This window comes from Aotus nancymaae, unplaced genomic scaffold, assembly GCF_030222135.1.
Source record: "Aotus nancymaae isolate 86718 unplaced genomic scaffold, 86718_ANA_hifiasm-v0.15.2.pri h1tg000020l, whole genome shotgun sequence".
Classification (NCBI taxonomy): domain Eukaryota; kingdom Metazoa; phylum Chordata; class Mammalia; order Primates; family Aotidae; genus Aotus; species Aotus nancymaae.
In genome coordinates this window covers 31,123,904-31,255,896 of record NW_026988432.1, presented here as the reverse complement: position 1 = coordinate 31,255,896, position 131,993 = coordinate 31,123,904, and the positions used below count along the sequence as shown (strand labels likewise).

The 131,993-nt window shown below is 41.9% G+C and overlaps 1 protein-coding gene across 6 annotated transcripts; it reads left to right on the top strand.

Annotated features, from left to right (window-relative positions):
- Positions 1 to 39,632: 39,632 nt before the first annotated feature.
- ARK2N (arkadia (RNF111) N-terminal like PKA signaling regulator 2N) lies at positions 39,633 to 131,407 on the top strand. Of its 6 annotated transcripts, none has more exons than XM_064379217.1 (6): positions 39,633 to 39,800; positions 74,188 to 74,324; positions 82,488 to 83,272; positions 105,170 to 105,352; positions 118,430 to 118,556; positions 127,400 to 131,407. In XM_064379217.1, exons 3-6 carry the CDS (start codon positions 82,558 to 82,560, stop codon positions 127,587 to 127,589), a joined length of 1,215 nt encoding a protein of 404 aa, XP_064235287.1. In that variant the 5' UTR covers positions 39,633 to 39,800; positions 74,188 to 74,324; positions 82,488 to 82,557; the 3' UTR covers positions 127,590 to 131,407. The 6 variants fall into 6 exon arrangements, with proteins under 6 accessions (XP_064235287.1, XP_012296280.1, XP_064235286.1 ...); XM_064379216.1 differs by lacking the exon at positions 39,633 to 39,800 and adding an exon at positions 40,150 to 40,414; XM_064379218.1 differs by lacking the exon at positions 39,633 to 39,800 and adding an exon at positions 67,255 to 67,477.
- The last annotated feature ends 586 nt before the right edge of the window (positions 131,408 to 131,993 follow it).

The following is a 131,993-nucleotide window of genomic DNA, read 5'->3' as shown; positions in this document are numbered from 1 at the left end:
CACCACAACGCCTGGCTAATTTTTTTGTATTTTTAGTAGAGACGGGGTTTCTCTGTGTTGGCCAGGCTGGTCTCAAACTCCCGACCTCAGGTGATCCGCCCGCCTCAGCCTTCCAAAGTGCTGGGATTACAGGTGTGAGCCACCAAGCCTGACCTCAAAACACTTTTTAAACATCAAAAATTATCAGATACTTTTTTACCCAATTAGGGTTGTAAAATTATTGTATAATGAATAAGAAAATATACAATAGCAAAAAGCTAATATGAATTCAAAAATTAACACCATTAAAAATATTCATTTGAATTTATTCATCAAAACAGCATCTACAGATATTTGGAAAATGATTTTTTATTTTTATTTATTTATTTATTTATTTGAGACAGAGTTTCACTCTTGTTGTCCAGGTTAGAGTGCAATGGCAAATCTCAGCTCACTGCAACCTCTGCCTCCTGGACTCAAGTGATTCTTCTGCCTTAGCCTCCCGAGTAGCTGGGATTACAGGCATGCGCCACCACAACCAGCTAATTTTGTATTTTTAGTAGAGACGGGGTTTCACCATATTGGCTAGGCTGGTCTAGAACTCCTGACCTCAGGTGATCTGCCTGCTTTGGCCTCCCAAAGTGCTGGGATTACAGGCGTGAACCACTGCGCCTGGCTAATGCTTTTTTTTTTTTTTTGAGACGGAGTTTCGCTCTTGTTACCCAGGCTGGAGTGCAATGGCACGATCTCGGCTCACCGCAACCTCCGTCTCCTGGGTTCAAGCAATTCTCCTGCCTCAGCCTCCCCAGTAGCTGGGCTAATGCATTTTTAATACATGGCATACATTCAGTCGCCATGTTTTTCTCCTGTGTGTATAAAGATTTGGAATTCTTCGGAATTCTTGATACTTTGTTGTCTCTGCCCCGTCCCCCACCACCACCTGTCCCCCGCCGTGCTGTGTTGAGAACTACTGTTCTCTTGCTGCCAAGGATCATCAGCTCAGGTTTATAATTCTCAATGCTCTCTATTGGCCAGACTTCTATATGCAACATTATAGACAAATGTTTTTGTGTTTTTGAAACATTTCCTGTCTTCTGCAGCTAAATACAATTACATAAAAGAGAAATAAACCGCTCTTTTGTTTAAACCATGTTTTTGTGTTTTCTGTCATGTGCAGTTCTGGGTCACTGTGTCAATTTTGAATTGCATTTAGCTTGCATATGACAGAACCCACAAAAACATGGTTTAAGCAAAAGAGAGGTTTATTTCTGTTTTATGTAAAATACCAGAAGCAGGCAGTCCAGGGTGGAGGTGGCAGCCTCTATCGTCGTCAGGGATTCAAAGTTCCTTCATTGTGCTCCACTACATTTCCATCCTCAAGGGCACCTTATGGTTCTATGATGACTGCCGCAGCATCAGCATTCAGGTTCGCGTCACTTTCAACAAGGTTACTTGCAAGAAGGGCTGGAAAATGTAGTGTTTTAGTGGTCAAATTGTCACACAGAATACATTTGGGATTCTGTTAGTTAGGGAAGAATGAGAGGAAGGATTAACATGAGTAACTAGTAGAAATCCTTCTAGTCCTGGGTTGAATTTTCTGTTTTCGTTCACTTTCTATTCTTTGGAGAAATAAGATTTCTTTTCTTGGCTGGGCACGGTGGCTCACACCTGTAATCCCAGTACTTCGGGAGGCCGAGGTGGGCAGATCATCTGAGGTCAGGAGTTTGAGACCAGCCTGGCCAACATAGCAAAATCCCATCCCTACTAAAAAAAGTACAAAAATTAGCCAGGCACAGTGGCAGGTGCCTGTAATCCCAGCTATTGGGGAGGCTGAGGCAGGAGAATCACTTGAACCCAGGAGGTGGAAGTTGCAGTGAGCTGATATTGCGCCACTGCACTCTAGCCTGGGCGACAAAGCAAGATTCCATCTCAAAAAAAAAAAAGATTTATTTTCTTTCTTTTTACTCAGATTTGCCCCTTCTTTTCCTGCCACCTGTTGTTCTAACAAAGCTCAGTTTTTCTTTCTCTTCCAATTTGAGATGTTAGATTCCCTTCTGTTTGTACTTTTTAGAGTAACATTTTAATATCTTCTTCATATTCCAGAAATATGTCTCTCCTTATCTCCAGATTCACAAACATATATTCTTGAGTTTTGAATGTTAGTAGTACACCATTCTAGTTTTAGTTTGAATTTTCTTTGTTTTTTGTTTTGTTTTGTTTTTTTTTTGAGGTGGAGCTTCACTCTTGTTGCCCAGGCTGTAGTGCAGTGGCTGGATCTCGGCTCACAGCAACCTCCACCTCCTGGGTTCAAGCAATTCTCCTGCCTCAGACACCCAAGTAGCTGGAATTACAGGCGCCTGCTGCCGCACCCGGCTAATTTTTGTACTTTTAGTAGAAACGGGATTTCACCACGTTGGCCAGGCTGGTCTTGAACCCCTGACCTTGTGATCCACCCACCTCAGCCTCCCAAAGTGCTGGGATTACAGGTGTGAGCCACCGCGCCCAACATTCTGTTAACTGTAGTGGTTAACTTCAGACTCAGTGGGAAAGCATGGCGAAATCTATGTTAAGGATTAATGTAGGTCTACATGGGTAGATGAATCCTTTGCCGAGAGCAACTAGCAAAGTTGAAAAAATGCAAAGTAAAAAATTGCTTGAAGGTATGCAAGAGCTGCCCAAGGGACTAGGTTTTTTTGTTTGTTTGTTTGTTTGTTTGTTTTGTAGTATAGACAGGATTTCACTATGTTGGCCAGGCTGGTCTCGAACTCCTGACCTCAGGTGATCCACCAGCCTTGGCCTCCCAAAGTGCTGGGATTACAGGCATGAGTCACCATACCCGGCCGAGGGGCTAAGATTTTTAAGATTGTCTCTCTGTCTTTGGTTTTCATCAATTCTATGTGTTAGGTAAGTTTTTCTTTTTTAACTTCTCCTAATTAAGGTTCATAGAACTCCTTGTATTAGTAGCTTGACTTATTTCATCTCTTTGGAAAAAATCAGCATTATCTCTTTAAGCATTGCTTCTGCTCCACTCTCTTTCTCCTTGTTTCTCATACTTCCAGTGATCTAGATGTTAGACTTTCTCACTGTGTCCAGTAGATGTTTTACACTCTTTTCTGTATTTTCCATCCTCTTTTTCTCTTTTTTCTCATTGTCTTTTTACCTTCAGTTTGGATCCTTCTTTTTATTATTATTTAAATTTTTTATAGGGATGGGGTCCCACTATGTTGGCCAGACTAGTCTTGAACTCCTGGGCTCCAGTGATTCTCCTGGCTCAGTCTCCCAAAGTGCTGAGATTACAGTCATGAGCCACTTTCCGTTCAGCTTTTCAGCATGCCTATCCTACACCATTTATGAATCAGCACATTCCTCAAGGGCAAAGACAGGCTTCACTCCAGGAGCTTCTCTTCCCTCTGGAACCTTAGCCCCTCAAGTACTGGCTACTTGGGCAGCTCTCTCATACCTTCAAACAGTTTTTGACTTTGCATTTTTTCAGCTTTCCTAGTTGTTCTCAGCAAAGGATTCATCTACCCATATAGGCCTACATTTATGTTTAACAGAGATTTTGCCATGCTTTCCCACCGGGTCTGAAGTTAACCACTACAGTTCACATTCTTCTGTTTGTTTGTTTGTTTTGTTTTTAGAGACAGCGTTTTTCTCTGTTGCAGAGGCTGGAGTGCAGTGGCACGATCATAGCTCAAGCAATCCTCCTCCCTCAGCCTCTAGAGTAGCTGGGATGACAGACGTGCACCATCACACCTGGCTAATAATTGTTTTGGTAGAGATGGGGGTCTCTCCATGTTGCCTGGGCTTGTCTCGAACTCCTGGCTTCCAGCCATCTTCCCACCCCAGCCTCCCAAAGTGTTGGGATTACAGGTATGAGCCATTGTGCCTGGCCACATTCCTTTTATAGGAAGCTAATATTATATCACACCCCTTTGTTATGGAGAATGGTCCAAGAAAAAAAGATGAGGCCAGATGCAGTGGCTCACACCTGTAATCCTAGCACTTTGGGAGGCGAAGGTGGGTGGATCACCTGAGGTCAAGAGTTTGAGACCAGCCTGACCACCATGGAGAAACCCCATCTCTACTAAAAATACAGAATTAGCTGGGCGTAGTGGTGGGTACCTGCAATGCCAGCTAGGCTGAGGCTGGAGAATCCCTTGACCCGGGAGGCGGAGGTTGTGGTGAGCCGAGATCTCGCCATTGCACTCCAGCCTGGGCAACAAAAGCAAAATTATGTCTCAAAAAAAAAAAAAAAAGATCTCTCTCTCTCTCTCTCTCTCTCTCTCTCACACACACACACACACACACACATACACAAGACCCTGATACTGTAACTGGCAAAAGGGTCTGGCTGCTCGCCATTTGTAAAAAGAAGCCAAAATAATAACAAGACGTGATAAAAAGAGTGAGACTTTCTTATCCATGCCAGCAAGGAAAAGAACAGAAAAATTCCACTCTTGAATTTGTAGACGGAAGGCAGGGGGTTTTAAAGAGAGCATTTGGGCCAGGCATGGGGGCTCATGCCTGTAATCCCAGGCATGGTGGCTCACGAGGCATAGGCAAGCAGATCATTAGAGCTCAAGTGTTCGAGACCAGTGTAGTCAACATGGTGAAACTCCATCTCTACAAAAAATACAAAACTTAGCTGGGTATGGTGGCACACATCTGTAGTTCCAGCTACTTGGGAGGCTGAGGTGGGAGGATATCACTTGAGCCCAGGAGGTGGAGGCCTCAATGAGAGCAGTGATGGTGCCGCTGCACTCCAGCCTGAGTAATAGAGTGAGACCCAGTCTTTCTGTCTTTGTCTCTCTCTCTGTCTCTCTCTCTCTCTGTTTCTCTCTCTCTCTCTCTCTCTCTCTCTCACACACACACACACACACACACACACACACACAATGACAGAGTTTGGAACACAAAAGAGGAAGAGGAGCTAGCAGGTATCCAGTGGTGTGACACTCTCCAATAGCTTGCCTTGAATTATTGTTCCACCTGGTGAAGGGGTTGGTGCCATCGTGGCTGGAGGTGTCCAGTCCATATCAGGATCCAGCCCCTGAAGCTTCTAAGGAAATATATGACCAGTTAAGTGAGTATGGTATGTGCTTAGCATAGCATGCATCTGAGTAAATGCATGTATATAAGGCATAGGAACACAGAATAGCAAAAGGAAAGGATTGGAGGCTCATAGCACATTCCGAAGCTGTATTTCAAGATGAAAGGAAAGAGATATGCAGTTTGTCTCAAAGTTATATCTTTTTTTTTGAGACAGAGTCTCGCTCTGTCACCCTGAGTGCAGTGGTGTGAAATTCTGAGTGCAGCCCCCTGAGTGCAGTGGCGTGATCTCAGCTCACTGCAACCTCTGCTCCCAGGTTCAAGTGATTCACCTGCCCCAGCCTCCGGAGTAGCTGGGACTATAGGCACGTGCCACCACACCTGGCTAAGTTTTGTATTTTTAGTAGAAACGGGGTTTCACCATGTTAGCCAGGATGGTCTCCATCTGCTGACCTCATGACCTACCCACCTTGGCCTCCCAAAGTGCTGGGATTACAGGCACGAGCCACTGTGCCTGGCTCAAAGTTATATCTTGAGACTGGGGAGAAAGGAGGAAAGAAAATAAAGTTTTAAAACACAGTTTGGGCTGGGTGCAGTGGCTCACATCTGTAATCTTCGTACTTTAGGAGGCGGTGGCAGGCAGATTGCTTGAGCCCAGGAGTTTGAGACCAGCTGGGGCAACGTGGCAAAAGCTGCCAATACCAAAAAAAAGAAAAAAAGGCCGGGCGCAGTGGCTCACGCCTGTAATCCCAGCACTTTGAGAGGCCGAGGCGGGTGGATCACAAGGTCAAGAGATCAAGACCATCCTGGCCAACATGGTGAAACCCCATCTCTACTAAAAATACAAAAAAATTAGCCTGATGTGGTGTCGGGCACCTGTAGTCCCAGCTACATGGGAGGCTGAGGCAGGAGAATTGCTTGAACCCGGGAGGCAGAGGTTGCAGTAAGCCAGGGTCGCACCACTGCACTCCAGCCTGGCACCTGGTGACGGAGTGAGACTCTGTCTCAAAAAAAAGAAAAAGAAAAAGAAAAAAAAATTAGCCAAGTGTGGTGGTGTGTACCTGTGATCTCAGTTACTCAGGAGGCTAAAGTGGGAGGATCACTTGAGCCCGGGAGGCAGAGGTTGCAGTGAGCCAAGATTTTGCCACTGCACGCCAGTGTGGGTGACAGAGCCAGAACCCTGTCTAAAATAAAATAACTAAAAGTGGCTGGGCACGGTGGCTCATGCCTGTAATCCCAGCACTTTGGGAGGCCGAGGCAGGTAGATTACAAGTTCAGGAGTTCGTGACCTGCCTGGCCAATATGGTGAAACGCTGTCTCTACTAAAAATATAAAAATTGGCCGCGCAGTGGCTCACGCCTGTAATCCCAGCACTTTGGGAGGCCGAGGCGGGTGGATGACGAGGTCAAGAGATCGAGACCATCCTGGTTAACATGGTGAATCCCCGTCTCTACTAAAAATACAAAAAATTAGCTGGGCATGGTGGTGCGTGCCTGTAATCCCGGCTACTCAGGAGGCTGAGCCAGGAGAATTGCCTGAACCCAGGAGGCGGAGGTTGCGATGAGCTGAGATTGCGCCGTTGCTCTCCAGCCTGGGTAACAAGGGCGAAACTCCGTCTCCAATAAATAAAATAAAATAAAATAAAATAAATAAAAATTAACCTGATATGATGGCGCTGCGCCTGTAATCCCAGCTACTCGGGAGGCTGAGGAAGAAGAATCGCTTGAACCTGGGAGGTGGAGGTTGCAGTGAGCCGAGATCTCACCACTGCACTCCAGCCTGGGTGATAGAGTGAGACTCCGTCTCGAAAACATAAAATAAAATAAAATTAAAAACAACATAATACTGGGTACAGTGGCTCATGCCTGTAATCCCAGCACTTTGGGAGGCCGAGGCAGGTGGATCACGAGGTCAAGAGATCCAGACCATCCTGGTCAACATGGTGAAACCCCGTCTCTACTAAAAATACAAAAAATTAGCGGGGCATGGTGGCGCGTACCTGTAATCCCAGCTACTCAGGAGGCTGAGGCAGGAGAATCACATGAACCCGGGAGGCGGAGGTTGCGGTGAGCAGAGATTGCGCCATTGCACTCCAGCCTGGGTAATATGAGCGAAACTCCGTCTCAAAAATAAATAAATAAATAAAAAACAACATAACTAAAAGTATAATTGGATTGTTCATAACACAAAGGATAAAGTTTGAGGTGATGAATACCTCATTTACCGTGATCTGATTATTACACATTGTATGCGTGTATCAAATTATCTTATATAGCCCATACATATATGCACTTACAAAATATATATACTCACAAAAAGTGAACATAAAAAACAAAAGAAAACAAGCTTGATGCTGCCAGGAGAATTCACTATTTGTTCTAGCCAACACCTAATGATAGACACCGTTTCTCAGACCACTAGTAAGAAGGGCTTACAGTGAAGAATACTTCATTTCTCTTTTTGAGGTATATATGTAATTCCTACAATTCAGAAGTGTCTTTCTCAAGGACCGGAGAGCCATTCCTTTGAAATGTAGTCATCAGAAAGGATAGGGCCTCTGTCTCCCAGTCTCTGTGGAAGGGCAGAGTCCCTAACTTGTAAAATTGCCAGCCAGCAGACACAGCTGGCCTAATTGCATTTACACTGACCAACCCTTTGTAGTTTTTCCCTTCCATGACTTTACTGGGACCTCACTTGCCTCCTCTGTCATTCTCCCTTTCAAAGGCCCAATCACCTCTGCACAAATCAAAATGGAGCTTGGGCTTCTCAGCCCTTGGGATCAAGTGCAGAGCAGAGCTTGGGTCTTTCTTCTGCTGTCAATAGTTGCTGAATAAAACCTGAGTTTTGTGTTTTTGTTTTTCTTGTAGAGACAGGGGTCTCACTGTGTGGCTCAGGGTGGTCTCAAACTCCTGGCCTCAAGCAGTTCTCCTGCCTCAGCCTCCCAAAGTGCCAGGATTATAGGCATGAGCCAAGGCCCTTTGTCCAATAAAATCTGTTTTCACCACTTTACTGTGCAGCTGTTTATCTGTAACAGGTAATATCAGTGTGGTGATGGTAGTGATAAGTGCTTTAGTCGTTACTGCTGTATAACAAGCTGCTTCAAAACTGGAATAAAACAATCACACCTTCTGGGGTGAGAAATTTTGACAAGAGTATAGTGGACATGGCTTATCTTTTTTTTTTTTTTGCGATGGAGTCTCACTCTGTCACCCAGGCTGGAGTGCAGTGGTGTGATCTTGGCTCACTGCAACCTCCACCTCCCGGGCTCAAGCGAGTCTCCTGCCTCAGCCTCCCAAGTAGCTGAGATTTACAGGTGCACAGCACCACACCTGTCTAATTTTTGTGTTTTTAGTAGAGACAGGATTTCACCATCTTGGCCAGGCTGGTCTTGAACTCCTGACCTTGTGATCCACCCGCCTCAGCCTCCCAAAGTGCTGGGATCACAGGCGTGAGCCACCGCGCCCAGCATGAACCTGACTTCTCTTTGCTCCTTACTCTCTGGGACCTCAAGTTAGCAATATTTAAAGAATCATCCATTCCATAGCTGAGGAGTGGAATCACCTGGAGATGGCTTCACTCATGTCTGTATGTTGGCTGAGATCTCAGCCTCTGGCTAAAACGCTTATACATGACCTCTCTGAATAGCTCCTCTGTGATGGCTAGTTTGAGTTTCTTTTTGACATTATGGCTGGTTTTTAAGGGTAAGTGTCTCAACAAAGTATATGGCATTTTTATGACCTAACCTTGGAAGTCACAAAGCATTACTTCCACCATACATATCAGTCAAGGCAGACACAGTAGTCCACCCACAGTCAGGGGAAGGGGACACAGACTCCCCACAATGGGTGGAATGTTAGGATTAAGAAAAGCACGTAACTACCTTTGGAAACCAGTCTGCTGAAAAGAACAGCCTTGCTGTGCTCCTGAGTTCAATGGAAATTCTTCTACTAAAATGGTTTTGCCTTAAAGCTTGAGTTCAGATTTATTTATATATCATGTCAAGAAAATCCTTTTAGTCCAATTTTAATTGCTTTTTATTTATTTATTATTTATTTATTTATTTTTGAGACGGAGTTTTGCTCTTGTTGCCTAGGCTGGAGTGCAACGGCATGATCTCCGCTCACCGCAAACTCTGCCTCCCAGGTTGAAGTGATTCTCCTGCCTCAGCCTCCTTAGTAGCTGGGATTACAGGCATGCACCACCACGCCCGGCTAGTTTTGTGTTTTTAGTAGAGACGAGGTTTCTTTGTGTTGGTCTCGAACTCCCGACCTCAGGTGATCCACCTGCCTCGGCCTCCCAAAGTGTTGGAATTACAGGCGTGAGGCACTGCACCCGGCCAATTTACATTTTTTGTTTTAAACTGCACTGCCCTTGGCCCCAGGATCCAGGGAGGCTGGCTTTGTTTTTCTCACTCTTTTTTGAGACAGGGTCTCACTCTGTTACCCAGGCTGGAGTGCAGTGGTGCCATCTCAGCTCACTGCAGCCTCGACCTTCAGGGCTCAAGGGATTTTCAGCCTCCTGAGTAGCTGGAACCACAGGATGCACCACCACGCTCAGCTAATTTTGTTTTTTTGTAGAGACAAAATCTCATTATGTTGCCCAGGCAGGTCTCTAACTCCTGGGGTCAAGTGATCTGCTCACCTTGGCTTCCCGAAGTGCTAGGATGACAGGTGTGAGCCACTGCACCTGGCCTTGGTTTATTTTTTGTTTTGTTTTGTTTTGTTTTTGTTGTTGTTGTTTTTAAATAGGTGGTGGATTTTTTCAAATGCCTTTGTATCATCTGGGAAAAGGCAGCACAGTGAGGTAATAATGAATGAGGTTGTGGTTGCTCCCTTTGAGGGAGCAGTTCATTCATTCAATAAACATTTTTGAGCAGTGATGGTGTGCCCGGCGCTCTGCTAGGCACTAGATCAACATTGAGCCAAACTGAAGTAGTTCCCTGCCCTCAAGAAATTTATACCCAAAATGACCCAGATCCTGTTAACAACCTGAAGTCTGGTATTTACACCAGTAAACACAGAGAGAAGTGTTATGGCATACTCTCTCACCCCCGATCCCAAACAATCTCAGTAACCTAACCCTGCAGCTCTCTGGTTCCTAGGACGCTGAATCACTTACTTGAATCATGTTTGAAGGGCAGAGGGTCATTGATATACATAATTATAGCCACCAGAGGGCAGTCACATCTTTAAGATACTTTTAAAGGGACGGGGAAAAAAAAGGACAAACCCAATCCTTGAATCAAGGCTATCCCTGGGGTTCTGGGACCAAAGTCAAATCACATGGTAAGATTCACTCCCAAAAGGACAAGCCCAGCACTCAAACCACTCTCCCACTTCAGGCCTGGGGACTGCACCAATTTATCCTGAGGCTCTGGTCCCTTGAGGAGAGGATGATGCATGAAATATGACACAGGCCTTTATGAACTAGATCAGAGGGTCACCGGGCTCATGCCTGTAATCCCAGCACTTTGGGAGGCTGAGATGGGCGGACCACCTGAGGTCAGGAATTCAAGACCGGTCTGGCCAACATGACGAAGCCCTGTCTCTACTAAAAATACAAAAATTAACTGGGTGTGGTGGCAGGCACCTGTAATCCCAGCTACTTAGGAGCTTGAAGCAGGGAGAATTGCTTGAACATGAGAGGCAGAGGTTGCAGTGAGCTGAGATGTGCCATTGCACTCCAACCTGGGCAACAGAGTGAGACTCCATCTAAAATAAATTTTTAAAAAGAGGGTCTATCTTCAAGGATTTGTGTAAGGGAAAGCAAAAAACAAAAAAACAAAAACAAAAAAAAGCAAAAAAAAAACCAGGGTTTCCTCACCAAAGCAAACATTTCAGAGGATGTTAACTGCACAAGAAACCCTAGAGGGAGGGGCCTAGGGACCAACAGACCTGACTCCTTTCAAGTACCCACTGAAGAGAGTCCCTCAGTGAGTATTTTTAAAAATTTATTTTATTTTATTTTATTTATTTATTTATTGAGACAGAGTTTCGCTCTTGTTACCCAGGCTGGAGTGCAATGGCGCAATCTCGGCTCACCGCAACCTCTGCCTCCTGGGTTCAGGCAATTCTCCTGCCTCAGCCTCCTGAGTAGCTGGGATTACAGGCACGTGCCACCATGCCCAACTAATTTTTTGTATTTTTAGTAGAGACGGGGTTTCATCATGTTGACCAGGATGGTCTGGATCTCTTGACCTCGTGATCCACCTGCCTCGGCCTCCCAAAGTGCTGGGATTACAGGTGTGAGCCACTGCACCTGGCCCTTATTTTATTTTATTTTATTTTATTTTATTGAGACAAGGTCTTGCTGTTTTGTCCAGGCTAGAGTGTCTGATCATGGCTCACTTCAGCCCAAGCTCAAGTGATCCTCCCACCTCAGCTGCCCGAGTAGCTGGGATTACAGGTGATTGCCACCATGCCCGGCTAATTTTTATATTTTTTGTAGAAATGGGGTTTTGCCATATTTCCCAGGCTGGTCTGAAATTCCTGGGCTCAAGAAATCCCCCCCGCCTTGGCCTCCCACAGCACTGGCCCTAAATGAGGATTTATTGAGCAATATGTATTCAACAACCAGTTCTGTACTTGGGCTAGAGAGAAATAGACTTGCTCTGGCACAAAGAGAAGACTTGCTTACACAACATGATGAGAAAGCAAATTAAAGACAACCTTGAGCCAAGCAGTGTCTAGACAGGATGCCCCTTCCCTCCATTCCCGAGGAAACACACTGAGAGGCACCCAGGATGCCAGCTGGTTTACACACAGCCTACAGCCTTCACCCTGGGAGTGCTGCCTGCTTAGGAGTGCTCCAGAAGCCCCAGCCCATCTCCCTCCTCTACCTAGCCTGGTGTGGGGATGGGGATCTATTTCCAGTCTTTGGTGTGTTTTTTTGTGTGGGTTTTACTTATTTATGCATTTATTTTGCTTGTCGGAAGTGTTTTATCAAAGGCCCACATTTCCTCCCCAATCTGAGGCTTGAGCAGCTTTGTCAAAACATAAGCAAGAGAGACTTTCAGGCTCTACTCAGCCTCCTCCCACCTCCACATCAATGAATGCAGAGCCCACTTGAATGAGAAGGAAAGAGAAAGAGATATAGGAAGGAAAACAGTTTTAAAATCTCAAAAATGTTCAGGAGCAGTGGCTCACACCTGTAATCCAGCACTTTGGAAGGCCAAGGCGGGCAGATCATGACGTCAGGCGTTCAAGACCAGCCTGGCCAATATGGTAAAACTGTGTCTCTACTAAAAATACAAAAATTAGCCGGGTGTGGTGGCGGGCACCAGTAGTCCCAGCTACTGAGGCAGGAGAATCCCTTGAACAGGGAGGCAGAGGTTGCAGTGAGCCAAGACCGTGCAATTGCACTCCAGCCTGAGAAACAAGACTCCATCTCAAAAAAAGAAAAATCTCAAAAATCTGGCCAGGTGCAGTGGCTCACGCCTGTAATCTCAGTTCTTTGGGAGGCTGAGGCGGGTGGATCACAGGTTAGGAGTTCAAGACCAGCCAGGCCAGTGTGGCAAAACCCTGTCTCTACTAAAAATGCAAAAAAATTAGTCAGGGGTGGTGGCAAGTGCCTATAATCCCAGATACTCAGGAGACTGAGGCAGGAGAATCTCTTGAACCCAGGAGGTGGGGGTTGCAGTGAGCAGAGATTGCTCCATCTTAAAGATGGAGACTCCATCTTAAAAAAAAAAAATTCTCAAAAATCTGCTTCTTGCCAGGCACGGTGGCTCACGGCTGTAATCCTAGCACTTTTGGAGGCCAAGGCGGGTGGATCACGAAGTCAGGAGTTAGATACCAGCCTGGCCAATATGGTGAAACCTTGTCTCTACTAAAAATACAAAAATTAGCCAGGCATGGGGGCACATGCTGGTAATCCCAGCAATTCAGGAGGTTGAGGTAGAAGAATTGCTTGGACCTGGGAGGCAAAGGTTGCAGTGAGCCGAGATCGTGCCATTGCACTCTAGCCTGGGTGACAGAGAGAGACTCCGTCTCAAAAGAAAAAAAAAATTCTCAAAAATCTGCTTCTTCCACAGGGCTGTGACAATGCATATCCTTAGCCCAAGTCTGGCATATGGTCAGAACTCAGGGAGTGTCAATTATTGGCTCACAATCCCTTACTGGAATTTCCAAAGCCACCAAAGCTCTAAAAACCAAAAGTTTTTCATAATTCATTTGGCAAAACCTGATGTGACCTGAATTCATTTGGCAGCAAAACCTCACCTGAACGCTCATTTTGGTCTGCTGCAGAACTTTAAGGCATGTGATTCCTGGGTGTTCCTCCAGGTACTACTGGGGGTATTATGTTTATGGTATAAGCACCTGATCGCCTATCTGAAATCTGGAACAATCTTCATTCTGAAACATAACTGGCCCCAGGGAACTGTAGAAAATCTAGGTTCTATATCTTGTCTCTGTTATTACCTAGCTGTGTGACATTGGATGTTGTAGACAGACCCTCGAGTGGCCCTAAAATTCCCTGTCTCGTGCTGTTCATGTTATTTATTTAATTATTCAAGACAGGCTTGCTCTGTCGCTCAGGCTGGAGTGCTGTAGCACAATCTTGGCTCACTGCAACCTCTGCCTCCCAAGTTCAAGCAATTATCCCGGCACAGTCTCCTGAGTAGCTGGGATATAATCCCTTCCCTTTGACTGTGGGTGGGACACATTCAAACTTCGTGTGTCTTGATTCTCACAAACAAAATATGGCAAAGGTAAAGAGATTTGGAAGATGTAACTAGGGTCTCAAATCTGTTTATTTTCTTTTTTCTTTTCTTTTTTTTTTTTTTGAGACAGTCTCGCTCTGCCCAAGCTGGAGTACAGTGGCGTGATCTTGGCTCACTGCAACCTCCGCCTCCCAGGTTCAAGCAATTCCCTGCCTCAGCCTCCTGAGTAGCTGGGACTACAGGTGCCAGCCACTATACCTGGCTAGTTTTTGTATTTTTAGTAGAGATGGGGTTTCACCATGTTGGCCAGGCTGGTCTTGAACTCTGACCTCATGATCCACCCACCTCTGTGATCCACCTGCCTCTGCCTCCCAAAGTGCTGGGATTGCAGGTGTGAGCCACCATGCCTGGCTGATTTTCCTTTCTTTCTTTTTTCTTTTTTTTTTTTAGATGGGGTTTCACCATGTTGGTCAGGCTGGTCTTGAACTCCCAACCTCAGGTGATCCGCCTGCCTTGGCCTCCAAAGTGCTTGGATTACAGGCGTGAGCCACCACGCCTGGCCTTTTTTTTTTTTTTTTTTTGAGATAGAGTTTCACTCTTGTTGCCCAGGCTAGAGTGCAATGGCGCGATCTCGGCTCACCACAACCTCCGCCTCCTGGGTTCCGGCAATTCTCCTGCCTCAGCCTCCTAAGTAGCTGGGATTAAAGGCATTCACCACCATGCCTGGCTGATTTTGTGTTTTTTTTTCGAGACGGAGTTTTGCTCTTGTTACCCAGGCTGGAGTGCAATGGCGCTATCTCGGCTCATCGCAACCTCCGCCTCCTGGGTTCAAGCAATTCTCCTGCCTCAGCCTCCCGAGTAGCTGGGACTACAGGCATGCGCCACCATGCCCAGCTAATTTTTGTATTTTTTAGTAGAGACGGGGTTTCACCTTGTTGACCAGGATGGTCTTGATCTCTTGACCTCATGATCCACCTGCCTTGGCCTCCCAAAGTGCTGGGATTATAGGTGTGAGCCACCACGCCCGGCCCTTAATTTTGTATTTTTAGTAGAGATGGGGGTTTCTCCAAGTTTCTCAGGCTGGCCTTGAACTCCCAACCTCAGGTGATCTACCCACCTTGGCCTCTCAAAGTACTGGGATTACAGGTGTGAGCCACTGTGCCTGGTCCTATTGATTTTATTTCATCAAACCGGAGATCATCCTAGGTGGGCCTGACTCAGGTAAAAGCCTTAAAGGCTTTGAAGGACCGGGCCCTCCCTGAGGTTGGAGACTTTCTCCCTCAGTTATTGGCTTTGAAGAAGCTGACCTGCTATGAGAAGACCTATTGAGAGAGCCACTTTGCAAAGAAGAGTGGGCAGCATTTATTTTCAAGAGCATCAGGCTGACCACCAGCAAGAAAATGGACATTCGGTCCTATAGCTGCAAGAAGATGGATCCTGCCAACAGCCCAAGGGAGCCAGAAAGCAGGTCCTTCTCCACTTGAGCCTCTGATGAGACTCCAGCCTCAGCTGACACCCTGATTTCAGCCTGGGGATACCCTGGAGCAGAGGAGGCAGCTAAGCTGAGCTCATGTTCCTGACCCATAGAAATGACGCTAAATACGTGTTATTTTAATCTGCTCTATGACGATCATTTTTAGATGATTTGTGGGCAACACAGAAAACCAGTACATTAGGGAAGTCTCTTAACCTCCCTGAGTCCCAGTTGCTCATCTGTAAGTTAGGGAAGCAGTTGAACTGGGTCACACCTAGGGGTCTCTCAGGCTCTTGATTTTGGAGACTGTGCAGGCATAGATGCTGAGTGCTGCACTGTTAAGAGAAGGAAGAATCGTTCTCTAATGGGTGAGCAGGCTGGTGCTCTAATGTAGGGGGCTGTGGGTGCCAAGGAGGTGTGTTGTTGTGCTGGCTGCTGCAAAATGCAGACAGCTGAGGACTCATCCTGAGTCCTCGATGACCCATCTGCCAGGTGGACGCTGACCACAACTGGCACCACGCCTGGCTGCAGAGGCGATCAGCTTTCAAGAGCAGGAAAAACAAACATCCTCTTTCCCTGCTCTGTAAAGGAAGCGCGACCATGCCGGGCATCCATCCCCACCTCTGTTAATTTAGTAGTAGGGCAAAGGGTCCACTGCAATCTTCCTCTCATGACACCTAAAACTCTTGGGCCTGTGACCTCCAGGACTGCCCTGGGGAGCTCATGGGAAGCTGAGTCAGGGAGGGCATCAGGTTTCCTGCTAGCTCTTGGCACACTTCTAAAGTAGGTGAGCTTGTGCTTCTGTGCTGTCCACTCAGCTGATGTGCCAGGTCTCTCTGCTTCCCACACCCACTGCCGCCTGTCCCAGGGGCCCAGACCACCAACACACCCTAGAGTTGGGGCACCCACCATCTGCCTTCCCTCCCCCCAATACTCCCTCACACACAGCTGACACGCTCATCTGACTGGCTAAAGGGATTGTCCCTTATTAAATTCCTTGGGGGATGATCTCATTAAGCCTTGTTATGGGTCACTTCTATTTCAGGGAGAATAAATTTGCTGTAATCTATGGGCAGCTAGTTAATTGAAACCTGAGGAAGGGGCTGGGGGAGGGGAGGGAGCAGGTGAGGGAGTGGAGGCAGCCTGAAAGTGGGGGGAGTGCCTGGCCTGGTGATAGCTGGGGGCTGGCTGGGAGGAGGCTGGAGATGCACCAGAGGGTAGCCCATAAGGAGGAAGCCACAGCCTGTGGAGGGGGAGGGGAGACAAAAGCAGGTGTCAGCTGCAGCCTGATGCGGGGAGACAGCCTCCTAACTGCCTCCCAGGCCTCAGTGCTCAGCCCTGCCCCAACACAGGAGTCCAGGCCGGCACAAAGTGATAAGCACCTAGGCCAGGATGTGGCAACAGAGATGGAAAAGAAGGAGATATGAGAGAACTTGGAAACAAATTCGATACAGGGATGAAGAGGAGGAAAGAGCCCAAGATGACCTTTAAAGATGCCTGGAGAATGGGGAGAGGCGCCAGCCAGAGCACAGGCCCAGCAGAGGCCTCTGAGCAACACCAAGTTCACTGCTCTGTTATCTAAAGAATCCTTCTTTACCCATTTCTGAAAGAACGTTTCCTATCTCCGGTTTTCTGGCTCTTCAGCAAGCATCACACAGTTCGTGGGGATGGAGACGTACTGTAGCTCTCTCTCTCTCAGCCCTTCTGCTGAATACCGGCAATGCAAATATAAACAAACACATTTCATAGGCCAAGCGTCTTGAGTCCATCCAGAGCAGGTAGCTGCGCTCAGGAGCTCTTTTCCTTCCATTCCCTCTTTTCCAACAGTTGTGTTGATTTTCAATATAACTGCTGCAGAGAAGAGAATACAAAGATGGAGGAAGGTTTTGTGTTGGGAATCTAAAGCCAAAGGATCTTGTGACTTTTAGTTGTGCTGGGAGACACCTGACCACTAATTGTGTGGCTTTTGGCTGGTCTCTTTTTTTTTTGAGACAGAGCTTCGCACTTTCCAGGCTGGAGTGCAGTGGCAAGATCTCGGCTCACTGCAACCTCCGCCTCCCGGGTTCAAGCGATTCTCCTGCCTCGGCCTCCCGAGTAGCTGGGATTACAGGCATCCATCACCGTGTTGGCCAGGCTGGTCTTAAATTCCTGTCCTCGGGTGATCCACCTTGGCTGGTCTCTTCACACTCTCAGCCCGAATTTTATCATCATTTAAAGGAGGAATAGGCTTAGGTGGTTTTAGGAAACTTTTCTACTCTCTTTCTATGCTCTTGTTTTATGCATGTGAAAGTACTCTGAAAAGTTTGGTTTCTACACAGATGAGAGGTAGTTCTTTATTTCAGAAAGCAACAACGAGAGTGCCCACAGGGTGTGTAAGGTCTTTTAGGCTGACCGATGGTGCCATTGACGCTGTGGACCCCCGTGACTCGCATATGACCCGCACGTACACCCCTGGAGGGCCTTCCAGAATTAGAAAACCTGAAGTAACTGGAAAGCAGAAGAACTATCAACCCCTGCGGTGCTTAACTAACTTGAGACATTCTTCTATTGTTTCTTATTCTGGCCTCAATTGACAAGGCCATTGGACTTTGTAACGGATCTTGGTCAACCTCATGATTCCAGACCTTCAACCCCCTCCCAGCTCGCAAATACCGCCCTAAACTATAACTCCCGTAACTTTCCACTGCTTACCCCAAACCTGTAAAACCAACTCCTAACCCATCGCCCTCCACTGACTTTCTTTGGACTCAGCCCACCGGCACCCGGGTGAATAAACAGCCATGTTGCTCACACAAAGCCTGTTTGTTGGTGGTGGGGTTGGGTCTCTTCATTCAGAGCATGTGTTTAACAGGGTGGATGTGGGATGTGAAATGGGAACTCCATCCCCTACTTTTTGCTTCCATGTGAAGGGGTCTCCATGGAGCCACATCCCTGGAGTCTCTCTGACCTGACTTTCCTGGCGAGAAGAATGGTTCCCATCTGGTAATATTTTCTCCACCCAATATTTTACCTAAAATGTCACCAGGAAACATTAATTCCCTTGGATCCCATGTCAGAGGCACTCCTTTATATTTCAAGACCATTGTGGAGGCGGAGCATGAAACCAATTCACCTTCTGGTGTGAAGGTTTCAAGGGAGAAGTTGAGCATGTTCTTCTGTGAATCCTCACCAAGTGCTCTCTTTAGGACCTGCCTGAAGGTATATTCTGGGCTGCTGAGACAGGTCTGAGCTTATCTGATACTCCTGTGACTGACTAAATGGTCTGTCTACATTCACTGTGACAGGAATGTGATAGGAAGTCCATGGGGGCTGCTCATTTGCACTATGTCCTCCAATCCAGCTTGATCTGCCATAAAGTTGACATCCAAGTGTTCACTTGTTTCCTACGTCTTATTTCTTAGTTGGTTCCAAAGTTGAGGAGACAAAAAAATAGGGTTATTTGTTATACACACCCCCACCCAAGCAAGAGAGAGAGAGAGAGAGAAACCCATCATCGTCCACATTATGATTAAGTCTTCCTTGGGGGATTTTTTTTCTTTTTGAGACAGGGTCTCTGTCACCCACGCTGGAGTGCAGCCACATGATCTGGGCTCACTGCAGCCTCTGCCTCCTAGGTTCAAGCAATTCTTCCACCTCAGCCTCCTGAGTAGCTGGGATTACAAATGCCCACCACCACATCCAGCTCCTTTTTGTATTTTTAGTACAGATGGGGTTTTGCCATGTTGGCCAGGTTGGTCTCAAACTCTTGACCTCAAATGATCCACCTGTCTTGCTCTCCCAAAGTGCTGGGATTATAGGAGTGGGCCACCACTCCCGGCTAATTTTTGTATTTTTAGTGGAGACAGGGTTTCACCATGTTGGCCAGGCTGGTCTCAAAGGAGATTTTGTTCTTTTTTCTAAACTCTTCTCTTACCCTTGCCTTCCCCACACCCAAATGAGTATCAGCCTCCGGGCACTCATTCCCAGAATGACCTGGCCCTTTCATTCCACTGTGACATCTTTCCAGAAAGCTTTTCTTCTTCTCTATGATGCAAAATTCTTGTCATTCTTGGGGTCATGGCTTAGAGTTCTCCTCCTAGGTGAGTCAATCCTTCTCAAGGAGCTCTGGTTGAGTTTGCAGCTTCCTTGTCTCAGTTGCTAGGACTCTTGGTGCATGTTTATATTATGTTGTCATCTAGGGCATAATGGGAGGTGACCTCATGTCTGTCTTGCCCAATAGAGTAGACTAGGTTGAGTGCTGTACCTGGAAGGACTTTCTCTGGCCGCATCTTTGTCTTCTTAGAACTATTGTGTCTGGGATTGCCTGGGTGGGGAAGGGAAATGAAACCTCAGCAATGACTGACATGAATTCTCCTGCCAGGTGGGGGCCTTAAAGTAGAAATTAAATTGATTTCTAGGAAATCAAGACAGTGGTATTTCTCACCGGCCGGGCACAGTAGCTCATGCCTGTAATCCCAGCACTTTGGGAGGCCAAGGCAGGTGGATCACGAGGTCAGGAGTTTGAGACCAGCCTGGCCAACATGGTGAAACCCCATCTCTACTAAAAATACAAAAATTAGCCAGGCATAGTGGTGGGTGCCTGTAATCCCAGCTACTCGGGAAGCTGAGGCAGGAGAATCACTTGAACCCGGGAGGCAGAATGCGGTGAGCTGAGATTGTGACACTGTACTCCAGCCTGAGTGACAGAAAGAGACTCCATTTCAAAAAGAGTGATGTTTCTTGCATACTTCAGTTGGAAGACTAGAGTATTATTCACGATAAATAAATTCTGACCTTATTTATTCCTGAAATGTTGCACTCCTTCTCACTCTTCCACTCTAGAAATTTTGTCAAGGCCTGAATCAGTCCAGAATTTACTCTATCATTCCCTTACTTGCTGCTTGGAATGTGACCGTCTACGGAGTGTGTTTTGTTTGTTTTGTTTTGTTTTGAGACAGAGTCTTGTTCTTTTGCCCAGGCTGGAATTCAGTGGTATGATCTTGGTTCACTGCAATCTCTGCTTCCTGGGTTCAAGGAATTTCCGGCTAATTTTTTATATTATTTTATTTTTAGATATGGGACTTCACCATGTTGGCCAGGATGGTCTCGATCTCATAACCTCATGATCCACCTGCCTCAGCCTCCCAAAGTGCTGGGATTACAGGTGTGAGCCACGGCACCCAGCCCCAGCTAATTTTTTTTCTTTTCTGTATTTTTAGTAGAGATATGGTTTCACCAGCCGGGCGCCGTGGCTCACACCTGTAATCAGCACTTTGGGAGGCCGAGGTGGGCGGATCATGAGGTCAGGAGATCAAGACAATCTTGACCAACATGGTGAAACCCTGTCTCTACTAAAAATATAAAAAATTTGCTGGGCGTGGTGGTACACGCCTATAGTTCCAGCTACTCGGGAGGCTGAGGCAGAGGAATCGCTTGAACCCAGGAGGCGGAGATTGCAGTGAGCAGAGACTCTGTCTCTAAAAAAAAAAAGAGATTCGGGAGTTTCACCATGTTGGCCAGGCTGGTCTCAAACTCCTGACCTCTTCCCAGCCTTGACCTCCCAAAGTGCTAGGATTACAGGCGTGAGCCACCACTCTTGGCCTGGGGAGTGTTTTACCATTCCTGAAACTAGATGGTGACAGGTCTTTACAGCAGCCTGGGCCAAGTGTGACATAGAGGTGGGACCCCTTCAGTGGGTGGGTGCTTCCTGCCTCAGACTATGTAAATAAAGCCCTTCTACTGTTTCCTCAGTGAGGACAGAGAACAGAGGGGTGCTCAAGGTCAAGTTGTACACTTGGAGGCTGAAGAAGTAGCCCAGGAACTCATTCAGAGAAAGCCCAGGTGAGCTGTTCAGGACAGGAAGAATCCCTTGAGACCTGAAGATCATGCCACCAACCAGCACCCAGGCCTACCTCCAAGGACCACAGGGTATCCAAGAAGAACATCAGGCCATACTCTCTCTCAGGCTAGACCAGTTCCCTCTATTCCAAAGAAGACTTCTTAGGACTAGAAGCATCCTGCTCCCCTCTTTAGCCCCTCTATTGTCCTTGCTGCCCTTCTTGACCTTGGTTCCCTTGGTTTCCAGGGAGCCAAGTAGAGGTGTATGCCCACCTTGTCATGTGCAGCCTGCCTGGGAACACACAGTGTCTCTGAAGCTGACTGAGGAGGAGAACAGACCTTGAGGAGAAAAACAGCAGCATGGAGAAGAAAAAGCAGAGTGGGGCCTGGGGAGAAAGGAGAGCTGTCAGCTAGTATTTCCTGCAGAAGCAGAGTCTGAGACAAGAGCTTGCATGCAGGTCATTTATTATGGGAATTACCCCAGAACAGGAGTGAGGAACTGGGGTCAGTGACCCAAAGAAGGAGGGAGAGCCGTTCCAAGGTGTGCTGCCTTATCAAGCTCATCTCCAAGGAGACCAATTGGGTTTGGTCCACTTGTTTGCCCCTAAAGAGAACCAAAGAACAAGCTTCAAAATTGTTCATCCAAGGGAAAGAATAGAGGATGTTTATCCAACAGCTCTGGCCCCTTCAGGTCAAGGTTGCCCCATAGGATGTTAACTCTGTTAAAACATGTGCTCTGAATGAAGAGGATCCCCCCATCCCCAGACAGGCTTCATGTGAGCAACATGGCTGTTTATTCACCCGGGTGCGGGTGGGCTGAGTCCGAAAAGAGAGTCAGCACAGGGTGGTGGGATAGGAGTTGCTTTTATAGGTTTAGGGTAGGCGGTGGAAAGTTACAGAAGTTACAGTTCAGGGTGATTTTTGCAAGCTGGGATTGGGTCATAGAGTTTGGAGTCATGAGGTGAACCAAGGTCGGTTACAAAGCCCAGTTGCCTTATCAGTTGAGATGGGAACAAGGAACAATAGAAGAATGTCTCAAAGTTAATTAGGCACTGCACGGGTTGATGATTCTTCCATTTGGTGGTTTTCCAGTTACTTTAGACTTCCTAGTTCCAGGAACTCATCTGGGGTATACGTACATGTCACAGAGATTACCATGGCATAGTCCATGATGCAGTCAGTCAGCCCAAAAGACCTTATAAACTCCTCTCTTGTAGGTTTGGCCATGTGCAATCCAGAGTGTCCCAGGAGGGAAACCCTGGGGCAGGTGATACCTGCAGGCAACTGCAACAATGACTGGAGGGTACGTGTGGACCAAGGTGTGAGTTGGGGTACCATACAAAAAAGAAGGGTGAGGAAGTTACAGCACAAAATGGAGATTAGAAGGAAAAGTAGGGGCAGTACTGGGGAGGGGAGTGGACCCATCATTGTCTGCTTGCTGGGTGAACACAGCAAGTCAATAAGCCAAGACACTGGGTTGCGGCAGAGAAAGAGGTTTTTTTTTTGTTGTTGTTTGTTTGTTTGTTTGTTTTTTGAGACAGAGTCTTGCTCTGTCACCAGGCTGGAGTGCAGTGGCACAATCTCGGCTCACTGCAACCTCTGCCTCCTGGGTTAAAGCAATTCTCCTGCCTCAGCCTCCCAAGTAGCTGGGACTAGAGGCGTGGAACACCACGACCAGCTAGTTTTTGTATTTTTAATAGAGACGGGGTTTCACCACGTTGGCCAGGATGGTTTTGATCTCTTGACCTCGTGATTCACTCGACTTGGCCTCCCAAAGTGCTGAGATTACAGGCGTGAGCCACCGTGCCCCACCAGAGAAAGAGGTTTAATTGTAGGGTCACTGAATGAGGAGATAGGAGAAAACCTCATCTCCATCTCTCCAAGGAATTTGGGTCTAGGGTTCTTAAGGGTTTTGGAGTGGGCTGAAGTGCAGAGATGGTTGATTAGTGGAATAGTTCAGGGTGAAGTCCTGGGACAGGGAGAGGAAAAAGCTATGTTCTCACGCTGACCCCGTTCCTCTGTGGGGTCTTCAAACTGGGTGCTGGAAGTAGGGGGTCTGAAAAAATGTTTAAGCAATCCTTAAACAAAAACCTTAGATTCTCATGTCAGAGATCCTGTCAATAGAAACCATGGGGATGCAAATCAATTTTTAGTCTTATGACCCTAATGTCAGAGCTCCTATCTGTAGGCACAAAGGCAATGCAAATGGTCAGGATCTAGTGACTTTTAGCAACAAGAAAGTGGGCAGAGTGCAGCCTGATTAGTGTTCAATTACAAATATATTTTTGTTCAGAAGCCGGCATACAATTCTTGTTAGCCCTCTGGGGGCAGTCTCAGGAGGACAACTGAGAAAGACAAAGCAACTATAAACAGTCCTGGTTTCAGGGAGAGATGTGAGCGAGACAGAGGCAGCCCTTTAGCAGCGTTCCTGACTCTTCCAGTTCAACAATACCAATTTGGAGTTTCTAGCTGAGAACACAGCTCTCCCAAGGGGCAGGCTGAAGGAACAGGATTACAGAAGGGTCATGACCTGCTAGAATGGAAACAAGTTTCCTACATATCTCATGGCAGCAGCCCCCGCTAGTTAGGGTTACGGATGTTTCCCCACCATCACTGTAATTCCCAAGGTTGGATGGATTTGAGGAGATTCTAGAAGCTTCTGAAATTTAAGTGAATCTCTTTGGAAAAGTAAGAAAAGGGCTCCAGAGGATTCTTTTTAGTACCCTTTGGAAAGGCCTGGAACATTCCATTCTTGTATTCTATTCACACTTTAGACTCAGTCTTATCCCCCAGTAGTGTGGGACTCTTTCCACACTCTGAATCCATTGTGGACTTATTTCCACAATGATCTTTTCCCTCTGTGAATTAATATAACTCTAATAATATTAATAGCATAGATTTAGCTTTCACCCTCAATGGTTCTCTTTTTTAAAATTTATATTTTTAAAAATTTTTATGTTTTAGAGAAGATGTCTTGCTCTGTCATCCAGAACTAGAGTGCAGTGGAGCAATCATTGCTCACTGCCGCCTTGAACTCCTGGCCTCAAGCGATCCTCCTACCTCAGCTTCCAGAGTAGCTAAGATAATAGGTGTGTGTAAAGTCTTTTAGACTGACTGACTGTGCCATGGATGGCATGGTAACCTCTGTGACCTGCAGGTACACCCCAGATGAGTTCCTGAACTAGAAAGTCTGAAGTACCTGGAAGACCACAAAAAAGGGAAGAATTATCAACCCCTGGGGTGCCTAATTAACTTTGAGACATTCATCTATTGTTCCTTATTCCCACCTCAACTGATAAGGCAACTGGACTTTGTAACTGACCTTGGTCAACCTCATGACTCCAGACCCTACGACCCCTTCCCAGCTTGCAAAAACCACCCTGAACTGTAACCTCTGTAACTTTCCACTGCCTACCCCAAACCTATAAAACCAACTCCTATCCCACCGCCCTGCGCTAACTCTCTTTTCAGACTCAGCCCACCCACACCCAGGTGAATAAACAGCCATGTTGCTCACACAAAGACTGTTTGGGGGTCAGGTCTCTTCATTCAAAGCATGCGTTTTAACAGTGTGGACCACCACACCTGGCTCAATTGTCTTGTTATTGTTCTTTTCCTTTGAGTTATTCTTGTCTTTTTGCATTATAAATTCTAGAGTTAAATTAACTGGGCATGGTGGTGCATGTCTACAGTCCCAACTCCTCAGGAGGCTGAGGCAGTAGAATTGCTGGAACCCAGGAGGCAGAGGTTGCAGTGAGCCAAGATTGTGCCACTGCACTCAAGCCTGGGTAACAGAGTGAGACTCAAAATTTTTTTTAAAATGTAAAAATTGGCTGGGTGTGGTGGCTCACGCCTGTAATCCCAGCACTTTGGGAGGCTGAGGTGGGCGGATTACAAGGTTAGGCATTTGAGCAGCCTGACCAACATAGTGAAACTCTGTCTCTACTAAAAATACAAAAAAATTGGCTGAGCATGGTGGTGGGCGCCTATAATCCCAGCTACTTGGGAGGTTGAGTCAAGGATAATCACTTGAACCTGGGAGGCATAGGTCGCAGTGAGTTGAGATCAAGCCACTGGCAACACTGGGAGACTCCATCTCGAAAATATATATATATATATATATATATATATATATATAATAATAGTAAATAAATAAATTCTAGAGTTTTGTATTTTCTGGGTTCCTGGTATGCCAGGACTAGAAAATAGTTAGAATCGTGAATAAGCCCCAAGAATGCACGAGTGTGTGTGTGTTATACTGGCCCCCTTAGGCAACCAGAATGTTATAATTTGAGATTCTATAAAACCTGGCTTGGGGGCTGGGTGTGGTGGCTGATGCCTGTAATCCTAGCACTTTGGGAGGCCAAGGTGGGTGGATCATCTGAGGTCAGGAGTTCAAGATCAGCCTGAGCAATATGGTGAAACCTCGTCTCTACTAAAAATACAAAAATTAGGTGTGGTGGCGTGTGCCTGTAGTCCAAGGTACTCAGGAGGCGAAGACAGGAGAATTCCTTGAACCTGGGAGGTGGAGGTTGCAGTGAGTAAAAAGAAAAACCTAGCTTGGGAAGTTGAGGCTGCGGTGAGCTGTGATCGCCACTGCACTCCAGCCTGGGCAGCAGTGATACTGTCTCAAACAAAAACCAAACCAAAACAAAAAACGTAGCTCAACACAAAGATCTCCCTCTCCTGAGCTGACCTGCCTTACTGTTTGAAATTCCTACCCTATATGTCACTCCTTGACTGCTTCTAGAGAAGTGTTTGTTTTAGATGGACAGAAGTATTCTGTCACCTGGAAAGGGCAATATATTAGCTACCACTCTTGTAAGAATGAGTCTCCGTAATTAATTGTTAAGGCATGCAGTATGGAAGCCTTAGAGATTGAGTGCTAGGCTAGGAAGGTTTCGTTAATGGAAGTGAGGAGGGGCAAAGAGGGCTGAGGTCCCTGGGCCTTGAATGGTGAGAGAAGGCACTGGTTGGGTTGAAGAGGATCATGAGTGGCTGGGAGTGGTGGCTCGCGCCTGTAGTCCCAGCACTTTGGGAGGCTGAGGAGTTAGAGGTCAGGAGTTCAAGACCAGCCTGACCAACATGGTGAAAACCCATCTCTACTAAAAATACAAAAAAAAAAAAAAAAAAATTAGCTGGATGTGGTGGTACATGCCTGTAATCCCAGCTACTTGGGAGGCTGAGGCAGGAGAATCGCTTGAACCTGGGAGGTGGAAGTTGCTGTGAGCCGAGATCGTGCCACTGCACTCCAACCTGGGTAACAGAGCGAGACTCAGTCTCAAAAAAACAACAAAAAAAAGAGGATCATGAGCACAGTGGGGAACGACACACCAAAGACAAACTTTGAGTTCGTATTTTTGCCTTAGGTAAGGCTTCCTGTAGTGAAGGCAACTCATTCAGGAGACTACTCTGTTTCTTAGGGTCTTACTGTGTTACCCAGGCTGAGTGCAATGGTGAGATCATGGCTCACTGCAGCCCTGACCCTCCAGGCCCAAGTGATCCTAATACCTCACCCTCCAGAGTAGCTGGGACTACAGGCACACACCACCATGCTCAGCTAATTTTTTTTTTTTTTTTTTTGGTAGGACAGGGTCTCCCTGTGTTTCCCAAACTGGTCTTGAACTCCTGGGTTCAAGCAATCCTTCCACCTCGGCCTCCCAAAGTGCTAGGATTACAGGTGTGAGCTACCTTGCTCAGCCTCTGTTCATTTCATTTCACGAACAAATTCTTGTTATGGGAAAGGGTCTTGATCCAGACCCGAAGAGAGGGTTCTTGGATCTTGGACAAGAAAGAACTCCAGATGAATTCATAAAGTGAAAGCAAGTTTTATCAAGAAAGTAAAGGAATAGGCGGGGCATGGTGGCTCATGCCTGTAATCCAAGCACTTTGGAGGCCAAGGCAGGCGGATCACCTGAGGTTGGGAGTTCAAGACCAGCCTGACCAACATGGTGAAACCCCGTCTTGATGAAAAAAAAAAAAAATTATTAAAAAAAAATGAGCAGCCGGGCGCGGTGGCTCACGCCTATAATCCCAGCACTTTGGGAGGCCGAGGCGGGTGGATCAGCTGAGGTGAGGAGTTCAAGACCAGCCTGACCAACATGGAGAAACCCCATCTCTACTAAAAATACAAAAAATTAGCTGGGCATGGTGGCGCGTGCCTATAATCCCAGCTACTCAGGAGGCTGAGGCAGGAGAATTGCCTGAACCCAGGAGGCGGAGGTTGCGGTGAGCCGAGATCGTGCCATTGCACTCCAGCCTGGGTAACAAGAGCGAAACTCCATTTCAAGAAAGAAAAAAAAAAAAAAAAAAAAAAAATGAGCTGGGCATGGTGAGGGCACCTGTAGTCCCAGCTACTCAGGAGGCTGAGGCAGGAGAATTGCTTGAACCCGGGAGGCGGAGATTGCAGTGAGGCAAGATAGTGCCATTGCACTCCAGCCTGGACAAAAAGAGCGAAACTTTATCTCAAAAATAAAAAAAAAATGAAAGTAATAAAACAATGGCTACTCTATAGGTAGAGCAGCCCTGAGGGCTGTTGGTTGGCTATTTTATGGTCATTATGCTAAACAAGGGATGAATTATTCATGAGTTCTCCTGGGAAGGGATGGGCAATTCCCCTGGAACTGAGGGTTCCTCTCCTTTTAGACCATATAGGCTAACTTCCTGACGTTGCCATGGCATTTGAAAACTGTCATGGCACTGGTAGGAGTGTCTCTTAGCATGCTAATGCATTATAATTAGCTTATAATGAGCAGTGAGGACAACCAAAGATCACTTTCATCACCATCTTGGTTTTGGTGGAATTGGTCAGCTTCTTTACTGCATGCTATTTTATCAGTAAGATCTTTTTTTTTTTTTTTTGAGATAGAGTCCCACTCTGTCACCCAGGCTGGAGTGCAGAGTGTAGTGGCGTGATTTTGGCTCACTGCAACCTCTGCTTCCCAGGTTCAAGTGATTCTCCTGCCTCAGCCTCCCGAGTAGCTGGGACTACAGGTGCACCCCACTGCACCCAGTTAATTTTTGTATTTTTTTTTTTTAGAAATGGGGTTTCACCATGTTGGTCAGCCTGGTCTCGAACTCCTGACCTTATGATCTGCCTGCCTCAGCCTCCCAAAGTTCTGGGATTACAGGCATGAGCCATCGTGCGTGGCCGGTCAGTAAGATCTTTGTGACCTGTATCTTGTGCCGACTCCTATCTCATCCTGTGACTTATAGAATGCCTGACTTCCTGGGAATGCAGCCCAGTAGCTCTCACCCTTATTTTACTCTGCCCATCTTCAAGATGGAGTCACTCTAGTTCAAACTCCTCTGATAGTCTTAGTTGTTTGCAGGCAGAGACTGGCCTTATGCACCTTATATACCCCTTAGTCTGACCCAAAGTGCATGGATGTGTGCTCTCTTGGGCTACAGGGATGGGGCCAGATTTGCAGCTCACCTTCCAGCTTTGCAGGCATCCTGGCTTGGCTTCACTCAGTGAGGCCTCACTGATATCCCAGGGACAGATATAGGTATGCTTCCCTGCAGAGCTGGCCTTCTGCCCTTCTGGTGACTTGAAGAACTAATGAAAGAAACCAGAAGCAGAATTAAAAAGCTAGAACAGCTGTACTAAGCACTATAAGGACACATTTCTCCAAAAAGTGAAGTTAGTACAAAGATGTCATTATTTTGGGACTCTTTAAAATACGATAGTAATCTCTGATCTCTGAAGTCCCTTCTAGGCCTGATGCTTACTCGTGGTTACCAGTAAAATACAGCTACTCATGAATTGTGGAGGCTTTTGAAAGCTGCCCAGAGGACTGTGGTCCTGGGGGTTTGTTGCCTGGCTGGTGGGGGTTCTCCTAGCCTGCTGTCCCCGACCCCTAACAAGGTTCTGTAAATCTCTGATTTGTCTTTCTCCTGGGGAGTCCCATGCTACTTCCCGAAGGCCTGGTGCCTTTGCACTGGACTCCTCAAGAGAAGACTCACATGAGATACTCTGCTTCATTTAATGTTAGGTTATTGTTGCTGCTGTCAGTCTGTTGAAGTACTTTAATGAATGCTTGTATTGTTCTCCTGCCTGGAGTTTTTTCAAGTGATCAGCACATTATAAAACACAATAATGAGTCTAATACCCTACCCCCCAATACACACACACAATGGCACTGCTAAGGCCCCCAGATATGTACGGTAGTAAAAAGAGTTTGGGATTTGGAGGCAGCAAAATGAGACTTAGTCCCTATTCTTCCATTTAGTGCTGGTGGCCTTGGGCAAGTCATTCATTCATTCATTCATTCATTTATTCAATAGGCATTTATTTGAAATCTTTTGGTGTCAGTTGTATAATCTCTGCCTACCTACCCACCTACCCTGACTACCTTTCAGGGCTGTTTAGAGGAGCTAATGAAATCCTACTTATAAGAGGGTTCAAGTTAAGCTCTATACAGGCGTACATTCTTGGCATTAATAAGCAAAAAGACAAAAACAAAATCAGAGGGGAGGAGGATAAGGGCCCAAACCATGACCCTTTATATATCATTTGTATGAGAGACACACCTGTTCTGGAGTCTGGCTGTGCCCCACACTTTCCTGATGCCAGCCTTCCCTCATGCCAGACTTTGCCCAGGATACCTTTCTCTTCATGGCTATCTGTGGAAGCTCTGTTCTTTCTCCAAGGCCCTAGTCAAAAGCTTCTTTTTCCAGGAAGTCCTTTGTGCTTTTGGGAGTTAATTTCTCCCTGTGACATGTCCCTATACTGCATCGACCCCCTCTGCTGTTGTGATGTGTTTCTGGGTTGAGCCCTGTTCTTAGACAGACAGCAGTAATCCTGAGGGAGGTGAAAACGTTCTCCTCCAGGAATCCTGACTCCAGCCCTGCCCCACCTTTAGCCCATGTGACTTGCTTGGGTGAACTGTTTTCTCTGAGCCTCAGTGTCCTCCTCTGTAAAACCTACCTGTCCTTGCTCATTGTCTTGAGGATTACATGACAAGAACCTGGTTAGTGGGTAGGCTTCCAATGGATACCTTTAGAATAAAATCGAACAGCAGGCATCATTTGGCTCTCTTAATACCCACCTAGAGAAGATGGCCATGTAATTGTGTGTGCACACGAGGAATGTTGGGATGATCCCCACCCGGTAATATTTTCCCCACCCACTACTTTACCTGAAATGTCACCAGGAAGGATAAATTGCCATGAATTCCACCTCAGAGGCACTCCTTTATAATTCAAGACCCCTAGGAGAGGCAGAGCATGAAACCAACTTACTTTCTGGTGTCTGGTGGGGTGGCAGCTTTGACTGCCACCTAAATAAAAGATAGAGACTGTCACACAGAAGGGAGGCAAGGGATCCTCACGAGAGATTTGGCCTAGAACCTGTCTTGCTTAATATGACATATTTAGTTCAAATCAAATATAACATATGTATTTAAAGTCAGGCCAGCCACAGTGGCTCATTCCTATAATCCCAGCTCTTTGGGAGGCCAAGGTGGGAGAATCGCTTGAGGCCAGGAGCTCCAGACCAGCCTGGACAAAACAGTGAGACACTATCTCTACAAAAAAAAAAAAAAATTAGCTGACCATGGTAATGTGTGCCCCTAGTCCCAGCTACTTAGGAGGCTGAGGTAAAAGGATTGCTTGAGCCCAGGAGTCCAAAGTTACAGTGAGCTATGATCATGCCATTGTACTCCAGCCTGGGTAATATAGAGAGACCCTGTCTCTAAAAACAATTGAAAAATAAAAATAAATGGACCAGGGACAGTGGCTCACGTCTGTAATCCCAGCACTTTTGGGAGGCCAAGGTAGGCAGATCACCTGAGGTCAGGAGTTCAAGACAAACCTGGCCAACATGGTGAAACTCCACCTCTACTAAAAATACAAAAATTAGCTGGGCACGGTGGCACACACCTGTAGTCCCAGCTACTTGGGAGGCTGAGGCAGGAGAATCGCTTGAACCCAGGAGGCAGAGGTTGCAGTGAGCTGAGATTTCGCCACTGCACTCCAGCCTGGGTGACAGAGCAAAACTTTGTCTCAAAAAAGAATATAATATAAATAAATAAACAAATAAATAGGGGTGGGATGTAGTCGCTCATGCCTATAATCCCGGCACTTTGGGAGGCCAAGGCAGGTGGATCATGAGGTCAGGAGTTCGAGACCATCCTGACCAACATAGTGAAACCTCGTCTCTACTAAAAATACAAAAATTAGTCAGGCATGGTGGTGGGCACCTGTAATCTCAGCTACTTGGGCGGCTGAGGCAGGAGAATCGCTTGAATCTGGGAGGCAGAGGTTGCGGTGAGCCAAAATTGCACCACTGCACTCCAGCATGGATTACAGAGTGAGACTCCGTCTCAAAAATAAATAAATAAATACATAAAATGAAGTCAAAGCAATCCCATTACTGGGTATATATCCAAAGGATTATAAATCGTTCTACTATAAGGACACATGCACATGAATGTTCATTGCAGCACAGTTTACAATAGCAAAGACCTGGAACCAACCCAAATGCCCATCGATGATAGACTGGACAGGGAAAATATGGCACATATACACCATAGAATATTATGCAGCCATCAAAAACGATGAGTTTGCATCCTTTGTAGGGACATGGATGAACCTGGAAACCATCGTTCTCAGCAAACTGACACAAGAACAGAAAATCAAATACCACATGTTCTCACTCGTAGGCAGGTGTTGAACAATAAGAACATATGGACACAGGGAGAGGAGCATCACACACTGGGATCTGTCGGGGGGAAATAGGAGAGGGACAGCAGGGGTGGGGAGTTGGGGAGAGATAGCATGGGGAGAAATGCCAGATATAGGTGATGGGGAGGAAGGCAGCAAATCACACTGCCATGTGTGTACCTATGCAACAATCTTGCATGTTCTTCACATGTACCCCAAAACCTAAAATGCAATAAAATTTAAAAAAAAATGAAGTCAAAGTTTTAGAGAATCGTGTGTGTGTGTTTCTGGTACCAGTTTTCTAATTCTCTGACCCCAAGTGAGTATTCAAACAATTCAGTTGAATTCAATGCAATTCTGACACTAATCACCCAGAGTTGTTTTGAACCCCACAGGCTAAGGGCCTAGTCCCCCAAGGCTGCCCCCACTTCAGATGCTAGCCACAAGTGAGGTGCCTGGGCTACCACACTTACATTTAGCCGATTGCAAATTTGAGGGTGCCCACGACCTCTCTCCCCTTAAATCTGATAATTCACTAGCAGGACTCATAGAACTCTGGAAAGCACTTTACTTACTAATATTAGCTTATTATAAAATAGGAGGTCCAGAGTCGGATCCTGTATTATATCTTTCCTTGCCTCAGGCAAGGAAGAAAGGTGGATGGTAGCTTCGAGCTGCCATGCCCTCTCCAGTGGGCCATCCTCCCAGCATCAACAGGAAACTCTCCGACACGTGGTTTTGGGGACTTTATTGAGGTTTCCTTGGCCTTTGGTGATTGAACTCAATCTCCAACCCCTCTTCCGTCCTCTGAGGTTGGGGGTGGGGAGGGGGCTGAATGTTCCAACACTCTAATCATATGGTAGGTTCCTGTGGTGACCAGCCCCCATCCAGAAGCTATCTAGGGACACTCCAAGAGCCACCTCATTAGCATAAACTCAGGTGTGACTAAAAGGGGCTCATCAGGAATAACAAAGGACACTCCTATCACTCAGGAGATTCTGAGACTCTGAGGAGCTTTGTGCCAGGAACTGGGGCAAAGACCAAATGCGTATTTTTTATTCTACCACAGATACCCTGATTTTGTCTTTGCTTAAATACTGTAGTTTTGGGAGCTGGGGAGAGGAAGGTGAAGACAGTCTTCATAAAGCTGATGTTACAAGCTCTTTGAAGCTGTTACCAAGTCCTTTCTTCCAAAACAGTGTCTCAGCCTGTCACCGTGGCTCACACCTGTAATCCCAGCACTTTGGGAGGCTGAGGAGGGTGATCGCTTGAAGTCAGGAGTTCAAGATTAGCCTGGCCAACATGGTGAAACCCCGTCTCTACTAAAAATACAAAAATTAGCTGGGCGTGGTGGTGAGCGCCTGTAGTCTCAGCTACTTGGGAAGCTTAAGGGAGGAGAATCACTTGAACCTGGGAGGTGGAAGTTGCAGGGATCTGAGATCAGTGCCCCTGCACTATTCTAACCTAGGTGACCAAGTGAAACTCTGTCTCAAAATAAAATAAAATTAAAATTAAAATTAAAAATAAATCCCAGGCTTCTTACACTCGTATTCAGTCCCCCAACTTCCCTTGAAGCCTTTTGTCTCCTTACTCCTCTGCTGCTCAGCCACAGGCGTCTGGTCTTTGGGTAGTTGTCCTCCAAATATCCCAGGGGCTTTTCTACCTTACATCCACCGCTCCCACAAAGTCAGCGTCTCTGCACACTTGTCCTTTCAATCACACAAACTCTTTTTTGGCTGTCTCATCTGCCAGGCTCTATGCTGGACACCAAGCGGGCAGTGAAGAGGGTGACCTGTGCTCTGCCCTCAAGGCACTGAGTTTTCCTACTTTTTTTTTTTTTTTTTTTTTGAGATGGAGTCTCACTTTGTTACCCAGGCTGGAGTGCTGTGGCACGATCTCGGTTCACTGCAACCTCCACCTCCCGGGCTCAAGCGATTCTCCTGGCTCAGCCTCCTGAGTAGCTGGGACTACAGGCACGCGCTACCACACCTGGGTAATTTTTTAGAATTTTTAATAAAGATGAGGTTTCACCGTGTTAGCCAGGATGGTCTCAATCTCCTGACCTCATGATCTGCCCACCTCGGCCTCCCAAAGTGCTGGTTACAGGCCTGAGCCACCAAGCCCAACAGAGTCTTTCTCCTTTTTAATCACCAGCAGGCAGATTCCAGACCCTCCCTGAGGCATTTCCCTACTGCCTTGTCTGCAGGGGACCTCCCTCCTCCAGGCTTCTTACCCACTTGGCACCTGGCACAACTTCCTTGTTTTGACATCCTGGTAGGTTTCAGAATCTTAGGTCTACTTCCTCCATTCACTACACTTGCACTGAGTGTGTCTGGGGTCTCTGCCTGAGGCACTGAGCAGGATCAGACAGTATGGACCCTGCCCCAGCCGCTCTTCCCTCTGGTGTGTCTGACGGATGTGAAAGAGAGTGTGCACAGCAGGAACACATGAGGGCATGTGTTAAGAAGAAGACGGGTGCAGTAATGGGGATTGCGAGTGCTAGTTTAGATGGGGCATCAGAGGAGCCTCTGATCCAGCCAGGAGGTCCCCCAAGGCCAGGCACCATGTCATACAAGGCAATTCCTTTCATTAAAAAATGAGAGGCTTGGCCGGGCGCGGTGGCTCAAGCCTGTAATCCCAGCACTTTGGGAGGCCAAGGCGGGTGGATCACGAGGTCAAGAGATCGAGACCATCCTGGTCAACATGGTGAAACCCCGTCTCTACTAATACAAAAAAATTAGCTGGGCATGGTGGCGCGTGCCTGTAATCCCAGCTACTCAGGAGGCTGAGGCAGGAGAATTGCCTGAACCCAGGAGGCGGAGGTTGCCGTGAGCCGAGATCGCGCCATTGCACTCCAGCCTGGGTAACGAGCGAAACTCCATCTCAAAAAAAAAAAAAAAAAAAATGAGAGGCTTGTCGGCAAGGCATGGTGGCTCACGCCTGTAATCCCAGAACTTTGGGAGGCCAAGGCGGGTGGATCATGAGGTCAGGAAATCGAGACCATCCTGGCTAACATGGTGAAACCCCATCTTTACTAAAAATACAAGAAATTATCTGGGCGTGGTGGTGGGTGCCTGTAGTCCCAGCTACTTGGAAGGCTGAGGCAGGAGAATCACTTGAAACAGAGAAGCAGAGGTTGCTGTGAGCTGGATCATGCCACTGCACTCCAGCCTGTGCAACAGAGTGAGACTCCATCTAAAAAAAAAAAATGAGAGGCTTGTACATACTTTTTAAATTTAAAAACTGTCCTTTGGGCCAGGCATGGTGACTCATGCCTGTAATCTCAACACTGGGAGGCCGAGGCAGGAAGATGTCTTGAGTCCAGGAGTTCAAGACCAGCCTGGGCAACATTGTGAGACCTCGTCTCTACAAAAATTTTTTAAAAATTATCTGAGCATAGTGGCATGTGCTTGTAGTCCCAGTTACTCGGGAGGCTCAAGTGAGAGGGTTGCTTGAGTGCAGGAAGTTGAGGCTGCAGAGAGCTGTGATTGTGCCATTGCACTCCAGCCTGGGAGACAGAGTGAGACCTTGTCCAAAACAAAACAAAACTAAACAAAACAAAAAACTGTCCTTTGCATTTATTGTCACTTTTTTTTTTTCCTTTTTCAGAACTTACAGACTTTCTAAATAGATGAAGTTTCAGGGGGATCACCTAGTTGGAAAAAGAGACTTGGAGCTGGTTTTCAGAGTACTTTACCTAAGACAGAGGAGTCTCAATTGGCCAGCCCAGAGAACCAGGGTGGGGAGCTGGAGGTTTGTGGGGAAAAGGGGCCCCCCTTCCAGTCACCCTTGGCTCCACTTTCATGGTATCCTTCTGCACTGTTCCATTCTGGTTCCACGTGAACCTGCTGCTCTGGAAAAATGAGTCCGTTGAGATAGAAATTTCACTGTATTTGACCACTGAAAGTGTGGCCTAGAAGGTGCTGGCCTGGAGTGCTGCCATCAGAGTGACAGCCTCGTTCTAGAGTGTTCTATCTGAGCCAAGCATGGAGCTGAGAGCTGAAATCATGACTCATTTTATCCTCACCCCTCCAGAGCCTACAAGGAAGTACTGGGGGGTCATCCATGTCTGAGGGGTGAGGACAATGGGGCTCAGTGAGGTTACATAACTGTCTGAGGGTCACTCTGCTAGAGAGAGGCAGAACTCGGTCCAGCGTCAGATCTGTCAAACTCCAGAGCCCCTGGTGCTGACAACTGCCTGACCTTCCACTACTCAGAGTTCTTATGCTTCTGGATGTCCTTGCATTGGAGGAGGCCATTTAATCCTGTGGAATGATGCTGTGAGGCAGAGCAAGTCATGTTAACCCTGGAATCGGTGACTTGTCTGAGGTTCTGTGGCTATCATAGTGCAGAAGGTCAGCACTTCCCCAGAGGCCACCGCCTTCTAGCAGGTCCTAGGTGATCCTAGTGGGTGCTGGCTAAGGTAGGCTGGGAGGTTGCATTGTGGGAAGCCAGGTTACCCAATTCTTTTTTTTTTTTTTTAGTCAGAGTCTCACTGAAGTGCAGTGGCACAAACTCAGCTCACTGCAACCTCCGCCTCCCGGGTTCAAGGGATTCTCCTGCCTCAGCCTCCCAAGTAGTTGGGACTACAGGTTCGTGCTACTGAGCCCAGCTAATTTTTTTTTTTTTTTTTTTGAGATGGAGTCTTGCTCTGTCGCCCAGGCTGGAGTGCAGTGGCAAGATCTCTGCTAACCGCAACCACCGCCTCCCGGGTTCAAGTGATTCTCCTGCCTCAGACTCCCAAGGAGCTGGGGTTACAGGCGCCTGCCACCATGCCTGGCTGATTTTTGTATTTTTAATAGAGATGGGGTTTCACCATGTTGGTCAGACTGGTCTCAAACTCCTGACCTCGTGATCTGCCCACCTCAGCCTCCCAAAGTGCTGAGTACAGGTTCAGTGACACAAACCTGTAGTCCAGCTACTTGGGAGGCTGAGGCAGAAGAATCACTTGAACCCGGAAGGTAGAGGTTGCAGTGAGCTGAGATTGTGCCACTGCACTCCAGCGAGACTCTGACTCACCACTCCCAGCTGTTTTTTGTTTGTTTGTTTGTTTGTTTTTAGTAGAGATGGGGTTTCACCAGGTTGGCCAGGCTGGTCTGGAACTCCTGACCTCAGGTGATCTGCCCGCCTCGGCCTCCCCAAGTGCTAGGATTACAGGTGTGAGCCACCACACCTGGCCTTAGGTTGCCCAGTTCTTAGCAATCTGAGATTATAGGAAGGAGACAAAGGCTCCCTCCCTTTGTCTCTCCCTTCTTTCATCATCTGTAGAGTGGTTCTCATAATAGTGTCCATTTTACAGGGCAAATGGTAGAAGGAACCTGCTCAGTCAGGAGAGATCAGATTATAGTCAAAGCCAGAGGAGCCACACCCTGATGCTACTGTCCAGGCCACCAAGGTTAGCAGGTACCTGCTGCAGGCCTAGCCCCAGGCTAGGTGGTGTATCAGGTGCAAAAAATGATACTGAAGAGTGATTCTGACAGGCTTAGCTCTGGCCTCCAGGGCTATGACAGAAGTTGAGAGAATGACGAATATGATTTAGTAGTAACCCTACAGATAGGCCAAGGGCAGACATGTTTGTAGGAGAATGTGGATGAACAGAGGAGTCCTGACCCACAGCGGGAGGCTGGGTTGGAGGGGGCAGTAAGGGTAGTGGTGATGGGGGTTGTGTGTGGGCTGAGCTGGTTTTATGGGGGAGATGGCATTTCAGGAGCTTGTAGAGCTGAGTATTGGATACACAGAAGACTTTGAGGCAAAAGTAGGATCCCTCCTGCTCCTACAGAAGAAGAGGAAGAAGCAACTGTTCCATTTAATAATGGAAATACAGTAGTCATAAAAATGTTAGTAATTAGGATATCAAACACCCTAACCTCCAAAAATATGCAAAGGCCACTCACTGTAGGAAATTGACTTATTGGTATTAAATAGGAGAAGGGCTGGGTGCTGTGGCTCACGGCTTATAATTCCAGCAGTTTGGGAGGCCGAGGTGGGTGGATCACCTGAGGTCAGCAGTTCAAGACCAGCCTGACCAACATGGAGAAACCCTCATCTCTACCAAAGTACAAAATTAGCTGGGTGTGGCGATGCATGCCTGCAATCACAGCTATTTGGGAGGCTGAGGCAGAAGAATTGCTTGAACTTGGGAGGCAGAGGTTACAGTAAGCCGAGATCATGCCACTGCACTCCAGCCTGGGCAACAAGAGCAAAACTCCATCTCAAAACAAAACAAAACAAAACAAAACAAAACAAGAGAAGGACCCAAGATGGTATCTCAGTAGTCAGGGTCTGCAGCATTGATTAGATCAGACTGTCAAGGAATCTTTTAAACACTGAATGTATTAATCCACATTCACTCTCTGATTTACAGATTGAAAGTTGTGATCTTAGTAGTTATTTTTTCTTTCTTTCTTTTTTTCCTAAAAGAGGCTGGGCTCTGGTCACTACCCCACAACCTCTCAAATCCCCTGAAGACTCAGGTAGCAGGAAGTAAATAAATGAATGAACAAGTGAAATAACATAACAGATAAACTACTTAGCTAGCATACACTGCATTCTCAGTGATTCTCAATGCGGCAGTGGGTGAGTGTGGTTAAGAAAGAAAGCTCTGGCCCGGCTCGGTGGCTCACGCCTGTTATCCCAGCACTTTGGGAGGCCGAGGCGGGTGGATCACGAGGTCAAGAGATCGAGACCATCCCGGTCAACATGGTGAAACCCCGTCTCTACTAAAAATACAAAAAATTAGCTGGGCACGGTGGCGCGTGCCTGTAATCCCAGCTACTCAGGAGGCTGAGGCGGGAGAATTGCCTGAACCCAGGAGGCGGAGGTTGCGGTGAGCCGAGATTGCGCCATTGCACTCCAGCCTGGGTAACAAGAGCAAAACTCCGTCTCAAAAAAAAAAAAGAAAAAGAAAAAGAAAGAAAGCTCTGTGCTGGAATCCAACACTGCCACTTACTGATGTGTCATCTTGGGCAGGTCACTCTGTGCCTCAGTTTCCACCTTTGCAAATTGGGGCTCGGAATGCCATCCAACCCATAGAGTTGTTATGAGCTGTAATGAGGATCTAATGAATTAACCCATTTAAGTGCATAGCACAGTGTCTGGCATGTAATAGGTATTCAATAAAAGTTATCTTCTTATTTGTCTAATTAGGGATGGAAAACTCACTCTCCTGTAGGCAGTCAGAAAAATGAGTGAAGTGGAGGAACTAAGGGGCCTGGTCTGAAGCGGGAGACTGATGTCAAGGGGAGTGTGGACCCAGGCTGTGAGATTTTCTTTTCTTTTCTTTTTTTCTGAGATGGTCTTGCCCCATCACCCAGGCTGGAGTGCAATGGCGCCATCTTGACTGCAACCTCTGCCTCCCGGGTTCAAGCAATTCTCCTACCTCAGCCTGCCAAGTAGCTGGGATTACAGGCGCGCGTCACCATGTCCCGCTATTTTTTTGCATTTTTAGTAGAGACGGCGTTTCACCATGCTGGCCAGGCTGGTCTCGAACTGCTGACCTCATGATCCGCCCGCCTCGGCCTCCTAAAGTGCTGGTGTAATCTACAGGCGTGAGCCACCGCACCTGGCCGTGAGATTTTCAGAATCTCCTCTTGACGGGTCTCATCCGAGGTTCCAGCACAGCTATTTAAAGGTAAAGCTCGTTTACATTTTTCTCCTCAAGGCTTTATTTTTTTCTATTTTTTTTTTTTTCTTCTCAAAATCCTGGAGTGCTTTGGGGGAACGCGGGCCCTTGACCAGATCTTGAGTTGTGATTTGTGTCCTCAGCATCTCCTGCTCCTCCTTGGGAAGCCCTCTACCCTCCAGTTGGCCTGCGCCCTCCTTCCCTTTCTCGGGGTTCGGGTCCACCTTTTTTCCCCCACACGACTGCAAATCGGAGGGCGACTGCAGAGGCGGAATTCGGGGCGGAGCGGGGTCTCTGCCGCGGGCCGCGTCCCACCAGCAGGTGGCGGTCGATCTGCAAGGCCTGCAAGGTGCCCGGGCAGAAACTTGAGCAGATGTTGGTGCCGCTGCCCGAGAAAAGCTCAGCCAGTCTCCCCAAGCCCCGCTGTCGGCATCCGCTAAGAAGCCAGGAGAGAAGGGCGCGGGCTCTCCGCTGAAGTGACTCAAGGATTCGGACACCGCGAGCTGCTTTCGGAAGGGCTTCGGGAGGGGGTGAGTACTGAGGAGCGCCCAGAAAAGGGAGCGCCGTCCTTTGCTGAAGGCATTGTCCTTGGCTTGCATAGACTGGCTTTCCCACTCCCCGGGAAAGATATTTCTGGAAGGAGACGGCCTCAATAGAAGGAGGGAGCGCGGGAAAGAAGCCCGGGGAGCCGGCGCCTGTACGCACCGCGCTCTGCAGCGGGAGGAGCGCGGGTTCCATCGCGCCAGATGGCGCTGTCTGGTTTTTCCCGGGCCTCGGGCGCCAGTCTCCAGAGGTCCCCGGCGTCGCGGCCGCTCTAGCCTGCTGACGCGGGCTCTGTGTTTCCGGGCGGAAGTGAGGCGCCGAGCGGAACGGCCTCTGGTGACATTTTCTTGGGGGCGGCGCGGACGACTGAAGGGACTTGGTGGTAGAGGCTGCGGAGGCGGCGAGGTTCACTTTGGTCCCGGCAGGGGCTCTGACTGCCACCCTCTGCTCGCTGCCGGCGCTTGTTCCAAGGAGGAGAAGGCGGCGGTGGCCGTCGCGTCCCCAGTCAGCGCAGCGGGGAGAGTCCCGGCCCGGGGGTCGTGCGTGCCCCGACGGGGCGCGCGGATCAAGCGAGGAGGCACGGAGTCTCCGCGGAGTGCAGGTGAGGCGGGAAGGGGCGCAGGGCCGCGGCCTGGCTACTGGTCGAGTTGCGGGGCCCGGGTTGCGTCCCAGGGAGGGGTCTGGGCGACTCGGAGGGGTGCGGGCCGCGGCGAGGGCTCTGCGGCGTCCGGACGCTGTGGTCCTGTTGGCCCCGGCTGGTGGGCGCCGGGAACTCGCAGCCTGGCTTGGCGGCTGACGCTGGGGCATCGCATCGTTCCGACCTCCTTGCTCGTCCGCCGCTGGTGACCCTCGCGTCCTCCCGGCCCGGCAGAGTTGGCTCCGGCACCCCAAGACCCCAGACTCGGGGGCCAGGTCGAGGCGAGTCCTTTTCCAGGGGTGCTGAGGGTTGGCTGGAGGTGCCGCAGTCCCCGGGCTGCGCGGGGAAGCGGTTTTGCGGCCCTGGAGTTGTCTTCGCGCAACTTTGCGGCTCCCAGGCCCGCCGGGGAAGCAGTGGCGGCAACTCTGCCGGCTCCGCGAGCCGGGGGTCTGGCGCGGACACCTGTCCCTGCAGGGGAGAGCTCTGGCGCCGCGGCCGCAGTGGCCTTGGAGAAGGGAGAAAAGGTTTCCTTAGGCTTGGCGCCGCCTGCCTCTCGGCGCTTCCACTGCCTTCGTTCGGCAGACGCCTCCCGTCAGTGCGAGAGATCTGTCAGTCTCCAAAATTGACCTCTTCTGGGGAGTTTGTCAACTTTATTTCAAAACCGACGAGGATGTACCCTGACGAACCCCAGGTTAAAGACATCGCCCTCCCGTACGCCATTCATTCTCACTTTTAAATTGTCTCCCCGCCCTCCCTACCCAGCCCCCATCACAAAATTGATGCTCACAGGTTGAAGTAAAGAACATTGGTATGAGACCTCCCAGATCCTTGAGCAGTTTCTGCTTGGATGGGCTTTTCGTTTTTTGCCTGACCTTTTGCTTTCTGAATCCTCCCACCCAGTAGAACTAAAATCCCACTGATAATACTTCGTCAAGGTTGGACCTCTTAATTACAAATACATCCGCCAGTTTTGCTTAGGTTATTATTGTGTAGTATCATTAGGCACATGCTAACAGTTTGAATCACTCATTTTCTTCTCTTGTGGTATTTTAAGGATGGAAGCTATTAACTTTCTAATGTAGTTTTGCTGATCCTGGCAATCTAGATTCTTCCAGTAATCGGAGCATTGCCTTCTGGTTTAACAAGAATTTTTTAGAGGCTTACAATTGATAGTTACTACCTGATGTCCTGAGGAGTCACATAGCTAACCATTTTTTTTTTTTAAACGAGTTTCATCATGTTGGCCAGGCTGGTCTTGAATTCCTGACCTCGTGATCTGCACTTGACCTCCCAAAGTGCTGAAATTACAGGCGTGAGCCACTGTGCCCGGCTCGCTAACCATTTTTAAGTAGAAAATACAACATTTGGCCAAGTAATATGCTCAATACAATGTCTAGTTGAGTGCTTTGTGCACTGTAGGTACTCAGTTAATATAAAATTATGAATTAAAATGGAATTCAGGAATTCAAGATGGAATTGACTGCAGTGACCTGTATGCTCTAAAGAACCTTAGTGAAATTGTATGGAGTTCCATTTAATGAGAAATAAAAATATTTCTTACACATTTCTAAATCAGGTTTTTTCCTTTCTTTCTTTTTTTTATTTTTGAGATAGAGTCTCGTTCTGTCACCCAGGCTGGAGTGCAGTGGTGTGATCTTAGCTCACTGCAACCTCAGCCTCCTGGATTCAAGCAATTCTCCTGCCTCAGCCTCCCAAGTAGCTAGGATTACAGGGGCCCACCACCACACCCGGCTAATTTTTGTATTTTTAGTAGAGATAGGGTTTCCCCATGTTGGCCAGGCTGGTCTTGAATCTCTGACCTCAAGTGATGCACCTACCTTGGCCTCCCAAAGTGCTGGGATTACAGGTGTGAGCCACTGTGTCTGACCCAGGTTCCTTTAGAGTGCTTTTCAGTATAACTGTAATCTTAAAACCACACCTTATCCATAAGGTAAATGTAACTTCAAAATAGGTATATTACAGTCTGAAAGACAAGGAGAGACTTCAAGGTAGTTTATATCTAAAGGATCAACTGAATCAGATTTCTTTTTGAGATGGAGTCTCACTCTGTCGCCCAGGCTGGAGTGCAGTGGTGCGATCTAGGCTCACTGCAACCTCCGCCTCCTGGGTTCAAGCGATTCTCCTGCCTCAGCCTCCCGAGTAGCTGGGACTACAGGCACTTGCCATGAGGCCCAGCTAATTTTTGTATTTTTAGTAGAGATGGGGTTTCACCATGTTGGCCAGGCTGGTTTCGAACTCCCAACCTCAGGTGGTCCACCTGCCTCCGCCTCCCAAAGTGCTGGGATTACAGGCTCGAGCCACTGTGCCCTGCCTGAATCAGATTTCTTAGTAGGAAAATTTTTTTTTCTGACACCTTTTTGTGAAAAATAGGATGAACTGGCTATTGGAGCTGGAAACTTTCCTTATTGTTAGAAGTTCACAGTGTAGTTGTTACTAATTCCCTTTATATTACTTTAACATGCATTTATGTGAGAGTAACTGTCATAATACTCTTTGTTTTATGGTCTTCATGATTAATTCAAAATGCATATAAAGATATATTCAGCTTTAGGTTCTAATTTAATACATTTCCTTTAGAACTGAGGGCTAATGTGTGTCCTTCAAAGGTTTCTTGCTCCTAATATTAATAGTGACTTTGGTATGTTCAGTCTCTTTGTTGTATGACTAGTAAATTTTGTGAGCTTGTGTAGTTACTCATTATACTAGAAGTTGTTTTGTTGAGATTCCCAATTTTACTGCTTTTTTTGATACATGGATGAACAGACTTGATAGATAAGCAATTTTAGTATTTTTTGTTCTTTTTTTAAAAATTTGGAATTCATGTATACTAGAGACCCAAACCTTACTTTGGCAAATCACGTTAGATCTTTTTCATTTTCCTGCATGTAACTGAGGATATGGAAATAACATGTATTCATGTTTACTGAATTGACAGTACTTCAGAAATCCTGTAATAGATGAAAAATGTTGGTTTTTTTTTTTGTAAGACAGTCTTGCTCTGTCACCCAGGTTGGAGTGCAGTGGTGACCACCTCACTGCAGCCTCAATCTTCAGAGCTCTAGCAGTCCTCCCACCTCAGCCTCCCAAGTAGCTAGGACCGCTGGCTCACACCGCTATACCTAGTTAATTAAAAAAATTTTTTTAGACAGAGTTTTACTCTTGTTGCCCAGGATGGAGTGCAATGGTATGATCTTGGCTCACTGCAACTTCCCCCTCCCAGGTCCAAACGATTCTCTGCATCAGCCTCCCGAGTAGCTGGGATTACAGGCGTGTGCCACCATGCCTGGCTAATTTTGTGTTTTTAGTAGAGATGGGGTTTCTCCACGTTGGTCAGGCTGGTCTGGAACTCCTGACCTCAGGTCATTGGCCCACCTTGGCCTTCCAAAGTGCTGGGATTACAGGCATGAGCCACAGCACCTGGCTAATTTTTAAATTTTTTCATAGAGATGGCATCTCTGTATGTTGCCCAGACTTGTCTTGAACTCTTGGGCTCAGGCAGTCCTCCAACTTGGCCTTGGCCTCCCAAAGTGTTAGGAATACAGATGTGAGCCACTGCACCTGGCCTAAATGTTGTATTTTTTTTTTTTTTTTTTTTGAGACAGAGTTTCGCTCTCGTTACCCAGGCTGGAGTGCAATGGCGCGATCTCTGCTCACCGCAACCTCCGCCTCCTGGTTTCAGGCAATTCTCCTGCCTCAGCCTCCCAAGTATCTGGGATTACAGGCACGCGTCACCATGCCCAGCTAATTTTTTGTACTTTTAGTAGAGACGGGGTTTCACCATGTTGACCAGGATGGTCTCGATCTCTTGACCTCGTGATCCACCCGCCTCGGCCTCCCAAAGTGCTGGGATTACAGGCGTGAGCCACAGCGCCTGGCAAATGTTGTATTTTTAACGTGTTCCTTTAAGGAATACTGATTTCAGTATCTTCTATTATTTTAGGAAAGAGTTTGGGACCACATAAAGTTTCTTGGGTTACTGTAATAATGTAGGCAAAATGACATACATATGATAATTTGAATAAAAAGTTGTGAGACTATAAAAGCGGGGAAGAGCTATAGAGTAGGAGGATAGAAAATACAGTGGACAAAATACTTGTGAGGGGCTGGGCACAGTGGCTCACACCTCTAATCCCAGCACTTTGGGAGGCTGAGACAAGAGGATCAGTTGAGCTCAGGAGTTTGAGACCAGCCTGGGCAACACAGTGAGAGCCCACTTATTTTTTTTTCTTTTTTTCGAGATGGAGTCTCGATCTTATCGCCCAAGCTGGAGTGAAATGGCGAAATCTCGGCTCACTGTAACCTCCACCTTCCAGGTTCAAGCAGTTATCCTGCCTCAGCCTCCCAAGTAGCTGGGATTACAGGTGCTCACCACTATGCCTGGCTAATTTTTGTATTTTGTAGAGATAGGATTTCACCATGTTGGCTAGGCTGGTCTTGAACTACTGACCTCCTGTGATCCGCCCGCCTTGGCCTCCCAAAGCGCTGGGATTACAGGCGTGAGCCACCACGCCCGGCCTGAGATGGAGTTTTACTCTGTTGTCCATGCTGGAGTGCAGTGGTGAGATCTCGGCTTACTGCAGCCTTTGCCTCCTGGGTTCAAGTGATTCTCTCGTCTCAGCCTCCCGAGTAGCTAAGAATAATAGTGTCTGCCACCACGCCTGACTAATTTTTGTATTTTTAGTAGAGACGAGGTTTCACCATGTTGGCCAAGTTGGTCTCGAACTCCTGACCTCAGGTGACCCTCCTGCCTAGGCCTCCCAAAGTACTGGAATTATAGGGGTGAGCCACTGCGCCTGGCTGTGAGAGCCTATTTCTCCAAAAAGTAAAAAATAAAAAAATTTAGCTGGGCTGAGTGGTGTGCATCTGTAGTTCCAGCTACTTGTGGGGCCGAGATGGAAGGATCGCCCTGGAGCAGCTACTTGGGCTGAGGTGTAAGGATCACGCAGGACGTTGAGGCTGCAGTGAGCTGTGACTGGGCCACTGCACTCCAGCCTGGGTACAAAGTGAGACCTTGACTCAATAATAATAATAATAATAATTTATGTGAAGCCTCTTTATTGTCACAACACTAATTTATTGATTGTTATTTACTGTGTGCCGGCAGTGCTCTAGTTGCAGCAGTGCTCTTATGCAGTGGTAAATAAGACCAACAAGGCCTCTTGGTGCTTAAGGAGCTTAGACATTTAAACCTGAGGTTTGAATTGGATTTCTAGGTGAGCATGCCAGGCTAGGGCAGCCTAACCAAAGTCATGAGTCTCAGTGCTCTTGAATGATTAAGTGGGGCCAGCGCCTTGAGGTTTCAGAAGAAATGGGTAGGGCAGATGGAGATAGGGCCAAGTTGCAAAGGTACCTTTTTAGTCTCCTAATGGGTTGGGAATTTTCTTCTTCTTTTTTTTTTTTCCTGCATCTTCTTGCATTTTCTTTCAGGGAATTTTCTTCTTTTAGGAGGAAAAAATTCCAGGCAAAATATGAAGAATGGAAGAATGAGATGGACATTCTTTTTTTTTTTTTCTTTCTTTTTTTGAGACGGAGTTTTGCCCAGGCTGGAGTGCAGTGGCACGATTATGGCTGATCACAACCTCTGCCTCCTGGGTTCAAGCAATTCTCCTGCTTCAGCCTCCCAAGTAGCTGGGATTACAGGCATGTGCCACCACACCCAGCTAATTTTGTATTTTTAGTAGAGACGAGGTCTCTCCATGTTGATCAGGCTCTTCTCAAACTCCTGACCTCAGGTGATTTGCCCGCCTCGGCCTCCCAGAGTGCTGGGATTACAGGCATGAGCCACTGTGCCTGGCCGACATTCCTTTTTAAAGATTTTTCTGGGGCTTGGCACGGTGGCTCATGCCTCTAATCATAGCAGGATGGGAGGCTGAGAGGGGTGGATTGCTTGAGCCCAGGAGGCCAGCCTGGGCAACATGGTGAAACCCTGTCTCTACAGAAAAATAAAAATTAGTGCCTGTAGTCCCAGCTACTCAGGAGGCTGAGGTGGGAGGAGCACTTGAGCCCAAGAGTTTGAGGCTTCAGTGAGTGGTGATCATGCCACTGCATGAGACTCTTTCTCAAAAAAAATAACAAAAATATTTTTCTTTATCCTAAAGTTAAGTGAATATAAATTTATTTATTTTTTTTTGAGATGAGGTCTTTTTCTGTTGCCCAGGCTGGAGTGCAGTGGCATGATCTCGCTTACTGCAAAGTCTGCCTCCTAGGTTCAATCAATTCTCCTGCCTCAGCCTCCTGAGTAGCTGGGATTACAGGTGCGCACCACCATGCCCAGCTAATTTTTGTATTTTTAGTAGAGAGGGAGTTTCACCATGTTGGTCAGGCTAGTCTTATGATTTGCCTGCCTTAGCCTCCTGGAGTGCTGGGATTACAGGTGTGAGCCACTGCGCCTGGCCTTTTTTTTTTTTTTTTTTTTTTAGATGGAGTCTTGCCCTGTCACCTAGACTGGAGTGCAGTGGCAGCATCTCAGCTTACCGAAACCTCTGCCTTCTGAGTTCAAGCGATTCTCCTGCCTCAGCCTCCCAGGTAGCTGGGACTACAGGCACTTGCCACCACACCCAGCTAATTTTTTATATTTTTAGTAGAAATGGGGTTTCACTATGTTGGACGGGCTAGTTTTGAACTTCTGACCTCAAGTGATCCGCCTGCCTTGGCCTCCCAAAGTGCTGGGATTACAGGTGTGAGCCACTGCACCCGGCCCAGTGAATATAGATTTTGTTGGTTTCATTTATTTTGATTTGGTTTATTTTGATTTCTTGGTCATCAGATTAAATAAATCTGATAGTTATTTTTCTTTAGTTGTCAAATTCCAGTCTTGGTTTTGAATTTGACTGTTGTCATGATACTTTTCTAAATCCTTTTGGCCTTTATCTTTAATTGTATGTCCTTTCCTTACTCTTTCAGAACTCTTATGATTCCACTTAAAGTAAAGAAGCAGTGTTTTTTGCTTCTGTGTGGGCAGCTTCTCTCAGCAGAAGTGGGATTGATGTTCAGTTAGTCGGTTTTCACATTCAGCCTACAGGGCCTTGTAAAAGTAAGGAGAAGGGTGAAACTAAAAAGTATCTTGCTTTTTAAAGTTCTCTTCTATGTTCCTGAACTGCTAGGAGAGGAAACTGTGTCATCTGTGTATTATATGGAGTTATCAGAACATATTTGTAGCAGCTGATAATAAAAAATGTGATTTTAAAATACTTTAAAGTAGTCGGTATAACTGAGATTTGATTAATTGTTAGGATTTGTGGCTTTAATTTACAGTGTTTTAAGTTTTCTTTCATGTCTATTCAAAATAAGGGACCTCATTCCTCTTTAATCAGTCTCTGCTACTTAATAGGTAGATGGTATAAATCCCTAAATTATTAACTTGACCTAGTTTAAATAAGTTTAAAACCTACCTAAATGAGTTCTAGTTAAGTGACAATCTGAAGTGGAAATCTATCAGCAGAGACTTAATGCATATGTGGTATTTATACCTGGTTAAATAAAAAACCCATTTACTGAGCATTTATATGCCAATTGGTAATGAGCACATAAAAGAAGCAGTCTTGAGCTAGGCGCAGTGGCTCATGCCTGTAATCCCAGCACTTTGGGAGGCCAAGGTGGATGGATCACCTGAGGTAGGGAGTTGGAGACCAGGCTGACCAACATGGAGAAACGCTGTCTCTACTAAAAATACAAAATTAGCCAAGCATGGTGGTGCATGCCTGTAATCCCAGCTACTCGGGAGGCTGAGGTAGGAGAATCACTTTAACCTAGGAGGTGGAGGTTGCAGTGAGCCAAGATCACGCCATTGCACTCCAGCCTGGGCAACAAGAGTGAAACTTCCTCTCAAAAAAAAAAAAAAGAAAAGAAAAAGCAGTAGTCTCTGCCCAAGGAAGTCAACCTAGTGAACCAGATGATTTCTAAGTTTCCTTTTTGCTCCAAAATGTGGAGAAGATAAAGTAGATTGTAAGGGAAAAAAGTACTGCATAACAGAACAATTGTAGTATGGAACTAGTGTTTTTCTTTATAAATTCATTTTAAAAAGATATTAGGAAATAGCATTTTTCTTAGTATCCCTAAGCTGGAAAAGGCTGGAAACTTACATGTCATTTTTTTGGACTGAGCGAAGTGGCTCAAGCCTGTAATCCCAGCACTTTCGGAGGCCCAGGTGGGCAGATCCTGAGGTCAGGAGTTTGAGACCATCCTGGCCAACATGGTGAAACCCTTTATCTACTAAAAATACAAAAATTAGCTGGGTGTGGTATCACATACCCATAATCCCAGCTACTTGGGAGGGTGAGGCAGGAGAATTGCTTGAACCCAGGAGGCAGAGGTTGCAGTGAGCCGAGATTGCGCTGTTGCACTTCAGCTATGGGCAACAGAGCAAGACTCCGTCAGGCGCGGGGTGGGGGGAGAGTTGTTTTCTATAATGCTAGTTTATTTGTAAAATACATTTTTTTCTCTGCTTGTAATTCAAGTCCACGTATTGATAAGTTCTGATTGTGTTCAAAGAGCAACAACATTAAATCTGTTAAAACTTACTTAGAGCGGCAATTCCCAACAATGTATATAAGCTAGAATTGTGCTTAGGTAGTCTAGAAATTAAGTTTATTTTTATTTATTTTTTATTGAGATGGAGGCTCACTATGTTGCCCAGGCTGGTCTCCCAACTCCTAGGCTCAAGTGATCCTCCCACCTCAGCCTCCCATAATGTTGGGATTACACATGTGAGCCACTGTGCCTGGCTGAAATTAAGTTTTCATTAGCATAGTTAGCATTAGAGAAGCAAGATACTGATCAAAGTGACCAGTAGAAGTTATTTTTCACTGAGTTGACTGGTTTAAAAAAATGACCTTTATGATGTTGTCTGGAGTCTGCATTTTATTAGGTGCCTTATAATTAGAGAAAGGTATTGTTGGGGATAGGAAAGTTGGGTGTGGACTAAAACATAAGGAAAACAGGATTGTCACCTAACAAAAACTTCATGTGGCTAAAATTTTAAGCAGTATTCTATCTGCCTTGGTTTTAACCTAGCATAGAAACGTAGCTTATTCTTTTTTTTTCTCCCCTTCTTAATGACTTTAACAGCAGAAACATAGCTTATTCTTTTTTTATTTAATTTTTAATTTTTCTTTTTTTTTTTAAAGACGGGGTTTCACCGTGTTGGTCAGGCTGGTCTTGAACTCCAGACCTCAGGTGATCCGCCCGCCTTGGCCTCCGAAGTGTTTGGATTACAGGCGTGAGCCACCATGCCCGGCCACATAGCTTATTCTTAAATCAACAATGTATCATCAAGGGTTTCTTACTATTTTTCTCTGCTGAAATCAACTAAGCACTTTGTAGTGAGCCAGCCCCGAGGGTATGTATAGTGGAGTTTTGGCAGCATTTATCTTGGGGACCTCAGGTCCTGGCATGTGGTGATCCATGTTTATGTGAATTGTCTTCTAAAGGAGATAGAAAATGACCAGGATAGAAATCTGAGAGAAAATTTAGAACCTCTTTTATAGGGCCAGGGATGGTAGCTCACACCTGTAATCTCAGAACTTTGGGAGGCAGAGGTGGGAGGATAGCTTGAGCCCAGGAGTTTTAGACCAGCTGGGGCAACAAAATGAGACCCTGTCTCTATTAAAAATAAAAATAAAAAGAAAAAATGTAAAAGAACCTCTGTTTTAAATGATTCTTGATTTATACTGATAGTGCTTTTGAGTACTTTAGAGAGTCTCTCATTAGCCACAGTGCTTTTTTTTTTTTTCTTTTTTGTGTTTGGTAACTTCCTAAGCTTCTTACTTGATGCTAGTTTATTCACAGCCCTGGTGCAGGTCCAGGTACATGCCAGAAGTGGTAATATCTGCAATATGAAGTGATTTGAGCAGCTATTATCACTCTTGGCCTATTTATAGAGCTTATATCAGTGGAGAAAAGGTTGGCTGGCAAGCAAGCAAAGCTGCTCTCTGGTGGTTGCAGTCTCACAATTTATATTTAATTTCGGGGAGATCAAATTCAGCACATTATGGACAGATCCATTCAGCTGTATTAATGTTAGTGTTCCCTTTCTGTACTGTAACTTTTTAGCACTCTAATTTCCCAGTCAGCTTCACTGTTGAAGAAAAGAAAACTGAAAAACTTCTCCCATTAAAAAAAAAGTAATAATTCCTTAATATCTTATGATAGTGTTCAGATTTCTCTTGTTATCTCGTAAATGTGTCAGATCAAGAGTCAAATAAGGTTTCTTCATTGTTTTGTAATCTGTAGGTCCCCCGTCCATTTCTTTCCCCTAGCAGATTATTTGTTACAAAAGAAGTTTTCTCAGCCTGGATTTAGCAGTAACATTCCTTTGGATTCCTGTGGTGGTGGTGGTGGTGGTAAACGTTTTTCTCTGACCCCTTGGTTTGTTGTTAATTGGTCTTAGATTTAGAATCTTGATCAGATTGTTTCTATCATATATTTTCTTTCTCTTGCTTCTTCTTTTGCAGGGGATGAGGGAATACTTTATAGATGGTACTTGCATCAGGAGTTGCATATTTGGTTCTCTGTGATGTTAGTAGCTGTTGGTGATCGTTGCCCAGTTTTGTTATTTACTCATAATTCCTCATTCTGAGTGGGGCATACCCTCTCATCATTCCCAGTTTGTGTCTTTTATACTTGTTTATAGCTTCTCCAAACTTTTTTTTTTTTCCTGAGTCTCACTCTGTTGCCCAGACTGGAGTACAGTGGTGCGATCTCAGCTCACTGCAACCTCCGCCTCCTGGATTCAAGCAATTCTCCTGCCTCAGACTCCTGAGTAGCTAGGATTGTAGGTGTGCCACCACTCCTGGCTAATTTTTATTTTTTATTATTTTTTTTGAGACGAGTGTTGCACTATCACCCAGGCTGGTGTACAGTGGTGCGATCTCAGCTTGCTGCAACCTCTGCCTCCTGGGTTCAAGCGATTGTTTTGCCTCAGCCTCCTGAGTAGCTAGGATTACGGGTGCCTGCCACCATGACTCGCTAATTTTTTGTATTTTTAGTAGAGACGGGGTTTCACTGTGTTGGCCAGGCTGGTCTGGAACTCCTGACCTTGTGATCTGGAGGCCTTGGCCTCCCAAAGTGCTGGGATTACAGGTGTGAGCCACTGCACCCAGCAATTTTTGTATTTTTAATAGAGATGGGATTTCACCATGTTGGCCAGGCTGATCTCAACTCTTGACCTTGTAATCCACCTGCCTTGGCCTCCGAAAGTGCTGGGATGACAGGCGTGAGCTACCGCACTCGGCCTCAAAACCAAAATTTATGGCCAGGTGTTGTGGTTCACACTTGTCATCTCAGCACTTTGGGAGGCCAAGGTGGACAGATCGCTTAAACACAGGAGCTCAAGACCAGCCTAGGCAACGTGGTGAGAGTCTGTCTCTTCTAAAGATACAACAATTAGCTGGGCTTGGTGGTGTGTGCTTGTAGTCCCAGCTACTCGGGAGGCTGAGGTGGGAGAATCACCTGAGCCTAGGAAGTTGAGGCTGCAATGAGCTGTGCTCCTGCCACTGTACTCCAGCCTGCGTGATGGAAGTGAGAACCTGTTTCAAAAAAAAAAATGTAGGAAGATTAGTATTATGAATGCAATGGCGTCTCTTCCTAGAATTGAATGTGTGAGGGCCTCCCAAAGTGCTGGGATTACACTCGTGAGCCACCATGCCCGGCCAGTTTACTACTACTTTTTAAAAAATGACGGGACATGGTGGCTCACACCTGTAATCCCAGCACTTTGGGAGGCCCAGGCAGGTGGATCACCTAAGGTCAGGAGTTCGAGACCAGCCTGACCAACATGGAGAAACCTCCGCTCTACTAAAAATACAAAAATCAGCTGGGTGTAGCAGACGCCTATAATCCCAGCTACTCGGGAGACTGAGGCAGGAGAATCGCTTGAACCTGGGAGGTGGAGGTTGCGGTGAGCCAAGATGGCGCCATGGCACTTCAGCCCGGGCAACAGAGGGAGAGTTTGCCTCAAAAAAAAAAAAAAATGGCAATAGATGCCAACTATAACGTTTTTATATGATAACTATCTTTTCTTTTTTTTTTTTTTAAACAGAGTCTAGCTCTGTCGCCCGGCTGGAGTGCAATGGTGCCATCTTGGCCCACTGCAACTGCTGCCTCCCAATTTCAAGGGATTCTCCTGCCTCTGCCTCCTGAGTAGCTGGGGTTACAGGTGCCAGCCACCACGCCTGGCTGACTTTTTTATTTTTAGCAGAGACAGGGTTTCATCGTGCTGGCTAGGCTGGTCTCAAACTCCCAAACTCAGGCAATCTGCCTACCTCGGCCTTCCAAAGTGCTGGGATTACATGAGTGAGTCACCTCGCCTGGCTGATAACTGTTTTAAAGGCAGAAATTTCTATTTTTTTGGAGTTAACTATATTCTTGTTGGTGGTCTCTTGACTTTGGTTTATTTAAAGTTCCATTTTTTTTTTTTTTTTTTTGGGACAGAGTTTTGCTCTTCTTGCCCAGGCTGGAGTGCAATGGTATGATCTTGGCTCACCGCAACCTCTGCCTCCTGGGTTCAAGTGATTCTTCTGCCTCAGCCTCTTGAGTAGCTGGGACTACTAGAGGCATGCACCACCATGCCCAGCTAATTTTTATATTTTTAATAGAGACGAGGTTTCATCATATTGACCAGGCTAGTCTTGTGATCCGCCCACCTCAGCCTCCCAAAATTCTGGGATTACAGGCGTGAGCCACCACATCTGGCCTAAAGTTTCATTCTTATAAGAAGTGCCCAGTTTGGCCGGGTGTGGTGGCTCACGCCTGTAATCCTAGCACTTTGGGAGGCTGAGGTGGGTGGATCACCTGAGGTCAAGAGTTCAAGACCAGCCTGGCCATCATGGTGAAACCCCATCTTTAAAAAATAATAATAATAAAAATAAAAATAAAAAAATGAAAAATAAGTGCCCAGTTTCCTTGATTTTTGGTGCTACCACAGTACATAATTTTTGAATCATAGATTCAGTAATAAACATACGTGGTTGAATATTTAAACTGTAAGCCAGCCAACAGTTTTTGGGTTTTCAAGCTCAGCCTATTAAAAAATAACTTTAAAAAGTTGTTTAGACTGCTGTGAGGCTAAACTGTAACTCTCTTGCTAAGTAACTCCCTCGCTTAATAACTTCCTCTTCCTTCCCTGTATGGCATAGTTCTCCTTTTATTGGTTAATTGTTTCACATGTGTTGGGCATAATTTTAAGTAAGCACAGTATGGAAAGCTATGTATTTTTCTTTCCTTTTTTTTTTTTTTTTTGAGACAGAGTCTTACTCCATCACCAGGTGCCAGGCTGGAGTGCAATGGCGCGATCTCGGCTCACTGCAACCTCCACCTCCTGGGTTCAAGCAATTCTCCTGCCTCAGCCTCCCGAGTAGCTGGGACTACAGGCGCACACCACCACGCCCAGCTAATTTTTTTGTATTTTTAGTAGAGATGGGATTTCACCATGTTGGCCAGGATGGTCTCAATCTCTTGACCTTGTGATCAACCTGCCTCGACCTCCCAAAGTGCTGGGATTACAGGCATGAGCCACTGTGCCCGGCCGGAAAACTATGTATTTTTCTTGAAATATAATATTGAAGATAACAGGAATAGTGGTTTTGTGGTTTATATAAAATAAAACAATGGATGTTTTATTTTTAGGGAAAGTTATCAAATCAGTAATCACTTAAATTTATGAAGTGGCTTAGTATTTGTGATTGAAAGATTGATACTTTATACTAGTTAAGCTATAGAGCTAAACAAGGATATAATATATTGATTACATTTCATGTGCCTGCTTGTTTGAAAAAATAGTTCATTTGTGCTGGGTACAGTGGCTCATGCCTGTAATCCCAGCACTTCGGCAGGTTGAGGGGGCCAGATCATGAGGTAAAGAGTTTGAGAACAGCCTGGCCAACATGGTGAAACCCCGTCTCTACTAATAATACAAAAATTAGCTGGATGTGGTGGCACGCATCTGTAGTCTCACCTACTGGAGAGGGTGAGCCAGGAGAATTGCTTGAACCTGGGAGGCAGAGGTTGCAGTGAGCTGAGATTGTGCCACTGCACTCCAGCTTGGGCGATAGAGCGAGCTTCCATCTCAAAAAAAAAAAAAATTCATTTGTAAGCCTAGTATTATTATGCCTATTCGAAGGGTACATATTGTTAATGATGTCTTTGCAGATAATGTCAGGTAAGGGTAACTGAGGTAAAGAGTAACTTTCCACGTGTGCAGAGTTTGTCCTTTAAAATCATATTTTTTAAATAAAAGCATATTTTTTTGAGACAGGATTTCACTCTGTTGCCTAGGCTTGGGTGCAGTGGCATAATCATGGCTTCCTGCACTGTCGACCTCCCTGGCTCAGGTGATCCTGTCTCAGCCTTCTGAGTAGCTGAGACTACAGGCATGCGCTGTGTGGCCCATCTTATTTTTCTTATTTTTAGTAGGGATGAGGTCTCACTATGTTGCCTAGGCTGGTCCCGAACTCCTGAGCTCAAGTGCTCAAGCAGTCCTCCTACCTTGACCTCCCAGAGTGCTGGGGATTATAGGTGTGAGCCACTGTGCCTGGCAAAAAATTTAAATGGTTAGGGAATTATTAACAGATATATAGGATTTTGAAATGTCAACCTAACTTTTAAAAAAATCAAAATGTTCAAAAACAAATCATTTACACTCAAGATACAAAAAAAAAAAAAAATCAAAATGTTGGCTGGGCGCAGTGGCTCATGCCTGGAGTCTCAGCACTTTGGGAGGCTGAGATGGGGATCACTTGAACCTAGGAGTTCAAGAGCCTGAGTCAGAAAAGATCTTGGTATGTTGAAGGATCTGGAGCCTAATGAGGGAAAATGATGCTGATAATGAGATTTGAGTGACAAGTATCTAGGCTTTAAAATAAATCAAAATTTATTGTAACTGGAAGGAAACATATATAGGGAAACTATAGGTTAAGGCAAGGAGCCATCTTGTTTCCCTTCTTTTTTTTTTTTTTTGATACAGAGTTCTGCTCTGTCACTCAGGTGGGAGTGCAATGGTGTGATCTCGGCTCACTGCAACCTCTGCCTCATGGGTTCAAACGATTCTCCTATCTCAGCCTCCTTAGTAGCTGGGATTACAGGCGCATGCCACCACCCCTGGCTAGTTTTTTGTATTTTAGTAGAGACGGGGGTTTCACTATGTTCCCCAGGCTGGTCTCGAACCCCTGAGCTCAGGCAATCCACCCGCCTCAGCCTCCTAAAGTGCTAGGATTACAGGCGTGAGCCACTGTACCCAGTGTTTCCTTTCTTAAGTATGAAATGTAGATGTGCTTTTATTTACACAAAAGTTGTATTCTTGCATATTTGTGGGCAACCAAATTGTGAATGACAACCTTCAAATACATTAGGAAAACTTACTTTAAAGGAGTCTGTATTAAAATATCTTTTTTAAAAAATTATTTAAAGAGATGGGTTCTCATTATGTTACTCAGATTGGCCTTAAATATCTTAGGCTCAAGTGATCCTCTGCCTTAGCCTCCTGAATAGTTGATACTGCAGGCACATGCTATGGTGCCCGGATAAAACCTTATCTTTGGCCAGTTGTGGTGGCTCATGTCTGTAATCCCAGTAATTTGTGATACCAAGGTGGGTAGATTGCTTGAGTCCAGAAGTTTGAGACACCCTAGGCAACATGGTGAAATCCCTGTTTCTATTTTTCCTTTCTTTCTTTTTTGAGACTGAATCTCGCTCTGTTACCCAGGCTAGATTGCAGTGGCGCCATCTCAGCTCACCATAACCTCTGCCTCCTGGGTTCAAACGATTCTCCTTCCTTAGCCTCCCAAGTAGCTGGGATTACAGGCATGTGCCACCACACCTGGCTAATTTTTTTTTTTTTTTTAAGAAAAATGCAGGCCTACCTGCACGATAATTTTTGTATTTTTAATAGAGACCGGGTTTGACCATGTTGGTCAGGCTGGTCTTGAACTCCGGACCTCATGATCCGCCGCCTTGGCCTCCGAAAGTGCTGGGATTACAGGTGTGAGCCACTGCGCCCTACCTGAAATCCCTGTTTCTATAAAAAAGTAGCTGGACTTGGTGGTGTGTGCCTATAGTCCCAGCTACTTGGGACACCAAGGTGGGAGGATCACCTGAGCCTAAGAGTTTGAGGCTGCAGTGAGTGATGATCATGCCACTGCCCTCCAGCCTGGGTGACAGTGAGACTCTGTCTCAAAGAAGAAAAAAGGAAAACCTTGTCTTTTGAGTATGTATAACCTAATTTATCTTTTGTAAAGATAGAGACATCAGAACTTTTATGTTTGGTTAAGAAGTCTACTTGTGTAGCACGATCTAGTCTTATGCTAAGAGGCAGGTTGGAAATTCAGAAACTGTTCTAAGTATATCTATCTAAATATATCTTGGCCATTGACCTACATTTTGTTTTCTCAGAAAAGAGGATTATACATTTTAGGTTAGCTATGAGCAATAATTAATGAAAGTAATTAAAATGTTCTGAAAACCTAAATAGAATTGTTTTAGAGATAGTTATCAGCATGGGAAGGCCATTTATCTTGTGTAATGTTTTAAAATTACAGCTTTTCAGGCCGGGTGTGGTGGCTCACACCTGTAATCTCAGCACTTTGGGAGGCTGAGGCAGGCAGATCACCTGAAGTCGAGAGTTCAAGACCGGCCTGACCAACATGGAGAACCCTCGTCTTTACTAAAAATACAAAATTAGCCGGGTGTGGTGGCACATGCCTGTTATCTCAGCTACTGGGGTAACTTAGGCAGGAGAATTGCTTGAACCCCAGTGAGCTGAGATCATGCCATTTCACTCCAGTCCGGGCAATAAGAGTGAAACTCCATCTCAAAAAGAAATAATAATAATAATTACAGCTTTTCAAAAAGCCTGCAAATATGCAATAAAACGTTCATCAATTTAAAAAAAATCATTAGTGTCTAGACCATTCTTTGGATGGATATTTGAAATGAAATTGCCTACATCTTTTAAAAAAATATTTCTTGAAACTTTTTGAAAACATTGAGGTCTCACCTAACTCATGGTAAGATTATGCTGTGTCTAAAATTTACCAGCAGCCCCAGTGACACCTTTGAAGTGCAGCATGGAGGGAATAGTTTTAATGCTAAGAAGCAAAGGCCAAGGCAGTACAGATTGCTCCCATATTGCCTTGTCCATGTCTGTATGTAGAGGCATTAACTGTACTGCTTTTCTGTATGCTATGACCCTAGCTCCTGTGAAACATGTTTTTGCAGCAGATGGCTGTAATGTGTATGTATGCATCATCTGCATTTTTTTAAAGCAAAAATGAGATTTAATAGATTCATTTAACTATGATAAATCCAATGTGCAACTGGTCTCTGGCCCAGTTGGATCCAGGGCTCATTTGATACTATCTCAGCACTGTTTTTCTCTCTTGGTGTGCTGGCTCTGTATACTGCTTTTAGGCTTTATTTCCAGTGAAGCTTTCCTCTCATAAGGGCAGAGTTGGCCCCCAGTAGCTCTCAACTAACTCATTTCTTCAGTATTGAGAAAAAAAGTTAATAGACTTTTTTTTTAGATCAGTTTTAGGTTTGCAGAAAAGTTTAGCAGAAAGTACAGAGGGTCCTCAACCCATTTTGCCCTGTTATTAACATATTACATTAGTTTGGCACATTTGTTACAATTGACAAGCCAATATTGATACATTATTACTTATTATTTATTTAATTTTTTTTAAAGAGATGTTGAATAAAACCAAATAATAGTTTTGTGGGTTTGGACAAATGCCTAATACAGTAAAATATCTCCTACCATAGTGGCACAGTTATTACAGTTGAGGAACCTACACTGACTCGACTCATCCTTCTCACCCAAAGTTCATAATTTATATATAAGAGTTCACTCTTGGTGTTGTACATTGTAGGGATGTGGACAAATTTGTAATGACATGTATCTACTATTACAGTGTCATACAGAGTAGTTTGGCCTGAAAATCCTCTGTGCTCTGCCTCTTCCTTTTTCCCTTCTCCTAGCCTCTCACAACCATTAATCTATTGTCTTTATAGTTTTGCCTTTTCCTGAAGGTCATACAACTGGAATGATACAATATGTTGTTTTTTCAGATTGGTTTCTTTCACTTTGTAGTACATATTCAAGTTTCTTTTGTGGTTTGATAGTTCATTTCCTTTTATGGATGAATAATATTCCATTGTCTGGATGATCACAATTTATCCATTCACCTACTGAAGGATATATTGGTTGCTTCCAATTTTTGATAGTATGTTTTTTAGCAGTTTTGACGGAAAATCCCAATGTTAAAAGAGCAAAATTATAACAGAAGCACCCTTTCTCTTGACTTTACCAATTTATTGAACAGCTTATTATTATGGGATGTAGTGCTAGTTAGGATTTGCTGTAGAGCAAGAGTGGTTAAGAATGTGGACTGTTGGCAGGGTGTCATGGCTCACGCCTGTAATTCCAGCACTTTGGGAGGCTGAAAAGGGTGGATCATGAGGTCAAGAGATCAAGACCATCCTGGCCAACATGGTGAAACCCCGTCTCTACTAAAAATACAAAAATAAACTAGGTGTGGTGGTGCTCAGCTACTTTTTTTTCTTTGAATGGAGTTTTGCTTTTGTTGTCCAGGCTGGAGTGCAGCGGTATGAGCTCTTTGGCTCACTGCAGCCTCTGCTCCTGGGTTCAAGTGATTCTCCTGCCTGAGCCTCCCAAGTAGCTGGGATTACAGGTGCCGCTGCCACGCCTGGCTAATTTTTTGTATTTTTAGTAGAAATGGGGTTTCACCATGTTGGCCAGGCTGGTCTCAAACTCCTGACCTCAGGTGATTCACCCACCACAGCCTCCCAAAGTGCTTGGATTACAGGTGTGAGCCACTGCACCTGACCTCCTTTGTGCTTTTATTGGCACATCTATTACATTCGCATATCTTACAGGCCTAACAATACATATACATGCATATTGGTTTATACATGTGCCTTTTAAATCAGTTAAGAGGAAAAAAAATAGAAATATGCATTCATATTCTCCTTTTTGGGGGCAAGGTTTGGCTCTTGCCCAGGCTGGAGTGCCGTGACACACTCTCAGCTCACTGTAGCCTCGACCTTCTGGGCTCAATCCATCCTCCCACCTCAGCCTCCCAAGTACCTGAGACCACAGACATGGCTCGCCACACCCAGCTAATTTTTGTATTTTTTGTAGAGATGGGTTTCACCACATTGCCCAAGCTGGTCTCAAACTCCTGAGCTTAAGTGATCTGCCCACTTCAGCCTCCCGATGCTGTGCTTATAGGCTTGAGCTACTATGCTTGGCCCATTCTTACTCTTTTGAAAAATAATTGCATAAGTACTTTTATGTAATTATTTAATGCTTTTTGCTTATTTGTATGGCTTTTGATTATTGTCTAGGGTCACTTGCTTTTGATTATTATCTAGGGAAGAGATTTCTTTAGTATTTCCTGTAGCTAGATCCACTGGCAACAAATTCTGTTTTTGTCTGTCTCAGAAAGTTTATTTCATCTTCATTTTTGGAAGATAGCTTTGTTGGATATAGGATTTTTGAAAAACATTTTTTTTTTCTTTGAGCACTTTGAATATGCTATCCACTGCCTTCTGGCTTTCATTGTTTCTATTGGAAACTCAACTGTTGATCTTACTGAGTTTTCCTTGTAAGTAATGAGTCATTTTTCCCTTTCAAGTTTTTTTTTTTTTTTTTTTTGGCTTTCGGTATTTTTATTGTCTTATTGTGGCTCTCTTTGCTTTTACCTACTTGGAGTTGATTGAGCTTCCTTAATGTGTAGATTCATGTTTTTAAATAAAAATGATGTCAGGACAAGGGTGATCATAGACACACACTTTTCATTGTTACTGTGCCCAGCATAGAGCCTCTGTTGCCCTAAGTGCAGGATGGTAAGAAGGAACAGTGTTCTTCTGGCAACACTTGCCAGAACTTAAGTTCAGCAACAGGTAGCTGGGGGCAGGTTGAGAAATGTTGATGTACTGCCTCTCATTGGAAAGTAGCCCAGGAGTTTAACACCACAGCCCTGGCAACATGGCAAGATGCTGTCTCTACAAAGAAAATTTTTTTTTTTTTTTTTAAATTAGTGTGGTATGGTGACACATGCCTGTGGTCTCAGCTGCTTTGGAGCTTGGGAGGCTGAGGCAGAAGGATCGCTTGACCCCAGAAGGTTAAGGCTGCCCTGAAACCATGTTTATGCCACTGTACTCTAGCCTGGGTAACAGAATGAGGTTGTCTCAAAAAAAAAAAAATTGTAGTTAAAAAAACATATAAGGCCGGGCGCGGTGGCTCACGCCTGTAATCCCAGCACTTTGGGAGGCCGAGGCGGGTGGATCACGAGGTCAAGAGATCGAGACCATCCTGGTCAACATGGTGAAACCCCGTCTCTACTAAAAATACAAAAAAATTAGCTGCGCGTGGTGGCGCATGCCTGTAATCCCAGCTACTCAGGAGGCTGAAGCAGGAGAATTGCCTGAACCCAGGAGGCAGAGGCTGTGGTGAGCCGAGATCGCGCCATTGCACTCCAGCCAGGTTAACAAGAGTGAAACTTCGTCTCAAAAAAAAAAAAACATATAAAACTTAACATCATTACATACCTCATTTTAAGTATGTAATACAGTAGTGTTAACTATAGTTGTGCAACAGATCTTTACAACTTTTTCCATCTCACAGGGTTGCTTTGCGTTCTTTTTATTTATTAGTTTTTGAGACAAACTTTCACTCTGTTGCCTAGGCTGGAGTGCAGTGATGGCCATCATAGTTCACTGAGTATTGCTTTTTAAGTTTCATTTTCTAATTGGTAGTATATGAAATTACAGTTTATATATGTCTATATGTATGTCTATAATATATAGATATATTTTTAAATGTTAAGCCTGTTTTGCATTTGTAAGATTACTGCTTGTACTTTTATACCTATTGTTGCATAAAAATTGTCCCAAAATTTAGTGGGGTGATTAGCAATAAACATTTATCATCTCAGCATCTGAGATTCAAATATTTAGGAGCAACTAACTAGCTGGTCAGTTTTGACTTTATGAGATTGCAGTCAGGTTGTCAGCTGAGGCTTCAGTTATTTGTAAGCCTGATGGGCTGAAGGATCCATTTGCAAGGTGACTCACTCACATGGCTGGCAAGATAGTGTTGGCTTTTAGTGGAAACCTCATATTCTTTCCATTTGGATCTCTCCAAGTGTGCCCTCATGGAGTGGTGGCTGGCATCTCCTAGAGGGACCAATCCTAGAGAGAGAAGTGAGAAGAAAGGGAGCAAACATGCCAGGTGGTAACTATCTTCTTTATAACCTCATCTTGGAAATCATAGAACATTACTTCTACCATCTTCTATTATTAGAAGCAAGCCACCAAGTCCAATCTGCATTCAAGGGAGGAGAATTAAGCTCCCCCTTTTGAAGGGAGGAACATCAAAGAATTTGCGAACATTAAAAAAAGATTAGTTCCTGTTTTGTGGCCATGAATTATTTACATTTTCCACATGCCAGATATGCTTACCTCCCAAGATTGCCCAAAGTCTTGTCCCTCTCTCTCTTTTTTTTGAGACGGAGTGTTACTCTGCTGCTGAGGTTGAAGTGCACTGCTGCTGAGGTTGAAGTGCAGTGGTGTGATCTTGGCTCATTGCAACCTCTGCCTCTCGGTTTCAAGCGATTCTCCTGCCTTAGCCTCCCTAGTAGCTGGGATTACAGGTGACTTTCACTATGCCAGCTTATTTTTGTATTTTTAGTAGAAATGGGGTTTCATCATGTTGGCCAGGTTGGTCTCAAACTCCTGACCTCAAGTGATCCGCCTGCCTTGGCCTCCCAAAGTGCTGAGATTACAGGCCTGACCCACTGTGCCTGGCCAAAGTCTTATCTCTCTTTTTTTTTTTTTTTTTTTTTAAATAGAGATGGGATTTTACCATGTTGGCCAGGATGGTCTCGATCTCTTGACCTCGTGATCCGCCCACCTTGGCCTCCCAAAGTGTGGGGATTACAGGCGTGAGCCACCGGGCCTTGCCAAAGTCTTATCTCTTTATAGCACTTAATTAAGTCCAACTATGGTTGAGGCTTCTCAGGCGAGGTTCCTTGAATGTGGTTCCTTGAATGTAGTTCCTTGAATACAGTTTCATTTGATCTGAAGACCTGTGAGCTAACCTGCTCCTGTGTATATACCCAAAATAGGGGTTAGTCATTGGATAACATCTATAGACTCCCTTTTCCAAAAGGGGAAGCAGGAAGTACACTGGAGTCACTGATGTATAGCATTTGTAAAATCTAGGAGGACACGTGTTGGTAGTTCCTTGATTAGGACTATTTATGATTCTCCATGGTGTACTTTCAGCTCTTTTTTTTTTTTTTTGAGATGGAGTTTCGCTCTTGTTACCCAGGCTGGAGTGCAATGGCGCGATCTTGGCTCACCGCAACCTCCGCCTCCTGGGTTCAAGCAATTCTCCTGCCTCAGCCTCCTGAGTAGCTGGGATTACAGGCACGCGCCACCATGCCCAGCTAATTTTTTGTATTTTTAGTAGAGACGGGATTTCACCATGTTGACCAGGATGGTCTCGATTTCTTGACCTCGTGATCCACCCGCCTTGGCCTCCCAAAGTGCTGGGATTACAGGCGTAAGCCACCGCGCCCGGCCCTTACTTTCAGCTCTTTTATATTTTCCATCTCATGTTTTTTATATGCTCTTATGGATATTTTCTTCAAATATGTCTTTCAGTTTGCTGGTTTTCTCTTTAGCTGTGTGTAATCTACTTAACCTGCCCAATTTTTCCTACAGTATTTCCATTTTTGAAAATTCTGGGAGGTTGAGGTGGGCAGATCACTTGAGATCAGGAGTTTGAAACCAGCCTGACCAGCATGGTGAAACCCTGTCTCTACTGAAAACACAAAAGTTAGCCGGTATGGTGTTGGGCGCCTTTAGTCCCAGCTACTTGGGAGGCTGAGGCATGAGAATTGCTTGAACCCAGGAGGCGGAGGTTGCATTAAGCTGAGATCACAGCACTGCACTCCAACCTGAGTGACTGAGCGAGACTCCATCTCCAAAAAAAAAAATAAAGGTGGGGGGCCAGGCACAGTGGCTCATGTCTGTAATCCTAGCACTTTGGGAGGCCAAGGCGGGTGGATCACAAGGTCAGGAGTTCGAGACCAGCCTGGCCAACATACTGAAACCCTGTCTCTACTAAAAATACGAAAATTATCTGGGCTTTTTGGCACACATCTGTAATCCTAGCTTCTCAGGAGGCTGAGGCAGGAGAATTGCTTGAACCTGGGAGGCATAGGTTGCAGTAGCCGAGATAGCGTCCAGCCTGGGCGACAGAGTGAGATTCCGTTTCAAAACAAAAAAGAGAAAAAGAAAATTCTATTTGGTTCTTTTTAATAATTACATTGTAATGCAGTTTTGAAAGATTAATTTTTATATTGGTCCATAAAACAAAGAACTATGAGATAATATAATAAAAAGTTCTCCCATTTTCTGTCTACTTTTCACCTTCCTACTTTTCACAAGTAATAATTACTAATTTCCTGTTTCCTTATAGATTTTTTAAATGCACAAATGTAGGTAGATTTTCTTCTCTCATGTTTTATACAAATACCATATTGTACGCACTAGTCTTTTTTTTGTTGTTTCTTAAAAATGGACCCCGGAGATCCTTCCTAACATAGAAGAGTTCCTCATTCATAGTCCTTTTGTAGCTTAGTTTTCTCATGATAATCATAAACTTACTTAGAATTGCAGCAAACGTGCACACAAAGATTATGGATTTGAAAGCAGTCTGGGAGTAAATGAGATAGAACAAAATTAAATTTGAGAATTACCCTTAGTCAATATTTATGACCTTCTTGCTTATTTCATACCTCTAGACCCTAAACCCTCCTTCTTTGCTTTCACAGTATTCATGCCATCTTTTACCTTTCTATGGTGGGCTTATATGTCATCTCAGGCTGAACTACATTTCCTAGAAATCCCTTTCCTGTATCTGTCTTTTTACATTTTTAAATTTAATTTTAAAATTATTTTATTATTTTTTTGAGATGGAATCTCTCTCTGTTGCCCAGGCTGGAGTGCAGTGAAGCGATCCCAGCTCACTGCAACCTCTGTCTCCTGGCTTCAAGCAGTTCTTCCTGCCTCCCGAGTAGCTGGGACTACAAGTGTGTGCTACTACGCCCAGCTCATTTTTTAATTTTTAGTAGAGATGGGGTTTCACCATGTTGGCCAGGCTGGTCTTGAACTTCTGAGCTCAAGTGATCCACTCGCCTCGGCCTCCCAAAATGCTGGGATTACACTTTCCTGTGTCTTTCTTGTAAGGTTGGGCACGAGATATTACTGTAGGAGATTTGTAGAGTAACCATTTTGTAGTTTTATATACTGTTGCTTATCTGTTGACTCACCTCACTTCTTTGTAGTGAAGCAACTTATGGGACTGCAACCGTTTCACCCTTCTCTGGATCTGCTTCCCCATCTTCTTCAGCTCTGCTGACTCCTGGGTCAGGTATATGTTTAGCTGTTTGACAAAGAGGTTTGGTTCCATAGGACATTTATACCATCAAGGTTAGAGGCAACAAGAACTAATACAGAGTTCAGTTTGTCCTGTGGACTTAAGCTTTTGTGTGTGATTTCTAGCTGGTTTCTTGCTCTCTCCTACTTGTTCTCTGCCACATCCATGTTCCCCTCTTACTTCCAGCCCTGTGTATTTTAAGCGCCAGCATCAGATGCAAAGATAGCCTTACAGAAAGTTCTTTATAGTGTACATGTGTGCTTGCATGGTGCATGAGCGCGCGCGTGTGTGTGTGTGTGTGTTTGTGCTCGGGGCAGAGGGTGTATTTTTAAGACCTTGTGGTTCTGTTTCTCTGACCAAACCCTGAATTACTCTTTTTTTCAAAAGACCACTTTAGCGATCTATCTAATCAATCAGTTTTATCAGTTTATGGAAACTAGGAGTCATTTATACTGAGTTCAGGATTTGCCAGGGACAAGATGTCAGGACCAGGATGCTGCAGGATACAGGTTTTTAAGAAATTTTTTTTTCATTATTTATTCAAGATTTCCTGAGATATGCACCCAAATCCTAAGATACAGTTTTTTGTTTTTTTTTTTTTTTGACGTGGAGTTTCGCTGTTGTTACCCAGACTGGAGTGCAATGGTGCGATCTCGGCTCACCGCAACCTCCGCCTCCTGGGTTGAAGCAATTCTCCTGCCTCAGCCTCCCGAGTAGCTGGGATTACAGGTGCGCACCACCATGCCCAGCTAATTTTTGTATTTTTAGTAGAGACAGGGTTTCACCTTGTTGACCAGGATGGTCTGGATCTCTTGACCTTGTGATCCACCTGCCTCGGCCTCCCAAAGTGCTGGGATTATAGGCGTGAGCCACCGCGCCCGGCCAGATACAGTTTTTATTAGCAATTTTCTTACCACAATAGACTTGCTACTATTGCCATTAACTCTGACACAAAACCCAGGGATAATTCTATGAAAGCAGAAACTCTTCAGTGCACACCCTTTCTCTCTGTTACTTGGGGCATGGAAGTTTTCTGCTGTCTTTGGAAATTTGTCTGTAAGCAGCTTAAAGGAGATGTGGCCCAGGTGCTTGCCATCAGCATATGGTTTTGTCTTCGTTTTTTTTTCTGAGACGGAGTCTCTCTCTTTCGCCAGGCTGGGGTACAGTATTGCGATCTCAGCTCACTGCAGTCTCCGCCTTCTGGGTTCAAGCTGGAATTACAGGCACCTCTCACCATGCCTGGCTAATTTTTTTGTATTTTTAGTAGAGATGGGATTTCACCATGTTGGCCAGGATAGTCTCGATCTCCTGACCTTGTCATTTGCCCACCTCAGCCTCTCAAAGTGCTGGGATTACAGGGGTGAGCCACTGTGCCCAATCAGGATGGGGTTTTTATGGTTGGGCTTTGGCACAGCTAGGGCAGCTGAAGCCTGGCTGTAGGTAGCGGTATCCATGAAGTGGCTTCCTTATCCATTTCTACAGCAACGGAGCATTGTATTGGAACTCTGGATATTTTTTTAGCATCTGTTATTGTCCCTGCTTATTTTCATTACATAATTTTCTTTTTTTTTTTGAGACAGGGTCTTGCTCTGTCACCCAGGTTGGAGTGCAGTGGTGTGATCACAGCTCACTGCATCCTCAATCTCCTGGGCTCAAGTGATCCTCCCACCTCAGCCTCCCAAGTAGCTGGGACCACAGGTGCGTGCACCGTGTCTTGCTAATTTTCATAATTTTTTTTTGTAGAGACAGGGTCTCCCTTTGTTGCCCAGGCTGGTCTTGAACTCTTAAGCTCAAGAGATCCTCTCTTATGTTGGTCTTCCAAAGTGCTAGGATTGCAGGTGTGATCTACTATGCCTAACATTGTGTGTGTGTATGTGTGTGTTTTTTTTTTTTTTGAAATACTTTTCTTCTTTGAAATGGAGTCTCACTCTGTTGCCTAGGCTGGAGTGCAATGGTGCAATCTTGGCTTACTGCAACCTCTGCCTCCCAGGTTCAAGCCATTCTTCTGCCTCAGCCTCCTGAGTAGCTGGGATTACAGGCATGTGCCACCACGCCCGGCTAATTTTTTTGTATTTTTATTAGAGACAAGGTTTCACCATGTTGGTCAGGCTGGTCTCAAACTCCTGACCTCGTGATCCACCCGCCTCGGCCTCCCAAAGTGCTGGGATTACAGGTGTGAGCCACCACGCCCAGCCTTGAAATACTTTTCATGCAGGCTTTCAAAAAAATACATGTAAGATGATTCCTTACATGTATTTTTTTGAAAATAGGTAAGGGGGTTTGAATATGTTTGTAGTTTCAGCAGACTGTGAGGAGTAGAGACTTTTTTTGTACATTTTGGACTTTTTTTGTCTTATAAACTCTATTTGGTTAAATTGATGTGGTGGAGATTCTGAGATCCTAGGGTGACAGTGCTTTCCTTCATTGCAGATTTCTTTGCTTTTTCAGGGTTTCTTGACCATGTGGACAATGTAAATTGAATTCTAAATCCAAGTAAGAATAAGGAAGTGGTATTAATCTCCCAGCCTTGGCCTACAAGTTTCTTGGTGAGCCCTCTGTTGGCAGGTGTTTTTGTTTTCCCCTAGATATCCTTTTTATTGCTGGTATAAGCCACTGTGAGGATCCCAGCTTACAGCAGGAATATCAGATCTAGTTTTCTTTTTTTTTTTTTTTTGAGACCGATTCTTACTCTGTTGCCCAGGCTGGAATGCAGTGGTGTGATCTCAGCTCACTATAGCCTTTGCCTCCCTGTTCAAGCGATTATCCTCCTTCAGCCTCCTCTGAGTAGCTGGGATTACAGGCACCCACCAGCATGCCCAGCTACTTTTTGTATTTTCAGTGGAGATGGGGTTTTGCCATGTTGGCCAGGCTGGTCTCGAACTCCTGACCTCAGGTGATCCCACTTCCTTAGCCTCCTAAAGTGTTGGGATTATAGGTGTGAGCCACCATGCCTGGCCTAGATCTAGTTTTCTTAACTTTGCCCTGGCCTAAAGTTTAGTCTTCTGTTCTCAAACTAGTATGGTATTTGTTGCCAGGACAACTCTAGTATTTCCACGTTGTTTTATGCCCAGTTTTTAGCTCACTGTTGTGTCTGTGTTGGGGGAGTACACTTTGAGTTTTTCTTACTTTGTTGATAGTTTGCAAAATATCAAAAATGTTGTAATTTTCTCAGGATATGGTTGCCCTTTTTTAGTAGCATACACACTAGCTGAAAAGTGCCCTATTAGCACCCGTGTACTTGTAGCATAGAAAAGGCATTCAACATAGAAAAGACATTCATTTGTGTGTAGTTAGTATGAGCTAGGCACTTTAGTTAAGGATGAAATAAGATATTCTCAAATAACTGCTTCATTAGTGTCATTGGAGGGATTATATAGAGTTGGAAGAGACTATTTGTGTGGAGAGATTTTATTGAAGTTTTCATTTTCTTTTCTGTTGGAGACTGAAATAGAAATATGTAGATCATGTGTCTTCTAGATATGATGGACTTGGAGGGAATACTGTTTTACTTCCACTAGAATGACTAAAGTAAATGCCCAAAACAAACAAAGAACTAACAATGCTAGTGTTGATAAAGTATGAAAAAACCAGAGACTCTCAGACATTGTTGGCAGGAGGACAAATTGATAGAAGCATTTGGGAAAAGTTTCTAGTAGAGCTGAACATAAGCTTATTCTATGACTTAATTTAGGAGTTGTATTAATTCCTAGGTATATATACAACAGAAACGTATGCAAATGTGCACAAGAAGACATGTATGAAACTTTTTATGAATGCATTGCTCATGATGTCCCAGACTGAAAAAAATCACAAATGTCTATCAAGAGTAGAATGGATAGGCGGGGTATGCGGCTCACACCTATAATCCTAGCACTTTGGGAGGCCAAGGTGGGCGGATTGCCTGAGCTCAGGAGTTCGAGATCAGCTTGGGCAACACAGTGAAACCCCGTCTCTACTAAAATACAAAAAATTAGCTGGGGGTGGCATCTTGCACCTGTGGTCCTAGCTACTTGGGAGGCTTAGGCAGGAAAATCGCTTGAACCTGGGAGGCGGAGGTTGCAGTGAGCCGAGATCGCACCACTGCACTCCAGCCTGGGTGAAAGAGCGAGACTCCCTCTCCAAAAAAAAAAAAGGGTAGAATGGATAGATAAATTGTGGTATAGTTAATATGGTTGAATACTTTCCAGTAATGAAAATAAACTGCTGTTGCATACTGTTGCATGAATGACCCTCAGAGACATTGTTGAACTGAAGACACTTGACACAAAAATAAAGGAACAGGCAAAATGATTTGTGATCAATGTCAAATAGTGGTTACTTTTTAGGGTGAATAATGACTAGAGGGGCCATGAGGGATGCTTCTGGGTATTGGGAATGTTCTGTACGTGGATATGTTCATTTTATATAAATGTGTCAAGATGCACACTTAATGATGTGCATTTCTCTGTGGTAATATTTCAATCACATTTTTCTTAAAAGAGTTTTTTGTTATTCATTCTTTTTGAGACAGAGTCTCACTCTGTCGCCCAGGCTGGAGTGCAAGGACGATCTTGGCCTTCTCCTCCCAGGTTCAAGCAATTCTTGTGCCTCAGCCTGAGTAGCTGGACTGTAGGCATGCACTACCATATGCAGCTAATGTTTGTATTTTTAGTAGAAATGGGGTTTTGCCATGTTGCCCAGGCTGGTCTCGAACTCCTGGTTTCAAGTGATCCACCTGCCGAGGCCTCCTAAAGTAATCCTTCCCAAAGTACTGGGATTACAGGTGTGAGCCACAGTGCCTGGATCCCCCCCTCAAAAAGCTTAAGGAGTCTGACTGATTTGATTTAAAGAGCAGAGAACTCAGCCCCTAGTTTGTTTTTTAGTGGGCTCATATTCCTTTGAAAATTTGTGGGCATAGATTTGAGTTTTTGTGGGAGGGAAGTGGGTAGGAATTTAAATATTGAAGGTAAGAGTAGACTTGCATGGAAAGTTGATCTGTAGTATGTGTCTTATAGACTTGTTTTTATGCTCTTTTTTTTTTTTGGTCACAGTTACAGAATTTTTAATATCAGTTTTATAAAATGAAAGACTGCAGTAATCTTGGAAAAAATTGTGACAAATTCAAAATATCTTGTTCTCTCATTCTCTCAAGGGAGATTGGTATATATTCTATCACTTGGTGTTGAAGCTAGATTAGGCAAACAGCAGAAGGTGTCCTGTTGGGTCCAGTCCTAGATTGCAAGGGAATGGACAGGATCAACTGTTAGGCTTTCTTTTTTCTTTCTTCGTAAGCCTGAATTTCTGTGACAGGAAAAGTACTATAGCCTCTTGTGTGCAAAGGGCTTCGTTTTGTTAGCAAAACATTGACCTTCTTTAAAGTTGCCTTTCATTTTTGGTCTAAGTAGGAAGCATTATTTAGTTCAGAGTATTGTTCAGTAAAAGCAACATTGAATTCATGAGTTATCTAATAATACTTTTGCATGTGAAAGAGCAGTATAAGTTAACTGGTTCATGTAGTCCATGTTTGAGGCATTAGCTGCTTGTATTTCTTACAGTTCTAGGTTGGTAATATAAAATAAATAAATGTAAGAGTGCTAGCATTTAGAATACCCTATTTTACATGAGTGTAGAGCAAAATCTTATTTAGAAACATATCATTTAATGGGCTGTACTTTTGTCAATTTATGGTGTCAACTTGTGGTTTCAACTGAAAAGGAAAAGGGCCTGTGGTAACAATAAACTTGTAACAGCAGATGACTTCGGTTTGCATTCCTCACATTAGGAAGGACAATACAGTTTTAGTTTATTCATTCGGTTTTTTTTTTTTTTTTTTTTTGAAATGGAGTGTCGAAGTGTCGCCCAGGCTAGAGTGCTGTGGTGCAATCTTGGCTCACTGCAACTTCCGCCTCCCAGATTCAAGCAATTCTCCTGCTTCAGCCTCCTGAGTAGCTAAGTTTTTGTATTTTAGTAGAGGCGGGGTTTCATCCTGTTGCCCAGGCTGGTCGTGAGCTCCTGAGCTCAGGCAATCTGCTGGGGCCTCCTTGAGCGGAGGCCCCGGCCTATTCATTGGTTTTAATGGGAGCATTATGTCATTGTAGTGGTGTTAAAGGATGGTTAATGATGGTTGTTCACAGGTAAAATAGAAAGGGGTAAAAAGCAAGTCTTTTTTTTTTTTTTTTTTTGAGACGAGGAGTTTCGCTCTTGTTACCCGAGTGCAATGGCATGTTCTCGGCTCACTGCAACCTCTGCCTCCTGGGTTCAAGCAATTCTCCTGCCTCAGCCTCCCAAGTAGCTGGGACTACAGGCGTGGGCCACCATGCCCAGCTAATTTTTGTATTTTTAGTAGAGACGGGGTTTCACCATGTTGACCAGGATGGTCTCGATCTCTTGACCTCGTGATCCACCCACCTCGGCCTCCCAAAGTGCTGGGATTATAGGCGTGAGCCAGCGCGCCCGGCCAAAAAGCAAGTCTTAATTATATTTAGTGCTTAATGATTTTATACATTGCTATGTCAAAATCTTTAGGAGGATTTCCGGTAGTGGTTGGTCTTTGGTAAGATTCCATTAATCATGGTCCTTTTTTGCAATTCTAACTCTACAGGAAGTTGTTAACAATCTAAGAAGAGCATTTCTAGAAGGAATGTTTTCTCTGTGTTTTTTATGGGTATGTCTTATTTCCCATCAAAAATATTTCCTTGCCTACCAGTTTATACATGAGAACATTTCTGGTTCACATCTTTTGAACTTTAATTTCTGTTAAAGTCTGTTCTGTGTTCACTGTGCTTTTCCCTGGATGAATTGATGTATTTAGCCATCACCTGTCCTTATATCAATGATGTGAAAATCTGTATTTCTGTATTTCTTGAGACATGTGGGTTGTTTTGTTTTGTATTTTTGAGACAGGATCTCACTCTATTGCTCAGGCGGACATCATTTGATGCAGTGGTGCAGTCATGGCTCACTGCAGCCTTGACCTCCTGGGCTCACACCATCCTCCCACCTTGCCTCCCTAGTAGCTGGTACTACAGGCACATGCTACTTATGTTCTGCCAGTTTTTTTGTATTTTTTCTATTGATGGGGTTTTGCCATGTTTCCCAGGCTGGTTTTTAACTCCTGAACTCAAGCGATCCTCCCACCTCTGCCTCCCAAAGTGCTGGGATTACAGGCATGAGCCACTGCCCCCAGAAGAGACCTGTATTATGAGGATTATTCAGCCGAAATCCAAGTTGATTATTTCTGTACCTCCAACCTTTTTTTTTCTTTGCTCTGTCTCCTAGACTGGAGTGCAGTGCCATGGCCATGGCTCACTGAAACCTCAACCTCCTAGGGTCAAGTGATCCTCCCACCTCAGCTCCCCAAGTAGCAGAGACTACAAGCATGCACCATTATGGCTAATTTGTAAGTTTTTTTGTAGAGATGGAGTCTGACTATGTTGCCCAGGCTAGTCTGGAACTTCTGGCCTTAAGAGATCCTCCCACCTTGACCTCTCAAAGTGCTGGGATTATAGGGGTGAGCCACTGCTTGGCCGCTACCACCAAACTTTTTACTCTTCCTGTAGTCTACCCGTAGTCACCCAAGGAGTGGTTTTCAGCCCCATTTTTTCTCTTTTAGAGAACTTCCCTGATCTGTGATGAAACCTTGTCTCCTCTCTTTTTAAAATATCTCTCAAATCTGTCTTTACTGATAACTGTTGTGATCTCATTTATGAGTAATTTTAATAATCATTTTCATTTTGGACATTAAACATTAACTCTTTGAGAATCACTCAACTGAGTTGTTGGGGATATTGAAAACACAGTCCTCCTTTTGTTTTCTCCCTCCCGCTATCAAACATTGAATTTATTCCTTTTATCTTAGTGTATATTTATACCTTTTAACCCACTTCTGTTCATTCTCCCCTCTCTGCCACAGCCCTTTTTTAAATTCTGGAGTGCAATGGGATAATCACAGTTCACTGCAGCCTTGACCTCCTGGGCTGAAGCAATCTTCTTACCTCAGCCTCCCAAGTAGCTGGGGCTACAGGCATGTGTCACTATGCCCAGCTAATTTTTAAATTTTTTGTAGAGACAGGGTCTCACTGTGTTGCCCAGGCTGGTCTTGAACTTTTGGGTTCAAGTGATCCTCCCACTTTGATTTCCCAAAGTGCTGGGATTACAGGCGTAAGCCACTGCACCTGGTCAATTCTTACTGATTTCAGTATACACATGTAAGTGATCCTTCTGACACAACTCACTAAGTTCTGTGAGCAACGCTCCTGTGACGATTTTGTCCACTACCTTACATCAGTCACCTACTTCCCTGGTTGTACCTTAACCAGTGCTTCTTGAACTATCCATTGTGAAAGACTAGTAAATTTTTATTTCCAGTCCACTGTGGATTGATTATTTTATAAAATACTATAAAAATTAATTACTAGGAAGTTGAAATACTGATTTTGATTGTTGTAACAGTACAAAGTTGCTATACATTTCTCAGTAATTACTCTTAGTTTCTATACTTCTTTCATTGCAGGTGGACATTGATTTACAGACACTTTTAGTAGCATTGTTTTAGATCCTGTTACCAATAACTGCAACCCTTCCATAATCTGTTTCATTTACAGCACTCTTGGATTCTATGTTTCTAGCTCATGCTCTACAGTACCCTGATTTCAATATTCTTTGACTCTGTTGGGACGTTCATTCCATTGGCCTACCCTGGTTTTCGTGCTCTGTACTTGCCTGATGTGATCATTAGAATGATTTCCTTACATATACACTTGCTTCTTTCTTACTTCATTCTACTTGTTGGGCAAAACTGAAATTCTGGTTAAATCCAACGTTTACTTTCTCTGCACTTGGATTTATACAGCTGAACTTGAAAGGAGAAAAACATACCCATATATATCAGTCTGGAAGTTCATGGCTACAACCCTTAGCGTGGACCCTTACTATCGCCTGGAAATTGTATTATATGATATTGTACTTCCCTGGTTCCTTCACTTTCTTAGTACTGTTTCACACTTACTCTTCTGAATCAACTTCAGTACTACCTCGTTCATCCTCACCTTAACTGATGACCTTGCTTTATACCTTAAAAAATTTGCAATCCAGAAAAAACATACACAGATCTCATTATGTTTCATTAGTCTATGCAAAATTAGAATGATGCCTTTTTTCTTGATAATACTTTTTGTGTTGAGGTCTGTTTTCCCTATTACAGATAGAGATGAATCAGCTGGGTTGGTAGTTGGTTATCATTTTTTGTTCTTGAATCTTTTTTTTTTTTTTGACACAGAATCTCACTCTGTTGCCAGGCTGGAGTGCAGTGGTGTGATCTCAGCTCACTGCAACCTTCACCTCCTGGGTTTAAGTGATTCTCCTGCCTCAGCCTCCTGAGTAGCTGGGACTACAGGCTCACACCACCACGCCCAGGTAATTTTTATATTTTTAGTAGAGATGGCGTTTCACTATGTTGGCCAGGATGGTCTTGATCTCTTGACCTTGTCATCTGCCTGCCTCGGCCTTCCAAAGTGCTGGGATTACAGGTGTGAGCTACCTTGCCCTGCTTGGTTCTTAAACCTTTTATGTGTCATATGTATGTGGAATGGACATCAGACAATTGTAGTGTAGAGTTACTTAACTACAATTGCGCAAAGTGCTGTGAAAGAAGATAATGTAGGTAATATGCATTTTTTTCTTTTTTTTTTTTTTTCCTTGAGATGGAGTTTCACTCTTGTTACCCAGGCTGGAGTGCAATGGCGCTATCTCGGCTCACTGCAACCTCCACCTCCTGGGTTCAAGCGTAGCTGGGACTACAGGCACGCGCCACCATGCCCAGCTAATTTTTGTATTTTTAGTAGAGGCGGGATTTCACCATGTTGACCAGGATGGTCTCGATCTCTTGACCTCGTGATCCACCCACCTCGGCCTCCCAAAGTGCTGGGATTACGGGTGTGAGCCACCGCGCCCAGCCTTGGCTTGTTCTAATTTCTGAGAGGTAGCCAGCAAAAGGATAGGCACAAAATTAAAATGACTTTAAAAGGCCAGAGATCTGGAAAAAACTCTTTTTATGTGACATTCTTGACAGTTGGAGGGAGCTAGGGTGTGAGTGGCCCAAGATGAAAACTAGAAAGGTGGGCGGGGGTTTTGAGCAGGGGAGAGCAATCACATTTTCCCTCCTAAGTTTGTGTTAATGGTCCATAGTTTGGAAATTGATCATTGTGAATTGTTCTGACTATATGAATTATTGTACAGCAGTTTTAATCTCTTGTCAGATTCTCTGTAGCAGATGTTGCAACACTTTTCTTTTTTTCTTTTCTTTTTACAAACCCCCAAGGCTGCCTTCCTTTTCACTTTGTATTTAGCTTTGCTTACCAAGAAGGCAGTCTCATATGAAGTTCGTCAATTTTTCTCTTCTAGATAACCTCATTCAGTTTTATACTTTACATTCCCTGTCTCCTGTTTGAGTACTATATACTGCTTAAAATCCATGGTTTAACTCTTTGAACTGTATGCATCTTTTGTCATCTTAGTTTCTTAAAATGTACAAGGATTAAAAAGCGAATTCATTTTCATCGTCCAGAATTAACCTGTTTTATTTAGATTATTGCATGTAATCTCTTTTCCTTCACATTCACTACTGATCGGAAAGCAATGTATAATCCCTTTTTAAAGGGAGAGAAAAACATCAGATAACTCTCAAGTTGCCTTTACCCATCCTCCTCTACCCTACCTTCTAGGGCTTTAAAAAAATACTTTTTCTCATAAAGATACCATATTTACCTTGTAAAAATATTTTTCTGCCTGCTGTATGGAGAACAGGTTGGTGCACAGGAGAAAGATTGAGTATGAAGAGAGACAGGTGATGATAGTACTATTGAGAAATAAATGATGGCAGTTATGTCTAGAGTGGTGACAGTGGAGATGGAGAATAGTGGACAGACTAGAAAACTATCGAGGTGGGATTGATAGGAGTTAGTGAATGATGGCAGTAGTGAATGATGGGATTCAGTGAGTAGAGAAGAAGGCATTGTTAAAAATAACTCAGGTTTTTGATATGAGCAACTGACATAATAGTAATAGTAGTGCTATTTACTGAGCTAGAGAAAGCCAGAGAAGGAGCAGAATGGGGTAGATCAGAGATGATCTGGATTTGGATATAATGCAATTGTAGTGCCTTTCCAAAATCTAAATATAGATGTCAACTGGGTATTTGGGTGGACTGGTACAGAGCTCAGAGATCTGAGCTGGAGAAATAAAATTACTAGTCTAGGGATGGTTTTGGAAAATGTGGGTTTAGAAGAGCTCACTTTGGGCCAGGTATGGTGGCTCATACCTGTAATCCTAGCACTTCGGGAAGCTGAGGTAGGTGGATCACTTGAACTCAGGAGTCTGTAATCAGCCTGGGCAACATGGTGAAACCCTGTCTCTACAAAACATAAAAAATTAGCCAGGTGTGGTGGCTCATGCCTGTAGTCACAGCTACTTGGTGGGGCTGAAGCGGAAGGATCAGTTGAGCCAAGGAGGCAGAGGTTGCAGTGAGCCAAGATGGCGCCCCTGCACTCCAGCCTGGGTGACAGAGTGAGACCTTATTTTTTTAAGAAAAGAGCTTATGTTGGTGGATGAGAAAAGGACCTAGTCCTAGGACTAAATCCTGAGATTTGGTAGAGAAAGTTAAGCCTAGAAAGTAGACTGTGCAGGACCATCCAGAAGAATAGAGAAACCTTGAAGCCAAAGTAAGGCATTAATTGGTTTAAGGAGCAGAGAAACGGTCAGGCATAAAGTGCTACTTAAACATTAAGATTACGGTAAAAATATGTTGGATTTAAAGATAGGGAGTTCATTAATGACCCTGGTAATAACTGTTCCACTGGGTTTTTGGCTTTTTTATTTTATTTTTTGAGACAGGATCTTGCTCTGTCCCCCATCCTGGAATGTAGTGGTGCAAACACAGCTCACGGCAGCCCTGGTCTCCTGGGCTCAAGGGATCCTCCTTACTCACCCTCCCCAGTAGTTGGAACCACAGCATGTTCCACCATGCCCAGCCAATTTTTAAATTTTTTGTAGAGATGGGGTCTTGCCATGTTGCCTAGGCTTGTTCCAGTGGTTTGATAGGAGATGTCAGGTTGGATTGGGTTGCAGAAGGGAGGGTGAGAGCTAGGGAAATAGGTTTACACAGCTCTTATAATAAGATTGGTTGTGAAAGAATAGCATGATAGTTGGAGAGGGAGATGTGAGGTTGAAGGTGATAAGTTGAAGGAGGATTTCAATTTTTTTTTTTTTTTTTTTTTTTTCCTGAGACGCAGTCTCACTCTGTTGTCCAGGCTGGAGTGTAGTGGCACAATCTGAGCTCACTGCAACCTCTACCTCCTGGGTTCAAGCAGTTCTTCTGCCTCGGCCTCCTGAGTAGATAGGATTACAGACGTGTGCCACCACGCCCGACTAATTTTTTTGTATTTTTAATAGAGACAGAGTTTCACCATGTTGGCCAGGCTGGTCTTGAACTCCTGACCTTGTGATCCACCCACCTTGGCCTCCCAAAGTGCTGGGATTACAGGTGTGAGCCACCCCGCCCGGCCAGATTTTGAAAATGAATGAATGAATGAGTGGTCCAGTTGGGTGTGACAGATGGAAGAGAGCCAAGGAATGATCAATAATGTAAGGTTCTAGGGAAATGAGAGGGGGATGAGCTCTAGTACTCATGTAGAGGAGGTTGCCTTTAGATTGGAGGGAAGAACAGCATGGGGGAAAGTGCTATTCTAATAGGAAAAATGTTGTATATTTATTACTTCACTGAATGTAAATTTATTGTCAACATTAACCCAGAGGGTTGATAGCCTTTTATGCCATTTATGTGATGCAATTTCTGTTTGACAGTATCATTTTATATTGCTAGCAACTTGACTATTCCTACCAGAGAAACCTATTTTTTCCCCCTTGACCAAAAACAATATATACAGTAAATAATCTTGTCGTTTGGAAAGATTAATCTTTATGTATGACATCATTTTCCCCTGTGGTTAGGGCACTTTGTTTTTATTCCACTGCAGGGAGTTTAGTCAGAGCTTGTATTTTCACTTTCTGTGACTTTTTTCTTTTGTATTTAATTAATTATAGCAAAATTCCACTATAGGGAGAAAGCACAGTAATTTATTGACTAAGTTTGACCCAAAAAGTCATCTAGTGTTATGGCCCAAAAAAGGGCACTTCTTTTTCTTCAGAAGACTTTTATGTCAGTGTGGAGTTTTAGACGGATAACGCTTGTATACCTTACAAATTAAGGAGATACAAAACTGCATACTGCACTGTCTTCTACTCCTGTTTCCTTATTCACCTGCTTTCCTTCCCAACTGGTATTTCCATTAAGTATCTTTCTAGAGTCATTGCATCTCTACAGATAAACTCATGTAAATAAAGTTTTGTTCTTTATTTACATAAATGCTATAATGTATCTTTTTTCATTAAAATTGTGTGAGAACTGTTTCATATCTCTCTATATGAAGTGCTTTCTCATTTTTTTAATGGCCACATTCTATGAATATACCATGATGAGCTAACTTGTGTCCTATTTATGATTAATGCTAGTCTTTTGTGATTGATTTGAACTGCCCACCCCAGACAGAGTCTTGCTCTGTCGTTCAGTCTGGAGTGCGGTGGTGCAATCTCGGGTCACTGCAACCTCCGCCTCACAGGTTCAAGTGATTCTCCTGCCTCATTCTCCTGAGTAGCTGGGATTACAGACACGCGCCACCATGCCCGGCTGATTTTTGTATTCTTAGTAGAGATGGAGTTTCATCATGTTGGCCAGGCTGGTCCCGAACTCTTGACGTCGTCATCTGCCCGCCTTGGCCTCCCAAAGTTCAGGGATTACAGGCCTGAGCCACAGAACCTGGCCCAATTTGAGCATATTTAAGTGGTTTTGACTGCAATGCTGGTTATTAATTTAGGTAGTAGAAATTAAATCTCAGTTAACTACTCAAATTTAAGGAACTTGAAAGATAATCATTAAATTGAATGATGTCCCATATTGTCATTTTTGTTTTTTTTTTTACAGGGAAAAACAACCTAGATGTACTTGTGTTATCCACACAGTTTATTTCTTGAAGAAACGAGTTGTATGGTCATTTTAACAAATTTACTTTTCAATCTGATGCTGTATTATATACTTTGAAAATATCCAGTGCTACCTTCTTTCAAAAATTGAGACTTTTGATGTTTGTCCTATATAACTGACATTAATTCCATTTCAGTATATTTTCTCAGATATTTTAACTTTGGGAAGTTTTTTTTTTTTTTGGGAGACTGAGTCTCACTCTCTCTCCCAGGCTGGAGTGCAGTGGTGTGATCTTGGCTCACTGCAACCTCCGCCCCCTGGTTTCAAGTGATTCTCCTGCCTCAGCCTCCTGAGTATCTGGGATTACAGGTGCCTGCCACTGTGCCCAGTTAATTTTTGTATTTTTAGCAGAGACAGGATTTCACCATCTTGGCCAGGCTAATCTTGAACTCCTGACCTTGTGATCCACCTACCTCAGCCTCCCAAAGTGCTGGGATTACAGGTGTGAGCCACCATGCCTGGCTTTAAGAAGAATCTTTATTCCAGAATATACAACTTGAATCTCCATAGTAGAATCAACTCCCACTTTTATTCAGTTAGAAAATCTTAGTCCCCGCCCACTGCTAAATTTGGCTGGCTTAAAAAAAGAACTTGGGTTTATTCCTCATGCCTGTGGGTATTTTGTATTTGTGAATGTTTCATTTCATGTTTGTATTGACAGCGTGCTTTATTTATAATGGTCTCTGTTGGTTTAACTGTTACTCCCTCTATTGGGTTTCAGAGGTGTTACATTTTTTTGTAATGGTGTCAGAAAAAATATGCTGATTTTCATTTAGCTCCAACATTAGTATTATAATTAATACAAATATACTTGTGAAGTAGGCTACACACAGGATTGTTTAATTTATTTTTTATTTAATTTATTTTTTTGAGATGGAGTCTTGCTCTGTTGCCCAGGCTGTAGTGCAGTGGCACAATCTTGGCTCACTGCCACCTCTGCCTCTTGGGTTCAAGTGATTCTCCTGTTTCAGCCTCCCAAGTAGCTGGGACTACAGACACTAACCACCATGGCTGGCCAATTTTTATATTTTTAGTAGAGATGGGGTTTCACCATGTTGTCCAGACTGGTCTCAAACTCCTGACCTCAGGTGATCTGCCTGCCTTGACCTCCCAAAGTGCTGAGATTATAGATGTGAGCCATCACTCCCAGCCTAGGATTATTTTAAATTAACAAATGTTCCAGTGGCCATGAATGTTCTGGTTTCCATGAATGTGTTAAGGAAACTTAATAAGAATGCCTGTTTTATTAACAGCTGAGAATAGGGCTATGAAAAACAAAAACAGGTATTAGGATATTTATGTTTATATTAAGTAAAAGTGTGCTTGGCATGTTAGATCCGTTTAAAGGATTTTTCAAGTATTTCCTAGTTTTCATCTACTGTAGATTGAACTGTCAGGTAACTTGATGGAGTGAGATGATGGAGATGCCATATTGCATCTAACTAGCATACCGTGCAGATTAATGGTTCTGTGTGTCTTTGACCTATGGACATGATAGTTGCTTTCTGTAATGTAACATATACAGGGCAAGGTATTTACTTGCTTTCCACATTTAGCATACTCTTTAAAAACCACATTTTCAATAGATTCTTGGAAACTGTGACTTTAAGTGGAACAAGCTACTGCCAGTCTTCAATGAGAAAAATTGGTTTTGTTTAAAGTCATTTCACTGAAAGTCTCAGTTTCCAAGAACTTACTAAAAATGTTAAGGACTTAACTGTATAGGTCATAAGTTCTTGAGATTAAATATTATGTCCTGTACCTGTGTGGTTAATTGGAGTTGTATTACTCACAGTGGTGGTAGAGTGTTAGGTTCTAAATTTAGCATACAAAGTGTAAAATGGGTGTAGAGTATTTTCTGTTAAACCCCTTAATTCATTCATAGAATATACTGAGTTTTCTGGGTTCTGTATTTAGTGACCATTGTTGATAAAACATCCATTTGAACATTAGACTCATGTTCAGCATGATGAGGTATGTGGGAACTAGGTAGGATTAAGGAAAGATCAGATTCTGGCCTTTCATCTTAGTGCTTCACTAGAGCAACTCCTATTGAGGGGACTGCAGACAGGTTTGATGCATAGTATTTGCTTGCTCATTTGCCAAATACATGTAGTTGAAGTGAGAGAGAGAGAGAGAGAGAGAGAGAGAGAGAGAGAGAGAATGTGTGTGTGTGTGTGTGTGTGTGTGTGTGTGTGTGTGTGTGTGTGTGTAAAATATAAGTGTAGGGGCCAGGCACAGTGGCTTACTCCAGTAATCCCAGCAGTTTGGGAGGCCAGGGTGGGTGGATCACTTGAGCTCATGTGTTCAAGACCAGCTTGGGTAACATGATGAAATTCTGTCTTTACAAAAAATACAAAAATTAGCCAAGTGCAGTGGTGTATGCCTGTAGCCTCAGCCATTTGGAAGGCTGAGGCAAGAGAATTGCTTGAGCCAGGGCAATGGAGGTTGCAGTGAGCTGAGATCGCACCATTGCACTCCAGCCTGGGTGGCAGACTGAGACTTTGTCTCAAAAAACAAAACAAAACAAAAATGTGTACATTTGATGTTTCTATACTGTAACTCCCCTCCCCCCACCTCCTTTCTTTGAGGATTTGAATGTAAAAGTAGTCATTCCAGCTATTGCATTGTTTTCTAGACTAGTTTTAAAGCATTATTTTTTCATTTATATCAAAGTTAATACAGGCATATTATATCAGAGTTTTGAAGATTTCTTTTTTCTTTTTTTTTTTGAGACGGAATCTCACTCTTGTCATCCAGGCTGGAGTGCAGTGGCGTGATCTTGGCTCACTGCAACCTCTGCTTCCCAGGTTCAAGCGATTCTCCTGCCTTAGCCTCCCGAGTAGCTGGGACTACAGGCGTTTGCCACCACGCCTGGCTAGTTTTTTGTATTTTTAGTAGAGATAAGATTTCACTGTGTTAGCCAGGATGGTCTTGATCTTCTGACCTCGTGATCCACCCACCTCAGCCTCCCAAAGTGCTGGGATTACAGGCATGAGCCACTGTGCCTGGCTGAAGATTTCTTTCTAGAACACTAAAATCATAAACTAGAAAATGTTTGTTACCTGTTGGCCTTGTAAGTTCAGTAATAGAGGATTAATATTATGGCATTTTTAGTAGCCCAATATGCTTAGATTTTGATGGTATTAAGTCCTTTGAATTTGGCTGTTGATCAAACAAGCAGATAATAATACCTGTATTTTAAGGACCTGTGTAATGGTAAGTTTTGCCCTATCCACCTAGAAAGGTAGGCATGTTGCCGGGCGTGGTGGCTCATGCCTGTAATCCTAGCACTTTGGGAGGCCGAGGTGGTTGGATCACCTGAGGTCAGGAGTTCAAGACCAGCCTGGCCATCATGGTGAAACCCCATCTTTATAAAACAAAAAAATTAAAAAAAAAAAAAAAAAAAAAGAAAGGTAGGCATGTTGTATTGATTAAATAATCTGCCATTTTGTTTATTGACTTTGTGTGTTTTTGTACAGGTTGCTTTCCTGTTGCATCTTTGATATAATTTCCTAGACTCTGCTCCATGATTTAACTTGAAATTCTGAAATGAAGATGGAGGAGGCAGTAGGAAAAGTTGAAGAACTCATTGAGTCTGAAGCCCCACCAAAAACATCCGAACAAGAGACAGCCAAGGAGGAAGATGGATCTGTAGAACTGGAATCTCAAGTTCAGAAAGATAGTGTAGCAGAGTCTACAGTTATTTCTTCAATGCCCTGCTTGTTGATGGAACTGAGAAGGGACTCTTCTGAGTCTCAGTTAGCATCCACAGAGAGTGACAAGCCTACAACTGGCCGAGTTTATGAGAGTGACTCCTCTAATCACTGCATGCTTTCCCCTTCCTCTAGTGGTCACCTGGCTGATTCAGATACGTTGTCTTCCGCAGAAGAGAATGAACCCTCTCAGGCAGAAACAGCGATAGAAGGAGACCCTTCAGGAGTATCTGGTGCCACAGTTGGGCGCAAGTCTAGGCGGTCCCGATCTGAAAGTGAAACATCCACTATGGCTGCCAAGAAAAACCGGCAATCAAGTGATAAACAGAATGGCCGAGTTGCCAAGGTGAAAGGTCATCGGAGCCAAAAGCACAAGGAGAGGATCAGGCTACTGAGGCAGAAACGGGAGGCTGCTGCAAGGAAGAAATACAACCTGCTACAGGACAGTAGTACCAGTGATAGTGACCTGACTTGTGACTCAAGCACGAGCTCATCAGATGATGATGAAGAGGTTTCAGGGAGCAGCAAGACAATCACTGCAGAGATACCAGGTAGAGGATGTTTTTTAAACTGACTGTAAAGTACCTGATGGCATTTCTTCGCTGTCACGCTCAGTTAGATGAGTGACACTTGAAAAAATCCAGCAGACCTGCAGCTCTGTGTAAATTTGAAGACTGCAGTTTATTAACAAGACATGGCCAATTTATAAAACCTGTTCTGAGGTTTCCAGTGCACTTTAGCACATCAGGAAAAAAAAATTAAATGGTTAATGATAGGGACAAGATTATTTTTAAGTAGTGGAATTTCTCACAAGTCTCTCTGTATCACATTACCTGAACTCCCATCATTGCCTTTTTAGCACTGCTTAGATTTAATACTCACTGTTGAGCATCATTACTGAGTACATTCTCCTCAGGAACAGGCACCTTGCTTTATTATATAGCCACTGCACTCTAGCTTATAGTGTCTGAAATAACACATTCTATCTTTTGTTAAAGTTTTCTAATAATTTTTCCTCTAAAAACAGTAGTTTTATGTGTTTGCCCCCATATTCAATGCATGATAAGCTAGTTATCCTTGTTACAAATCTTTTTATCCTAAGTTGTCATTCGCATTGAAAGGAATTTCTTTCCCAAAAATTTCCCATTAGTTCCTCAAGCTTTAGAAAAGTTTGTTAGAAATCTGCTTGTTCTAGCTCTCACTGGTTTAAGGGTCTGTAATTTATTACATATTTGGCAAATCTGCTTTCCCCATATTATTGGATCTGGTACTGTGTACTATAATACAAAGGTAGACTTGAGACTTCATAGCGGAAGAAGTATCTGAATGGTTCTTAGTCAAGTAGTGAATTCTCATTATCCAAGAGATCCTTATAATATGATCAGGAACATTTTGTAAACTATATGGCACTGAATAGGTCATGGCAGTATTGTTTATTGCCACGTTGAAGAGGGAAGTTCTGGTTTTCTAAAGCTTTATGGGTGACTATGTTTTTTTCTCTGGTTTTCTGAAAGCTTTCTGTTTCTACATGTGAAGACAGCATATTGCTGATAAACAAAGAATATTTCAGGAAAAATCATATTGGTTAATGAAATCTATAGCTTCCCAAACTTATATAAATTCAGTAACGAGAATGATTGGTTTTAAAGCACTTTATAGGTGTTCAACTTATGATAATAAGTCTTGTTCATATAATATAAATATGAATCTCAAATCTTTAGAAATGCTTTCTACTGTTTTAATATCTATTGAATTCCTTTGCTATCATTCCTTGTAATAAAACTGCGAGGAGGGGGATTTAAATGAAGCTCATCAGTTAAATGCATAAGAGAAACAGACTTTGGGGTTGTTCTAAGGCAGGTTTTAGGTATATATTTTAGTTTTACATGTAATAATATTTTTAAGAATACTTTATTAATACCTGTAAAATTGTGCATTCCTATATCCTGTTCTAACCTCTTAATCAAGACCATGATGGATCTCTTAATACAATACTTAATTCCACTTACTAAACAGGATTTTATGTAACTACTCCAATACTTTGTCTTTTTATGGAAAGGAAGAAGGTGAATAAACAAAATTCTCTTTGAAGACAGAACCCCATTGTGAGGTGGTTTAAGAAATGTCTTCATAGGCACTTTCCCTGTTTTGCTTAAATAGGTTAGTTGTGCTTTGTTCATGTTTTCCTAATCTTCTTTCTAATTGACTATCTTGACTACTGCTTAAAACTTAAAACACCAGTGGTCTATTTCTTGTCTCTTCTGAATTGTGTACTAACTTAACACCAAAGTAAATTAATTTTAATCTATAGTTTGGTTTCTCTTGTTCACACCATTTAGTAAGTTTGTGGCTTTTGAAAATATGTATAGTCTTCTAAGGTAAACCTGGAGAATCAGATGGTAAGATTGAGGTGCAGGGCCACTGTATATGACTGCCTTTGTGTGTGCTGCTGCAGTTTTGGGAGGTGCCACTCCCATAACAAAGTTATGAATGATCTTTACTGGAATTATTCAAAGCAGCAAAGATGGAACAACCCTAGAGTTCAAATATTAGGGATTTCATTTCAGTTCTCCATATTGTTGTCTCTTGAAAAATTGTGACATTGTGAATTTTTGATGTAACAGTGATGTATCTTTCAGTTTCCTGAGTCACCTTATGACTTTGGGGAAGAGAGGAGGCACCCTCAACCTTATAGTAAGAGCAGTTGTCGAAAAGTTGCATAAATTGTAAAGGTAGGATAAATTATGAACTGATTTGAGTTCAACAACATGGACATTCAGGTGAACTTAAACTGAATGGGCCTAACAGAATCTGTTGGATGTCGGAATTTTAATTCAGCTGTTTACACAGAATGAAAACCAAGTGGAAAAGTAAAAACCGATTATTGCCATACTCTTTCATTAAGGTACAACCAATTTAGTAATTCAGAAAATGCTCTTTATAAGCTTTTGTTTGGGCTCAGCTTAAAAGCTGAAGGTGTTATTCTGAATAATTCCTGTGTTGATACCCTGATCCCCTAGTCCTAAAAGTTCTCTCATGCCAAATAATTTTAACTCTTAATGCGTTTTCTTTTAGGGAGTGCAAATAATTAATAATGCAGACTAGTATAGTGCATGATCATATTTAATAATTGAATTTGATATCTGGGCAACAGACGTTTATGACGATTTTTTAAAGTTAGCAGTTAGCTGACAGGCAGCTTGGTATTGGCACTAGATCATCTCTCGAAGTTTTTGGAAATATACTGATGTTTTAAGAATCTGTTTGAAGGTATCATATCAAAATAATTCTGGGAGTACTTTCATTTGAGAGACTTAGAGATTAGTAAAGGGCATTTTATAGTAAATTTATAATATTTTGTAGTGAAATCATGTAAAAGTGCTATGTAATGGTTATCTTGAGTATCAAGGCTTTTTCAAGTGATTTCTTTTTTTTTTTGACAGAGTCTCGCTCTGTCACGAGGCTGGAGTGCAGAGGTGCGATCTCAGCTCACTTCAACCTCCGTCTCCTGGGTTCAAGCGATTCTCCTGCCTCAGTCTCCCAAGTAGCTGGGATTACAGGCGTGCACCACCGTGCCCAGCTAATTTTTGTATTTTTAGTAGAGACAGAGTTTCACCATGTTTGCTAGGATGGTCTCAATTTCTTGACCTTGTGATCCACCCACCTCTGCCTCCCAAAGTGCTGGGGATTACGGGCATGAGCCACTGCGCCTGGCCATTATGAAGTGATTTCTTTATTATGCATTATCTTTTTGTGCTTTGATCATTCTCTGCAATTTTATGATTAGAGCATTATTTTTCACAGAGTGGGGGCAGTTTCTCTGTAAAATCAGTTTTGAGACTAGTGCTATAAAGTCTGCAGTTGGAGGGATTTTGATTTTAGTTAATATGAATAATGGACATTCGCCTTCATTCAGTTTGAGAAAGTTAATTTTCTGAACATATTAACATATGTGCATCAGTGTACATGGTCAGTGAGGAAAAGTTTTTCCAGTAACTGTTTTTTGTAAATATTTAGCAGATTGGACCTCCATACAGGGTAGCTTTATCTTGTCTATAATGACCTGCTTTGTGTGGTTTAATAGTCCATTGTGTAAATGCCTATTCACACCGAGTTGTAAAAGTAATACCCCTGGTGGTAGCTAAGAGTCAGTTGTCTTGGCTATTTGCCTTTGAAAATCTGATTTCTTTTGGAGAATATCATTGAGGCTACTGAGGACAGCTGTCTAAGATTACTTGAATTCTTTATCCATGCAACCCAGCTACACCAGCTCAGCCACACTTCAAGCCAGGATCTCAGCACCCATTACTCACCATACATACTTATGTAGTGAACTGCATCGTGACAAGCTGTCATCTTACCTCATAGTTTTTTCTCTGGTAGACATAATTATACTTGATCAGTTAACTCTTGCTTAAAAATTAAATATTTTTAAGTGGCAAATTCTTTGTAGAAATTTTTGAAAATAGAAAAATGTGAAGTAGAAAACTAAAATCACCCATAATTCTGCTTTTGTTAACATTTGAATATGTTGCCTTCCATGATATATAACAAAATTTGTCTGGGTATTGCTTATGTCTTCCTTTTTCTTCTTAACATTGGATTTTGAGCATTTAACCAGAACACTAAATATTCTCCCTAGAATGTATGGATTTTGAATAATTTAGCTAATTATAAAAATAATATCCCTAATGTTGGTCCTTTGGGCTCTTTTAAGTTTTTGCTATTATGAGTTAAGGGTATGAACACTTACGGCTCTTGACCACATGCTGCCATACTGCTTTTAAAAAATAGTGAAGCTGAGTATGATGGCTCACACCTGTAATCCCAGGACTCTGGGAGGCCGAGACTGGTGGCTTACTTGAGGTCAGGAGTTCAAGACCAGCCTGGCGAACATGGTGAAACCCCATCTCAACTAGAAATACAAAAGTTAGCTGGGCATAGCAGCATGTGCCTATAGTCCCAGCTACTCTGGAGGCCGAGTTGGGAGGATTGCCTGAGCCCAGGAGGCAGAGGCTGCAGTGATCCATGATTGAGCCACTACACTCCAGCCTGGGTGACAGAGTGAGACTTTGTCTCAAAAGAATCTGGAAAAAATAATAATAATAATAATTGTTTATTTCACCCAAGAGCTTGAGTGTTCATGCATTGTATTCTTGCTATTGAGTATTAATTTTTTTAAAAGCTTGCTGATTTGATAGAAGAATGGTATCTTGCCAGTGTAGTGGCTCACACCTGTAATCCCAATTTGGGAGGCTGAAGCGAATGGATCACCTGAGTTCAGGAGTTCAAGACCAGCCTGGCCAACATGGTGAAACTCCATCTCTACTAAAAAAAAAAAAAAATTAGCTGGGCATGGTGGCATGTGTCTGTAGTCCCAGCTACTCTGGAGGCTGAGGCAGGAGAATTGCTTGAACCCGGGAGGCGGATGTGGGAGTGAGCTGAGGTTGTGCCACTGCACTCCAGCCTGGGTGACAGTGAGACTACATTAAAAAAAAAAAGGCATCTTAATGTTAATTTGCATTTCTTTGATCACTAGTGAAGTTGAAAAATGTTTAGCTATTAAGTCTGTTCATATTCTTTGCACATTTTTCTTCTGACATGTTTTTTCTTACTAATTTTTGAGGCTTTTTAAACTTTTGGGTGATTAATTGCTTGGCAAATTTTAAATATTAGGCAGTGAGTAGGATTCATGGTTGAAGATCCTAAACCTATATAGTGAATCCCATGAAGCACTATAATAAATTGACCTTTTTCCTAGATTGAGTATCAAATGATTTAAGTGGTTAAAAGCCCCATGCCCCTATCTTAAGCCTTTTGTAATCTGGTTGTAGTTTGGTAACTATTTAAGAGACTCACTAAATACAATGATAAGAAAACACTGAGACAGAATAATCAGGTAAAAACTATTTTCAGATTGGTATGCAAAATCATGTGGGTAAAATAGGTTTTTAATCTAGCTGTGTATTAGAATCAGCTGGGTGGCAGTTAAAACGTCTGATGCCCAGACCCCACTTTAGCCCCATTCAATCAGAATCATTGGGGTCTGACCCCAGGCATCAGCTTTAAAACTGTTGACATTTATATGATCAGCCTTAGGTGATGGCAGTGAGTAGCCGGGGCTTAGAACCTCTCAGTTAAGCAGTGATATGTTAAGTCTCCTATATCTGAAAATCACTAAAACTGGTAGTCTGATTCAATTAAGTTCTCTTACTGCTGCTAATAGGTATCGAGTTCTAAACAGTGGAGTCTGGTTTTCTTGAAATTATATTAGTTATAAATCGTAGCACAATTCTATATTAATTAACAAGCATTAAGTGCCCTTTTTTATGTCATTTAAGCGATTATTTGAAAAGCATGCCATGTTTAAATGTGGTTTTCTATATGTTACAAGGTCTGGATGATGTTAACTAAAAAGCTTTGAAGTCTTACTGGTGGGCATCCTTTGGCAATTTCTCATGTTAAAGCACGAAGATACTATTTTTGGCTTGCTTTTCTTATTTCCTAAAGTGAGTACCTATATTAACTTTGTAAAAGGAAAAGCATAAAGTCTTTTTCTCAAAATAGGATGTATCTTAGTGTTAATAAAAGAGCATATGTGTGTTTAAGGTGAGAATGTGGTTCCTTTTTTTTTTTTTGTCATTTTTTAATAGATTTTGTTTTTAGAGCAGTTTTATGTTCACAGTAAAATTGAGCAGAGGGGACAGAGAGTTCCCATGTACCCTCTTCTCCCACATAGCCATGGCCTCCCCTACTATCAACATCCTGCACTAGAATGGACATTTGTTAAATGATGAACCTACATTGACACATCATTATCACACAAAGTCCGTAGTTTATTGTTAGGGTTCACTCTTGGTGTTGTAAGTTCTGTGGGCTTTGATAAATGCATAATTGGTCCCTGTTTATAAGGCCTCAAAATGTCTTGCTTATCAGTGATTATTGCTTATAGGAATCTTTATGAGGCTACAACTTACCTCACTGCCCCAAGTATAAATGTTCTTATACCATTTTCAGCTTTTAAATACCCATTTTTAGTATTCATTGAGAAATAAGTAATGCCAGAATCTAAGGCAGATCAAAGGAGCCATCCAATTTCCTGTACTATGCTTAAGTTTGCCCAGCACTTATAATGGGACATAAAGGAAGTTAAGCTTCAAATTTCATTTAGTCTTTTTCTTTTCCATAAGCTAAACATACCAAAGGTATGTCCTTCTTGAGGAACTTTTCACATAAACAAAACTTTTTAAAAAAGTGAAGACAGCATAGGGGATGGAGTAATCAGAGGAAAAGGAATAATGTGAAATTATACAGGTGGGTGACAGACTTCATGAGGTTTTTATTTGCTGGGTAGAACTGGGCTGAATGTTTGTCTCACAGCCTTTTAGGCATTGAAAATAGGTGGCCTGATTGATTAAAAAATTCTTTTTTATCTAGGAGAAACACAGTTATTCTTGATACTGAGACGTATTCTTGATACTGAGACATGGAAAATATCTCTTTGCAGCTTCATAAAAGGCTGCTATGTGATAAAGCAAACCATGTTTTCACAAATTAGTTTAACAGATACTCAGTAGAGTGTTTCATAGGAACATTATTTATGAGACTCTTGATGTAGGTTGATGGTATAAGGCCAAGATTGATTGATTCCATCAATCATTCTTTTATTCAGCAAGTATTTGAGCACCTAGTCCATGGCTTTGGGGATACAACAGTGAAAGAAGTCTCTGCTGTCATGGAACTTAATTTTTCATGAGGAGACAATTAGTGAATTCATCATGTGCTATCAGGTAGGGATATGATGTGAATAATAATAAAGCAGGATATAAGAGATAAAGATTGACTAGGAATGGAGTAGAAAAGCTATTTTAGATAGTGTAGTCAAGAGTGATCTGAGGAAGTAACACTTTTATTAGGTTCCTTAGAATGTAAACTTCAATATAGTTAATTTATTAGAGATCCAAACTACAGGGGACCCAAACCAAAGATGATCTAGCCTAGTTCAAGGATGAAATTGTATATGTATGGGACCATATCTAAACTGGACCACTGTGCTACCTAGTTGTATACATGTTCAGATGTTTGGAAAGTGCTGGATTATGTGTTAACAGATGTTTTTTGTTTTAAACTGCAGTACACTTCAGCCATTAATGAATGTACTCTCCAGAGGGGAAGGATGTGATTTGTAGTATATCCCAAACTTAACTACAATTTTTTTTTTTTTTTTTTTGTGGCATACATTTTAACAGTTTACACAGACCAGGTTTTGTAAAAGCTGACCCAGAGGTATTCTGTATCATCTCCTCCATGTGGTTTTCCATAAGAATTAAAAAAAAAATTTAAAACAGATATTTTGTGTGATAAGAATTAATCATTGGAGGATGATTGTATAATGATTGAATATGGGCCAGCTGACAAAACAACTTTTCAGAATTTTAAAGCAAAGGGAGTTAAAATACTCAAGGATACGGTGGTTTTCAACTCAGGATATACACTAAAATCTCCTGGGGAGCTTAAACCAAAACAAATCTCAGATGCCTTGGAGCAACCCTAGGTTTTGGTGTTTGTTAAACCCCTCTAGTTCTTATTGTTCAGCAAAGGTTGGAAACTACTGTTGTAGATTCAGTCAGTTGTATTCAGTCTGTGTAGTAACAGAATACATACTGCCAAGTAGACATACTAAAGCTGTGAAAAATAATATTAGTCATTTTATTCTATTTTTTGGAATTAGTGACTTTGGTTAATGAATTTAATCACTACTTATGAATGCTGGATCTATCAGGCTCTTAGCAATGCTTATGTCATTTTCCTGAGTAAGCATGTCTTAATAAAAATACAGTTTCTGAAGCAATAATGTTTTATGAAATGGCCTCAGTGTCTTTAAAGGTGCCTTTGGTCATGCTGGGCGATCTGAAGGAGCTCCCAGGGAAGTTACAGGATTACTTGACAGGGTTGCTGTGTGATAGAACTGCACAGGCAGTGTCGCTAGAAGAGGCCAGGAGCTGTTTTTCCAAGATGGAGAGGCAGACAGAGAAGTTCCACATGTGGATGGAAAAGGTAACTGACCTTGACACTGGCGAAGAGAACAAGCAGCTACTGGAACCCAGGGGACCTAAGATGCAACTAGTCGGCCAAAGAATTTTTCCTGTCACCCTATCAAGTGCTTTTACATGGCAGATGTCTGATTTCCAAGTACTGCCACAGCAGCTTTTGATTCTTTCATGACTTGTCCAGATGTTGATAGTATGTCAGAGTTCCCAAAGATGTATAATACCAATTTTCTAATTAATGTTGCTGAAAATGGGAATATTACAGAACAACCTTTGAATCGATCACAAAATTAATTGTGTTAACAATCTGCATTTTGGATTGTGTAAGAAAAGAATATGCTTTTGCCCATGGGAAGTTGAAACACAGAGTCTTACTCTGTCGTCCAGGCTGGAGTGCAGTGGCGCGATCTCGGCTCACTGCAACCTCCACCCATTCTCCTGCCTCAGGGTCTCGAGTAGCTGCGATTACAGGTGCCCACCCCCACGCCTAGCTAATTTTTTTTTTTTGTATTTTTAGTGGAGACAGGGTTTCACTATGTTAGCCAGGCTGGTCTCGAACTCCTGACCTTGTGATCTGCCTGTCTCAGCCTCCCAAAGTGCTGGGATTACAGGTGTGAGTCACTGCACCTGGCCCTGATGATATTTCAAAAGCTGCAGTAGTAAACAGTTTCTTTTTAAAAATTAGATACTCAAAACAGAAAGCTCAGAATTTGATAAACTTTAGCTTGAGTTTTGTTATGTATGGTTGGAACATAGAACCATATTTATATAATAGTAGGAGCCATCCTCTTCTTTGCTTTTTACCAAAAATATAAATAAAACAAAAAACTGGAAATTCTAGTGAACCCAAATAGGTAGATGGTTAATTCCTTGAGAGTCTCTTAGCACTTATTCTCTACAGACACTGTTGACTTCTGCTTCTAATTGGGGGACCTCATAGTTAACTGTGAAGATTGTGAGTGAATGTACTTCCTGAACATTTTTATGTCATTGTTCCATATGTCATTTAATAATCTAATTTGTTGCTAGTTTTTCATTAATTATATTCAGTATCACTTGTATACAGGAAGAACACAATACTTTTTGAGCAAATATTTGCTGTGTGCCTCCTATGCAAGATAATGTAGGGAAAGCAGCTTAGACTGCAGCTGGATTTCATGGATGAAAAAAATAGTATTTTTCACTGACATGGAGATAGATTTTTATTTTGAGCTTTAATTTAAAGCTTAGTGCCCAAGGCAATAATCTGGTAGGCATCAGCCAGTGGAATTTCTAGTACCCTGATGTAAAGGGTACCTATAGAGGACAAAGATAAAATGGTCACTGTATCAAGGGTATGTATTAGGTGGGGTTTCAAATTGCTAGTGACTAAGTTTATTAGTGAATGTACTACCAGTTTAATTTTTTCAATCCTTGAATTAAAAGTAAATGGGCCTTAGTTATGTTAAAGAGCTTATAGAGTGTGTCAAGGGATAGAAAATATCACAGGATTGAAGGTCTTGGAACATGATAGATATTTTTATATGCAGCCTGGGATTGGGAAATACTGGCATTTTATCTTTTAAAGGTTTCTAGTAGTACTGTGAGACACAGCTAAATTAGGATGACAGTCTTCAATAGGAATATGTAAGTTTGCCAACACTAAGTGGTTTTTAAAAATTGGGTTTTCCACTGGGTTTACTTTTTTTTTTTTTTCTTTTTTGGGGCGATGGAGTTTTGTTCTTGTTGCCCAGGCTGGAATGCAATGGTGTGGTCTTGTCTCACTGCAACCTCTGCCTCCCGGGTTCAAGCAATTCACCTGCCTCAGCCTCCCAGTTAGTTGGGATTACAGGTGTCTGCCACCACACCCAGCTAATTTTTGCATTTTAAGTAGAGGCGGGGTTTCGCCATGTTGGCCAGGCTGGTCTCGAATTCCTGACCTCAGGTGAACTGCCTGCCTTGGCCTCCCAAAGTGCTGGGATTACAGACGTGAGCCGCCGCACCTGGCGATTTTTCATTATAAAACATGTAAGAGTTTATTATAACTGATGGGTTTCTCTCTGAAATGATAGCGCAACACTAGTTAACTATTTCCACAAATAGGTTTTTTAAAATTAAGTTTACGTCAAGAGGAAGAGCATATTAGTTTTGGATGACTGAATTTACTTGACGTTGAGATGTTTTCGGGGAAGTTCTGTCTTCACCTTCTTCCTGGGATCATAGATTTTATTAGACATGGATTTTTAGATGTAAGAAAATATTAATTTCAGCATGTTAAGGACTACTTTTCTATGCATGTGTAAACCGCTTCAAGCACCTAACAGGCTTGTTTTATGATATAATGCTTAATATATTAAGCATGCTTTGAAATGCATTTTAAGATAGAAAAGGTTAATCTTTGAAGAATAACATAGATAACTTATTGCTAGTATTGTATTAACTGGATGCATTCTGATTTTCATTGTTATTGGATAATTGGGCAAGAACTCTGTAGATTTTTTTTTGCCTTTAAGAAAAACGTTTCAGTGGAATAAAATTAACCAACATATGTAGGGTTTTTTTTTTTTTTTTTTTTTTTTTTGAGATAGGGTCTCACTCTATTATCTAGGCTGGAGTGCAGAGGTGCTGTCTCAGCTCATTGCAACCTCTGCCTCCCAGGCTCAAGTGGTCCTCCCACCTCAGCCTCCCAAATAGCTGGGACTTCCACCTGGCTAATTTTTGTATATTTTGTAGAGACGGGGTTCTGCTATGTTGTTCAGGCTGGCCTCAAACTCCTGGGCTTACGTAATCTGCATACCTTGGCCTCTCAAAGTGTTGGGATTCTTTGTGATTCGCACCCGGCCTAAAACATAGATATTAATAGTTAATATTCAAGGAAAGAATATAACATTTTGAATATATGAAAAGGTGTTGAACACTAATAATTTTGGAAAGCCTTTTCTACAAAATTTTAAGTAAAGGAAGAAAAAGGTTTTGGCAGAAAGATAAGGAACACCAGAATACACTGATTTAATTCTTAGAACCTATACCAAAATATTTAAAAATTTATCCTAAAGTAAAATTTGACATCCTGTGGTTTGGAGAGTTTAACCTTAAGAATAATTTCTAACAGAAATATATATACGAAAAATTTTTATCTTGATTTTTAGGTTTTGCAGAGTGCTTTGAAGGTAATGCATTGCTGTCTTAAGGAGTATTGTTTTGAAAAATGATACATTTTGCTTTAAAATGGTTACACCTTTTCCAGGTAGCATAATTAAAAAATTCCCCTTTCAACATATTTTGTGTTTATATTACAGACACTTAAACAAATGTCAAGTATGGGAAGTACTTGTTTTTTTAAATTTTTTTGAGACAAGGTCTTGCTCTGTTGCCCAGGCACAATCAAGGCTCACTGCAGCCTCAACTTCCCAGGCTCAAGCGATCTTCCCTAGTAGCTGGGACCATAAGTGTGTGCCACCATGTCTGGCTAATTTTCTTATTTTTTGCAAAGGTGGGGTCTTGCTCTGTTACCCAGGCTGGTCTTAAACTTCTAGGCTCAAGGAATTGGGAGGCTGGGATTACAGGTACGAGCCACCACACCTTGCCTTGTGAAGTAGTTTTAACAGGTTTTTTTTAACATGACTAGTGTAGGTTATTGCATTCTCTTTTCCTGAGGCAATCTGTATTCTTAAGATTACATGTATTGTACTAATACTAGTAAGTGGGAATTACTTTTGGATTATGTGATGGCATTTTTATGTAGCTATTGTTTAAGTCTTTAGTGGTCCTCCCTTTATTTCCTTTGAATTCCCTTAATTTTCCTACAATTTTAAGAAGGTTAAGGACCGTGTCCTGATTGTATTTATTTGTAGTCTATAAAAGGTTAATGCTGGAAAGAAATCTCTTTCAACCTACAGCACTAATCCAGAAATGGTTGAAATGCTTTTTTATTTAAGAATAAAATCCCATATCTGGACTATTGCATCTCTGTAGTATGTGCATATGGAATTTCCCTTTGTCTAATCTGTCAGATAATTTTTTTTCCTCTTGTTTTCATGGGAGATAATTAAAAGGATTAAGCTGCAGACTTAAAAAAGTTATTTCATTTAAAAAATCACCAAGCATTGTAAAAAAAAAATAACTTGAGAAATGTTAGGAAACAAATTATAGTTTTACCTACTACAGTTATAAGTCTATTACTGGTTGTTACATGTTGGTACTTCTTTTAGTATTTCTCTTTAGTTGACATTTAAGAGGCCATTATCCTCTCACTAAAGGTAAATGTGTTTTTTGGTAACCTAGCTACAGCCTGCTTTCTGCCTAGTTTTTGCTAGCTCAGTGTCCTAGGACATTAGATACCTAATCATCTTAAGAGAATTTAACTAGCAGATTAGAGTGATCTAATTATTTGAGCCACTTATTAGACAATAATAACTCTTAATCATACTGATCTGAACTTTTTGTGCGTTATTGAAATTGAGTGTAATTTTTATTTTTATTTTTATTTTTTATTTTTTTTGAGACGGAGGAGTGTAATTTTTAAAGCTCACATAAAATTTTAATTTAGAGCACAACAAGGTGAAGTTAAAATCTTAAGGCTTATTATTTTACATGAGATTTTACTTTAAAAAAAATAGAAGTAGCATAAAGATTGTTATTTGGAGGGCTCCAAGGGAAAGTGTTACCTGTTTTTTGTTTGTATTTTTACTGAGAGATGAGCCTAGTCTCAGGGATGTGTGTATGCATGTACGTATCCATCTTCAGAATTCTGAAGTAACTGAATTTCATTAATGTTAGACTTGACAAGAGGCTGGAGGCAGATAACTATACAGTTGTCTACAGTGATTTCTAATGGATTCAGATTGTTAATATAACACCGGTTTATTGCTTACTAAAGGTATGTAAGAAAATAAAAGTTGCCTACATATAAACCTAGTTATGGTAATTAAGCTTGAGAAAAGATGTCTTTTAAAAAAGATGAAAGGTTTGGGGCTTTTTTTTTTTGAAAGCTCACTAGCAGACCAAATAAAAGCGTATACACCAACTAATGTCTTTTGATTATTGCTTTTATCATTCCCTGTTGTTACTAAGATTTAATAGCAAAAGTCTCTAGGTCTAGGTATATCTCAATTTACATAAAGTTTCTTTCTTTCTTTCTTTCTTTTTTTTTTTTTTTGTTTTTTGAGACAGAGTTTTGCTCTTATTGCCCAGGCTGGAGTGGCGCGATATCGGCTCACTGTAACCTCCACCTCCCGGGTTCAAGTGAGTCTCCTGCCTTCAGCCTCCCAAGTAGCTAGGATTACAGGTGCCTGCCACCACGCCCAGCTAATTTTTTGTATTTTTAGTAGAGACAGGGTTTTACCATGTTGGCTAGGCTGGTCTTGAACTCCTGCCTTCAGGTGTTCCACCTGCCTCTGCCTCCCAAAGTGCTGGGATCTGAGCCTGGTCTGATTTATTTCTTAAAAGTTGTATGCAGAATGATTTAAAGTGTATCAAGTGTGCTTATTAATGAAGGAAACAATGCAGTGAATTCTTTTATAAGCAAAGTACCCTAAATTGATATTACTGATAATTTTTAACATAGAGCTGACTTTGCCTAACGGTATACAGTTACATGAACATTATAGGAAAGATGGCAGATAGGCTTTGTGTTATCATTTGTTTAAAATAGCAAATTATGGGCATATTATCTTACAAAAAGGTAGCCTTTTAAATTGATTGTACCTTTTATATTTTATTTAGCTTATATTGATTTTCCTCTCTCCTTTTAAAAAAATATTTAAATAGTACAACGAGGGTATAATGAAAAAGATTTTTTGGACTACCGCATATCAGAAAAAATAGTGTCAAAACAATTCCAGTAAAATTTTTTTTTCTCAAAATCCTCTTCAAAATAACATATGCCCTTAATCACAGTACAGATAAAAAACATGTCATTTTAAATTTTTTAGAAATTATGAGTTTATGAATTATATGTAACATGGACTAACTTCCAGGTTTCTATACTCATTTTTTTCCCTTGGTTTCTATTTTTATTTCCTCTGAAGTTTAGGAAAGTTAATGGAAGTTGCAACCAAACTGGTAGTTTGCTAGTATTGAGTAGATATTCTCATGTTATATTAAATTACCACAGTGTAAAATAGAAGACGTTATAAAAACTGAAGGAATATCCACAAAGAAGTGTATTCTTTGGCAGTTAAGTCTTATTCATAATATAACTTTAAGATTTGGGAAGAATGTTATCAAATTACTGTTTTTATTTTATTGCATTTTCTTAATATCCTTTACCTCACTGTGCATTTGACATGTAACGAACCTAGATGAATAAAAATTTTGAAAAAGAAATGTTTCCTGTTACTCTGTTGAGGATGGTGTTATATGATTCCCGACCAGTTAATTCACATTAGGTGTTTCTGAATCAAGAAACTTGTTTTTCTGCAATGAAATAAATGGTATTAGTTTCTAATTAATGTAATAATAGATTTTACATATTTTGGAGATTAGTTTTTTTTGGTAATTGAAGAAATAATACCACTGTGAACATAAAAGCTCCCTTTTTCTTTAAACTGTATGTCCTACTAAACGATCCTATTAAAAACTGATGAATGTTAGGAAAAATAGCAAAATTTAGACTGCATCAAGGAGGAATCAAAAGACTAGAATGTGGAATGGATGACTCTTTAGCACATAGATTTAGGGATGTGGCTAATATATCTAAATTTTGTGCTCTTTCTCGATTTATGTAGTACAGATATTTTAGTTTTTTCTCTATGGATCTAAATCCTCAAAGCAGTAGGTCATGGATTTGTCCCTGAAATAGATAAATTGAAAGATGGTGACCTCTTCAAGTGCCTCATTTCTGTATTTATAGCTTCTCTTAAATATCTGATGAATTACCTGAGTTATCTTTTGAATAACTCCACTTGAATCAGAGGCTTCACAACTTTATAGTTAGTGGTTATGCATTAAATTGTTTTTTCTATTGATCGGATTTTCCATTACTCTGATAATCTTGGGTCTTTGCTTTTACTTCTTCTTTGATCTTTTCAGGATGGTAAATGAACCCTTCATCAGTATCATAAATAGCTTTTCTGGATGGACAGACTGATGTAACGTTTATGAGTATAAGGACAAACATAATCCTTAAAATCTTATTTTCATCCTGGAAACTTTGGTTTAAAATTTTAATAATTGAGTATAATGGAAAAAGTACAAAGTACAATCATTTGGTTTGATTTTTAAAAATGACTTAACTCCTAAATAGAAAGTTTCAGTGCATATTGCTGCATTTCATTTCCATGTAGCCCTATCTTAGACATTTCTCCTTTGACCAGAATAATTTTGTGATGTTATTCTGAAGAAAATAATACACATAGTTTTTGGTATTTAAGGCTTTTTTTCTGTAAATGGCCCTTTACAGATTTTTGTCTTTTGTTGATGAAATTCTTCTTTTTTAAGAGATGTTTTGAAAATGACTGCTTTCTTTTCAAATTATTCTGCATGTGTTTTCTATTTTCTTGGTTGATATTTTTGCACTTGGTCTTAGCCAAAAGGCCGAGAAGTGATGATTGGTATTTTTTTTTTTTTTTTGATGATTGCTATTTTTATTATTTTTTTCTCTCTCTCTCTTTTTTTTTTTTTGAGATGGAGTCTTGCTCTGTTGCAGTGGCGCGATCTCGGCTCACTGCAATCTCTGCCTCCCAGGTTCAAGTGATTCTCCTGCCTTAGCTTCCTGAGTAGCTAGAACTACAGGTGTGTGCCACCTGCTGGCCTAATTTTTGTATTTTTAGTAGAGACAGGGATTTCACCATGTTTTCCCGGCTGGTCTCAAACTCCAGACCTCAAGTGATCCTCCCGCCTCGGCCTCCCAAAGTTCTGGATTACAGACGTGAGCCACTGTGCCCGACCTCATTTGTAAATATAAATTTTCATCTTGGTAAATATTCTGATGTGTAATCAAATTTTTTTTTCTTTTCTCAAGTAGATTCTATTAAAATGCAAATTTCATTCTGTAACTCTTGCGGTTTGCCACTTTCCCTCAGTCCCTCATGCCCACACCTCATTCTCAATATTTAGATTCCTTGGCTAGATAAGATGTAAGATTTTTTGCTTTTCACTATCTGGAATGTATGATGTTTACCCTTCCTTATTATGCCATCAAAAGGCCCGTGATAGAGTCCTTTGATAGCAACAAGACAGATTTTTTTCTTCTCTTATCAAGGAGATTGAAGAGATTGGGTATGGCAAAGAGATAGAAGGGAATTTCCTCTGGGCTTTGTTGTATATTACCATGGTTGTATTACTATAGACATTGAAATGGGGGTTAAAGGGGCCAACCGTATATTTGTTCTTTGCCCCACCTTTCCTTATGCCTTAGACTTAACAATAGAGAGGGAAGGGAAAATGATGTTTCCATGTTTCTCTGGGTTACCTCCTGTTTCCTAGATGTAGTTCAACTTCATAATGAGAGAGTGACAACACTGGTGTTAGTGGAGGTGCTCTTGTAGGCAAGATGATGCCAAATATAGATTAATCCAAAGCAATTTCCATTTGGCTTTGAAACATTTTTCTATGAATACATGCAAGCTGACATTTTACTTCAAACAAAAATACAAAAGTCACATTTGTGATGACCTCATTCAAATATGAATCCTAGCCAAAGCATTTACTTACCGAATTGGGTTCATCTATGACCAACATAAGGCACTGGCCTAGGCACTGACGTTCCTCAGAGCTTCTTGCATGCTGGTGGTGTACAGCAGAGTGTACATGCAAAGGTAAGCAAACAAACAACAAAGTAGGGCAGGGGCTAAGTATAATGGAAAGGTAGGGCAGTGGATCAGTATTTGAATTCCTTCTGTGTTCTTTGTTAACGTCTTCTTTAACCCTCACTATAACTCTGTGAAGACACTGAGGAGTGAAATAACCTACCAGGGTCATGTAGCTAAGAAGGAGTAGGCAGGGCTTTAACCTGTGTCGACTGCCAAAAATCTGTACTTCCTATGCTACTCTCAATCTCATCCTGTGTATTCTTCTTTCCTTCAACAATGAGAACAATTATAGTCTATTGTGGTTTCATCTAATTAGGACTCAAATTTCCATCTGTTAAATGAAAGTAATGAATTATGTAATTATTTTGTTTAGTTTTTAAATCCTGTGCTTTGGATTGTCAAACCTGGAAAGAGGAATTTGTCGTGGGATAAACATAGTAAAGGAAAAGTTAGGTTTTGTTTTGATTTGTTTGTGTAATTCAGATTTTCTAATGAGATTTAGAACATACTTGAAAAGGAAACTAATTCGTAAAATTAAACATTTGATGGCAACAATGCAGAAGGCTTAAGGCTGTAAGAGGGTAGACCCTACTATATCAGAAATGTGTGACAAGAGATACATCTATGTTTTGATATTTGAAAAGTTAGAACTTATTTATTATAGGGTAGAAGATTAGTGAGACAGTACAAACCCATTTCTAGCATAAAATGGATGAATTGCCTTTTTTTTTTTTTTTTTTTTTTTTAATGAATGAGAGGTTCTTATGTTGCCCAGGCTGGCCTCAAACGTGTAGCCTCACCTCCTCAAGCACCATGACAACTGGCCTGAGCCACCATGGCTCGAATTGATGTTTTTAAATAAAAAGTAGTTGGTAGATTTAAAAAAAAAATTCTAAAATTTTATTTTATTATTTTTAAATAGTAGAGATGGGGGTCTTGCTGTATTGCCCAGGCTACTCTCGAACTCCTGGGCTTAAGCAGTCCTCCTGCCTCGTCCTTCCAAAGTGCTGAGATTATTGGCATGAGCCACTGTGCCCAACTGTTGGTGGGGTTTTTGACTTTTAACTTTTCTTGTGTTGTAATTGTAACAGCAAACATTTCAAAAGAATTTGATCAGGAGGAGAAATAGCACCTGAGTTAACCACAGATTGAATAGTTATTATTTAACACAGATGTGTTACATTTACCTCTACAGAAAGATGTTTTTAATGATTGTAGGAAAATCAGTAAGTTCAATATTAGAAATTTATGTTTTAAGATTGTGACAGACATCAGAGCAGGCAGATGGGAGAATGTGCAGCTTGGATAACTTGAATGTTATAAGCATGGAATGTGCTTTTATGACTGAATCTTAAATTTAAAATGTGTTCATGTGTAACTTTACTTGAAGCAACTACTTTGATGTTTTCAAAAGTCGAAACAATCTCTTAGTAGCAATGCAATTGTTTTAGTAGCATAGAAGAATAACCAAGTGAGAGCAAGGGCAGTATCCCCATATTTATTCTATTCTGTAACGAACCAATAGAGTCAAATAGATAGCAGCTTTTGTTTATTTTATTATTGTTTTTGAGATGGAGTCTCACTGTGTTGCCCAGGCTGGAGTGCAGTGGTGTGATCTTAGCTCACTGCAGCCTCTGCTTCCTAGGTTCAAGAGATTCTCCTGTCTCAGCCTCCCAACTAGCTGGGATTACAGGCATGCACTACCACACCTGGCTAATTTTTGTATTTTTAGTAGAGATGGGGTTTTGTCATGTTGGCCAGGCTTGTCTCAAACTCCTGACTTCAAGTGATCTGTGCCTCAGCCTCCCAAAGTGCTGGGGTTACAGGCATGATCCACCATGCCCAGCCAGCTTCTCTTATTAATGTGCTGAATTTTTCTGCCTCCTCCCCAGCAGTCTTTTTTTTTCTTCTTCTTCAAGAGATATTTCTTTTAAAAAGCAGATAAAATATCTGCAGAATCTTACCTGTCATTTACTTCTGTATAGCAAGAATCACATTTTAAAAGAATGTCATAAATTGTTACCATAAGTAAGTTAGCTAATATTTGTATAGTAGCTCAGAGAACAAATCCTGACGCCAAGTGCCTTTTTTTTTTTGAGACAGTCTCGCTCTGTTGCCCAGGCTGGAGTTCAGTGGCATGATCTATACTCACTGCAACCTCTGCCTCTCAGGTTCAAGTGATTCTCGTGCCTCAGCCTCCCGAGTAGCTGGGATTACAGGTGTGTGCCACCACACCCAGCTAATTTTTTGTATTTTTAGTAGAGACGAGGTTTCCCATTCATGGCCAGGCTGGTTTCAAACTCCTGGTTGCAAGTGATCCACCTGCCTCGGCCTCTTAAAGTACTTGGATTACAGGCATGAGCCACTGCACCCGGCCTCAAGTGCTTTAAACAAATTTTATTTAATAATGGTTTCCTAATGATAGGTGTAAAATGACCTTGGAACACAAGATCCTTAGTTGTGGTTTCTTGTTGGAAAACAAAGTTGGAAAGACAACCATTTCATTATTTTGTTGAAGTTTATATAGTATTGACTTATCATTGTTTGAATATATTGGAAATGAAAAATGACAGTGATCATAATTTATTTTCAATTTTAAGTGTAATATATGAAAATATTGCTGTCTCTGTTTATGATGAATACTAAATTTAAGCTAAGTTATAAGGTGTGCTGTTTGGAAATATGGAAGATACAAGAATGAAGCCAGATAACAAGTTTATGCTTGTATTTCCTACTGATGAAGACTTTCAGACGAGTTATTTTCATGGGTAGGTGATATCACTCTGCATGTATACACTTATACTTTTTGCATGATTATACATGTAGGAGTGGTACAATTTTGACTTGACTATTGACCAACCTGTTGCCTCAATTTGGGGTTAGGGGTGGAGAATATGAGGGCAAGAAGCTCTGAATGGTATTAGTCATGTAAATTTTAAAATAACTCACTAAAATAACTTGCTACAAACAACTAAAAAAACAGCCCTTAAAAAAATAGAGCATATGGTCAAATAGTCAATATTGTACTTGGCCCTCATATCTTCTGCACCCAAGTATTTGGGCATCACACAGTATCTTGATTCCATAATAATCATTTTGAACTCTGACGAGAACACCATAGGATATTGCATCTTTCTTTTCTTTTTAGAAAAGAAAAACCTCAAACATGAATCAGTTTTTTGCTATTTAAACTAAAATCAATTACTAACTGATACCACGGCCACACTGTTGAATTTTATGGTCATTGAATTGATTTGGGGTTTTGGATATTATTTTTAAGTAGTCAACTAAAGACTTCATGATCGTCAGAATTTCATATTGTGACATGTCTGTTCTTTATACAGTGGCACCTAACAACTCATTTGCTTTTTTGTTTGGTCATTTTTTTGTTTAAAAAATATTACTACATAAACCCGTGGTTTGGTAGTTTAGTTTTAAGGGGTCAATACCCAAAGTATGTTTTTGTTCAGTGACAATTTACACAATGGATATTTGTATTAAAATAGTAATACTACATTGTGTTAAATTTTTATGATTCCTTGGCACATACGCATTTCTTCATAGTCAAGAGTTTTGTAAAATAGGTGTGTTTAACATTCATTTATTGGATATTTTAAAACCTTTATGGAAATAAGCTTGCGCTTCATAGATAGCCTTTGGGAGAAAAAACAGCATTCCTTTATTTCTGCTTTATATTAAAATAGGGATAGTAGTGGGATTTCTTACTTGAAGGAAAACTTTGCTTTTTGCTGTTAATTTTTTTAAGGGGTAGAATTAGTATTTTAAAGCATGTATCTATTCTATAAGCATGAATATTGAGTTATTTTAGCATGAATTGCTGCTGTGTAATTTACTTTGAAACTCAGCTGCCTTTTTCAGCCAGTTAGGGGGATTTGAGGGTGGAAGGGATCTCTTCCAGTAAGAACTTTAATATCTTCCTATAAAATCACCCATAAGATTGCATATCATTTAGTTGGAGTATGAGCTGGTTGTCTTTCTTAGGGAAAAGAAAATAGAATCCCTTATAAGATATCCAAAACAAAATCCTGAAAATGGATTTTGTTGTATTGTCTTTTCGTAGAATGTCATAAAGTGTATAACATCCCTGTTATTTTATAAAAGGACTTTACTGGAAATAGATACGTTAGTCAAATAGAGCTCTAGAGTTAACCTTATTTCTTTAGGACGTAGGAAAATATATTTGATTTTCTTTTCTGAATCTGCTAGAGACTTTTTATATTAGCCAGTAAGAGAAAGAACTAGGTTCATCCTTTAAAAAAATATAAATTGGGTTTTAATAATTCACATCAATTTTTTCCTTTAAGAAATCAGTTCTACTTTCTCTGTGGAGTCATCCTTTTTTTCTTAATCTTGCTCTTTAGAAGTATGACAGGAATTCAGTGTAATATTGTTGAGTATAGTCTTGTCTTCTGTTCTTCATAGTAACACTCCTTTTCCTCCTTCCAAAATGTGTCCATCATCTTTGTAAGCTTGGATTATCTTTTTCACTTTCACGTTATATACAAAATGTTAGATATATAAAGTGCAGCTTTTCTGATTAGATAGAATACTAAAGGCAACTGACATTTAGAGGGCTCTTACTAGTTTCAGAAATATTTTTCACCCCACACGTTAGATACAAGTATACATTTTCTTTCCTCCCTAGATGGACCTCCAGTTGTAGCTCATTATGATATGTCTGACACCAGCTCTGACCCAGAAGTGGTAAATGTGGACAATTTATTGGCGGCTGCAGTAGTTCAAGAACACAATAATTCTGTAGGCGGCCAGGACACAGGAGCTACCTGGAGGACCAGCGGGCTTCTAGAGGAGCTGAATGCAGAGGCAGGTTGGTCTTCCCCATTCCCCTTCTCTAATGGTGTAATATGCATGTCTCCTGGCAGCTGTTTTCCTTGTAGTGAACCCTGAGGAGGAGAACAGGTCATACCAGAGACATCTGGCATTGAATGATTGATTGCAACTATCTAGGCTGCCATTTATACCTGAAACAATTTTGATAGCTTGTCATTCATCTTTCCTACTCAGAAGGAAGTACAATTAAGAGTATTTAAGACATTAATTGTAGGTATTGGTAGGTTTCAGTAGGCATATTTCTTGGATTAAAAATGCCCAATATATGCAAAAATAACCCAGATACCCTCAAATTCTTTGGCAAGTTCTTTCTCTTAATTGTGGGTAGCGTCCTTGCAGCTTGGATAGGGAACCGTTGAAATCTCTCTCCCTGTGGGGCTGGCTGTTCAGACACAGTACTGCCACTGTTTCTTGTGCTTCTTGCTGTGGAGTGACTCTGTTAATTCCTCTTCAGTAAGTTCTTATTTGTCTTTTCTGACCCCTTTCTTTTAGTTTCTGCCTCTATTCGCTCAGGAAAAAAATATCTGTCCCTCTTGTGCATTTTTTTAGTTTTGTGATTATTCTTAAAAGTGGTGATATTTACTCACTAAAAAATCCACTGCTGTTATCTTTGACAAACTTTCACAATACCTCTAAGTCTTTCAATATTTTCCTCAAACCTTTCTTTCAACATTCTAATTTAAGCCTTTTTTTTTTTTTAAAGTACTAGCACTGAACATAAAAGAAGGGGATTGAGAGACTGCTTATATAGTGTATAATATCTTTAGTGTTGCTGAAAGATTATAGTTTTCTAGTTAATTTATAAATGCATTGGTTGTATGAGTTAATCTAATAGTTTAATCACTACCTAAAGTTATTTTTATGAAAAATGAGTTTTATATTACAAAAAATGAGTTATAGTTTAGAACTTTTTGTATTGAGACAGAACTCCACTGATTGTTGTCTTAAATTCTTTTCATAATCTTAGATTGGAACTAAAGGAAAATCACTTGTTTGTTGACCTGATTAATTTAATGTAGCTAATTTTGGAACACAACCTGGATTTAGTTTTGATTTTTTTTTTTTTTGGACTGGTAACTGCCTGTTTGTCCTTGGGCCAGTTTCTCCTCTAGACTTCAGTTTTTATATGTATAAATACTTGTTTGGCCCAACAAGTGTCTTTTAAGGATTTATTAATATGTGTGAATATAGATACTTTGAAAAGAAGTAATAATGCTGTTGGGCGCAGTGGCTCATACCTATAGTCCCAGCACTTTGGGAGGCCGAAGTGGGAGAATCAGTTAAGGTCAGGAGTTGAAGACCAGTCTGACCAACATGTTGAAACCCTGTCTTTACAAAAAATACAAAAATTAGCCAGGTGTGGTGGTGGGCGCAGTGGCAGCATGGTGGTGGGTGCCTATAATCCCAGCTGTAGAATTGCTTGAACCTGGGAGGCAGAAGTTGCAGTGAGCCGAGATCGTGCCACTGCACTCCAGCCTGGGTGACAAAACTAGACTCCGTCTCAAAAAAAAAAAAAAAAAAAGTAATAATGCTTTATATCAGTGGAAAGTTTAGCCACATTTTGTAAAATACGTGTTTCTAAGTTATGTAATTTGTATATCAGATGGTTTACCTTTGTTTTTCATCCTTTGACAATTGAGTCACCCATTCCACTTTAGTTTTATTTCCCTGTTTTCTTAGTCTTGCCATTAAATATAGACCATTTTATAGTGAATTTTTGGGGTAAAAAATGAATGATTACCAACATTTTGCTCTTCACATGCAGAATTCTTAATACTTGGTTGAACCCTATGGAATTGTTAATTGACTTTTTGACCTACAAGAAATCCAGCCATTTCATATGACCTAACCTAATAATGCAAAGTTTGAGGTTTTACAGTATCACTAAAGTTTAGCTTTTGGGATAGCATTCACATCTTCAGATTCAAGTAACTGTTAGCCTGATTATTAAAAAATCACACTTAACTCCCACCATTCTTTTTAAGAAATAAAACACGGTAAAATTATGTGAGGAGAAAAACAACTGTGGCTTCAGATGTTTTCCTTCTCTTTGCCCTTCCCATGCCAAAGCTTTCCTAAATTTGATCTTTAGTGTGTGATATTCCTATGTATTTCTTTATATGTTTTTGTAGTACATTGTTATGTATCTAAATAAGCATGTTTTTAAAACTAATTGGTATCACATTGAAGGTAATGATTTGAAACTTGCTTTTTTAGTTAAACATTTTGTGAGCTTTGTTGTTATGTGTGGCTCTAGTTCATTCATTTTCCACTGCTATTTAGTATTCCACTATATGAATATATCACAATTTATCCATTCTCTTCTTGGACATTTAAGATGCTATTTTAAATGATACTGCTCTTAACATTTCTTTATGTGTTTTTTGGTATATGTGTATGATAATTTCTCTAGGATATAATTGATACATAGAACATGTGTGCATATTGGACTACAAATTTTGTGTAGGTTTCTGTGTATCATAGGATGCAGTCACCACTGCTCAGCAGATCACCTTGACATTTTATTATGAAGCTTATTCGCTCTTTCAAAGGCACTTTTTTCTCTAAATCTGACCATACTGTTATGTGGGGAATAAATAAAACTTAATAATACTATAAGTATTATTAAGTGTTGATGTAATTATCATAATGGGACCATCTTGTGAATCTAAATATGCTTACAGTGTCTCAGTAAAATATTAATAGAATTTTTGCTTAGTAGCCAGTTAATTGTTTTGAGACTTGGATTATTAGTCAGATTGTCGTTCTTATGGTGTGAGTGTAAGTTAAAATTTTAATGGTTAATCTGGGTCCTCTCCCCTTCACAACAAAATAAAAGCCTAGTTATTGAACAGACTATTCAGGGGTTCACTTGAATCAACACTAGCACCTCAACCCAGGTCCACAGCCCCATCCCATTTAGGATCACATAGGTAATGCACTAAAGATAGAGTAGCTTGTCTTTTTTCAAGCAATTAGATGATTCTCTTGCATCCAAAATATATATTTAGTTTTAGTTTTAACCTAGGCAAAAGACTTGAATCACATGCAGGGGTAAAAACTAAGTTGAGATCAGGGAAGCTACTGATCAACAAAAGACCTAAATTTTCCATTTCAACTCTTGACATGTGTTTCCTTTTTGTAATTGATGCTGGAATTCAACACTGTAGTGGGTGGTTTTGAGCCAGCAGCCACTTAGAAACCTCATGCCCTGAGGTAAATTATATAAAGCCTCAATTTTCCCTCTCTGCAAAACTGGGACAGAACTATTATAGTATCTACTCCAAAAGGTTATTATTGTTACTACTAAGTGAAATAATATATACAGTGTGTTTACTACAGAGGACAGCACATAGTTGGCCCTCAGAAATGCTAACCAGCAGTGTTAATATGCTGAAGTAGACTGAATAAGGAAGTGATTAGTGGATTAATCAGTGGATTTCTAATTTACTCTCTTGCACTGCAATGAGTTGCTTTTGCTGCAGTACTTCTTAAACTTTACCAGAGCATAGAAATTACCCAGTGTGCTTATACGAATTCAGACTCCTAGGTTTCTCCCTGATGATTCTGTCAGTAAATCTGAAATGGTTTCTGGGAATCTCTTTTTAATAATAACCTCGGGTTACTCTTGTATCCAGCATGTTTAGGAACTTGTATTAATATATCTGGAAATTGCTTCATTTTTGTTTCTAGTAAGGGCTCACTGCAAACATAAATGTAGTTGAGGCAAAAAGAAGCAGAAGTCTTGGTGAGGAAGGCTTGTAGGTGTGGTAAACTGAACTTATTTAGGATTTTTTTTCCTTGGGAAGTTAAAATTTTAAATACCTTATTTTTTCCATCAGCCTTCTTGCCAAGAAGGTAGGCTCTGAGCATTTCCCCCGTTTTTAAAATAGGGATGATAATCTTGATTTGTGCCTAACATGGTAGCAGTACAGAGAAATGTTTCCTGTTCCTAGTGTAGGGTTTTTAATAATCAGATCAGAATGGCCATGTTTCTATATCTTGGAGATGAAGTTTGGTCATGTTCTTCATGTTTATCTGCATCAAGTTGATGGTAAGATATATATATATATATCTATCTCTGAGAGCGAGTCTTGCTCTGTTACCCAGGCTGGAGTACAGTAGCACATTCTGGGCTCACTGCAACCTCTACCTCCTGGGTTCAAGTAATTCTTGTGCCTCAGCCTCCCAAGTAGCTGGGATTACAGGCGTGTGCCACCGCGCCCAGCTAATTTTTGCATTTTTAGAAGAGACAGGTTTTACCATGTTGACGAGGCTGCTCTTGAACTCCTGACCTCCGGTGATCTGCCTGTCTTGGCCTCCCAGAGTTCTAAGATTACAGGCATGAGCCACCACGCCCAGCCAGGTTTTAGATTTTTGACCTCTTCCTTCACTCTTCTTTTTTTTTTTTGGAGATGTAGTCTAGCTGTGTTGCCTAGGCTGAATGCTTTGGCAATCTCAGCTCACTGCAGCCTCTGCCTCCTCATTCAAGTGATTCTCCTGCCTCAACCTACCCAGTAGCTGGGATTACAGGCACCTGCCACCACACCCAGCTAATTTTTTTGTATTTTTAGTAGAGACTGGGTTTCACCATGATTGCCTGGCTGGCCTTGCCCTCCTGATCTCAAGTGATCCGCCCGTGTCCGCCTCCCAAAATGCTGAAATTTCTGGTGTTAACTACCATGACCAACCCTCCTCCTTCACTTTTTAAGGTTGTCTTTAACATTCTTGTTAAAGAACTAAAAGTAGGGCAGGTGCAGTGGCTGATGCCTGTAATCCCAGTATTTTGCAGGGCTAAGTGGGTGGATCACGAGGTTAGGAGTTTGAGACCAGCCTGTCGAATGTGGTGAAACCCTGTTTCTACTTAAAAATTACAAAAATTAGCCGGGCATGGCCTGTAGTCCCAGCTGCTCAGGAGGCTGAGGAAGGAGAATTGCTTGGACCTTGGAGGTAGAGATTGCAGTGAGCCAAGATCATACCACTGCACTCCAGCCTGGGTGACAGAAGGAGACTTCGTCTCAAAAACAAAAAAATCTAAAAGTAATAATTTGCCTCTTTTTAAAGCTAAATGAGTAGTGACTTAAGATGTTAAATTTTTTTATGCCTAGCATGCGACTGTCATACAGTGTGTAATACTACTTTCTCTTCAGTGTGCTGCAAAGCTCAGGCCTAGTTCTTACCCAGTGGATTTATAGTTTAAAAAGTCGTTACATTATTTCCTTTAAAGACAGAAAGAAACTGTTTTCCATAATACTTTAGTTACTACTTTTTTTAATGCTTCTTTTTCTTACCCTATCTTGGTAATTACCTTATCTTGGTAACTTTTTCTTACCCTATCTTGTTGAAAAGGTCTGTAGTGGGAGGACAAAATTTAGAATTTTCTCATATAGTGAAAGAAGTTATCTTTCCAAAGACCGACACAGGCAGAGACCTACACAGAGACAGCCAGCTGTCACAATAGCTAAATATAAGTGCTTTGCTTTATTTTCAGTTTAATATATGGTAATTGTGGTATTTACATTTTTCTCTACAGGGCTTGTTCTTGTCTTAGAACTGGAAAAGATTACTACTACTGACAGTATTTGAAGAAACTCATAGCATCTTTGGCTCACTTTTGTGTATGCTTTAGGCACTGTTCTGCCATTGGAAACCTGTGAGGTCCTCCATCAGGCATGGGGTGGGGTGGGGAGGGGCAAAGCCCAAAGGCCAGAGAATGTCAGGTTCTGTACAGGAGCTCCCAAAGGAATGTGTGGGATGCTGAAGAGGGTTACAATGACAGAAAAGGACTAATGGTCCTTGCTCTGAAATAGTAGAAGGAAGAGGCAGAGGCACCCCAGAATGCCTTTGGTGTCTCTTGTAGAATGCAGCATCTCATTGCCTTGGTGTGGGTCCTAGCTGACTTGTTTTCTGCGTGGCACAGTTTATCTGAGGTTCTGACAGGAAATTTGGCAAATGCCTCACACTATTAGTCTAGGAGTTCTTAACATTCACCAGGCAGTCTATATTTAGCACCCACACACTTTCTCATGCCCCTTATTTTATCTTGCACCAGTATTTTGACCAATACAGATAATTGCTGTAGGAGCAGACCCCAGGCTGAGCGAGGTGGCTCACACCGGTAATCCCAGCACTTTGGGAGGCCAAGGCAGGTGGATTACCTGAGGTCAGGAGTTCAAGACCAGCCTTACCAATATGGCCAAACCCTGTCTCTACTAAAAACACAAAATTAGTTGGGCATGGTGGTACATGCCTGTAATCCCAACTACTCAGGAGGTTGAGGCAGGAGAATCACTTGAATCTGGGAGGTGGAGGTTGCAGTGAGCCAAGATTGTGCCATTGCACTCCAGCCTGGGCAACAAGAGTGAAACTCTGTCTCAAAAAAAAAAAAAGCAGACCCCAATTTTAATTGGCCAGTTTTAGCTTATCATCTGGGTTTTGTAATCATGTTAAATGCCAGCAATTTGGATTGCAATTTTAAGGGTGAAAATTGCACTGCCAGAATTGTTTGGATTATCTAACAATGTGCAAGGAATATTACTAGTTTCTAGATCCATAATGGATGAATAAAGTTAGAAGAATCTGAAATATTGGTGATGGCACCTTGTTTTTTTTTTTTGTTTTTTTTTTTTTTAAGACAGTATAAAATTAACAAAAGTGGCATAGTAACTTTTCTTAAAAAATAAAGTGATATTTCTAGCTCTGGAATGAGGCTATTGGAGGTGGTAAGGTGAGGATGGTGGAGTCCTAGTCAGTGAGGACTGGTTATTCAGAAATATTGATGACAGATATTTCACAAAACATTCCTACTAGAAAGGGTAGAATTTTAAAAAAAAAAGGGTAGAATTATAAATTAGAACTATGGTTATAGGAACTAGGCAAAGAGATAATTAATTAACTCTATCATATGTTGTATTTTCTTAATTACTGTTGTTTAAAAGCATTGAGTGATCAAGGAGGAAGTTTGGTTATAGTGACCCAGCCTCTCCATAGTAAGCCTTTTTAATTTGGTTTAATTCATTTCATTTATTTATTTTTAGGACCGAAACAGGCTGAACCCTTTACTGTGAGTCTACCACAGGTGGCTTTTAGTACCTCTTGGAGTTGAGCTCCTTGCTTGCTTGCTTATTTATTTATTTATTTATTTAATTTATTTATTTAGATGGAGTCTCGCTCTGTCATCCAGGCTGGAGTGCAGTGGCGCAATTCAGCTCACTGCAACCTGTGTCTCATGGGTTCAAGCGATTCTTCTGCCTCAGCCTCCTGAGTAGCTGGAACTACAGGTGCGCACTACCACACCTGGCTAATTTTTGTATTTTTAGTAGAGATGGGGTTTTGCCATGTTGGCCAGGCTTGGTCTCAAACACCTGACCTCGTGATCATGAACCATGGAGCCCAGCCCAGCCCAGCTCCTTGCTTCTTAGTGAGTAGGCACAGACAGTTTTGAAGTGGTTTTTCACATAAATAATGAATATTCATGATAGCAGGACTTGCAAGTAAAGAGAGACTAAGACAGGTGCCAGGACTGTTTCATAAATGAGTAACTGTCATGGAGTCAGTAGAGGGCAGTTAAAGGATAACCTGGAAGGCACTGCCTACTGGTGTTGGTACATGAGAATGGAGACGAGTAATTCATAAGTGATATTCATCCCAGAATTAGGGGTTAAGAGCAGCCTCCTCTTTGGAAGACTGCAGGGGAGACAGCGTCTTCAGGAAAGTCCATAAGGAAATGGAGAGAAAGTTCAGTGTGTTTTACCATGGAGTTGGCATTCTAGAAGGCAGTGGTAAAGTTGTAGGAGGATGAGCAGTGGGTGGCAGGAGCAAAAGAGAACAATAGAGTTGGAGATAAAATGGCAAAAAATGGATGATCCCAGGGGCTTGTATTTTGTGGGTAGCTGAGAGGGTGGAAGTACAGTGTTTTACTTCTCATAACCACTGGTTTTCCTTCTACCTCTCCTTACTGTTCTTTTCCACCATAGGCTTTTCTATACTCTTTTTTTTTTTTTTGAGACGGAGTCTTGCTCTGTCACCAGGCTGGAGTGTGGTGGCATGATCTCGGGTCACTGCAGCCTCTGCCTTCCGGGTTCAAGTGATTCTCCTGCCTCAGCCTCCTGAGTAGCTAGGACTACAGGCACACACTACCATGCCCAGCGAACTTTTGTATTTTTAGTAGAGACGGAGTTTCACCATGTTGGCTAGGATGGTCTCTATCTCTTGACCTCATGATCCACGTGCCTGGACCTCTCAACGTGCTGGGATTACAGATTTGAGGCACCGTGCCTGGCCTCTGTACTCTCATGCAGCTACTTCCACCACACTACTTTTCTACCTCATTGGACCAATCCCCTAGCCCTTTATCAGTCCTCTACCAGCTTCATGTCCTTCCCTCTTAAGCTTGTATAGGCCCAGCTGTCCTTTGCAAGTGTCACTTGTAGACTTGACTTTCCTGTTATACTCAGCTGGTAGAGTCTGATCCCTGGATGCATACTTTGAGCCTGTATCTACCCTGCTAAGCATAGCTGGGGAAAATCACTTTGTTACAGAGTTAAAGATTGCCTTAATTTCCTAGTCTTCAGCTTCATCCAGGCTTTCAGTGCTTCCCAGAAATTCCCCCTTTTCCTTAGGCAGCATTCTTTCTTCATAGTAGCTACTTCACTTTTCTGCATCTGCCCACACCTATGCTCTGCAGATGGCCTTGCCATGTTCTTCACAAACCCAGATTACCTCTGCTTTCTGCTGTCAAACCTATTCTCTGCCCTTTTGGAATATGAACAGGTCTCTCTCATCGTTAAAAACTGTGCATACATACATACACACACACATCCATTTCTCAAGCCCATCTTCCTCACTGACTACGATTCTATCTCCTTTTCCTTCAAAACCAAACTTCTTAAACTGTGTTTGCTCTTCTTTCCCTTTCATTATTATTCTTCAGATTATTTTGCTACATTGCCTTTCTCCCAGGCCAGAGTGCAGTGGTGTAATCATGGCTCATTGCAGCCTTAACCCCCTGGGCTCAAGCAATCCTCCTGTCTCAGTTTCCCAAGTTTCTGAGTCTATAGTTGCATACTACCATGCTTGGCTAAATCCCCGCCCCCGCATCCCACCCCATCTTGTGGTTATTTATGTTCATCTAATTCTCTAGACCCCTTTTACTCTTATGGATGATCTTTATTCTCTCACCTATTGCTGAGGACTTAACAAGTCTGTATTTCCTCTTTAGACCTCTGACCTAAGCTTTAGAACAGTACTGATTGTACTATTCACTGTCATCTGCTGACTCCATGATAGTTTCACTCGTTCATGAAACATTCCTGGCACCTGTTTTAGTCTCTTTCTGCTTGCAAGTCCTGCTATCATGAACACTCATTATTTATGTGAAAACTTAAGTTATGTGAACTGCTTATTGGATATATCAAAGGCACATTATCATCATGCCCTAAGCAACCACCCTCAGCTTTCATGAGTGCACAGAATGGTACTATAACTGTATTCATTTGCCTAAGTTAGAAACCTAAGCATCACTTTTGACTTTCTGTGTTCTTTCATTTGCCGAATTGCCAACATTACTAACCCTCCTTTCATACACACACACACACACACACACACACACACACACACACACAGAATTTTCCATTGTTTTCTTCCTAGTTCAGCCACAGTCATGTCTCACCCAGGAAGCTGCATCAATCTAACTGGTTTTGTTGCCTCCAGTATTTCCTGTTCTGCTTGCTATCAGTTTCATTTCTATACTCTGAAAGGAAATTCTTTAAAATGCAAAACTAGATCATGTCACCCTTCTGCTTAAATTGTTCAGTAGCTTCCTGCTTCTCAAAGTTAAGTCCAGACAGCTTACCATGATCTGACCTGCTGACTTTGCTAGCCTTGTTTCTCATTACTCTTTTAGACTGTCACCCCCAAACTCACCAAACTTTTATACCTTAAAGGATAACAAAATGTTCCTTATGCTACTTCCCCTTACCTGTGCCTGCTCTTCCTTGAGAGCTCAGCTTCCCTGATCACCCTCAAGTCTGGTGAATGTTCCCTATCAGAGCAATTTTCAAGCCATGGTGCAATAGACTGCTTTTTATTATCTCTATATATTGCAGGTTCGTTTTGAGGGGAGAGGCTATGCCTGCCTTGTTCCCGGTAGTATTTCTAGCACTTAGCACAGTGCATAGCATGTCACAAGTATTTATTGTAGGTACAAACAAATGGTAAAGACTGCTTGAATTATTGAATATGGAAAAATTGAAGGCTGTAAAGAAGAGAGTCTGATTTTGTATACTTCCCTAGCAGTACAGTTGGAACAGTTGCATGAGGATAGCCATAACTAAAACATTGAAGTAGAAATTGGATGAAGACTTGGCCACAAGCAAGGTATTGGGGATCCGAGCAAGAATCTAAGTTTACCAAAGCAAGACTTAACCAATTCTATTTAAGCAACATTCGTAGATTTAACAAAACAGGGTTTTATCTGGTGAATGTCACCTTTTGTGTGCTTATAGGGTCTAAATATGTGCCCACCTCCAGTGCCACATAATCTGGATTACAAACCCATGCAGACTGTGATATAATCTCAATCACTGGTTTAGCTAGGAGCCATTCTAAATGTTAAAAATGTTTCACATATATGCATCATTTTCAGTTGAAGAATAAAAGGTAAAAATAATATTAAAGAATTACGAAAAAGACCCACAGTCATATTCAAACTTGGTTATTTTTCACAGCTTTACCCAGAATCTACTATTTTTATAGTGTTACATTTCCCCAAGTTGTTATATAGCACTGTAGTGATGAATATCTTAGGAAATCATAACATTTTGCTTATTTAAAGGCTAGAGAGTAAATTATCAGGGATGGATTTATAGGTTCAGAAGGTATAAAAATTGTAAGCCTTGCTTTGAGACTGTCTGTAGCTTTCCAAAAGGTTTACACTCAAGGGTGACAAGAGTATGAAAGTACAAGATTTGGCCAGGTGCAGTGGTTCACACCTGTAATCCCAGCACTTTGGAACACTGAGCCAGGCGGATCACCAGAGGCCAGGAATTTGAGACCAGCCTGGCTAACATAGTGAAACCTCATCTCTACTAAAAGTACAAAAAATTAGCCGGCCTTAGTGGTGAGCGCCTGCCATCCCAGCTACTTGGGAGGCTGAGGCAGGAGAATTGCTTGAACCCTGGAGGTGGAGGCTGCAGTGAGCCGAGATCGTACCATTGCACTCCAACCTGACCAACAGAGCAAGACTCCATCTCTCCATCTCAAAAAAAAAAAGAAAGTACAAGATTTCTCAATGACCTTGGGTGGAATAAAAGGAGAAGAGAGTTGTATGTAAAATTTTCTTTTCTTTTCTTGTTTTTTGAGACACGATCTCACTCTGTTGCCCAAGCTGGAGTGCAGTGGTGTGATCTCATCTCACTGCAGCCTCCACCTCCCGGGTTCAAGTGATTCTCCTGCCTTAGCTTCCTGAGTAGCTGGGACTACAGGCATATACCACCATGCTTGGCTAATTTTTGTATTTTTAGTAGAGACAAGGTTTCACTATGTTGGCCGGACTGATCTTGAACTCCTGACCTCGTGATCTGTGCACCTCGACCTCCCAAAGTGCTGGGATTACAGGCGTGAGCCACCGTGCCCAGGCTTTTTACAATTATTATTATTATTTTGAGACAGAGTTGCTCTGTGGTCAGGCTGGAGTGCAGTGGTGTGATCTAGGTTCACTGCAACCTCTGCCTCCCAGGTTCAGGTGATTTTCCATCTTCAGCCTCCTGAGTAGGTGGGACTACAGGCATGCGCCGCCATGCCCAGCTAATTTTTTTGTATGTTTGTAATTTTTTTGCATGTTGGCCAGGATAGTCTCGATCTCTTGACCTCTTGATCCGCCTGCCTCAGCCTCCCAAAGTGCTGAGATTACAGACATGAGCCAAAAGTTTGTTTTCTTTACATTGGTTTAGTTTACATTAGGTGTCACGTAGATTTTTTTTTAATTATGGGAAATAATTTTGTATCAGATCATAATATATTTAAATAAAAATACCCTTTAGAGAGAAATTGAGAATTTGTACTCATTGCAACTCTGTTTATTCTGTGTTAACTCCTGGATATTCTAAAATTCGTCCTTTGCTACATAGGCCAAATTATTTTAACTCGTTAGGATTGTTTTTAGAGCTATAGACTTCGATGCCATGCCATTAGTTATTATTGAGAATTCTCTGAAGCTCATGTTTTCTGTGATGTTGGAGAATGTGTTTTATTGCATCATATAATACATGCTTTGTGAAGATAGTTGTAAAGAAATCCTTATATGCCCCAGTACCACAAATTGTTATGTTTTTCCAGAATGTGTGGTTTGTTTCTAAGGAGAATCCTCAGCAATGTACAAGTTACATTTCAGTTGCTCAGAGCCAACTTGTGATTTACCTCCAGACTTCCTTTTTAGATGTAATTTTGGTCAGATTTTGTCAAATCTACTTTTCTTTAGAGAAAACATATGCTAAATCTTTCACAAAGTATTTCAGTATAAATATGATATTAATGATGACTTCTATTATTATTCTATATGTGCCTTTGGGCTTTTCCAGTTTAGAGGTTGGTTCTATTAAAATGATAAGCAGTAGAGAGCCCCACTGCCCTCTAGGTGGTTATATAGGTCATTTAAAAGCTGACTCAAGTTGAATGCAAAAAGCATTACAGTATAAAATATATAGAGTAGTAGTATGGTTTAGGTAGACAGATACAGGTATACCAAAGTATGTACATTTTTTTCTCCTAAGGAGTAGAGGGTGAGAGACTTGGAGTTCATACTTTTGTGTACTGCCATGTTGTTTGAATATACTCCAGGAGCATGTATTCTGTTTATTTTTTTAAAACCAGTATTTGAACAAAGAACACTGCCCCAGCTTATTTGACATGGGTAACAGTTTTGCTGTGGCAAGCTCTCACAGGGTAATTCTGTTAAGGTGACTAAACCTAGATGACGTCTCTCAGTGAGTTGTTTCCACTGTTTGTGAGAAATAAAACTACAGTGCTTGTTTTTTTTCCTCCCCTTCTCTCTCAGGTCATTTGGATCCAGGATTCCTAGCAAGTGACAAAACATCTGCTGGCAATGCACCACTTAATGAAGAAATTAATATTGCCTCTTCAGATAGTGAAGTAGAGATTGTGGGAGTTCAGGAACATGCAAGGTAGGATGCTCATTGGAGTAGTCTGATATTTTAAGTTATAAATTATATTTTAACCAGAAAAGTTAAAAGAAAATCATAGACTTTATGGCATAGCTGGCATGAATGAATGATGGGAGCTGCCTCTCAGTTTCCTTTGGCTTAAGAAATACTTTTTGTTTAGACATGATATGAGCCTCAGAGTGTGTTGTATATTGTCTTATATCAAGAACATTTCAACCATACATGTCTGTGAACTAGAGCTGATGTTTTTCTCTTTTAAGCAAATGTTTAGTTAGCTTGACAGACTTTTCACTTAAGGCAGAAGTATCACTGTACTTTTTTCTCTCACGTTCATACTTTCTTGCCTTTCACTTTACTTTGAAGTATCCTGGGAGCAAACAGTTGGGAAACATGCATCTGACATCTTGTCTCTTTGACTGGTTTCCTAGAGCATCTCTCCTTGTCTTTCATTAAAAGCAAATTTGCAAGTTATTTTGGTCTGTTTTTACAGAGAGTATTTCTAGTAATGTTCATATAACTAAGCGAGTCTTGTTTCTTAGGATTAAAAAAAAACCCGGTGAGACATCAAGTTGGTGTGTAGCATTATGAAAATAATTTTATGAGGTTTGGCATTCCTTAAGGTAGGGATCAGCAAACTGTGGCCCATAGGGCAAATCTGGCTTGCTGCCTGTTTTTGTCTGGGTTGTGAGCTAAGAATGATTTTTACCATTTTAGATGGCTGGCAGAAAAAAAAAAATCAAATGAAGAATGATACTTTGTGACATGTGAAAATTACAGGAATTCAAATTTTAGTCTATGTAAAGTTGTATTTTAACAACTGTCCTTGTTCATTTTGTATATAATCATCTGTGTCTGTTTATTAAAGTTGAATCATTTCAACAGAGGTTGTATGTCCTCCCTAAAGCCTAAGGTATGTACTGTCTAAAAAGTAAATACCTTTGCAGAAAAAATTTGCTGACTCTTGCTTTAAGGTATGTTCATAATAATTGGTTCCAGCCCTTTCAGCGATATTCTTCTAAAACATTCTAGAACATCTTCCCACCACCTCCCCTGCTGCACATGCACCTCCCCCCACCCACCCCCCAAAATTTAGACTTTAGAACTTGTGTATTTTGTATAATGCGAACAACTTTTCTCCCATGCCACAAGAGTGAAGTGATTTTCTGATAAATAGGTATATAACATAGTGTGTTCGTTACTTGGCTCTTTGATCTGATTTTACTCTGGTTACCCAGGTAATAAAACGCATTTGCCAGCATTGCTTCTGTTTATATAATAGATGAACTTAGCAGTGTAGAGTGGAGATGAAATACGGGTACATGTAGGTTAAGGGTACTTTTTTCTAGTGAGATCTGAGTATACTTAAGAGCATTTTTCAGTCAAAGAGTTGGAACTTTAAGGAGGTAGAGTTAATGTGTAGTTTAACATGCCACCTCCTCAACAGTGGCCAATTCTGGCTTTTTCAGAACTAGTCTTGTCCCAGCACTTCATCCTCTATTCTATATTTATGCCTGAAGTATGCCTGTAAGGCTGCTTCATTTTTTCTTTTTCTTTTACTTTTTTTTTAATGATTATCCTCCCTGTTCTGGTGGGAAATAATTTTTATTCATTCTTTCCTTTACTCACTCTTTTTTTTCTGCCTTAATTACAAATTTTTTCCTATTAAATTCTCTTTTATTTTTCCATTTTTCTGTTTAGGCTGACTTACCCACCAGATGAGAAAGCTAGAACTGATTTCCTCCTTTACATCAGCATATTTTTGCCATTGGTTTATTTCATCATTGTTCCTTACAATATAAATTATCCTTTGAAGCCCCATGTCAGTATCTTTCTAGAATATTGTATTTTTAAATTTTATGGTTCTTACTATGATGCCCTGCCGACTGACAGGTTGATATGGGTGAATTATCTTCAAATGTGCCAGGGACACATTATTCATTTATTAACTTCCTCTTGAGTTACATTTCAAATTTTAATTAATTGTACTTATGTGTACCTACTTAAAGTAGTAACCTGTATAGTTTATCTAGTCTCTTACTCTGTGCTAAGATAGATCACTTGGTCTAGTTCGCTATTAATTTCTAACTCATCTCCCTTTCATTGTTTCCTTATGCCTAGAAATATTACAGAGTGAACCACACTTAGTTTTAGCTTCTTTGTTCAGTATTTCTTCTTCATCATTAAATTTTTATCTTCTTTTTTAAAAAAAAAAAAAACCAATATTTTTGTATCTGGAGGTACAATTACCATTATATTTCTATTAAAACCCGGAAATTTAAATTCTCAATTCTCTGCACCCGTAACACACACAAGCTCTATTCCACACTTGAACAAAGTGACTTTGTCTACATTTTAAATAACATTAAGGCTGGGCATGGTGGCTCATGCCTGTAATCCCAGCACTTTGGGAGGCTGAGGCAGGTGGATCACCTGAGGTCGGGAGTTCGAGACTAGCCTGACCAGCATGGAGAAACCCCATCTCTCCTAAAAAAATACAAAAATTAGCCAGGCGTGGTGGTGCATGCCTATTATCCCAGTTACTCCGGAGGGTTAGGCAGGAGGAGAATCACTAGAACCCGGGAAGTGGAGGTTGTGGTGAGCCAAGATCATGCCATTGCACTCCAGCCTGGGCAGTAAGAGTCAAACTCCATCTTAAAACAAAAAAAAAAGAAAAACAAAATTACATTATTTTCAAGGACTTTTTCTTACAGGCTCTGACGCATAAATCTGTGTTTTATTCTTACTCATTGGTTTGAATCCTGGGGAAGTCATATTTTGTAGGTGACATCCATTTTAAAACCTATTGTCCACGTAATGGAATGTAGAGTTTAGAGATTCTTCTGGAATATTTTTAATGGACTCTTTTATTATTTTGTGAGGATATCTTTTATATTGATCTTGGGTCTAGGACTGAGTCTTTCTGACATTTTTCCCCCCCAGCTATTTCTGTATCAGTAGCCTGATAATCTTTCAAACATTGAGATTATGGGCTGAGAATCGAGTAGGAGAAGAGGCTTTCTTGTTGGTTGCTTCAGAGTTGCCCCTTGGCTGCCTATATCTCATCTGGAATTTATTTCTTTTACAGGTCTAGGGTTGCAGTTATGAAGTATTGATGTGCTTCTGGCAGGGTTATCGCTTGGAAAAAGGTTTTAGGTTTTGATCCACATCTTTTTGTTCTCATTTGATTTGCATGTAAATAGTAGATGTTTTGTTTGGATTTAGTTGTCCTGTTGTTATTTTTTCTTTTATATTCTACATTGTTACTGGCTTTTTGAGAGTTTTTAAGAACTCAGATTTGGTCCTTGAGTTGTTCTCTGGAACTATGGCTGCCCTAACTTGTGTTAGGTGCCATTTTTCCGTATTGGAAGCATTTTGTTTGGCCTTTGCACTCAGTAATTGTAGTTGTGATATGCCTTCCCCCTCCTTTTTTGATAGTTATTTTCATTTTCTTGCATGCCTATCTTCCCCTATTCTTTCATTTTAGATTTTGACGTATTCATTTCACTTTTGTGTGTCTTCTAGTCCTAGACTACTAGAAAGCATGATTTCTAAACTAATGGTTGAATGCATTTTTCACGATTGCCTTGTATTGCTGTGTTGAACTCCTGATGTTACCTAAATGTTATTTCCAGATGTTAATTTTTGGACAGTCCAGTTTCACAGATGCTCTTTGCTAGTGAGATGGAGACTTTCCCAGCATCTCTAGTCCTTCTGTATCCACTTGATTTTGCCAAAACTTTTAATTTACAAGCCTCAGGCCAATAATTTTTTTGTCCTTGGTCCTGTTATTTTTTTTCTTTTACCGACCTCATTGGTAATTGCTCTAGGAAGATGAATGCAAATAGCACAGATCTGTTTGTTATGGAACTATATTGGAACAGTTCCTTTTGGTACCTGTTCTAAGGCCCTCATTCTAGTCTGTTAATCCTATGATCATTGGTGTTAATATTGGTTTATTCCTCAGCAAAATAATTGGTGTAGGAAGCTGTTTTTGAGACTCATTGCTTCATAGAACCAGTTGCCAACATTAACTCCAAAAAACCAGGGCGACAGATGAGTGTTTTCCTACAGTCACAAGGATTCATCTCCTCTTCAGTTAGGAAAAAGAAGTAGAAATGTTATCGAAGAGGTCACCTTCAGGCTGTCTGTAAATGAGAGTAAAAATGATTAATTTTTAATGTTGTTTTCTTAGAATAGTAAGCTAACTATATCAAAAGTTGACCATGAGAGCCTGCTGTGTGTGTGTGCTTCATTTCCACTGTACAGTCTTTCCACTGATACCAGTGTATGAAGAACAGGAAATTATTTTATCAAACCTTATTGTTTATAATGTATTTTTTCCTAACATTTTGAGAAGTGAGACCCAAGCATTTTCTTGGTTATAAAATGCAAAATAAGGCACTGGGTTGTGTTTCATACCCATCACCAATTGTATGCAGATTAAACACTTTGTGAGAACAAAACCTGTATCTGCACTAATACATATTAGTAATACAATTGATTGGACCAATTGAAAACCAGCTGAGTATGCTCCTACCTCATATCTTTCACGATACAGAAGAACCATATGTGATAATACATGAAACTCTTATTTTTTATTCATTTTTATTTTTATTTATTTTATTTTTTATTTTTTTTGAGACGGAGTTTCATTCTTGTTACCCAGGCTGGAGTGCAATGGCGTGATCTCAGCTCACAGCAACCTCCGCCTCCTGGGTTCAGGCAATTCTCTTGCCTCAGCCTCCTGAGTAGCTGGGATTACAGGCACGCGCCACTGTGCCCAGCTTTTTGTATTTTTAGTAGAGACGGGGTTTCACCATGTTGACCAGGATGGTCTCAATGTCTTGACCTCGTGATCCACCCGCCTCGGCCTCCCAAAGTACTGAAACTCTTATTTTTTATGTTGTTTCACAAAATATTGAGCCTCTTACATCCAGTATAGGACTACTCCAGAGGCGTGACAACCACTGTGCTCCCACTTCCTCCTGAAATTTTTTCCCTATCTGGCATAAACTTCTGTGTAATATACATTGTCTTATAAAATAGTTGAAATATTTCTCTAGTACCCTTCTGTTTACTAGATTGACTGTTTTTTTGCCCCCTCTGTAGTTTTTTAAAAAAGTGTGGCCAGGCACAGTGGCTCACGCCTGTAATTCTCAGCACTTTGGGAGGCCGACGTGGCAGATCATGAGGTCAGGAGTTTGAGACCAGACGGTTCAATATGGTGAAACCCCGTCTCTACTAAAACATACCAAAATTAGCTGGGTGTAGTGGTGCGCAATCGTAGTTCCAGCTACTCGGGAGGCTGAGGCGGGAGAATTGCTTGAACCTGGGAGGTGGAACTGCAGTGAGCTGAGATCGTGCCACTGCACTCCAGCTTAGGTGACAGAGTGAGCTCCTGTCCCAAAAAAAAAAAAAAATGTTAAAAGCCTTGTTCTGTTCTCATCTATCTCCTAACTGCCATTTTATTCAATATGTTTGAGATCATTAAAATAAAAGATTTTTTATTTTATTGGCTAATAACACATACAGATAACTAATAACATATCTTTAATTTTTGCAAACTTCTTATACCCAAGTAACAAGCACTCAGATCAAAACACAGAAGTCACTCTGCACTACTTTCTAGTTACAACCTCTCCCTTCTCTTTTCCCCTGTAACTACTAGCTTGACTCTTTTTTTTTTTAGAGATAAGGCTCAGTCACCCAGGCTGGAGTGCAGTGGCATGATTTCAGTTAACTGCAGCCTCGATCGCCAAGGCTCAAGCCATCCTCTCACCTCAGCCTTCCGAGTAGCTGGGACTACAGGTGCCCACCACCATACCCAGCAAACTTTTTTTTTTTTTTTTTTTTTGTAGAAATGGGGTTTCACCATGTTGCACAGGCTGGTCTTGAACTTGTAAGCTCAAGCAGTTTTCCCACCTCACCCTTCCAAAGTGCTGGGATTACAGATGTGAGCCACTGTTCCAGTCTGTTCTGATTTTTAATGATAGTTTTGCCTGCTTTTGAACAAATCTTAAAGTCACTGTTGACCTTGGAGGTCATCTTAAAATCTTCCTTAACATTCCTGACAGATGCCTCAGCAATTACTTGAGTGTGTAGAAGGCAATTTATTCCATTTCCTAGTGGCTTTGTTCTATAGCAGTGATTCTCCAAAACTCACCTTCTAGAAACTGATTCATGGTTCTTAGCATGCTCTCAGTAGTTTTGCCTGGAGCATGAAAATAGTACCTTTCATGGTGACTTCCAGCTCACAGCAATTCTCCCTTCTTTGGGAATTTTGTTTACAACTATTAATAATTAGACTTAGGAAAGTTTTTGACCAAAGATAGTATCATCACATTCTCCACATAATCTAAAATTTTGAAGTAGGAGAAATAGAGAGGGTTGGGGCTTAGGTTCATCTTAAATTCTTCGAGGTGCCCCAGTGTCCTTCTAATAAATTCTTTTTATTGTTTAAAGTAGCCTAAGCTGGTTTTTGGTAACTGGAACCATTTGTAACATAACTGCACAAGTGATCTATTTTTAGATAGTTGAAGTGCCCTGTCTCCTAGTCTGTCTTCTTCAGCCATTCCTCAATAGGAAATATGGTCTTAAACCTCTCACTCTCCTAGTTCTTTTTCTATGCAGATACTTTCTAGAATCTTCTTTGCTGCTTATCGAATGGCCTTGGGAACCAGGCAGTGCTCGTTTCAGTCAAACATGCTGTAGTAACTTCAGGTATAGTCTGAAGAAGGCATTGTTATTAAGTGGAAAATAAACCCTTGAATGGACATCTGATTTTGTTCCAGTTCTATACTTAACTTGTTTAAGATCCTAGGTGGTTTTCTTTTGGCCTAGGTTTTTTCTTCCGTAAAATAAACAGATTAGATCAGATTCCTTTTAAAGCCACTGCCTGATGTTACATTGTATCATTACTTAGTGAGCAATACAGATAAACAATTGGAACTATATACCTGTTTTACTTCGGAGATATTTTTAGAAATTCTGCCAAAGGTTACCTTGACTGTCTTTGCCTGGTAAGCCTGAATTCTTACCAGGTTTTTAGCCAGCCTGATTCAATTAGTGTTGCTAAAGGTGAGCTTTTGAATTGTCAAATAACTTTGTACTTCTAAATTGTTAGTTTGGGCCTATCTTTGTACTCTGATGATTCTCGCTGTGTTTTGCTGCACCCAGTTTAATATACAACATCTGTAAAGCAACAACATGATATGGAAAGCATTGGACCAAAAATCAGACCTGTCTTCCTTGGCCTATCACTTTCAAGCACTGTGACTCTGAGCAAATCATGTAACCTGTTTGAGCCTCAGTTTCCCTCTCTGTAGAGCAAGGATAGTAAATTCCATGCCTACCTCACAGGTCTGTTGTAATTGTCCAATGAGGCACTATATGTGAAACCGCTTAGTAAACGTAATGTTCCTTTGGCCTTCAGACATCAAAACTGTTTCTGTGAATGTTGAATGGACTCCTTTAGCTGACATTTTTCCTGATTATATGGTCACTTAATATGAATTTATTTAATGAGTTGAACAGATATGAATTAGACATTGGGCTTTATGTCCCTTATTTTAACGTCCCTATTTATTTCATTAGCTAATTTTGAAAAGGTAGTATAGCCTCTGGCTTAGTAGCTACTTAGCCCATCTCTGGACAGATGACAGGCTTCTGGTACTGTAACAAATTTGCATTCTGCCCTCTGGCCCTGAGAAATCTGTTCTTAGGAACCCCTCTTAGGTAGGGCATGTTTCCAGGAGTTTAAGCGTACTTGGGACAGTTTTGCAACTGAATCTTGTCCATTGTTACCCTAATGTTCTTTTGAACCTGGTGGTGAGGTAGCATTAAACCAAAGCTGAAATTATCAAGTGACCCAGCATTATTTGTTGCATACAGATTGTCAAACAGCTGCTCAGGAGTCTCTGTGGTAATTTAGTGACTAGACTCAACGTCACTCGTTACTGCTGACATAAGCTACCTCAGGGCTGATCAGGAAGTTTAGATGAGAGGACATAGCTTTGGTCACTTGAGTTGCCTGCCTTCCTCTCATTTGAGTCAGAACTTAGAGCTTTGTCCTGGAGGTTCACAATTCTATCATTTGACTGGAATGTGGAATGTCAACTGTCAGTGTTTCTGAAACAATTTTATTTCAGTGAACTCTTGGTGTGACTTGCTAACAAGGCAGTTCTGTCCCTCTGACAGAACCCTTTTAGTGGATCTAAACTGAGGATTCAGCTTTATTACTTTCACTGAACCAAATTATAAGCAATTCTGTTGAATGAACCAAGTGCTTCTGTTGTGACCTTCAGGACAAGGGAAATTGATTCTTTATTCACAATCTGTTACTTACTGACTTAGAAATCTAATCTGTAAAAGGATATTCCTGTCACTGTCTTTGAAGGCAATATTACCAATTATAAAATTTATTTTAAGAACAGGTTTAAACTATTTTTCTTATGGTTTGGTTTGTTCAGACTAAGACTGTTTGGACATCTTAACTTTGTCTGAATTTATGTATTGCCCTGTCATCAAGATCCCAGAGGTGTAAATGAGTTCAGAGAAACATCCTTTTACCCATGGTGGGTGACTAATCTAGACACAACTCAGGAGTTTCTGGCTGAGATAAGACCCTTCGCCTTTTTAGGCTAAACTGAGAGAGGGACAGAGTGGGATGGGGTGGGGAGAGAGGGAGACAGTCATGGAGGGAAGGATATTGATAGTGGGTTTCATGGACTTGCATACTAGGCTTATGTTAGTAAAAATGTTGATCAGTACAACTGAAGTCATATTGTCTTCTGTTTTTCCTATGGTGGAATTAACCATGCTTTTGTTCTACATCTCAATTGCAGGTGTGTTCATCCTCGAGGTGGTGTGATTCAGAGTGTTTCTTCATGGAAGCATGGCTCGGGCACACAGTATGTTAGCACCAGGCAAACACAGTCATGGACTGCTGTGACTCCCCAGCAGACTTGGGCTTCACCGGCAGAAGTTGTTGACCTTACCTTGGATGAGGATAGCAGACGTAAATACCTACTGTAATACAATGTCACTGTGTTTCCTCTGCACTGTTCCCTTCCACTTCCTCATCCTCTTTTGTGACATGGAAGTTCATTGTCATAGCTTCAGATTCAGAAGCTGTTTGTGGCATTTGTAGGATTCAAACTCATGGAAAATTCCCTCCTCTCCACCTTTTTTTAATTAAAAGAAGTCACTTAGGAAAATAACTTACCACAGAGAAAATAATTTTTTCTTTCCCTCAGTAGGAATATGAGAAAGATGAATTTTATTAGACAACTTTATTTTACTTGGTGACTTTTAATCTTAGGAAACTCTGCCTTCCTTTTAGAATAATATTTTAATTGCCAGGCACAATGGGTTTCAGTTCTTGAATCTTATATTTATTTTTCTGTGTAATGAAATTAATATCTAGACTTGACCACTATCTGCCCACCCCATTGGCACTCCCATCTTAGGGCATTCGCACACATATCAGTCAGGTCCTTATTGGCACCCAGTAGGGCATGTGCATTTAAAAACCTGTCCTTAAAAATAGAAGACAGAAGTATTAGAAGTATTCTTTTCTTTTCTTTTAAGTCTTCTGCCTTGTTTCCTGAGTTTGCTCCTGTTGACTTCCCACAGCACAGATAATTGACATGTCCCTTTGTGTTTATAAATACTATTAAGGTGACTTAGTTGGTCTCCTTGTTGCAATAATTAAGAGGCATTTCAGATAGATTCCCACCATCAGGTTTAATGGCATCTGAAGGTATTAAGAGATCAGTGGGAAAAATCTCTCTCCCTCAGCTATTTTTTTCTGGTTTAGTCAAATAATGGGTGAATGTAGAAACCTGTTGGGAAGAATATGAAAAGTTATGTGGCTTCTGAGGCTACAGGCACTTGCAAATCTGAGAAGAAAGTGCTGTCTTTCATAGCTGGTCTCTATATAAAGAGTAGATAGCAACAGCTGTTTAACATCTGAGATGAAGTGGACCTCATGCTGTATTTGGGTATTTTTCTCCTCTAACTTCTAAAAAAAATACCATAGGAAGAATCAGAGTGTACCATAAGAAATCAGATGCAAAGCACGTTAATGTCATTGGTAAGTTTTACAGTATCTAAAAGGATTAGCAAAGGGTAGTAGGAGCTTCAGGGAATTCAGGAAATGCCAGCATTGGAGTTTTGTGGCATTAGTTACTACCTTTTTTCTTATGATATGTTGTAGTTACTAGTGAATTGTTTTAAAAGCAATACCTAGAGTTAGAACACTATGTATTGTGCACAGGGGGAGTGAAGTAATATTGGATTAGAAGACTTCACCTTTTGCTTTTCACGGTTTTTGTTTGTTTCCATTGTTAACGTTGCTATGGCGCTTTGCCTCTCTCTCCAGATCCCCTGGTGACTCTTCTTATCATAAGAGTGTGAGAACTACCATTTTCAGTTTTCATTCAGCAAACACATTTACTAAGTGCCTGTTCTGCATAAGGCACTGTGAGGGGTGGGTGCTCTGGGAGCTGCTGAGATGAATGACACACACCCCACATACGCATGCGTCAGCATCTGTCTGCCTCCACCTGCCCGGCCTTTTCTTCTTCTTCTTTTTTTTTGTAAAGACAAGTTTATTCCTTTACCTTTCTTGTTGCATTAGTTTTCCTGTAGACTCTTTCTTCCACAGGAATGTATTTGTGCATATGTTCTTCGATCTTCTCTGATAGCATCTCATTTGATCTGGCCTCTGTCCTTCATCAGCTTTTTATTTTTATTTTCTGCTTTTATCAGGCTTTTTTTATTTTATCAGGCCTTTAAGATCATGAACCTCCAGTATTAGCAATTCATATATAAGTCTCTCACATGGCTACAATTCTAGACAAAAACCAAAGACCCAGAGGCCAGGGCAAAATAGGACCTTCTGAAAATTCACTACTGGTATATCCTTGGACCTTCACATTTTACTTTAGGATTAATTTATTGAATTCTACTGTTACACATAGTTTTTGACTTGAATTAAAATACTAGACAGAGCAGAAATGTACAATTTCTGATCTGTGTTTTCCAGGAAAATCATTGAGAAGAGAATAGAGTGGATTATGTGACTTGAAGTTTTTGCAGCTTATTTTTTCCCCCACTATCAGGGCAGAGCCCCATTTAAATGAATGTTTTTGCATGACTTGTTCTTATGTCAACCACATATTTTTGTCCCAATTCCACACAGCAGGTGATTTCCCATGACATATTATTTTCATAGTCCCTAATAGTCATCCTTTAAAGAGTTGGCATGCTGTGTGCACTGTGGATTAGGAACAGAGTGGAGATGTAACCAGTCTCTTCTTTGACCCTTCACCTTTATATCAGTTTGCACTTTTCCCTCACTTGTTCCTAATCCAGCTCCCAGCTACCTGACTTAATGGACCAGAATGGAGATTTGGATATTAATATGCAAAAGGGGGAGGAGGGGAAGGGATGGTAGAAATAGACAACTCTTCCCTATTAGGTTGGGACATTTCCCTTAATAACTATAGAGAGACTGTGTTTCAGCTCTCCTTTCACTGCTACTTCCAGAAGAGTGGTGAGTGTGGTTTCAGGCCAGGTATTAATGATACAATTCTGTGGTATGCAACTCCTGTGACATTTGAAGTTTCTTTTAAAGGGATTTTTCTTAACCAAAGTTTTACATTTGGTAGCATAAGTGGTTCTTTATGCTTCACAGGACATTGTCTTCAGAGTAATCTCTCAGCTAAAATGGTACACATGGGTCTCACATTGGTTTATGCCACTGACTTGGTTAAGTTTCCATCCCCTCCAATTTGTAAAAAACAGAGCAGTGACCTAGCCGTTGCATTTTCATGACTGCCATGTAACCTATAACTGCTGCTCTCCAGTAATTGTCTTTTCATTTTGATGGTAGGGGCCAGACTGAATGAATAATGCATTCTTTTTTATTCAATTTATTTCATTCAGTTTATTTTTTGCAATCAAACATCCCATAAACTCTGCTTTTGTTGTTATCAGTTATGAATATGAATCATTTGGTTTACTAATTTAGTCATTTGTTCATCATTACTTTTAGGAGATTAGCACCATAACTAACTTAAATTTGTTACCTGCTTTTTAAACTGTCACAAAGGTTTTTAAAAAAGCTGGGGACACTATTTAGTCTTTTAGTTTTAAACTTTTTTTTTTAAGGCAAAGCACCCCTAATTCCTGTTCTCCAATATGTGTATGATATGACTTCCATGTATATATAAAAATGATTGTGCCCTAACCAAACTTCCTCAGATTGTGCACTGTTTGTTTAAAATAATCACATATTTTAGTCTGATGCTGTTGTATTTTTTCATTTTATTTAAAACACTACTTACTTCTTATTCTCTTAACAAAGTTTAAAAGGTAGTGATCTTAAAAAAAAATCACTGGATAACTAGGAAATATTTTTGTTGTTGTTTTGTTTTTTTTTTTTAAAGAGTACAAAGGCCATTGAAAGCCTTTTGCTCCTCTTACCGTGAAAATGAAATGTTAGCCATTGTATGGCTAGGAACCAATGCACTTGGCAGTTAATGGATCTGCTGTTGCTGGAGTGTGAGCGTGGACTTGATGCAGTGACGACAAATCATTGCGTAGAATTAATGTTTTCAAATGTGCAACTCTAGTTTTTAAAACGAAATTTGGTTCTTTACATTCATTATTTAGTTTTTGTTTCCCTTTAGTATTTAATGGTCTTTGGAGAAAAAATAATAAAACAGAGTGTTATATATATATTTTTTGGTGCAAGATAAGATTTTCTGTTTTTTGAAATAAGTCTGTAGCATAAAGGTTAAACTATTTTAAGACAAAATAAAATAGAGTGTATTTAAACAATTATATCTTCTGAGGTTTTTTTTCTATCTGCTTCAGTTAATTGGGTGGTACCTGGAGCAGTTTCCAAGTTACCTTTTGAATGTGAAAGTGGATTCTATTTTGTTAACAAGTCTTGTCTTTTTAAGATGCCTGAGTTTTCCAAGCAAGAGCTGTATCCTACTCCCAAGAAGTTTGTTGGATCTTGATAAAAACATCTTTGCATTAGCTTTCCTGTAACCCCTACCTGAGATGTCAATGACAGCCAAAGACTTACTGTTCTGGGCACCTTTACTCCTGACAACAAAACTTCACTGCTGGTTATTACTTTGCAGAGACCAGCAAGGCAGGGTAAGATGCTGCAATGGCATGCACTTTGCATGTAGTTAAACACTGAAGTAAGTAGAGGGTGTTTGAAAAATAGCCTAAATAATTTTTCCTATAGTTTGGTTCTATTTTCAGATTTTTAATTTGGTTATTAAAATGATAGGAACTACTATTTTAATGCCTCATCATGTTTGTAAATCTTCACATAAAGGGGAATTAGGAACCAGGGAGAGTGAAACCTCTTTTTAGTAAAACATTCAACTCCTGAATCTCTTAGTTTTCCTCAAG

Bases quoted from the DNA above. Each gene is read 5' to 3' on its own strand.
- ARK2N (XM_012440857.3), top strand. From the start codon at position 82,558: ATGAAGATGGAGGAGGCAGTAGGAAAAGTTGAAGAACTCATTGAGTCT. The intron at 105,353-118,429 runs GTTGGTCTTCCC...CTTCTCTCTCAG, and splicing joins GGAGCTGAATGCAGAGGCAG to GTCATTTGGATCCAGGATTC. The intron at 118,557-127,399 runs GTAGGATGCTCA...TCTCAATTGCAG, and splicing joins GGAGTTCAGGAACATGCAAG to GTGTGTTCATCCTCGAGGTG.